General features: G+C 41.1%; 3 protein-coding genes across 5 annotated transcripts in view; 1 reads left to right on the forward strand and 2 right to left on the reverse strand.

Annotated features, from left to right (window-relative positions):
* The first annotated feature begins 19,427 nt into the window (after positions 1-19,427).
* LOC137595870 (caM kinase-like vesicle-associated protein) lies at positions 19,428-25,571 on the forward strand. Its single transcript, XM_068316228.1, has 10 exons — positions 19,428-19,522; positions 19,606-19,737; positions 20,741-20,815; positions 21,374-21,512; positions 22,402-22,522; positions 22,610-22,685; positions 22,857-22,993; positions 23,133-23,211; positions 24,945-25,032; positions 25,194-25,571. The coding sequence occupies exons 1-10, from the start codon at positions 19,428-19,430 to the stop codon at positions 25,569-25,571; spliced, it is 1,320 nt and encodes a 439-aa protein (XP_068172329.1).
* A 6,685-nt stretch (positions 25,572-32,256) lies between these two features.
* Positions 32,257-84,945, reverse strand: sema3fb (sema domain, immunoglobulin domain (Ig), short basic domain, secreted, (semaphorin) 3Fb). Of its 3 annotated transcripts, none has more exons than XM_068315319.1 (19): positions 84,793-84,945; positions 82,713-82,872; positions 52,897-53,057; positions 52,513-52,575; positions 52,317-52,436; positions 50,172-50,261; positions 48,400-48,493; positions 46,145-46,264; positions 45,765-45,904; positions 44,607-44,721; positions 39,684-39,753; positions 39,422-39,566; positions 38,977-39,199; positions 37,853-37,941; positions 37,706-37,747; positions 36,850-37,008; positions 36,450-36,540; positions 36,040-36,173; positions 32,257-34,958 (listed from the first exon to the last, which is right to left on the reverse strand). In XM_068315319.1, the coding sequence occupies exons 2-19, from the start codon at positions 82,828-82,830 to the stop codon at positions 34,506-34,508; spliced, it is 2,427 nt and encodes an 808-aa protein (XP_068171420.1). In that variant the 5' UTR covers positions 82,831-82,872; positions 84,793-84,945; the 3' UTR covers positions 32,257-34,505. The 3 variants fall into 3 exon arrangements, with proteins under 3 accessions (XP_068171420.1, XP_068171421.1, XP_068171423.1); XM_068315320.1 differs by having other exon boundaries at positions 36,450-36,530; positions 36,849-37,008; XM_068315322.1 differs by lacking the exon at positions 50,172-50,261.
* A 58,845-nt stretch (positions 84,946-143,790) lies between these two features.
* Positions 143,791-144,179, reverse strand: part of arl8bb (ADP-ribosylation factor-like 8Bb) — a 6,591-nt gene continuing 6,202 nt past the window's right edge. Inside the window, exon 7 of the mRNA XM_068314427.1 lies at positions 143,791-144,179. This exon is cut by the window's right edge and continues 1,312 nt beyond it. The gene's annotated coding sequence lies outside the window, so the exon portion shown is untranslated.

Below are 144,179 nucleotides of genomic sequence, written 5' to 3' on the forward strand. Positions count from 1 at the left end.
ATTATGTTTTGATATTTTGACAGAGAAACATGTTGGAAGTTGAACAAGCTTCAGTAACGTTTTTTTCTTCTGGCAAAATAGGAAGAGGAGGAGAACGAGGAGAGGGGGGGTTGGTTGTGGAGTAGGCAACTTCTGCACAAACAGCATGCAATTAAATCGGAAATGTTCAAGCAGGTCTGAGTCACCAAAGGGAGCAAAGAGGAGTTATTTTCTAAACAACCCAAATTAATCATTTGTGCCCAGTAGGATTGATGACTCACAGCTTGTTGCATATTACAAATGAGTGATCTGCAGATAAAACCAAATTATTTTATTCATTGTGAAATTAGTGCCTCACTAAAACATTATTATTAAACCTGTAATTTTCATTTTAGTGAATATTTTCTCACTGAGGTTAAGAGCAGGAATAAGAAAACGCATAGCATTGGCATATGATCTGCTTGCATGTTTTAGAATCATCTCTGCATGGGAGAGTACTGGACATTGCATGCCAGGCGTCCCGCCAAACCGCTTTCCCGTGAATCCGGTGAGATGCATCGGCGATTTGTTCAGTCTCAGTAATGTTGTCTCTGAATATAATCAAGGCAGCAATTATGGTTCCCTGATCAACACAGCAAGCCAAGAGTGAGACTTTTTCTCTGTCCCACAACAGAGAACTTGGGAAGCCTGGAAAGATTCCAAAAGTTAAAGTGCAGTGCAGTAAACCGTGCCACATTTGCATTACGTCTGTCACTGTATGCGCGTGAGGAGATTTTCACATAGTTAAGTTTGTTTTTTCACCTGAGGGTGCTTGGCTAATTAGCAGCAGAGACGCAGCAATTTCACACTGAATGACATCCGCTTTGCAAAATCTCTGTCTACAGATAAAGCGGAGGGACGCTGGGATGAGGGAACAGGTGGTAGACATTAATGAGCGGATCAAATGAAATTCATTCAAGAAAACCATTCCTACTCCTCTTGGGGGTAAAACACAATAGTGGCTCTGATCCGTGTGGTAACATTCATTTGTATTTTATATCAATACTTGCAGTGTGAAGATGTAAACAAGCTGCTTGGACCTCCGAAAAAAGAAAAAAGTTCTCTAAATGTGGCTATTTGTGGAATTCAACACAGACCTTCCCTTAGTAGCAAATTATGCATTTCTATGCATTGAGATGAAACGCTACTGTACTGTGATGCCACGCTGCAGGACTTTGTAACCAAGGCAACTAACAACAGGCTGAGAGAACGGTCAGATTAGCTGGTGAAGTGTGAAGAGGAAGCTTTTCAGATTTTACATAAAATATAATGGCCAAGCTGTCTTCCTATTTAAAAGTGAAATAAACTGCTTTAGCGGACATTAGCTCCAGCAGTCGTTGTTAAATTGGGCATGCATCATTCTTTGTGATGCATAAACCAACATGGCTTTTGTTGATCACCAGATATATTGGAATAAGAAAAAAATTCATGGAGGAATTTTCAAGCTGGCTCAAAAGCTGATGGCACCCAGCTGAAAGCCAGGCTAGAGATGAGCTAATCGCACGCTTCAGGAAGAGAGCTTGGTGAAGGTGGATGCCTCCATTAGCAAAAAGGATTCACACCTCAGTCATTCATCGCACCACCTCCCACCACACTGACTCCATCACATGTTCTGAGTCACCTGGCTCCAGGCCATTCCTCCCTGCTTGTTCTCTCAGCACAGCACGGCAACTTTCGCTCTCCGTCGCTCCTTCGTCTTGTTGCACACAACACACCAACAGCAGATTAACCGTATCGCTGCTGAGGCGAAGCATGAAAACAGAGAAAAGTATATATAGCCACAGACTACTACTACTGACTGAAGGCAGGCCTCAGAGATCGTCTTTTTTTCATTTACGTGGGCTGCAAAGAAGTCTTGTGGTGGATTGTGGGTTTTTGCAGAGCAGTGAGTCTGGTCTTCCAGCCATATTAGCTTAAAGGGAAAAGGCCAAGCATGCACCAGAGTACAGGACCCATGGGCTTTCAGTGCCATGGCTCCAGAATCCCTAGCGCACACACTTATTGCCTACATGATGTATGGATTTAAACCAGTCAATCAGTTCAGATACTTCAAACTGACTGTTTCATGATATTTCTGCCAGCATTAGGTTTGAAGAGAAGACTAAAACAAGAGACACATATTCATTTAAAACAGGGGTTTTCACACTTTTTCAGCATGTGAGGTACCTTTAAAATGAACTACCTACCATAAAAATGCAAAACATACTGTATGTATATAAATATTGAAAATTCTGTATATGTACAATATATGCAAATCTTCTTCTTCTTTTCCTTTCGGCTTTTCCCTTCATGCAAATGTACCTTGCATAAGTCTATGTACTATGTACATACAGTATTTGTCATATCCTGAGTTTACTCTGATGACTTGCGCTGAATGGACAGAAGCTGCTGACAGTTCCAAATGGTGATCAGTCACGGTGAAATTGTACTTAGACTTCATGATCTTCATGTGGAAAAAGGCTGGCTCTCGTAAATAAGTGGAACCGAATAATGCAGTGAAGGAGGTAGCACATTTCCTCATGTCGGGGTACATTTCCTCTGTAAGTTCCAGAATTGTCCTTGAGCTCTGGGCTTCAGCTGAATGTTGGCTTGTAGTGTCAAAATCTCATTTTCCACTCCGGAAGAGTTCAGGTGAAACAGTGCTACGATTTGATTCGACTGATCCAACCTCAGCATCGTCCCTAAAAGGATAGCACATGAATGTAGGGACTGGCTCAAGCAAAGAAATGTCTTGAAAGTGTTTGCTAAACTTAGACAGACAATTGACAATGTCACTTGCAACTCCAGCTCTAATGCCAGGTTATGGAAGTTTGCCACATCACGGTACTGCAGCTTTGAGGAGAGATGTCTCATCATTCATTTGAAAGCAGACTGCAGTTTTTACTAATGGAGTCATCTGCTTCAACAAATTCCCCTTTCACATCTTTCACAGATGTGTGATATCTTCATGACATATGAATGTAATCCACCACCTGGAGACTTAGTTTGTAACAGTTAACACCTATTGATGAGTCTCTGTAAGGAGAGATGAGATGCACTGAGCTACATGCTAATGATCACATTGAAGATGTTAGCATGTGAAGCGTATCACATTCAATATTGTTGATTTTTGACTAGAAGTCAAAGTAGATTTTCCATGTTTGTGGGCTAATCATCATTCACGAAATGATCCGTGATCATAAAATCCAAAAGACAGGATCCTTAGAAATAGAATATAGAAGTAGAAATAATTTACAATTCTACATTTGAAGCCACAGACATTTTTGACTATGGAGACAAAAAACATGAGATACTACTGAGTTTTGGTTGCTGTGTTTGACTGGGTGAACATCATCAGCGTTTTCTGGCGACTTCCTCTCTCTTTCTTATCTATGCTTTGGGGTTTTTTAAGCATAATTTATCCAAAAATAATCCTGAGAAGTGAGTTCTTTCATCTGTAACTCAATGATGTTTCATATCAATGAACTAAAATAGGAAATTTAATTTAGGGTTAATTTACTCTCTTTGTTGTTGTACAATAAGTAGAGCTGATTTGGGCTGCGGCAAAGGATCAGCAGGGATTTGGATCATGCTCTCTGTCTTGTCTCGGGATCACGCTATGGGGTTAAAACATGCATGAATGCCCAGAGCAATTTAAGCATTGGCTGAAATGCAAAACCTCGATGACGTTACTTAAGCGGCTCGGGGTTTTGCGTGTGAATAACAGGAAATGCAGCCAGCATGGGGATGGGACTATTTTGGCGCAGTTGAGGAGCAGGTGGGCCACACTGGTGAGCAGGCGGTGCTGTGATACCAGAACCATCAAGGCCATATGCCGGACAGCTCACCACTCTGCACTGGGTCTGTGGGCTGCGATACGTCCTCACCCTGGTCTGAGGGGTGAGAGCATGTCCTCCCGGCAGGAAAAGTTCTTTCAACACCACATGTCATCGTCCGCTGTGTTACCATGGAGACAAGCCTGCCTCTTTCCATTTACACTCATCTGAAACTTTGATGTTTCTGCAGTGTTTCTCATTCAGCTATCATTGGTTGGATCGCGTACAACTCATTCAGCGGCGTATTCAGCATCTGTTTACCTGCATACAGTGAGATGTGAGACAAACAGCTGCTCCACTCCACTGCGATCTGTAAAACAGCCAGAATTTCAATGTGTGATGGCTTTTCCTGTTAAGCATCCAAAAGCACACAGCAGGAACAGGATTCCAAATTTCAAACATTCTGTCAAGAGAGAGATTACACGTCCCTCATCGAGCTTATTTTCAGAGAACGTCATGTAAATGTGACAAGGCTGTGGAGAATATTACAAAACTGACTTAGATATAGTTGAGGAGGATATAGAATAATATTATTATACATCCTGTTTATATATTTAAGAAAAAAGGACTTCTTTAAATGTAATAATCATGGGGTATTTAGCACATGGACCTGTTCCACCTCGGTGAACCTCAGATTAGGGCTTCAAAATCATATTTTGTATCTGTGGATATAATCTTCAGAATCAAAACACTGATGTAATTTGTTAAGAAGTAAGCTTTCAGCATAAAGGCAATACGATTACATCAGGACGACCTATGTTCTATGTTTTCCAGCAGTGGTCCCCAACCCCCGGGCTGTGGGAAACGGTGGTTGGGGACCATTGCTTGAAAACTCTTCTTCCTCTTCCTCTTCTTCCTCTTTTTCCCCTTTTTCTTGTAATCTGAAGTGCCTCTGACTATTTCTTGAAAAGAAACGTGACTCCATGGTTGCCTGTCTACTGTCAACACACTCATTCTATTCACCCATGAAAAATAAATGACTTGACCGCATAGATTTTGTAACGTGAATGCTGCAGCCTTTGTGTTGCTATAGAATGACTTATATTGATCATAAATGCTGGCAGCTCTCCTGACACACTTGTATTGACGCTTGCATGAGGCATTAAAGCATGACTGATTACTCCTTTGGTCTGTCAAGGGAATTCTGCGATGTGGAGAAAAATACATTCCCATCCACAACAGCACCCTCCTACTTGTGACTGACTTACTCAGAGTTTTTTTTTTAAAAAACAAATTTGTATTTAACATGATGTCATATTTGGAGCAGATAGTTATAACACCTCCAATGAATGAAACCATATCAATATTTATTTCCATTGTTTGTTCTTTTTTGCCAGAAATCTGCTTTGAACTCCAGTTGAATCAACAGCAACATACCGCCAAAATTTCAGGCGTGTTTTGTTTTTTTCCAAAATAAAAAGCATTTCAAATCAAACACAGAGCGCTCTGAGGAACATGAGCCAAAATACTGATGATTCTGATGGGAATTTGGCCACCGGAGGCTTTACTGTCATTTCTTGTGACTTAAACCAAATCAACTCCCCAATCACTACTGATAAGTCTGCTTATTTTAACAATATTTGGGCTTGTTTTTCTATAAAGTTTTTTACAGGTATTGGTAAAAACGAGCTTCATTTTGTTTTGGGATTGTTTCTAAAGTTGATTTGCTTATTTTGGCCTGTTTCTCACACCCTGTGGTATCTAATATACTTGCACCAGTAGCACTGATGGCTATTGTGGCTCATGTAGTAGAAGTGTCTTCTAGCTGCTGTGAGACTCCATGTAGATCTACCACAGATGACGGTCAAGAACCTTAAAGAACTAAAGCACTAATGTTAGGTTTGGGTAAGGAACTGGAGGGTTCCCGGTTCAAGACCAGTGTGGACACAGTCTGTAGTGGAGAGGTGCCTCCTAAGCAATGTACCAATGCCCAAAACCTGCTCCCAGGGAATGTGTGTGTGTGTTGGCCTATATGCGTCTAAATATGATCCAGTAAAAAGAATTTACCCACTCTAGGAATAAATAAAATCTGAAATCTTATGGGACAACATACATACATATATAAATATCTTCGGACGCAGTCAAATACAAAACAATGAAAACAAGAAAAAATTCAGAATAAATTGACATTAATCAAGTGGCTCTCTCTCTCTCTCTCTCTCTCTCTCTCTCTCTCTCACACACACACACACACACACACACACACACACACACACACACACACACACACACACACACACACACACACACACACACACACACACACACACACACACACACACTGTTCAATTTTAACCCTTCTCTTGGGCTATTTCCCACAGACCTAATTACTTAATTCTTTCATGAGATCTGGCAACATTGCCTCCAGTATTGACTTGAAGGCCTTCTATATACAGTATGTAGCCAAATATACAACGCACATGCATGGCCTCTCACGATGGGCTCCTGTGGGCAAATGGAGTATGAATACCACTTCCCCACATCATTAAGATCTCATTCTGGCTAGCGTGTACATTTGTTCTGGGGGTGAATTCAATGATGGGGCAACAACAAATCCTGTGTTCCTCTCCATCTGTTTAATCATTGGCCAAAATTGTGGGTTTGTCTTTTTGTGGCTCTGCTTCTATGCCATTATTGCAACTTTCTCTCTGGACCCTTCTCATCACGCATCACCCTGGTGCAGCTGGGGTGGCTGGGTGTTCGGTAAATGCCATGGGCAGTTATTGCATCATGATGTGCTATACTCTATGCATAGCATATCTGTCCTTCCTCTTACATAGTGAAAAGGCCAAATTCAACCACGTGCTTCATTACCACGAATATTTAATGTCAATATGACAATTTTGCTGCAAAAAAAAGTCTCCTGATTCTGTTTCCTTTCGCTGGTGTAATTACTACAAGCTGATGTAATATCATTGTTCCATTTCCTGGACATTCCTCCAAGGCAGCGAGTGGTACACAGAAACTTTTCTTTGATTTTGCACCAAGTTGTCAGACAACAACATCCTATGCAGCATTCAGGTTTTATCACCTCCAATATCCATGTAACATACAGAATTGGCGCTCTGCCCGTGAGGTCTCTTTGTGCTGTTGGGTTTTATTTGTTTCTTGGAATAAAAGACAATTTAAATAAACATGTGAGAGCCTTGTAGATTGGACTTGGGTTGATAACTATCAAAAACTTAAATTAATTTAATTTCCCTTCGGGGATCACAACAATTTATATATAAAAAAAAAAAGTCAAAAAAAGAAAGAGAAATCCTGTCACAACTGTTTGCAGGAGGTGAATCATACCAAAAACACAAACATGTATCTATTGATGGTCTCAAATGGACAGTTGCTCTTTGTGGTGGAACATTGTGAAATTTACAGTGTTTTTATTGTCATTTGACCTAAAGTGTGTTCGTGATGTTGGCAAAAGTTTGGATTTTCTCTGTTATTTGATGTTGGTTTCCAGGTTTGGAGACAGTCTGGTTGATTTTATTCAGTCTACCATTCATTTGCACAATAATGTTGAAAACCATGATCGTATTACTGTTAGCTTGTTTGTCTTGCGTGTTTTATATTCATTCCAGCTTTATTTGATGTATTACATAACACATTTTGAAGTATTTTGGTAAAAAGTGGAGCCTTCGCGGTGCCCCTCTAGGCTATGTCATTAGCAAAAAGACATCACATAGAATACATGGAAACCATGCAGATGCCCACATCGTCTTCATGCGTGCGTTGCCTTTGAGCAACGGATACATCATACTGCCTTCGGTTTCAGTTGTGCTGGACTTCAGACAAAACCCTCCACATCTGCCCCCCCATCCACCCCATTCCCTCTACCCCCCCCCCCCCCGTCAAAGAAATTTTCATGCTCTGAACTTCCTATTTTCAGTTCAGTGAAACAATGATATTAGAAGCCTCCTCTCCCCGGCGGTAGAGACGGAGATATTCCAGCTGAATAAGAGGGAATAAAAGCTGGAGCTGGAATGCTGTGCTGCACAAAGATAGAGTGAGAGGGAAGTTAATGAGAGCATTACACACTATAAACTTTGCTTTGAACAGAAGTAGGAAACACAAGGAGACGGTGCTGGAAAGAGTTTCAGTCTTTCTTTATTTTTTTGGCGACACTCAGCTTCCAAAGGTGGAAACAGCAAATTCTACTTGATACGACAGGTCACAGAATGCTAGCAGGCAGGTAGACGAATGCGATTTCATTGAATATGTGAAGCAATAATAAACGTGTGAGAAATCTGTGAATAATTTATATTTAAACTTATGTGGCTTCTTTCGAAAAAAATCACATCTGGAGTATGCAGATACATCAGTTGTAAAGAGCAGTACATCTGTACCTTATTTTCCTTCTTTACTTTTACCTATTCTCTAGTTTATCAAGCTGATCTTAAAAGTTTTGGGGAATTTTTTTGTTCTCAAGGTCAAACTTCACGGATGCAACCAGTGGAGCAGATAAAACACAGGCATCTTTGGTTGGTGTGTCTCCTTCCTGGCCTGTCGCAGCTGAAACTGGTGAAAAAGCAGATTCAGGAAGTAGATGAGATTAGATTCAGAGGTGGCTGCGGATGGAGATAAGGAACTGATGGAACTCAAGAGTGGAAGACAAAGCCAGAGATGGAGCACACAGTTTGTCTGATGTACAGTAGGTACTGTGATTTAAAACTTCCCAGATCAAAAATGTGAGATGCTCAATGGATACATGTTAAAATTAAAGATCACAATCAAGTTTTTTTTTTAATTAAAATGTGGCTTTATTGTCATAGTATGGTTGTGTTACACCAATAAGATCGTGAAAACAAAACATCTAAACAAATATAGAAGCAAAATTGGTGATTAAAAACAAGATGCTAATCAATCGGAGACACACACACACACACACACACACACACACACACACACACACACACACACACACACACACACACACACCTACACACACGGCTCAAGGCATAAATATTGAGGTGTTGACACACACTCCGTTTTCATCCTTAGATATATTCTATAAGCTAATGAACGCAGAACTGTAATGTGATGTTAGATACTGAAAACAACTCAATAACAAAGAGGACTTTTGAGATAGTTTTATGTTTTCAGGTTCAATCTTGCATGAGAAAACATTTAGAACGTTTTAGTGGTTGAAGGTTTGTTCAGTACTTTAGATCCAGATCAGGTCTCTGTTCCTGATCCCAGATCTGGAACTCAGAGAACAGTCTCCTGTATCACTTTTTGGAGTATGGTCATCAGGCTGCCATCTGACATTAGTAATTTTTTTTTTAGCATTTTGAATCCAACCATGATTGATTTCATCCAGTGTGTTTTTTAATATAATAGTGAATAAATTCACTATGTATTTTTCCACTAAATTCATACACTAAGGAGCACTGAGGAAGCAGTTGCCCAGAAAAATAATGAAAAGACAAGTAAGAGCTTGTTGTCACCTGCATGTTTGGTAAGAATTTAATTTATGTATTCTTTTATTGTGAAGTAAAATGTTTTCCCATTATTCCCATTCCATTACTTCTTGTACATTCATGGTTTTCTATTTTGTCATTTGGAAAGTTGTGAATTGAATTTCAGCATCATGCGAGAACATTTTTGGCCATTAAAATGAACTTAAGTTGCAGGTTAAATATAAATATTTAACATCATTATGTGTCAACACAATAGCTAAAATTTGCAAATGAAATTTTAAAAAAAATTACAAAGCAGATTTAAAAACATTTCATTACAACTTTACTAAAAAGACATTCAGTTTCATTTCATGTACAAAAAAGTGAATCAAATGAAGTGGAAAAAAATAACACCAGATATAAAATCGGAGTAAAAAGAGAAGTGTGCAGAAATATTACTACAAAACAAGGACGCACACACGCACACACGCACACACACACACTGCATGCAAGAGCAGCATATGTAATGAACAACCGTGCCAGTCCCATTAAAATATGATGTTATTGTATAGTAGGTCAAATGCTGGAACATATAGTAGAGGCAGTTATGTAACACCAGATGTGACACAAAAATGTCACGAATGTGTACGAGGAGGTGCATGTTGGATGATATGGAATTAGACTTGTCTACAATAGCCTCAGGTTGCCTTCTGCTGCTGTTCAGCCACACCGAGCTCAAAGTCCTGCTAGTTTACCACAGAAAGTAGACCATCTATTATTATGAAGGCGTACATTCATTCAGTCATTCATTGTAGTTTATTCTTGTTTGGATTATCGTTTAGCGTCTCCTCCTGTCACTTTCTTTAATGGTCTTACTTAAATTTACTGCTCATAATTTGAGCCTCTTTTGCATCCCTTTTCGCAGTCAACACTCCAAAGGGAGTTTCAATTAGTGCAAGCTCCACAATAAAACCAAGCCCAGCTTTATTTATCCCTGCCTTTTGGATGATAATATTTCATGTAATGTAGATTTTATGTGTGGCAATTAAAGTTTCTGTCCGCTGAAGCGATACGGAGGAGCTGAAAGCTAATGAGATTTGGTGGTGTTTGAGGATTCTGTGTTGCAGAAAAGCTCAGCCTCTCTCGTGGAAATAAAAGCCTGTTTTCTGGACTTAACAATAACCTTTAATTTTGTTAATGCAACATACAGGTCAACCAAAGTTGAAATGTTCAAATTACAAAACCTCTGACATGTTACAGGGTTCAAACCAGGAGACTGTTAAAGCGTTGGTCCCATTTAAGATGGCAGATTATTGTGTAACACGGATGCTGTGTACCATTCATTCTAATTAAGGTTCTACCCTTTGACAAGTCCTGACCTCCTACACCCTATTCCGGAAACCAATCAAGAACAGTTTAGTGTTAGTTTTGTATTTTTACTATACAGTATAACAATGCAAAGCATCCTTGGTTTTCTTTTTAAAATGAAGGAGGGTTAAGAGGCAGCAGTGGCCCATGCAGTTATGTGTTCTGCAAACATTTCTTTAATGAATGCTGCAATAACACAGGTCCAGTCACACAGTCGGTACACTGGGAATGACTGTCATTAACAGTCAGCTGTTTGCATATACTGATTTTGTCAGTTTTGCAAAAGCCTGCTGAGCCTAAACAATCGAAAAGCATCCGTGGCATGTTGGCTTCCTGCTCCTCAGGCTGTACTGCACACAGTCCCTAAGCAGCTGTTTCTTTGGCTTTGTAATAACTTTTCAGCGTAGTGGTAGAACTCCTTCAGTCTCAAAGGAGGAATTGTAATTATTTACCTCTGTCTTCTGCTTCAAAGACAGAAAACATACAGATGAACAAGATGCTCTTGAAATGGTGATAAACTTTCCCAAACTTTCTCTGCAGGTTGAGCACACTGTCTGCAGCCCTGCTGGGTTGCCACACTTAAAGTTGGGTGTTTCATTGTGGGATTTCAGACTAGTTTTACTCTCATTTGCAGAAGCTAGATGTTCTGACAATTGTCTGAATCCTTCATTTGCATAAATGTCCACCCTTACTCAACATCTGCAAATCATTTCAAATGTAAATACAACAGCTTTCCAAAGAGAAAATGCAAGAGCTGCCAAAAACCATGAAAAAACTCATTTATATCTGGTAAGGATGTTAAATAAGATGGTCTACTGTCGGCAAAGGTCAGCTAAAATGATCTGTTTATCTCCAGAGAGCTGGCCCTCTTCCATGGAGTTCACCATTTGGATCAACTACGTTCTTTCAGTAGCTTTGAATGGACAAACCAACAACATCTCTGGAGAGTACCATAGTTCATTAGCATGAGGCAGTCAGTGTTCATTCAGCTTCAGCCTGGAAACCTGAATCTACATTCTAGGCCTTATAATCACAATCTGCCTCACAACAATGGAACAGCCGCTAGATCAATTTCAGTTCAGAATCTTGCCTAAGGAAACTTTGATATGCACACTGCAGGGCCTGGGCATCGAACCCCCAACCTTCTGATAAAGGATGATCACTGTTCTACCGAGCTACAGTTGCCGTTGATCGTGTATCGTCACCTCCCATTTGAATGAACCACATGAATTCCTGTAACGCCCCGGTAATTAAAATAGTACAGTGGGCGTAGAAGCAGCATACATGTTTTATGATCGTGCATTCTCACCTCCTCCTTGAGACGTGTCAAAAGAGGAGGTTGTAATTTCTCCTGCGATTCCATGGAAGTGTAAGGTTAAGCTGGCGGCGCCGTCGCTGCCAGTGATTCTCTGTTGAGGGGTTTCAAGTGTGACTGTGAAAGATGGATGGTGCAAGAGGAGCGAAGAGGAAACAAAGTGGGCAAGACTGAGGGTTTTGTCAATTTAACCGTCTGCTGCTGAAGAAGCCACTGCAGTATTTTCACATTTGGTTAAAGATGCAGCAACACGAGTCAGATCCAGAGCCTCGTTTTGAATGGAAAACAGTGCAAAGTGTGACTGTGATCATTTTCCGATGAGTTGATCAGGGTGCTTGACCTAGGATAATTCCTCAAAAAAAAAAAAAAAAAGTAGATTGCAAAGACATCTGAGCTCCTATCTCCTGAGAGATGTGTGAGGCTGACACCGACAATCAGTGCACTGAACGGGGGTTAGGGGAGCGCTGAGGAAGAATCCTGGTAATTATTGCAGCGCTGCCGTAGCCGCCGTGCTTCTGCTGTTAGCACACAGTTGAGCACCGCGGGACAAAGCAATTCCTCGATACAAGCAACGCACGAACCGCAGGCCCAGCGAGGCACACTGCGGAAAACCTGTGAATAATTAATTAAATTGTGCATGCACCGACTTTTAAAAAAAACATTGCCACCATCTTTATTCTGATTCCAGCCGGCGCTCGCTGCTGATTGATGCAATATTTCCAACTCCACGTTCATTTCCTAACTGCCGTTGCAAACCTAGTCTTCTCACGGACCTCTCACAGCTCCTCGCTTCTCCTGCTTGCCCTGCAAAGGTTGAAAACTGCAAGCCTAGTATGCAGCATTGCAACTTTAATTAGCGTGGTAAAACACCCCGGAGAGGGAACGCGCCAACTTTTATGTCAACGTCTCCAAGAATCCATTTCCTCTTAAATTCAAATGTAAAAAGATATCATTCTTGTGAGGTGCGGTAATGAGGCGGTGTGATTATGTTGCTGAACATTTTTTTTCTTCCCTTGTGAGTTTGTGAGAAGTGCTTTCATTCAGACGCTGCATCACCCTCAAATTAATGCAGTTTTTGCTGTATTATGAAATAAATTACTTTAATTTGGCCTTTTTTCATGCGTGTTCATTAGAATCAGATGGAATAGACGGAGAGCACAGACAAGACTATTTCCCAGCTTTGTCAGAGACGGTTTAGATTTATTGCGTAACACCAGTATTATGAAGACATCTTGTCACTACTGGGATCTCTTGACCTTTGGTTCAGCCCAGCATACAAAACAGTTCCATCAGAGTCAGATGGCTTTGCCTTTAATGGGCTTTAGCTCTTTGTATAAAGTAAATTGCATTTATATTTCCTTGTTTTTGTGCAGAGTGTAATAGAAAACACTTTATATTGATACCTAAATTATTTAGAAGGCCGTTTTAGTTGCGCGAGCAGCTCCCATGTAGCTTAAATTATTTACTTGCCCACTCTTGCTTACCCTTTACACCTTGTTCATACTTTGATAATGTGCAATATGCCAACACGTAAAAATGATTTGACACACACGTCAGTCTGTTGTGTCTTTCTCATTAATGGTTGCTCCTGTAAAATGTCACATCCAACACCTGCAAGTCTTTATAAAATAAAATAAAAACACATTTATGAAATGCCAGATCTCCCATCAAATCAGCTCACGTCAGCTTTGCTCATCAGAAATAAACATAAAGCAGAGAAGAGAAAGTACTCTGAAAACAGGGAATGATGAGGTGTCATTCCTCAATGCTAAGGTAAGCAGCTAGAAAATATTGATAAAATGAGAAATCACATTCACACTTCTTAAAAAAGGTGTTTGTGAATATGGTTGAACCTGTTCCATTAAGCATTGAACTACAGTGACCTTATTATTTAAAAGCTCTGTTGGTTGACCCTAGTTCCTTTTATACATAGGCTACATGGAAGGCTTTGAGAGAAAGCCCTGGCTGATAGAAGTTTTTGCAAATAATTGTAAGAAATCCTTTCTCTCCATAAAAAAAAAGAGAATCTTCAAAGGAGAAATAGATAATGTGTTCTTTTAGGGTTGAAGGTGGAAGGCGGATTTATTCTCATTTATCTCCTTTTAAAATTTAGTGAGATATATCCACCCTGCTTCTGATGCCACATTTGCATGCAGATCAATAAGTTCTCTCCGTACAGATCCGGTATCTGCCCACATACAGATCTGTTCAACCTCCTGTGAAAGTGTGATGACATTTTAGATCAGATAGAGTCTGAAGAAAAAGAAGAAACTCCCCTCCAATGAAAAGCTTTCACACTGATGCCACATTATTTGATTTTAATAACCACAATCAATCCCAAAAGAAAATTCATTAAAAGGAAATGAAAGCAATGAAAAATTAAATTGATTACACAAGGATAAATGGAAACACACAGACATGTTTAATTGTAAAGATGTTATATCAAAGTTGTGGTAAATGAGGTTTGGACCAGTAATGTTAAAGTTATATTAACAATGAACAGAATGATAGCAGAAGATTATTGATTGGAAAATGTTGAATAGAGAGACAGAGAGTGGCAGAAAGGACAGAGAGTCGCTGTGTGGAGTTGAGACCCAGTCGCTGAGGGGGGGACTTGATGGCTGGATTTTAAGGGATGTGTTTGTTCACTGACTCCTAGATTGTTGTGTTCTGTACCCCCACCTGTCAAGGAGGAGTGCATAGATGGCGGCAGTGTCTAGTAAGTACTTGTAGGTTCAATGTTCTATGAGTAAAACAGTAGTAGTAATAAGTGTGAAATCGAAATAACAGAAGCTTCAAAAGCAATTACTGTAACTGCCTCTAACAGGAGACGGAAAAATACCCTCAGCAGTCTAGGCCTATAGCAACTTATCTGAAGGAATCTGTGTTCATCCTAATTATAGACCTCTCAAAGAAGAAAGTTTTCAGTCTACTCTTAAATAAGCTAAGGGTGTCTGCCCCCCCCCCCCCCCTCCTTGGACCAAGGCCGGGAGATCGTTCCAGAGTAAAGAAATGATCTCCTGTTCTACTCTTACAGACCTGGCGAGTTATCAAAAGTCCTGCATCCTCAGAGCGAAGAGCCCTGGGAGGGTGATACAGTTGACCCAACCCGTCTGCAATGTAATAGTGAAGGGCTTTATACGTGATAATGAGAATCTTGACTTTTATTCAAAATTTAATAATTGGACGCCAATTCAAGGATGCTCTCTCCTCCCAGTTGGATTCGGTAAGCGGGCAGCTGCATTCTGAGCTAATGGACAACCAAATAGTAAAGAATTACAATAATCTAATCTAGAAGTAAAAAAGGCATGAATCAATTTTTTCTGCATCTTTAAAGGATAAACTAAATCTTTGATTTTCTAATTTTTACAATGTTCCTTAAATGAAAGAAAGCTGTCCTAGACAGAGACATGATATGGGAGTTAAAGTGCAGATGCTGATGAAAAATAACATCACTACTAGAGGATGCAGAGTGCAGTGTTATCTACGCAAATTACACCATTAGAAAATGTTTGGTTTTTTGATTCCATCTTTCCTGGGTGCTATTTGACTCTGTTTCCTCTCTTCTTGCTGTACTGTATGTAGCAGGATGTGGTAGCAGCCTGGCAGCAATAGGGCTCAGGTAACTATTTAGCTGGCCGTGTCATACCTGGTGTAACGTTGGACATGGGATGTCTATATGAACGGATCAGTGTTTGGCCCGTGGCCACTAATTGGAGACCCCTGCTTTGCTCCTTACATTTGCTTCACATTTAATAAGCCCATGTTTCCAGCACTGGGTAGGTGCAGTGGGAACTTTTATAACAAGTAATCATTTGAGCACCTTTCTAGCGCTGGTACGTGTTAGGACTTATTGTCAGCATGCCTCTTCGTGTTGACCTTATCCTCAGCTTTCAGCTGATGGCAAAGTGCTTTTCGCACTCTCTGGAGATCAGTGGTGATATGAGAAAATAAATGTCAAGGATGTTTATTTCCTAAAACCTGGAGCTTCTCTGCTTGGGAGGATGAGCTTCACAACCAATCCTCAGCTTGGATCGAAAAGCTGAGCCACAAAGATGATAAATATCTGCGCAGCCATTTGACTTCACAGCAAACAGCAGTGTGAGAAAACTTAATTCATTATTAATTATTTTCCATTTATTGAAAATATTACCCAAAAGAGTCAGAGTCAATTCCTCAGTTACCTTTTGTACATTTTAATGTCCTGATACCTTAATCTGAATTTTGTTTTGATGCTCTCTGGACTAACTTTGTATCTTGTTTTAGTGTTTATTACGTCCTCCTTCAAGTAATCTTTTCATTCTTTTGGACTTTGGCCATTGAATTTGTCGGATCCATCACAGTTTTTCACCTAAGCCTTTGTTTACACCAAGAATCAGTATGAATTTAATCAGGAGGACTTTCAAATTAGTGTCAATCAGAATTAAAATTCATGAATTAAGAATGACATTTTTTTGTTCCTCTAGTAATTTGCAACCCACCAACAATTATATTCCTACTCAACTAATATGATCGAGAAAATGTTTTGAAAGCAAAGTTATGCAACTTTTCAAACAGAATAAAATATTTTTCTTTATTTTTTAACACTTTTCAGGTTTTCAGGTTCTCTATGTTGCCAATCAGATTTTGTTTCGAACCCCGACCCCCTGACTTAATGCCCTCAACCTAACAGCATGTGGAGGTCTGAAAGTCAGAGTCTTTTGCTTTGTATGACTGTTTTCTTCTTATTCAGCACTGTATTGGCTCCCGTCAGTAGATGTGTAATGGCCTGGAGTCAGCACCAGTGTGATGCATGGGGTCTGGTCTTCAGTTTGCATCCTCATTAAGTGGCCGCTGAGCCGGAGGGAGAGTAAACAGGGGGGGGTGAAATGAGGGCAGTAGCAGATCTAGAAACTGAATAGTGCATGAATGATTACCAAAATTGAGGAAGCACTTGTTCCTCTGTGAGAAATGTCATGGTGGGATTAATGCTGCTCCATCCCATAAAGGCTGACCACACAAAGACGCAGCAGCCGTTTCCCTGAGGTTGTACTCTCACACCAAAGCAGCAGGTACTGTAATCTCTCTGTGTTAAAAATAAATCCCGGCACCGCACACACACTGCCTTTAGTGTAATCCTAAACTTTTACCCGAACACGACTTACACAACATTTTTTCCATTGATTTCGACAAAAGAGCAAGAAAAACCGTATTTGCTGGACCCGCTTAATAAGCCTGATATCTTTTTATCACTATCCATCTTCCATTTTTAAAAATCTTTATTGCATTTACAGAGAGTCTGTGGCAACGTGGAGGAGCGGCTTTAAGCGATCCTGCCGGCGGCCCCGGCTCTCACATTGGGCAGTTAAACATCCTGAGTCATTGATTAGGGCTCCTGGGACAGATAACAGTCAGAATATGGAGCAATAATGCTTGAATGTTGCTGATGGTGGACAGGCCAAATGGGTCCATTATGCACCCTCTGGTATATGATACAGCCGGCATCCTGCTTTTTCCACTTGAATGGATTTACAAATTTTTCATCCATTACAGCAAGTCACACTTGGGGCCGAGTGAGAGCGGCTGACCAGGGAACACCGAGGAAATACTTTCAGGATTTTTGCTGAAGTAATTTGTCTTTGGTTTGTGCTTAGAAAGCTTTTCCAAAAACCAAAATAAAACTTAGTTTATTGTTGGATGTTGTAATCAGGTCTATTAGATTCCAGTATCAGAACAACATTCACTGTTTTCTTCCATCTGTCTTCCTTCTCCCACAACATAATGACTCCTTTGTGAATTGTTCTCTACATACAGAATATAAATGTTTCCCAGCATAATAAGCAGTAGTCTCTTTTTCTGACGCTTTTTTTTCTAATACTGTGCTTCTGCCAGACTTACTCAGAATTACTTTCATTTACTCTGCTGGTCTTGCAGCATAACTTCAATGAATCAAACCGTTTTACGATGGAGAGATGACAAAGAGTGAAAAAGAGAGATAAGTAGCCAGGAATGGTCCGGAGAGCGTAATATTTCTCTTCTTGCTGATCCTCATTGGAACAGATTGGGATAGGAGTGGGTTCATGGAGCTACAGTGAACAGATTAGCCTTCTCACACATAACACTATATTTTTCACGCTTTCCTGCCTTCATTTACATGCGGACATCCATCACCCAGACTGTTGGTGCAGATGGATTTTGTGTGGCTATGAAATAAATATTTTCCTGCACTTGGTTCATGTAAAGATGTGTGCCATGATTTACATTCTCATGGTTCCTCATAAAGAACATTCAGAACCATGAGGAGCCTTACTGGAGGAATGAGTGGCGTAGCGTCTCCATCAAGGACGCGCCAGAGGTAGAGCCAACAACTGGTTCCTGCACAGGGATCTAAACCTGTCGAAAATTTCACATTTTTTCAACGTTTTCACTCGTGAATGAGCTCATCTGTATTTTTTTTTTTTTGCAGCTATTACAGGTACATTCAGGAATAGAATCATTAATAAGTTTTGAATGCTGCCAAAATGAACCTTTAGTATTTACCGATACAAATGGTGGCGCGCATATGTTAATTTTATGAATCTCTCTACCGTAGTGATGGTCATAAATCTTCTTTGTGTGCTTTATTCTATCAAAATAAACTTCTCAATTAGTTTTGTTCCAAATAATAAGATGATCTCTGATATATAGAATAAAATAAATCAAACAAAATGTATTTTGTCTTTGTTTTTCACCCTAAAAAAGGAATGATTTCATCACCATTAGGAAGGCTGGCCATTGAAAAGCAGTTCCCTTCCCTTGAAGCACAACAATAACCTCTCAAACTAAAATAGATCCACTTTGAATCCTCGGAAAAACCCTACATTAAGTAAAAAAGACTGAGCCTGAATTTCCCTAAATGCTGTTTAAGGGAGACACATAGAGCCTGCATTGCATTAGGCGCTGAAGCAATGCTGGTGAAACCCTTAAATTCCTTTCAGAGCGCTGGGGTGCTGTGCCTGTAATTGCTGCATCCCTTTCTTGATTGGAAATACTCCACTTGTTGCCTCGTCGGGCTCTTGAACCATATTAGACACCGCTCCCTCTCCTCCGTGACCCCTGCGGCTTGCAAATATAACCTCGCAACGAAGAACTGCCACATTCAGTCCAGACTGGCTTCATTGGAAAATCACCCCCCGACTGCTTTATTACCTATATGAGTTAGATATTAGCATAAAGCTGAAGCCTGTGCAGCAGATCCCTTCATGACTCTTGGTGCAGGATCATACAAGACATTGTGATGGTAAATGAAACAATCCAGTTAATCACTGCTGCCTCCGGATGCTCTCACACCTTTGAAAGGCTTTCATTGAGGTATTAAAGGAATTCTCTATGACTGAAAAAGTAATTGCCTCATACTGTAATGCAGCACACTGCAGCATCAATTAGAAAATAATTCATTAGCTACTTGGAACATCAGGGTATAATAGAGGAAAGTGTTACTGTTCTCTTCTTAATGAGTCATTTTTATTTTCTTCTGTCTCTCTTAGGTGAGGAGTGGCCATGCCATTTGGCTGTTTAGCAGTCGGAGAAAAGAAGGATTATAACAATCCTTCGGATGTGACGGATAAATATGACATGGGACAGCTCATTAAATCGTGAGTATCTAAACATGATCAATTCACTTGACGCTGGATCTTTTGTGCAGACACTCTTATGATCTTTAAATTCTTCTCCTCAGGGAGGAGTTCTGTGAGATATTCAGGGCCAAGGACAAAACCACGATGAGAATGTACACGTGTAAAAAGTTCCTGAAAAAGGATGGAAGGAAAGTTCGCAAGGCTGCGAAAAATGAGATCCTCATTTTGAAAATGTGAGTTATTCATCCTGGTGATCGTTCTGTGGAGCCTAGATGTCTGGTTTAGTTCTGTTAGTTCTGATGCATCTTACAAAACTACATCCAACACAAGAAACAACAAGCAAACTGAGTTTTTCTTCACATTCAAAAATCATTCATCTTTGTATCTGAGACTCGTTTCTGCTTCTCCCTGTTAATCTTTTTTTAAATGTATTTGATTTTTGCAGAAACTTAATCATCAAGCTATTTATTATCAATATTATAAGCTGGAAATAATTGATTTTAAACATCATGTTTAAATGAAGTGGATGGAATATTTAATGATGTACATAATAATAATAATAATAATAATAATAATAATAATAATAATAATAATTATTATTATTATTATTATTATTGTTATTATTATTATTATTAATAGACTTCCTTCTATGGATAGAACGAAACAAAATCTTGACTTTTATATCCCTTGTATATCCCTGTCGTCACCAGAGTTGATACTGAATAAAAACCAATTCCATTATAACCCATTGTGTCTTGAATGAATGAAAAAAACACAACTTTTCGTACTTTTCCTGTTCACCAATCAGGAGCAATCCAAAAATTGATATTCCCTCCATGCTATGTAGCTGCAAATACATTCGCTCCATTGTCCAGCTTTCCCACTGGAATTCCCCATCTGGCCCTATGGATGTTTCTAGTAATTTATGGTCATCTTTTCAGCACCATGACAGTTTTTCTCTAAGCCCACATCTATGCATGAAACGACACAAATCTGGCTGTCCATGCAAAGGCAGCCAAACATTCATATCTCTGTATGTTTCCTCACTCTTACGTCCTCCCTCATCCTACAGTGCGTTATTTACAATAAACACATTAAAGCAGGTCTTCACATCGTTCCTCCAGCTAAATGAAGGGTTCCGACGTTATCTGCAGTATGATTCCTGACATTATTCTCTCTCTAGGTAATTTTATCTCTCTCTACGCCTTTGTGATGTTTATGCTTTTTGTCACTCAGGGTGAAGCATCCCAATATTCTCCAACTGGTGGATGTCTTTGAGACCAAAAAGGAATACTTCCTCTTCCTTGAACTGTGAGTTCCGATGTCTGATAAGGGTGGGGGGCATCTCTGGTCATTTTTTTGCAGTCAATCAGGCCTGCTGAACTATATGTGTTCATTATACACTTGCGGGGAATGAGCTGCTGTAGCCTGAGGCTCGGTAGATATGAGAACATCTCTGAACTCCACTCATTTGGTATTCAGATATGATTGCTTGCTGGCTGCTTACAGTCTCTTCAGCATGTGTTGTCATTGAGAATGTAATACGTTTCTATAGAAATGCTAAACATGCGATGCTCGTCCCTTCCTTGGAGGATGTCTGATTACTGGGTTTAGAAATTCGGGTTAGTGAGAAAATAAACACAAAAGAAGCATATTTTGGGAAATAATTAAGCCCATTTCTCCTTAGCAGAAGTGAAACATCATCTTTTAAAAAATATTTACACCTGAAATTACAATTAGATTGTTCTGTTGCCAGATCTTGCAGACCTTCGCTTGATCTGTGGAGATCAGGTGGAAGCAAATGGAAAATCTAATTCGTAATTGACGACAATAATTCAACGTTCATCTTTTTTTTTTTTCCCCCCACAGTGCAACAGGCAGAGAGGTATTCGATTGGATCCTAGATCAAGGTTACTACTCAGAGCGAGACACCAGCAATGTGGTTCGCCAGGTGTTGGAGGCTGTTGCCTACCTCCATTCCTTGAATATTGTTCACAGAAACCTGAAGGTAACAAGGATGCACACATACAGGATTTAGATAAACTATTCCCAGTTGTTGCACCCAATAATACTGTATGATAGTCAGGAGGCTTCATTTTTGACGCTCTTTTACTCACAAGAGATCCTGTAGAATCAGTCGTATGTGAGGAATATAGTGATTGAAGTGAAATAAAGGCATAAATCTGATCATTTCATCTGCAGACCAGCAGGGCCACACCTGCTTCATTAAACAAATTTTGCCTGTCTGCTTTTGCTTGTAGTTCTAATGTACCAAAATTCCTCTTTATTATTTTAAGTGAATTTCCTCTGCACACGGTCTCAAAGCTACCTACCTGTGTGTGATGATGTGAACATCCCAGTGTTTATAGAGAAAGAAGCCTCCCTGTAATTTACGATAATACATTCTTTCTGATCCAACCTTTTATCAAAATGTGCCACAGTTGCAACATCCTCACACCCGTGACGCACTGGGACGCTCAGGTTTCAGGAACCCTTAGTTCTGTCGGTTTGCATATTCAAGAAGACGAAACCATTTTCCTGCTATTCAAAGCAAAAAGCTTTATTAGATTATCTATTACTTTTCTTGAGTAGGATGATCTTAAAAGAAAATAAATGCATATCCTAAGTGAAAATATGTAAAACTTGGTTGACAAGTTTAGCTTTTGTCCAGTTATAATGAAATGACAACATTAAATAGTCTAATGTTTGGTCTCATTTGTTTTAATCTGCACTGGATGATTAAACTTTTAGATATTTCCAGACATCTCATTATATTTCTGTCACAGAATCTCACAACTGAAATTCAAACCGTTTGCCAGATGATTAAATATGAAAATGAGAGACCTTAAACATTAATATTATATCAAAAGCTGTCATTGTAATATGCCACTTTTTAGTTGGAGAACTTGGTCTATTACAACCGCCTGAAGCATTCTAAAATAGTCATCAGTGACTTCCATCTCGCCAAGCTGGAGAACGGACTAATCAAAGACCCCTGCGGGACACCGGAGTATCTCGGTGAGAATGCTAATAATATTTTCTTCGGGTAAATGTTGTTGAGCAGGTAGATGGTGGCTGACAGGAGTCTCTGTGCTTTTTGTGCAGCTCCAGAAGTGGTCGGCAGACAGCGCTATGGCCGGCCTGTGGACTGCTGGGCAACAGGCGTCATCATGTACATCCTGTGAGTCCTGATGTTTGTCTTTCCGAAGCCAGTTTTTGGCAGACAGGATGATTTGAATCATCTTTAGACATGTCTGACGTTGCTAAAGATTATACATTATGTGATACTGAACAGGAGCCTAGTTAAGATGTTGGAATAGTCTGTTGGTCTTTATTCCCTTTGCTGCCTCAGGCTGTCAGGCAACCCTCCTTTCTACGATGAAACCGAAGATGACGATTATGAAAATCACGACAAGAACCTATTCCGAAAAATCCTGGCAGGCGATTACGAGTTTGACTCTCCGTACTGGGATGACATCTCTGACTCAGGTATTCTCAAGATGAAGACATCTGCAAAGCCAGATTTGTACATGTGTCAAATTTGAGAGGTTTGCACCCTGTTCCGTTTTTGCTCCCATCCATCAGAAGAACAAACCCAAATACTTTTTGAATATGTGTTTTCTGACAGCGAAGAGTCTGGTGGCTCGTTTGATGGAAGTCGATCAGGACCAGAGACTAACCGCTCAGGAGGCGATAAACCACGAATGGTAAGCAGCTTCTCTTTTTATATGGTGCAGAGTGTTTGAAGCAGGGAAGAGTAACGAGACTTTAAATCCAAACTGGCATCAAAGACGAGACCTTCATTCTTTTATTTGTCACTTAAGATCACATTGAAAGAAATAGTTTAGAATGAGAGCTCGACGTTTATTAAGCTGCTTTAGTCATCGATAAAGGAAAGCTCCCTGTTTCATTAGAAGAATGAAATAAAGCAAATAATCAGCTTCAAGGTTTTTCAGATCAAAGTTCGTGTATCCTAGAGAATGCGTTCTTCGGCCTTTGGAGATCCAGTATCCGGATCAGGTTGAAAAGTTCAGACAATCAGGAAAAACTAATCCAAGTGTGATCGATTGATTTTCATTTTGAAGCCAAGGAAACATTCGTGACTGAGTTTTAGGTGCTCATTTGCAAATATTAGCATGCTAGTGCACAAAATTTAACATCATGGGTGATGTAAAGGCGGCACGGTGGTGTAGTGAGTAGCGCTATTGCCTCACAGACAGGAGGTTGTGGGTTTGATTCCCTTCTCTGTGGAGTTTGTATGTTCTCCCCGTGTCGGGGTTCTCTCCAAAAACATGCAGCTTAGGTTAATCGAGCAACCTAAATCGACCATAGGTGTGAGTGTGCATGAGTGGTTGTTCGTCCTTCATGTGGCTTTGCGATGCGCTGGCGATGCGACTGGACTATACTCCGCCTCTCAGCAACTGGGCACCCAGTAATACTAGTTTTCTCTTCTGTCCAGAAGCTAAATGTTTATGCCATATGCAGTGGTATGAAAAAGTTTGGACACCCCTGAGAATTTTGCAAGATTTTTCAGTGATATTTGAGAAGTTAAATGAAGTTTATAGGATTTACGGAAAGTATACAATAATTATTTAAACAAAAGAAGGCAGGTGTATAAATTTGGGAACCAACACAAAAATTACATTAATATTTAGTAGAATCCTTCTTCTGCAGAAATAACAGCCTCTAAATGCTTTCCATTGCTTCCAACGATGGTTTAGAATCTGGTTGAAGGTATTTTTGATCATTCTTTACAAAACATCTCCAGTTCAGTCAGGGTTGATGGATTTGGAGCGTGGGCAGCCCACTTTAAATCACACCACAGATTTTCAATAACATTCAGGTCTGGGGACTGAGTTGGCCATTCCAGAACATTGTACTTGTTTCTTGAATGCCTTAGTAGAATCTGAGTGGCGCTTATGGTCGTTGTCGTGTTGAAATATCCAACTCTGATGTAATTCAACTTTGTCACTGATTCTGATTCTTGAAAATCAGAATCAGTGATTCTGAAGAATCTGCAGCGAGATCATGTTGTCCTTGTAAACAAAGTTTTGGCTGAGAGGAACTTTTTGACCCTTATTTTGTTTCATCTGTCAGATTATTTTGTTGGTTGTGTAGTTTTGACAGTTCCATAAAGCTTTATTTTTGTGTAACAAAGACATCCAGTAAGAATTATAAAGTCAGTCTAGACCAACTCTTGCCTGACTTACTTTGTCATTTAGGTGCTAAATTTAATTGACTTAATCATGTTCATAGCGCTTCAATGCCCAGCTTATGTGCACCTGATAAAGACACTGCATACACAAAACTCTACTTTCTTAATACAAATTGATTATCCCATAAATAAAAGCAGGAGAAAAAGGGCTTATATTCATACTGTGTGCAGTATGCTATTAAAAGTTTGATTCTGAAGTTGAGTTTTCCTTAATTTGTATGACAGGATCTCTGGTGGTGCAGCGTCAGACAAGAATATCAAGGAAAATGTGTGTGCACAAATAGAGAAGAACTTTGCTAGAGCAAAGTGGAAGGTAAGACTCACTGTTCCCTGAAACCGTTCTTCATGTTCAATGGTAGCTCTGGAAATACAGCAGTGCAACAGTACAGCAGTATGACTCAAAGCTGTCCGTTGAGAGTCGATGTTCTCGGTGTTGCATTGTCTGTTCCAGCTCACGTTGTTCTCCTCCTGCAGAAAGCCGTGCGGGTCACCACCATCATGAAGCGATTGAGAGGACCTGATCAGGGCGTGTTGAGGGCAGCCAGCCCTGCCGCCGGCGCCGACTCAGCGGCTCCCCCGGCCGCCACAGACCTCTCTGCCCCTTCATCTGTCATTACAGAGCTCCCCGCTGGAGGGGAGACGAACCAGCTGGCGCCCGAGGTCGGAGCCGGAGCCGGAGCCGGAGCCGGAGCCGGAGCCGGAGCCGGAGCCAGGCCTGGGCTGGCAGCTCCGGCCGTGGAGCCGGAACAGCCGAGCCCGGCGCAGCCGGAGGCTGAGCCCACATCGCGTTGCAATGGAGAAGCTCTGGTCGCTCTCCAAGCAGCCCCTGATGCTGGGAACGAGCAGGGGTAGACACCACCGGCCCCCCCCACCGCGTCACATCCTCTGTCGCCACCGACTTCTGCACACTGTACATTGGCTGCTAGCATGGTGACTCTGACTCTGCTTCTCTCTCACTTGCAGCATTAGCATCATCACATGGAGGCTGTGCGCTACCTTTCCTGAGTGCTACATCGTGTTGGCTTTCTTCTTATTTCACATGTATGATGTCTTTTTCCTCACTGACCCTCCAGAGTTTCATACAGTACGTCGACCAAATCTCTCAGCACACTCCAGTTTCAAACAGATTCGCTGTCAAGCCGCGGCTCACGGCCCAGTCCCTCTTTTCCGATTGTTCTCGTAGTGATGACAACATATAGGGAGACAGAATTGTGCTGGAAAACGGCTTTGATTCCTTTTTAATGAGCCGAGTTGGGAAACTTCTCACTGCCAGTCTTGCAAATTTTATAATATTTGTTTTTAAAATCAGTGGAAAAGTTTCGCTATCTGAAATCTTGACCTTGTACTCAGCAAGTGCTGGTCATCATGGAGAAGATCACATGTTCCCGTCACTTGGGAATTATGGGTATGTTTATGATGTTGTATGTTATCGTCTCCACTAACCAGTTGTTTGTTTGACGATGCTGAGATTGGTGACTGGGAGCTCTTATACCCAGTACTGGATTTCGAACTAGGCAGCTTCACACACACACACACACACACACACACACACACACACACACACACACACACACACACACACACACACACACACACACACACACACACACATACAGACACAACGTTCCTTTGCTAACTTCCTGCTCAGGAAAGAACCTCATAGCTGTAGGTGTATAAATTCTGTACATAGAGACCTTTGTAGAAGTAGCCGGCATGCAGTTCCACTTTTTGCTACCCATTAACAGCCACTTGGTGGATAAAGACGCGCTACTGCCAACCCCATCTAGTCGTAGGCCGCAGCACCCACACCTCCCGCCACAAGCCAGTGTCAAGGCTGATGTCCTTTTCTAAAGCACACTATACATTATACTGTCTATAAATATTGATTTAATGCTCCTAAAATCAATTTTTACATGGTTCTTCTATGCATCCAAATTTATTTCTTGTATTCTTAGAATGATTTTTAATTCATTTGTGTTCTTAGATTGTTTTTTAATTCATTAATTAATTAATTAATCCTCTTCATTAACCCAACTTTACTGCCGTGTGTTGTACTGAGAAAATGTAATACGCTCAACATTTCTACACTTCTAATTATTACTACAAATTTTCATATCAGTTTTTTCTATGTTTTTTTAACTGTTTCTTTTTTCCCTTTGTTTATTTTATACTTGACAAACAGTAATAATACTCCTTACTATCCTTTCCTACCACTGTTTCCCCCCCTGGAGCATTAATAATGGGCTACACAAGAAGTTCTCTGTAATCACTAGAGGAAATTGAGCAATATTCGCCTGGCGACAGAAACTGTGATTCCTGGTGTCCTTTCAATAAAGTCCACGTACCTGTAAGTACAAGTCTACAGTCCCTGCCTCCTGTCGGGCCCATCAGCACAAACACAAGGCTGCTGTCAGATAATTGCATGTGTGTGTCGGGTGGGTCGTGATTAATCCTCTGGCCTGGGAGAAGCCACGTGAACCCCGTGCTAACACACACCGAACAATGGCCTTCCCACTTTCACAGCGGCCACATTGTCAATGTGACTATTAGAATCTATAAATCAACTATGTTTGGGCTTGTTTGTTTACCCAGTCTGCTGTTAAGAATAATTCATGTGAAAACGTTCCTATGAAAATGTCCTTTTAGGATGAAAAAGTTCTCTCTGTAGTTTGACTTAATATCCCCTTTTTAATTTGCGCTAATCTAGATTGATGGACGCAGTGGTTGCTCAGATTATACCTAATTTATTTCTGACATTACGTGAGAGTTTTAGATTTTAATAAGTGTCTGAAACAGAAGAATTTCAGAGATCTTTTGTGTGAATAAATTGTTTTGTGTAGTCCGTTCTCTTTGTTTAGATGGGAAAAGAATACTGTTTAAATACTGTTACATGGTTTAAAGTGCATTTCTCACACTCATGTATTTCGTATCAGTTCATTTAGCCATGCATTTGTAGATGTTCTGTTACCAGGACCAGTGGTCACCTGTAGGTCCTGTCTTGCATTTGTGAGCTATGTATTGTACCCCTTGACTTGAGTTGATGACTTTGATGGTAATAAAATTCTAATTCATGCGTTCATTCATCTCTAACCCTCTTCATTTCTCTGTCAGGGGACAACACACACATTAAAAAAGAAGTTATCTGTTGCAGATCTGCAGGATTGCAGGAAAAAAAAAACTGTTGAAGGCTGGCTGCGTAATTCCACACTGCTTCCCTAAGCTGGAGGAGAGCATCTGTGTTACACGGTCGCAATTATCACAGGCTTAGCGCCCTTCCTGGTGGGGCGTGAAAATCCTAGCGGTGCCATTTGGTGACACTTTCTAAGATACTCAAACTGCATTAAGGCGGAATAATAATGCAGAGAGCTTACTTTTCCAGGCCCTCTGGGGTTTCAATAGGTTCCCCCCCTGGGAGCTTTTCTGTTTTTCATGCCACTTGCACAACAGCATGCAGCCATCCATACATTCATTGAGCTCATGGGAATCCAAACTGCACATCTCTGTCGTTGGATGACTTCAGAAAGCGAGGAAGGGTGAGGGAAGTGTCATTTTCCTAAGCCTCAACTGGTGCTGTAGAGATCAGAGTCGAGCCTCGCTGAGAGGAAACAAGCAGTTTTCAGACACCACCAAAATATGGCATTCACAAAAACAAACTTAAACTATGTAAAATACAAGAATAGGTAAACTCGCTACTGCACACAAGTACAACTGAGCTATGTAGGGCAATCAATAGAGAATATGCAGCGCGTAGCAATAAGTCCACTCATAAGACTCTGGATATGAGGTAGCTTTCTTTAGTATTAGGCTTTCTATTGATGTTTCCTCCCTTTAGGTAACTCTATCAGCTGTCAGATTAGAAGGGATGAAAGATTTCCTAATGACTGAATCTTGATAGTGATGAATGTATGCAGCCTGTACAACTGATGTATTGCCATTAAGAGTTTAAAAACAGTATTCCAATAAGGCCCTGAAAAAACAACAAACAAACAAACAAACAAAAACCACCACATGGTTGAAGTTTGGCTGGTCTTTCAGTTAAGATATTCAAATATAAGAAATTCCTTTATTAGTCCAATGACGGAAATTCCAATGAATTTTATTTATTTATCCATTCATGCAAATTTCCCAGTTTGGGATAATAAATGTACATTTAATCTAATTATTTTTATAATTTGTATTTATAATTTTATTTATTTTATTCTTCATTTAATTCCTATAAAATGCCAATATTTCTGTTTGGTGTGTAAAACACAATCCAATCCAAAGACATCAGTGGTCATGGTAGTCTACAGTAGTGGTTAAAATGGTTGACTCTGTAAAAATGACTAGAGAAAGAGGAAAATTGCAGCAGTCTGAAAACAAAATATGAGAGATACTCTAGACCGGATGGTCTCTTCTACGGAAGTGTTAAAGATCGAGTTAAAGAGCAACTTTGTAAGTTAAGGAGCGACTTTGATAAACTAAGGAGCGACCTTGATAAATAGTTGGAAGAAAAGCTAAAACCAGTGCTAGATCCCACGGAAGAAATGAAGTACAACATGAAGAAAAGTCAAAAGACATAGTTGAAAAAGACCGAACTGTTGTATTAGAACAGGGGCAACAAAGAATGGATGATTTGCAACAAAGCATTTGAATAAATGAAGTGGTCATCACTAACGTCAAAATCAAGCCGACTAATTACGCACATGCTGTGGCCAGGGCAGAGGGAACTGAGCACAGCGCTGACACCGAGACTGTGAAGCAACAGGTGATTTCTCAAGTGAGGGATCTGGAGATAACTATAGATCCGGACCTGATTGAGACATGTTACCCACTACCATCTGGAGGTGGGAGACCACCTGCAGCGTTGATAAAATTCCAGAATCGTAAACACAAAATTGAAAACCATGATGATCAGGAGTGCAGAGAAGTTGGTGACATTCGAGCAATAAATATGTTGTTATTATAAAGAGTTGTTATTATACCAAAGATCTGTACATCAGAATCACTTCAATAGTGGGAGCTCTACACCAATTTTGGACACATCAAGGATTCCATGGAACAGTTGAAAAACCCTTAAAGATCATCAATGTCAGAAACATTGGATCAATGAAAAAAAAAAAAAAAAGACATGGATTTCTGTTTGGAAGGATAAGATTAAGTTTAAGACTTTGAAGAGCATGTCTTCATGCTCTGTTGACAATATAATTGAATGTGAAAATGTTAAAGTGTCTGTAACAAACTGGTTCATCTCAGATAAACACTGTCTGTCTGCTGAGTGAGGTTATTATTGTGGAGAACAATGGCAAGGTCAACTTCTTGTTTCGACTATCTATGATGTTAACAAACCTTTTTGTTCCTAGGAAGAATGTAAACATGTTTATGCTCTAGGTTGGATCTAGGACAAAGGCTAATATCTGGAAGTGGATAAGGGTATGAAGGTCTGTCAAATTTCAATCTATGAACTGGTTGAAAACATTTAATGTCTGAATTGGCAGACAACACATTTGTAATGAGAGACATGTTTGTTGATTCTGGGGGACGGGAATTTCACCAGCCCATTGGCTTCTATCCGTCAGCACTTTTGTTTTCAGATGTTGTTGTTGATGTTGTAAATGTGATGAAGGTGTGAAGTCTGTTATATTAACATGTCGGAAAAAAAGAAGAACTAATTCTATTAGATTATGAGTATATTTCTGAGGCTCCCGTTCCTTCTCCATGTCAGGTTTACACTGTTGCGTACCGCCACCTGCTGGTCGGTAGTGTGTAATGCAGCTGTTAAAAGCGCTGTTGTAGATAGGAGCAGCAGAGAGCAGTGTTACTCTACTCCTGGAGGGCCCTGGATCTGAAAAGCGTGGGCTATAGTGGGTAGATCCTCCTCCCACATATGTTTTTATGAGAATGTAATTGTGATGCATTCAATAAATATTTGCTCTTCAGAACTGCATTCAGCAGTGGCCAAGCCCTTAGGAAGCCGATGACCTCTGAACCAGTTGGATGGCGTGCCAAATGTCTTCTTCTAGTTACCAAACTTGTGAGTCTCTCAGCTCCAACAATGCTGCGAGTGTCCAGCAGCTCTGGATGTACGAGCCAGAGCTGAGAATGCCACGACTGCTTCTCCACCACAGAGCACCAGATCAGACTCTACGATAAGACAGCGCCGCATTCCACATTAGAACAGTCGCTTGAATGATTTTAGTGATGCTGTGTCATGTGAGACGCTGCTGTGGACTCATTGTACCACAGACAGAAATGAAGAATGGCACAGAGATATGTCTGATCACAAAGAAAGGTCAACCTGTTGTGGGTTGTCTTGAATTTCCACAGCGTGGATCAGCGTCTCGGTTATGAGCCAGTTTCTGATTCAGAGGCATGAGTAGATGGATTCAAGGTGATATGGTGGTGATACAGGCATCACTATAACAGCCACTGTGGGGGAGGCTAACCCTGAATATTGTTGTTCTCTGTTCACGACTGCCATTCTCTCATAATGACACTCGTCATCTGATGTTCTGTTCGTCGGTAGGGAATCAGATAAGCGAGGGGAACAGAGCTCGTTCTATGGGGACTCTGAAAGAGGACAGCAGACGTCTATGGAGCTCAAATGTCATCTGATGCCTGGAATGTCCTGTGATGGCTTTCCAATCATAATCAGACCCTTTATCTGCCCTGTCCTGAAACAAGCCCACGCTCGGCTGAAAAGGTGTTTCCAGACGTGTCCTCATCTCCACGTTTTATATTTCAGCAGAAGAAGTTTTCTTTGTGGGTTGACCTTTGCAGTAATATCATATTCAGATCTGCAAAATAGGGCATATAACAAGCCACGGTAGCGCATGGTTTTGAAGCTGAAATACAAAAAAAGAGTAATTCTGTGACCTGACAGCCTATTTCCCTCTGTTACTGTGAGCCAGACTTGCTTGTAAGGTATTATGGAATGGTAAAATACTGCTGACTAACCAATTTTAATATTTGGAAATTTGGAACTTATTGGGAAATAGATCCAAAGGAACAAATTTAAATTGACAAAGAGATTGGCAAATCTGTTTTAATTTATTGTTAAAAAGGGTATGTTTTGTAGCAGGAGTGGATGTAGGATATTTCCCACTCAGGGGACACAAAGGGTCCAGAGTTTATGTAGAGGGGCCAGTTATATGTAAAAGATGTCATACGTCATGTAATTCCTTTTAGAAACCTTTAATTTTCCCAGTAACTAATTATATGTATGTTTTTAAATATATAACAACTGAATTAAAACAGACAAAATATTTTTTTTAAATCCACTTATAAAAATCTAGCAGCACACACCAAGGACATACTATGTCATACATCTTAACGAATAAACCATGAAATGCCTTGACTCCTCATTTGTCATAAGGAGGTATTGTGGAGGTGAGATAAAATATTACAAATAAAGTTCTTGTAGACATAATGATTTAAAACCTGAGTAAATGAACCTGTAATTATTACCTGAGCTTCATCTCCTCCTGTCCTTTCAATGAGGACTTTCACCTACCAGCATAAATGCAGTGTGCATATGTTACACAAATGTGCATCCATATATCTTTAACAAGTACAACTTTATTCCAAGTATCCAGAATTTTCTGGGCAGAACATGGAAAACATCCAGTTTCAAGCCAATCACAATGAAGGGGGGAGCATTCCATTCTTATAAAATATAGAGCTTTAATTTATTAGTCAGCAACAACAATGGAAAGGGAAGATATAGTAATTTACACAAGTCATTACAATAACATCACCTCTGTGCATTTAGTTTTTTCTTTTTACCATAAAGTCTGATGATGCAAAAATACAAAACAAACAAAAGCACTCAAAAAACTACACATATTCTTAAAAAAATACCAACAAATTGTACAACCTGTCTTTTCTTTGCGGTATAAACCCTGGTCTCACATGAAGGAGACGTTCAGGCGCTGTGATCCATTCTGGGAATGCAGGCGGACGTCCCGAATTGAGGGACGGATGCAGATACCCACCGAGTGAATCATGGATGCATCTGGGAAGAGGAATTTCAGAGGATTTTAGCACAGCCTCCATTTAATACAAGGTTTCCTGAACACCTTTCAATGTTAGAATAATCTGAAAATGTATTTCTCATTCCTGGTGCTTTTTCACTGTGCTTATGAAAACATGTTGTTTCCACAGCACGGTGCATCAGGGGTGTGCATTGAAATGCTAATCAAGGCAACAATTGTTCATCTTTTAACAGCACCACCCTCATTAAATTCAAACTGTCTTTACTTACAGATTTAATAAGCTGTTTTATGATTTAAAATTTCCCATTAACATTGGAGATTATTTCAGTTGAGGCTCAGACAGAATCAGCATCCATTAAAAAAGTACATCATGGTTCATACAGGGTATATCTGAATCGGGGGGTTTGTTGCAGCATTTGTTTTCCACATTTTCCTGTACTGAGAATATCACTCAGACACCGTACTATACAACCCTAAAGATGAAAAACAAACAAACAAACAAACAAAAAAACAGCCACAAACTATCTTATTAGAATTACAGTACAAATACAGGTTCATGCACACAATGAAAGCCAGCTTCCCAATATTTTGGTTAGTGTCACAACATCGTTACGATGATCTGTTGTGTATATGGGTGATTATTTCTTTTCTACACATGAATGTCAAAGAAGACGGAACAAAAGATTGTGTGCTTAAAACAAACAACCGTTGCCTAATCTTAAACTGCATTTTTACAAAGTCATTTATAGCTTGCTCAAGTGTGCTTGTTGCATTTTACTCCAGCTGATGAAATAATAGAAATAATGCCCCTTTTCTTTGCAGAACCTTGACCCTTTAATGCATCTTCAAAGAATGTTTTTACCTTGAAGGAACAAGCCATTATACTGCCTAAAAGATAATAAAAAAAGAATCTGATGTTTACTTTTTTCTTTCTTTTTTAAAAATTCACGGTGAGAAGGCGCTGCAGGTTACTCATGAGTACAATTGGGATTTAAGTAATGTAATTAGTATTTGAGCTGGAAGAATAGCAGGCAATCCTACAACCAGAAAGGCAATATAAGAAATAAACAATGGTTCCTATCAAAAGACCCAATTATATAAAAGAAAATATATGAACAGTCATCTGAACATCTGGGTTCTCACAGGGAAAAAGGATCATTTCCCCGAAATAACTGGGACCATGTGTCAATGGTCCCCTAGCAACATCAAGTCTCTGTCTGCATGCAACCACAAGGAGGTTGCATCACAGGCTTTCATGGAGTGTCCAGAAATAAATGAGTCCTGGCATCGAGTCAATGCAAGCCAAAAAAAAACAAACCCCAAAAACAGATCTCATCACCCCTCGTCTCCGTCCCATTTCCCCGTCACAGAGAGCTTCTCCAGGCTCAATCCGAACAGCTTACTTGCCTGATAACACATTCCAAAACAGTCACAAAGGTTCATAAAATGCTGACAGATGAGCTTTGCATTGACAGTAACAGCAACAATAAAATTAACAACGTCAATAATAACAATAATATTTGCCCAAAAGGTACCTATACACAAAGAGCATGTTTTTTTTTCTATAAGTACAAAGAAATCCACAGAATGATACTATATACAACCTACAATAAATACTGTGATCATATATCTTACTGTTTGAGAGGATGCATGTGGAGTTTTTGTTTGTCGGCCAATATTTTCGGTTTGATTTTTTTTTTTTCAGTTTGTGGATTTTTTTTCGCTTCGCTACTCTTTAATGAGTCTCTCCTGGTTCTCACAGGGTGGATGGCAAGGGTGGATCGAGAGCGCGTCTCACACAACATCGGTCTCCTCATGTCTCTACCTCCTCCTGATGCTCGTTCTCTTCCCCCTCCCCGTGATGCCGGCGGTTTCGGGGCTTCTTTTGCTCCTTGAGCTCCTTCAGGTCTTTGGCCTTGAGAGCCCCCAGCAGGGGGTCTCCGAACTGCCAATAGTCCTGACAGTACTGATTGATCAGGGTCATCTCCGGCTGGCTCAGGATGGTCAGCAGGTCCTTGTACTGGCCGGCGCTGGGGGTCCACTGGGTGCTGCTGGAGTGGAGCGAGGACGGCACCAGTCCTCCCGCCGCCTCCACCAGCACGTTGTTAACGGCACGGCTGGACAGAACCACCAGCTGCAGCTTGACCAGCGAGTGCTTGAAGTTCTTCTCCGTGGCCGTACATTGGTACATGCCGGAGTCAGATGGCTGCAGAGACCGCAGGAGGAGGCCTTGTTCCGTCTTCAAAATCCGGCCATCAGAGCGCATCTGCAGCGACACAATGAAGAGCAGCTCATTTAACATCTGCAGAATGACTCTGAAGGTAGAGTTCAAAACTGCAATCTGAATTGGTTTCCATTCACTAAATACATCAATTTAATTTCATTTTTTTCTATGCTGTCTCATTTATGCTCCCCCAAAAAACAGTAGGCTATCCACAAAGTAGTATAATATGACAACACATACCAGAATTTGTTTTTTAAAACAATATCTCAATTGAGTTGAATTCATATTGGTTGGTTTTATCCAAAGAAAACTAAACATCTTATATGACCTCAACATGATGGTGGTATGGCGTGTAGTCAATGGGAAAAAGTTTTTCCAAAAAATTTGGGTGTGAAGTAAAAGCCTCCCCAACAAAAATACCAACAAAAATCAGAAAACTTAATTTGTGCATGTGAAGACTGTCCCTAACTTCAGCTCATCTACGGTTTAGCCGGGTAACAAAATCAATTTAATCAGTCAGTAGTCAGCGTTTCTCCTGCAGTTTAGAGCAAATCTGATGGAAACAGAGGAAGGTTTTATGAATGAACATCTGTGACCAGAGTAAAGAGTGTTTCTGGTAAGGAGTGGGATGTTTTATGACAGAATTCATCAGGTTACAGGAAGCTGCGACAAATATTCTTGTAAAAATGTGATTGTTCTTCAAATCAATTCAAATTCAAGTAATATATTCATCATTGCTTGTTAATCAAACCAAATGGAACCAAACAGTAAGTCTAATAATTATTTTCTGTGGATCCATTCAGCGGAATCTGATTATGTGTTGACAGTTTTTTAGCTCGGAACCAGATGTGCTGGACGGCAGCAAAGTCGGCTCTTTCTGTAGAAACTGAGGCCGTCCAGCAGGCTGGCCAATAAAAGGGGGAGCAGTGACAAAAGAATAAAACATTAACCACAGCTTGATGGTTCTATATCACTGCAAAGGGCTGTTTCAGAACTGCCCTTTCTGTGTCCTTCCTCTTGTCTGAGGACACTTGAAGGTCTGGAAGTCAAATCAATTTGAGCTTGAATCACATAATTACGCTAACAGATTATTGGAAAAGGATTAGGCCCTGTATTTACTCACCTCTTTCCGGCGGTCGCTGTTATCTCTCTGCAAATGCCATTTGATGACAGCATGTGGAGAACGGGCCTGACATTCCAGGAAGGTGCTGCTTCCCTCCACCCCATACTGCACCATCTCCAGGGTGTTCTTATTGGCTGTGGAACAGAGAAGACAAGTGATTTACACGACAAAGCGCTAACAACTAAAGCTCTCAGTTGTTGCAAATCAAACTCTGTTTTAAAGCACTTAAATAAAGCTCCGCATAGCAGCCAGAATTTAGACATTAAATAACTTAATGAAAACCATGAAGTGTTTGGAGGAGAACTCATGACATGTATCACTGTTTTCTGCCTTTTGGGTTTATTAAAAGGTAAAGATATGCATAGAAGAAGAAAGGAAAACCCAGGAGGTTTAGAGAACAGGAATCTCACCGTTGGAGTTGAAGCCCCGGCATTGGCGGATGGGGTTCCCGTACTTGACGTCCTGCCTCCGGCTACGTCTAAAGGGGTCAGACCAGTGTTGCCAAATAAGGAGAGAAAAACATCATAAAGCAACTGCGTGCCATTCAAAAGCCATTCACCAATTTAGAAAACAATATTAGTGTAAAATTCAGCAACACAAACACAAAATTCAATCACAAACCAACTACCTCCTAATAAAATTTCACACAACAAGGATGTGAATTCATATCATTTACCACATCATATTATTAGAGCGTTACCCACAATGCCCATAAACAGCTGTTCAGCCAATCTGAGAGTCATTCAAATCACTGAGTTAGCAAAAAAAAAAGTTAGCAGAACTCATGCTAAACACCGCTTTTGGTGCTTACCTCTTCTGCGAGGCCGAGTAGCGGGAGCAGGATTTGCCGTCCCAGGCGCAGTACGGGTCTCTGGCCAGGCAGCAGTCAGCGCAGGCCTCGCCGTACACATCGCACCGGTGGAGCGCCAACTGGGTCAGTCCGACTACAGACGACACATACAGCTGTTGCTGTTGGGGAGTAGAGGGTGAAAAATGTCGTCACGCACAACGCTGGAGAGAAATATATTAAAATTGAAAAAAGGGGTGAAAGAAAACATCCTGATGTTTTGTTTGGAGGCAGATAACGGTGATTCATTTAGGGCAGTTGGCGTCAGACGCTAGAATTTAAGGTAATAAGGGATTCCAAGCATGATGAAACCTGGGTACGTCGATTTAGCAGAACACAACGTCGCATTTATATTTCTTGAGGTGATTTGCTTCCACTAACCAAGATGAATGTAGTGGGATACCTTTAAAATCTAGTCCAGCAGGCTCTACATCACCCGGCAGAACATCGAGCTAATCTTTCTCAGGTTGCCGTATTAATATGAAATTCATCAGTCTGGCAGACTGTGTTGTAACACAAACTGTCTGTGGAATGATGTCATGCCGTGTAGAGAACAAGAATTCCTATCATGCTGACATACAACACAAAAAGTTTTGGTTTCCTCTCCATGCATGTCTCTTTTGTTGTATCCTGCAGACTTACAGTTACTCTCTGTCTTGTGCAGGAAACACAGCTGGATGCACGGAGCTTGTGACCTTTACACACTGCATTAAATTCACTGAATCTTTTTATTTTTTTTTTGGAAGATGGTTTCATTTCTCCAGTACAAGCAAAGGTTAGGAAAATCAAACACGCTCGCAATGCAACTGTCGTGCTTACTCTTTTGGATGAGATCTTCATCGTTGTAATCGGAGTCGGGACCTTGATGAAGACAAGAATTCCTTGTGAGCGTTAGTGTGTCATTGGCGTAACAGAGGTATGTAAAGTCAAAAAGAGGGAATAATAAGACGATAAAATAAAAGTTACCTTAAAAACCTCCACCTCTTCCAGGACCAGCTCCTCAGTCTCCAGGTCATCTCTGGGCAGAACGATGACTTTCTGAACCGTTCCCTTATCTACGGACCACAACACACACCTGTCAGCTGACATACCTGCAGCCTCGCATTCTGTCAACACACCACTTTATCCTCTGGGCAAACTCCACCAAGGGATAATCCCAGTATCAACAGGCTCTACTATACTCTTCACCTCTGTTAGGTGCTTTGCATTCACTTAAAACTTCACTAAATGACACGAAGCTCGATCCACTGAGCGCGTTCACTGCTGCAGCCGTGATAAACACCTCTTGTCACCAGCTCCCCCTTTTGCTTCGACCTATTCTTCTAGACACCATGAGACATTCTCTGGCCTCCTCTGCCATGCTTGATTTCTGTGAAGCGTCAGGCATTCCTGTGAGCGGGACACCTGAGATTTATTATGACGTGCATTCAGCTTTGATACAGGGCTGAATTGTTGCCTCTGACAGCAGCTGAAAGGACAAACATTTTTTCCACGTCGGCCATTGCACACTAACCCATTAGCCTCCCCCCTCCCACGAAAGCAATGCATACATAAATGTGAGAGGCATCGTGTGCAACATGTGATAGCTGCATACTGTGTTGTGGCGTCTGCTGTCATAGTAGGGGCCTGATTTAAAGGTTCTAGGCATGCAGACAAATAGATAATCTCTCTTCCACCAGTGGGCAAGCTTAGGCTGATGGATATCCCAACTCTAACAACCCCTCTGCTGAGCCCATTTCTTTTCTTCCCCTGTTGAGCCACCCTTGCCCTCCAGGTACAAATCTCCTGTTGTTTACTCCATGTGAATAGAGCAAAGTACAAACCCTTTGATTTGTTAAATTTCCACTCAAGCGTAAAAGGCATTTCTCGTAATGATAAATGATTGCAGGGCAGACAAGCCCTCTACTTACGTGGGATTTATTTCAAGGTAGGGATCCCCCCTCCCATTATTCAGCTTCCCACTGAAACTGTCAATCCCTCTTCAGGCTCTGATCAAAGGGCTCTTGATTGTCAGACTGACTGCATTTACATTTCAAGTAACCTTAAAGCCTCATTTTATCAGATTAAATCAAATTCTAAGTGTCACTCACCAGTTCCCAAGAAGAGCACTTCATAGTTGCCGTCTGCAGCTGTCACTTGGTCTACGGTGATGGTGGTGAACTCGTACTCCACGTTTGTCCTCACCACCAGGGGGCGCTTATGTACCGGGTAGACGGCATTGTACATGGCGGGGTGATTCCTCATGAAGTTAATCACTTCATCTGGATAGTCCTTCGTGGACTTCATGTTGGGGGTGAATGTACCTCCAGGGCACTGAGAGAGAGAAGAAGCACCAAAACTATGAACATGGGTCCAAATCCAGGACAGAAATAGGTGCACTCACATAAAATGGTCATTTTAAAGAGTCTTTGGTTATGCTGATGGCTGTATCCTGTTCAGGTTGTTTCTATTTGAGGTCTAAGTCACACAGAAATCCCTGTTATGCCAGCTTGCTGTGGAATTCATGTGTGGGAAAAGTGCAGAATTAGAACTCACCGTGCCGGGTCGAGGGTAGGGGATCTTCCCAGTATAGGCCACCCACTGGTAATTAGGACCCTCTTTGTGGGCGAAGGGTCCGTTGAAGACCATGCGGATGTCAGCCATGGAGTACACGCAAACTGCTGAGCCTTTAAAGACAGACCTGTAATTATAAAATAAAGGAAGTGACAGGAAAAAAAAAAAAAAAAGGTCAGAAAAGTCCATCGTAATCAACTTTACATAAATTCATGCAAAGTATTTGTAATAATAGCACACAAACCCTGACACAGAGAAAACTCCATATATCACAGGATTTTTTGAATCCTGGGTCGGCTGTATGTAAACATCTCCTGCAAGAGAAAAAGATAAAATCACATCAGTGGAAACAGGATAGGTGAAGAAGCATCACGCTCCACAGCACAAGACAATATTGACACAGCTTTCAGTCAATCCAGCTCCTCTCAGCCCAGGAGATATTTAGACTGCACATCCCTGGAAGGATTGATGCACTAACTAGAAAGTCACTTGGAGAAGGAGCAACACCAGCAAGGCCGATAGTCACTCTGTTAAGATATGCAAATTTATTAGTCCTTTATTTAGCCATGAGGGTCCTGTGGGGATACAAGATCTGTTCTTCAAGGATTTCCTGGTCACAGCCACCTCTTAACTGGTTTTAATACACAAAACATCTGGCTCTATTTGCAGACATTATGCAAGGATGGTGCACACAACCTGACACTTTCTGCATGACATGTTTATTGGTGTCCAGAACATTACCGCAGTGAAATAATCTGACAATGACAATTCCCAGATTGGCTAAAATTGTTCCATCTCTTCATTCCCTATTTGTATCGTTTGACCATTGCTACGCCCTTTGAGTGGGAGAAATCCACATTAAGTTGGGGGGGTAGACATGGAAGTGTCGAGACTAGATTTGTCAGGTGTGGAATTGTGGGTGTTAGAGCTGCTTCTGAGTTTGTGCATAAAGAGAAGTGGCTATTATGAAAGGCTTCACCCCAGCATGAAGCACTCTACTAGACTTAGCTGCTCCACAGAAGCCTTCCCCTCGACAACATCCTGTTAAAGCTAGTTCTCCTATTCCAACCAATGACATTGACATTGGCATCTACCATATGTAGATAGTCAGAATATCTAATTTGATTTAAAACTTGAGTCTGTCCCAGGCAGACAACATTCCTGCCATTCCCAACTGAGTAAAAAATAGGTGTAAAATCATAGTAATTAGCTTTGTGGGACAAGATACCGGACGATCACCTCAGGGATGACTTGTGGCGAAGGTCTTCTTGATAAGATGATGCCACATAAAAACCTAACCTTGAGAAGCTTTATCACCCAACCGTCCCAAACGCTGCAGTTCAATCCGACTGCCAAAGCAATGATATTTAACAGTAGAGCAGTAAAATGTAGTCGTCTGGTTCAGTCTAGACTGCAACAGTGTGATTGCTAAACCACCTGAGACCGCTCCAGGGGAGACAAGAAAATCTAAACATGATGTGATGAGATTCTCCTCGCTCCTCTTGCATCTGCAGTTGACGTCTTTCACTTGAGGGAAAGAATATATCTCCCATCTCCCCAAGGAAGACTGCATCATACGGTTTCAGGCCAATTCTGGTGGTCTCTAAATCACAAACGCTCACATACTCTGTCTTACAAGGCTCAGACAACGAACCCCGGCTGATTTAGAGGATCTTTTTTTTTTTTTTTGATACCAAGGAAATGTCCAAAGCAACAAAGAAAGAAGAGCTGAATACGTGATGGGTGATAAGTCTCTTTCCTGTTCTGTATCCGACCTAAATACTACTCCCAGGAGGCATTTTCACTGCCAACAATAGAATGTGTTCATGACCTATTTGTGCAGGGAAATGACCACAGAGTGAAAAAAATACAGGTGAAAGATTCAACAAGTAGAAGAGGAAAGGATCGAGCCAAAAATGTGACTATTAGAGGACAGAAAGTGTAGAAACAGAAGGAGAACTTATCAGTGTAGGAAAAAAAACAGATTTACGCTCTTCTAGTTCCATATAGACCAGCGTGAAAAATTAGCTGTCAGGCTTCTATGTAGATAGAATGATAGATAGTAGGGGTGAGCATTGAGTTTGAATCTGAGTGGAAGGCTTCCATGCCTGTTCACATTACTGAGTCTGTACAGTCAAGCCTTCCTCTGGGGACTCTCCACAACCTTGAGGTCATTCCTGGAGAAAATGAAAAAGACTTTATCCTTATTCCTCAAATTCCCTTAAGTCTCACACACCTCTACCACCGTGCCATCTTCCACCAGCTGCCACAGCCAGAGCGGTGGAACGATCATAGGTTACCACGGACGCAGCACAACGGGCTGTCACGGGTATCAGACAACAGACGATCCATGTTATGACGTACAGCTGCTGAATTGCAGAAATGGGCAATTTGCACGCGAGAGGATGTAAGCGTCGGCAAATATACAGACAAGATACTGAGGCCAAGACAAGAGTTTTGGATGGCGGATACGAAATCCAGATCAAGGAATTAAAGCTATGTGATTTGTAATAAATCATATCCCCACAGGCCCAGTGATCACCTCCAGGGTGTTAATAAAGTCTAGGAAAGGATCCAGATTTTGTAAGCGTTTTGATCGTATGGCAATAAACTCTGAACCACCATACATCCCATTTCCTGAAAACTGATTCCATTTTCTACCTAATCAGCCTTTAGAGTGATTTCTTTTTTAAAAGGAATCTGTTCCTCCTTGTGTCCCTCCTCTCTTCTCCATTTGTCTTCTTTTCTCTTCATCATCTTTATCTCTCTAGCTATTGATTATTGATTTATTTTAAAGCATTCCACATCTAAAATGCAGGAAACACTTATCTCTTTTTGTGGAAAAAGCATTTCAACACTACTTCAAGTGATCGCTGCTATGAATTTTGGCATTACGAATGAGCCAATAAGTGCTGCATATCCCAACTGTCTCAGCAGGGTTTATCATAATGCATTTTTACATAAGACTACCACAGCAGGAATACAGCTGGTCTAGACATCTCAGCAAAGTTCCCAGCAAGGACTTGTGTTGTTGAGCTGTTTTATTAAACCTCTTGAAAAAAAAAAAAGCGGGGGGGGGGGGGTGTTTAAGAATCTTCACTCTGCACTTTTGTTGAGGGATCTTTCCAAACTTGTCCTGGCTTGAAAGCCTCTTCAGCTGTGCAGTATACTGTAACTACAATACCTCATTATTACACGCTGTCTGAACATAGTCATGAAACTCTTTTTGCTTTCCAGCTGCCAACAGTTTGATTAATACCAGTCTCTTTAGAGTAAATATCAAGAGTTATTTAGCATAGCTTAGCGTCAGTCATGGAGAAAACTCATGTCTTTCCAGGTATCCCAGGACGTCCTGGAGACTCTACTAGGTTCTAAAAACCGATTCTTACACTGTATGCAGATCAATATGCTAAATAATAATTTACGTGTGATTCTGACACACTGTTAGGCGACATAGTCGTGACAACAGAATTCATAAATTTCAAGAAAATAATCGAACAAGAAAAGCACTCGTAGAGCAACGCCTCAAAATTCAATCGCTTCTTCATTATAAAAATCACTTTTTTGAAAACTCCTGAAGCTTTTTTTAAAATGTTTTTTTTTAGGTATTTACAAGCAAAAACAAGGAGTCAGTGAAACATGAAAAACAGAACTCACAAAACAGATTTAATAAAAAATCTGTTTCATTTATAGTTTCACCACTTTGGATACTATTGATTAACGTAAGGATAAGAGTTGGGGTCATCTAAATTTACCAAATGTCCAACTTTTGTTTTAATAACCGCTGTTCACTGCCCTCCCTCTGCTCTCTTTACACAGACAGAGGATGAAACTTTTATGATTGTATTCTGCCTTTCTATGGGGAAAGTTTTGGTTATTCACAAGTCTGTCACTCTATAGCTTTACAGCAGACAATGAGAGCTATCTAACCCTCTCAGACCAGCTCTGCACAGGATATCCATGTCAGCAGTGGCCTGACCAGCACCAAAACAGTTACCAGTAAAGTTTTCAAGGCTTTTCCACCTTCCAGCAAAGCCATGTTCTTCAAACCGCAAACAGGATATAAGAGAGGAAAACGTCAGCCAGATAAAAAGACAAAAAGGATGTCATCTGAATTATTGGGCATGTCACTTTTCATTGTTGAGATTAGCTCATGAGTAACAGTAGCTGTATGGATCAGCCCTCTATCATTCTCTGGTTCTATTTTAAACCTGAGACACAGAAGCAGAAAGAAACTTCCCCTGGAGAGTCTATAGTCTCACAGTCACAGACATTCCTGCTCGGTGATGTGATCTGCCCACCATCAGGCCACCCCCTTACACTTTTATTTAAGAAAATGACAACAATAGTGTTGGGATTATGTGTGTCATTCCCATTACAGTATGCTCTGCGGGCCATATGATGGGAGTGGACTGCTATGTAGGCCAAGGACTGAGGTAGAGTGTGTGTGTGTGTGTGTGTGTGTGTGTGTGTGTGTGTGTGTGTGTGTTTGCACAAGTACACTCTTGTCAGGTTCTGCAGTAAAAACGACCGTAGAACAGCCTCTACTTTCAAATGTAAGCATAAATGAAAAGAACTCGAGAATGTACTGTGTGTTTTACAAAAACCGGAGTTCTTATTTTCTTTCCCTTTTTGTATTTTTGGAACCTATCGTCAAAATGATTGCCTGCATAAACCAATTTGGTTTATTTCAAAAGATGTGTTAATCAAATGTTCTTTCCTAAAAATAAAAGAAATGTGTATCAAAAATAATCAATTTTTTTTTTTTTGAGAATTCACAGCACCTGCAATGAATGGCCTATTTCAAAACTTTTTTTGGCAAATAAGATTGGATTATGAGGCGCACTGTCGGTTTTTGAGAAAATTGAAGGCTTTTAGGTGTGCCTTATAGTGCGGAAAATACTGTAACTGGATGCTCTCATCTTTGCTGCTTGAAAATAATACTTTTTGTATTTCAATATTTTCACATATTTGAAAGCTCAAGTGAAGATGAATTTTGAAATAAATCGTTGGTTGTAGGTCTAGATGTGTACGGTATAATCATCCAAACACCAGGGATGCATCACTTGCAGGAAAATTAGAGCGAAAGTCGACTAGAGTTGGTAAAACTACACCCCCCGCCCTCTAGAAGTGGCCTAGAATGGATGGCTTTAAAAAAAGTACTCACGGAGCTCATCGAAGTGCGTCTCCATGCCATCGGCCCCCGGCACTGAGCAGATGAGCCTGGCCTTCAGGAAAGTGCTCCACTTGTTGACCAGACAGCAGTGTCCTCCATCATCATTCTGCATTTGAGAGAGGGTGGAGACACAGCACAGTTCCTCCATCACTCACATTCACATCCTCCTCTGTCGTCCCACTGAAAACAAACCCAGGTGGAGCCACCCACACACACTGTACAGTACATGTTGGTTTGCAAAGCCAGGATGCTAAAAAGGAGGGGGATGGGAGGCGGAGGGGTAAACACTGCGTTTAGATTCTCCCATCTGTGGTGGAGCGAGGCCAGAATCTGCCCCAGTAAGAAAAAGATGAGGCCATTACAAGCTTCACATTCATCACACGCTTCTGATGAATCACATTTTGGGAATTGAAATGTTTTTATAATTTCCAGGGGTAATTATAGTAAACGACTGGGTGTATTTTTGGTGGTGTGCTGGGTGCGAAGAACAGCAATAAGAGCATCCAGATGTGTTTCGGACGAAGAACGACAGGAGCCGGACCTCAGGGAGCCCACTGAGAGGGGGATGAGTGTTTGTGTGCCGGGTCAGCTCCTGACCTCCTCAAATAAATACGCTAGTGAACAGCTGAGGCGACGAGCACACATATGCAGCATTTTCACAGTCGTAGCCGTGTTTGTGCGTCGGTGGGGATGCTCATTTACTTGCATTGAGATGCACGATGAGCATTTGTTGTTTTTGTTCTCGGCTCAATTTGCTTTTCTGGGCAACTCGGGCTTTTAAAAGAGGAAGTCTAGTTTAAGTGTTGCAACTTTACTTTGATAGGATCCAAACAAGAAGTCAAAGACAGTGTTACTTGCTGCTATGTACACTAGAGGCTTTAAGCATTTTGGAACAACCAGGAAGAGGAGGTTAGAAGGTCGGCGGGTGAAAGGTCAGAGGTCGACCTTATACACAGAGGGATGTATTGTAGACAGGAAGGTTAAAGACACATGTGGATTCCGGCATGTCAGCGTTGGCCAAATACTCGCTCTGCACCCACCATCACTCTATGGCAGCGGGCGACTCCAGCCTTTTTCTCATACCGGTTCTGGTTTCCTTTACATGATGTTTACACCACAAAAGAAACACAACTCTGACTGTGTACACACCAGGCAGATGCGTCCGATACGGGACTGGGTCACGGGACTCTGGCCCATCTCTGAGGACTTCTCCCGAAAGAAGAAATACAGCTTGTCATCGTTTCTCTCGGCGCTGTCAGGGATGAGGTGCACATGGACGAAAGTGGGGTCTGCGGGGAGACGAGGCGGTGAATGGTTGAGGCAGGGGATGTATATGGAGAAACAGCTGACTGAAATGTTTTATAAACAGTCACCACTTCCTTTTTTAGCGCTTGTTGAGGGATCCTAAACATATACAAAGACCACAATCTTCACATTTCTGCTACACATTTGGAATCCAGAGGGACTGTGAATTGAAAAAGCGGTTTCAAAGCCTCGCCTAATATTTATAGGCTAAACAGGATGCTTACCATTTAGCCATCTGGAGTTGTACTGATCTGTTCGCATAGCAGTCTTTGTCCCCAAAGTACGGAAAATGGCAGAGTCTGTTCCCATAAAGTCAACATAGACCCCAGCGTACAGTTCACCATCTGAGAAAGAGAGAAAACAGTTTCGTTAAATTCCTCTACTTTGATATTATTCCAGCACCACCCTTGGCATAAAACACAGGGGCTGTTACTTAATATATATTTAAAACTCTATATCTGACTCTTCCACAAATTAAACGGTCCTGATTTGTCTTCATTCAGACACAACATGAACGATAAGCGGATGACGCTGCGAGTGATCAATCCATTAAAGGTTGCATTTCACGGCCCTCGGGGTTAAAAGGAATAATTCTTAGAAATTAATTCCTTGTGGAACTGCATCGCAGAATCTGTTATCTGATCCAAGGAAACAAAGGCTGCTCTGAATCATGAAGGTTTGAAGCCATCATGTTGGCTTTAAGTTAGAGCAGAAATATGACCATGGAATTAAGTCAGTTAATTCCATTTAATGTTTGCATAACATTTTTTAAGGGCAAAAAAAGTTTGTAAATTGTACTCCAGAATAATAGTTGATAAATAGTTACAAATAATACATCAAAGCTTAAGTTGAACTGGATTAACTGAACTGAATAATTACTGAACCTTTAAATTAATATATTTATATGCTCCTTGCCCCCCCATTTCCTTCTAGTATTAGCATCAATTATAGCACATTTTACTGGAAAACACGGGAAACCAGTAAAATTACAGGACATAAAATTAATTGTTGTACCCAAAACCTCCTGAAACAGCCATCACACCAGCTCCATAAACACTTAATATATGAACACATCCATGTGTGCAGACTGACAAATGCACACAACAGCCTTGTTAAGCCACAGGAAGGCAAGGTGTTGGTTCTGCAGCTGCTGTGAGGGCCCCACTGGACCACAGGTGTGGCTGTCGGAGCTCCCAGAGAGGGAGTGAGGAGACAGCAGGAGGTGGAAATAAAAAAAACAGAACACCATCCTGCCGTCGTTACATTCAATATCACGGTCTGATACGGTTGCTGATATTATATTATTAAAGTGTAAAATTAGACTGCGTAGTAGTGAGGTGGAAGAGAGACAAGAAGTGGTCAATGGCGATCAACAGTTTTACTACACGGTTTATAATCATTATCAACACAAACTACATCACGCTAACAGGTGGGAGGGGAAGGGGAAACCATCTTGGATGACAGTACTGGCTCCACCCTTGCCAGCTGGCACTGTGCTAATGTGGGGAAAGCAGTGCCAGTGATTTACACCCGCAGAGAAGTTCGCCCTCCGTTGTTGGCATCGGTGTGGTCTGGATTTTACTGGGTGACCCTGGACAAAGGGTCATCATGACTGCTTCGATGAATGATGAGCAACAGTATCCATAATGGACCGTGTTTTATGTAAATTTAACAGTTTATTTTATATGTGTTTATAGGTCATGATATGCCTGCAAAACAACTCATTCTTCTGCTGAACTTAAAGGATATCCTATAATTTTTTGAATATGTTTTTTTTTATTTAAAAAAAAAAAATTCTGATTTTAGAGGAGGATGTGTTCTGAAAAGACAATCCAAGACCTCCACAAAGTGTTCAGATCTGGTATCTTGAATGCCAATAGCAACATTCAAATTACTTTAACTCTTCCAAAATCTTTCAGATAAGCATTCCCTTCTATAAATAAGTGCAAAACAACGATTGTGGTTAAACAATGATTGTGGTTAAGTGGTTAAGACATTAGATGTTGCATGCAAAGATTGGAAAAAAGAGCATTTTGCTTCTGGACGCATTCAAATGTGTTCAAACGTTTCCACAGCAGGACCTATATGTGTTTTGATCGGAAGCCGCTGATTCCCAAGTCATGGACGCCGTTATTATTAGGCACATATCATTACATCTAGAGCCACTTAATGGGAAGTAAAACTCTCCAGGATATAATGATGATTGAAGAAGCAGCTCACTGTGGGAAACAGGGACAGGGTAGAATGGACACTTGGCTTGACCTTCTTGACTTATTCTTTGATGTGAGGCGATAAATATCTTCTGTTCACAAAGTTTGCCAAATATATAAATCATACAGAGACTGAAGGCCATTAAAAGAAACAGGAGATAAATGATGGCGAACCCATATGGGAGGACACTCCCATTGCTATGACGACTGGCGTTTCAGCCTGTACTCATGCCTACACCCTAATGCAACCAAACTGAGATGATACTCACTGATCAAAGCTGACACACTGTTGAGCTTCGGGTCATAAGAGCACTTTCCCTTCCCAGATTCCACTTTGCCCGCCTCCAAATGGAAGATTTCTTCCTGAAATGGAAAAAATAATATGGAGACGGCAATAAATTCAGCACTCTTCATCTTGTCACTGTAATTCCCTTGTGGAGGGAAAATGAGGCAGCGAATGTGCTCCCTCTGATTCCTGCGGGACCTGCCTGAAGTATTAGAATAATGAGCATGTGTTCATACAGAAAAATACATGCAGGGAAGTCAAGGAATTTCCAATCCATCTCTATGCCATTCTATTGCAGAAAACAATGTGCTGTGGGCTTCCTCCTGCAGCATAATAAGCTGCGTGCCAAATACATCTCAGCCACATGGTGCCTATGGCTGTGCAGGTCTCCTGCTGACACCTGTAATCCAACATAATGAACACAAAAGTGGCATGGTGGCTGAATGACTGATACTGATCATGACATCCTGAACACAGGAACTGAAATGCAATTGGCAGGATCGTACGCATGACAGTGGGGGAATGAATTAGTGGCATGCAATGACATGTCCTGTATTTTGCCTCACAGACCAGAGCATGTCCAATCTCCACTTTTTCCACTCCCAACGGTTAAAGAGACGGAGACATCTCTGTCATCGTACATCAGCGCTCAAGCAGGGGAGGGAATATGGCACCTTGCCAAACTCACTTCATTAGATCATATTTGATTAAAATCACAACGAAATCAAATAAGAAGGTGCTGGCAGCTCACTTCCAGCCAATGCCAGACTTGTAAAATGGTCACAAACATTTACGTTTGCCACGGTGAACCTGTGCCCTGTACATGTTTTTACAACCGTGTTGTAAAATATGACCCTTCAGAAAAGTTGCAAGACATCAGAGTAGAAAAAAACGGTTTCAAAGAGTCCTACTTCACCCAAAGCATTGTTCAAAAGTCCCTTATATTGTTGTAAAGTGCTCAGGGAACCCAAACACTGGAGACATGTTCAAGTATGTGCCGCTTTTATTTCCTGTGCTGCACAGCTAGTTGGCTACAGATGGCTGGTGTTTGCTCTAGGCCAACAGAGCCTGCTGTGGGAGTGGGTCAGATGCTGACTAGTCCTTACGCCTCTGTGGGAGTGACTGCACCGCATTCCTACAGAAGGTGGGGGGGTGGGGGGGGCTCAGTGAGGTGGAGGACTGATGGGTGAGACGTTTTATATGGTTTCAAATAAGCAGGAGAAATGATTTTCGTATCTGCTTTCGATTAACGGCAAATGACATATGCTAAATAAAATGAATGCGCCATGCATCAAACAGCAGTGAAAGCCTATTGAATCCAATCTGTGTGCAGCAAAAGTCAACACATTTTTTTTTTTTTTGTAGATGCTTGAAAAGCCATACCCACTTGGGAACATAATTCAAATGTAAAATATGACATTTAGCAAAAAACGCATAGCACAAACAGGTCAATGAAGGTTGGGAAAAGGTGTTCAGACAGGGACGGTTACACAAAGAAAAAAAAGGGATGGACAAAATGCCATGAGATTAAAAGCAATTCCACGTTACACAAGACGTCATGATTGTGCACTGACTAGAAGAGATGCGTGGCGAATGTTAGAGAGATTAAATTTTAAAAAAAGAAGAAGAGATGATCAAGTTAAAAGATGGTGGTGCTGACAAAATGTGTTCAAACACAAAGAGGGAGCATGCTGCTGGTGACCACAAGCCCAGGCAGTATGCAGGGCTGCAGTGCAGGTAGGACCCACATCACACCTTTAATCCGAGTGTCTCGTGCACCGCGCTGGGTTCAGCTGCGCGGCTAGCCCTTCCTCTGGCCTGGGCCATCTGCAGATACATGGATGTCTAAAACAGGAGACAGCAACACAGTCTGGATGTTACGCCACTGATGACGAAGGATCAAGGACCTTCTTGACTAGGGTTGCAAGGGTATGAGATGCTCACTGTATGACAGCCGTCTCAGAAAAATAACTATTTTATTTGACCCTTATTAGCAGCGATCCATAAAGGAATGAAAACAGAAGCTTTTTTGGGTGAACAGATGTTCTATTTTCATTAAACTATTTTTAATAAATAAGAAAGCTGTACATCACAGACTTTTGTATGAGTCTGATGGGAATTGTATCCTTGGCAAAAAAAAAAAAGCACTAAACCAAGATTAACTACTTTGGAATGTTTGGATGTGAATATAACTTAAATTCCCTTTGCACGGGATTATGTGCTGATTGATATTTAAATGGAAATTTAAGATAGTTTGGGTGCAAAGTTTTACAGGAAGAAGTCAACTGAACTCGGTCTAGGATAATAACAACATTAAAATCACTGTGTTGCTTTAGTTTAAGTGGATAATTAATTGCCTGTCTTTGGTCCCTTGAGTCCTATGGATGTTCTTGGTTGAACAATTTTCTTTTTTTGGAATTGAAATCATGAACAGGACTCACACTTTGACCTGCAGGTAGGGACAATGTTCAAAAAGATGGGGAAACAAGTTTTACGTGTTCCTTCCTCCAGCAACTAATACACAGCAATATCTTTTGCATATGGGGCATCCGTCCTCTGGGACAAATCTATGTAGGTTTGCCAAACTATCTATCCTCCCACAGTACTTATTTTGCTTTCTTTTTTTGGGCATCTTGTTTTTCTTTCCAATATTCTCTGTAGCACCAGCTGCATAGTCTGACCGGCACCCGATGAGTTAAAGAGATTCTACCTTCGCCTTTACGATCAATCCACCAGTTATTTATACTGTGAAACTGGCCACTACTGCAACCCCATTCCTAACCACCGTTTGAGACGCTTGAATCCTTCCAGACTCACAGATATGGAAGGAAAGAGGAAAATATACCCAAGTGTTGATGATGGCAAAAGGAATGTGTGTTTCTTTATTTTACCAAACGCTGGAAAACGCATCAGCCATTCTCAAATCTGTGGCAGATCCAATAAAGGATATCACAGTTTGTTATGTAGATTCAATTTAGAGATTCTGCTGCAACTACATTTGGCTATTATAGTTTAAAAAAAAGCTACGTGGCTCCAGAGAACTTAATATTGTGCTTTGCAGAAGTGCAATCAAATTACAATTCATCTGAACGTTAAATCAATGATGAGTTAATAGATTTGTCATGTAAGTCAGAGTGTGTGTGTGTTTCTTGTTTTTGCAACCATAATTAGTTGAGAAAGGTGCTCCAAGGTAGGACAGCTCAGACCTGCGCATTAGAGAAAAAAAAAAAAAGCCCGTCTCATTAATGGACTAGAACTGGAACATTCCAATGGCACCCCATAATAGGAGCTTCAACTTCCAGTTACCCATGTCTCACATGGAAGAGGCTGGCAGGTGGCCTGGATGAATGCATGAAGGGGTGATGGATGGTGATGGATAGACGCCCAGTTTTAGTAAAGGCTCATGTAGGAACCGGAGGCACCAAGGGACCAGTCCAAGCTGGTGGAGACTGGTGGGAAATTGTACTTTTTATTTGTTCCTTTTAAAAAGTCCCCTGGCCGTCATTAGGGAACAAGTGTGATATTTAAAGAACAGTGAGGTGTTAATGGGAAGTATGGTGAGGTAGTGATGCCTGGCTTGGCTTTAAGAAATTCAAGAGGTCCCATGGTTGAGAATGAACAGGGTAGATTTAACAGCTCATTGGGGATGACAGCTGTGCTTGCTGCTATGCCAGATGCAAAGACAAGGTACCGCAAACCTGCTTAATGATGGAGAAAAATTATCGTAATGGGTATGCATTCATTAAAAGGTGAAAGGAGAGCAGGAGCTTGGGTAAGACAAAGAAAAAGGAGAGGCGAGCTTTGCCTCTCACGATGTAGACACCCTGAAAGCTACTAGTTATGTCGATGTACAGACATCGCCTTCTTGACGTGTACATTTCACGAGTCTTCAATCCTAACCTGAGGTTTGCGTCCACGGTTGACAAAAGTGCAGACTGGATTGTAAGCGCCTGTCCCACAGACGTACAGCTGAGTTCGGTTCCATGGCTCTATCAGACGAATGAAGTTTGCACACTCCTCCTGGAAACAGACAGATTTAATTGATCATCTAAATGAAAAGTCATAGCCATTCACACTCGTTCCAAGATGTACTTACTTCTGCATCCTTCCCACTCACAAGGCACTCTGATCGTCTTCGTTCGGACACTGGCCAGTGGATCTGCCAAAAGCAAACACGTTATCTATACAACACATGATTTGCATTTGAGAGATTTCAGGGCTGAAGTTGCAAAAGCAGAATCCAACCAGGCAAACATTACTCCTGTTGGGATTGTAAAGATTTAATTAGTGTTTTAATGACCAACACTAGAAAAGTGCACTCCAACAACAATAAATATGAAGTAATGGAGATGGCTGTTACAGCACATTTTGCACTGGAACCACTGGTGGACTGCAGCGGAGATGTTTTCTCAATCTCAGTATAGCAGATAATTTTAAGAGCTAGACTTTAGGGTAAGGAGAGGCAAATTCTGGGTCTTACAATATGTGGGTCTTTGTTGATGTCGTGGAGATCCAGGGACAGGATGTGGTCCTTGCTGCCAACATACATGCGGTCATGGTCCTCATCCATACGCAGGATCCTGTAATCAGATGTGTTGAGGAAGTAGGCGAAGTGATGAGCAGTACCAGTGGATTTCAGCTCTGTTTGGAGACAGAAATATACCCATTAAAGACAGCTGTGGAGGACAAACACATGCACGCACAACTGACACATTCCTTTTGTTGCTCCGGCATACCCGCGTGGAGTTTTCTGATGGTTTTCCACCAACACAGCCGTAACTTAACACCACACATTAGACACAAGTGATACTGAGAATCTGTCACATTGTGTTGATAGCTTAATACCGCCTGAGTGGATCAGAAGATTTAGAAATTCTCCTTGCTTTTGCTGTCAGCAAGTTCTAGTTGGAACTCAGAAAAAGCAAACATTGGATTTTGACAGACATGGTTGCTCCAGTAAGTTTGAGCCTTACGTGGTAGAGCAAGGTGGAATACAGTATTTAAGTGGGTTTAAACTGCACCATGCCTGACAAAAGGTCAGAGGAGTGTGTGCACAAAGCAATGGACACGTTCTCTCATGTTGAGAGTAACCCAATCTCCCTACAGCTCTGTGTTGGAGTGTTTGTTTGATATGTTGGTCTTGGTTCAGCAACCATGTACACGCAGGCCAGAGAGGCCACTGCCAAGAGAGCAGAAGGCCCCATGCCACACCATAGACAAACACACTCCTTCACAATCTATAGGGGAGAGGCATTAGAGGGTGGCATTCACATATTGTTGGACAAACAGAGATTTCACTCAAACAGCAGGAAAGTCTCACTTTACTGTTTAGCTTTACTCTTGAACCAACAGACCACAGAAGGCTGAAACAGGGAACAACACACTGAGGTTACCCCGAGTTCTTCTGTGTTGATTTAACACCCAAAAATCTGCTGAAGGAAAACCAGAGAATAAACTGTCAAATCCAGTTAGCTTTGTTTATAAGAGGTTTATTAAATCAGAGACATGCCAGTGTATAATAAAAGGGAGGAAGTGCGAAAGGCTGTTAAAGTGGGGTGTCGGACTATGAAGGCACAACGTGGACTTAAAATTAGAATCATTTCAAGAATAAGCCTCTGTCTTTGAAGTCATGTTCATTATGCTTGGAGTTACTCAAGAACATTCCTGTGTGATGTGATGTGGTAGCGAGAAAGAAGTCTGGATGCCAAAGCGTGCAACGCCGTCAACATGTCCACCGCTGCACCTTAAAATAAACACTATCTAAAGACCATTTTAAACGGACTTCCAATGGAATCTGATATTACCAGTCTTTCCAGCCAGATCTAAATTTAACAAGGGGTTATGTCAATAAGCAACGATTAATAGCATTACATTTGCTCTATTTGTATAATTTGATTTAATAACTGTGCCCGCCTAAGGAATGTTTATAGGTCAGTAGAGTGATTGACAGCTGTCAGAACCTAAAGCAGAGGACCTGCAACATGTGGTTGGACCTGTGATTATTTGTGTTGGAGTCTTAAGTTGAATGATGAGTCCCTATACACTCTTGCTGTGTTTATGTGTGTGCACTGAGAAACTGAAACACACCAGCCAGGAGTGTGTTGTATATCACACACATTCTGTGGGACCGCCGAAGCCTTTTCCTGAGGCCGACTGTCAGCAAGTCCTCAGTGTATTTGCTGTCAGAGAGCTGGATGGGACCATCTGTCAGCTGAGGAGGGAATGTGAACATAGTAACAGCATGCTCTACAGAGAGCCACGCATTAATACACCAACACATATGTGATCTATTATCATAATTCTAGGATAATTCACAGATAGTCTGGTCTGTATAACTCTCAGTACTGAAATCTGACAGTAGTCTCCACCAAAGCAGCTCAGTTTCCCCAATTTGTCTTTGTGCCCAAATCCCATAGTAGTTTGACCATCATGATGATCATCATTATTGTCATTTGATAGTAATTAAAGGAAATAAATGTTTCATGAATGACGGCTTTTTTCAGGATGTAGCTCAGTGACTTTATGATCTGTCAAAACTGATCTGGATCAAAGTGTGTGACACCATATGAGGATGTCATCATGTAATGCTGGACCAAATATGTTCAGACATTATCAAATGCTTTCCCCCCTATGTCATAATAGTAAATGGAATAATTTAAAAACCATTAATAATCAAGAAAATGATCTGGATATAATATAGAACAATGGATCGCGTCTTGGGCTTTTAAAAAAATGCAGCAAAATTTATTCAAAGATTCTTGTGTGACTCTGATAACAAACAGAAAGAAAACTTATTGCAATGCGAAAACTGGTTCACATTTCTCATGTAGCCCTTCATGAGAAATGTCACACCAAGTCAGTCAGAGGTCAGTAGTAAGGATCAGAGTAGAATTCATTTTTTAAAAAAAAAAGGCTCCGCACCTTTATTTGACACTCCTCAAAATCCAGTCACCTGATCAGCATCTCATCGCCCATCTAATGAAATCCATTCAAAACTTATTAAGTTATCCTAAAAATATACATACTCTACATAAATGATACAGAGCCAAATACCTTCTCCAACTTTTCTGTTGAAGATAAAGAGAGCTGAGAAGGGAAGTAGAAAAGGTTAAAAAATAAATTCTCGTCCAAACAGAGTGAAGTCATTCCAGCTATTAAACACAATTCCTTATTCTGTCAACCTGTCTCAACTGAGTTCCCAGCACAACTTTCAAGTCAGACATACACGACTTAGTTTTCCTACGAAATACTGATCGAGGATGTGCTGCTGTGCTGCTCCAGTGATCAGCCAATGCCTGGACTGAGTGGTGCTGGGTAAAAACCTGGACATGTATTGTATCACTCTGTCTCAAATAAAGACTGATGCTGAGGAAAAAGACTTTTGGTGCCTTGATTTAAGAGACTCATGTATTTTTTAAATGGCAGTTTCAAATCAGTATTTAATCAATTCAGTCAGATGTGACTGAGCCCAGGCATGCCTGACTGCATCCTCTGTCCGCTGCTTCCCCTGTAGTGTATATCTAAATACTCAGGGATTACAATTCGAACAGGGAAGGACCAAAAAGGCTGAACTACTTTGGTCTTTGTCGGCCACATTAGGGCATGACAGCATTTTCTGCACACACAGACGTATCCTGGTGATTTTGAGTCCGGGAGCAGTGTACAAGTGTGTCTATTAAAGCCAGATAAACTCTTAAAGTAGGCCATTACTGCTGTAAGGGTTAGGTTCACTCTGGGGGGTCGGCACACACAGCGAGAGCTTTGTTTTGGGTAACGCACCACTTCCCCCTGTGGAATGGCAATGGCTCTATTAGAGGAGAAAGTAAGCCAACGAGGAACTTGATCCTCGCTCTCAGTATCTTTTCTTTCATTCACTTACTTTTTTGCATTAGTGCGCCTGCATTTGAATGGAATTGAAAGGAGACTTTTCCTTGTTTTTTCAATCTCAGTTCTTTGCGGAACAACAGAAAATTAAATGATTACCCTGTAGGGAACTTGAACCTCTCAGTCCACTAGAGGCAATCAGGTACAGGCTCACCGGTCTGGTGAACATGGGCCACGTTTCCATCATGTGGTAACAGCTCTGTTCGACTCAACGCGGCTTTGGTATCAGGTTCTTTTCTCAAGATCAATATGCATTACAGGATAACATTGCCTCGGTGGAGCTGGTTGGGTTTCCAGTGTCTCAGCATTGCCTTTTAGTACACACATTTTTTGGAACCTTGACAAAGGTGCGTAAAGTCAAGCGAACTTAAGTTTCTACCACAGACAAAAAGAGGATGGACAACTCTCATTTCTCTCCCTGCCAATTGCCAGTTCCAACAACTCAACACAATATTCAATATTGTGGCAATATTCAACAACAGGGACCTTAAGAAGGTGAATCTGAACACATTCTAGGTCAGCGCCAACATAAGAGGCACTGGTGTGACAGATAGAGACCCAACTTTCCTTAGGTATTTCAACTGATCTTTATAATTCTCATACTCTGTAAAGTAACAAAATGTCATCAGGAAATAATGTACTTTTTACTCCAATACATGTGTTCCACAGCTGTAGTTACTTAACTTATATTCTGTATTTTCTTTTCAGTCTTTAAATAATCTTATGATCCCAAAGATTTATAAACAGTGTCTGTCTTGGATTTTCTGGGGTGTGGGTAGAGATTGTGAGATGCAGAAAGGAAACAAGACAGACAGTGGGATATGACATGCAATGAGTTGGACAACCAGGGCGCCAAGCAGGGGCTCCTCAGAGGGGGTTTGATTCGAGGAAATCATTGGACTAACTGCCATAACTATAAATGAAGCAATTTAAGGGGTTGTCATCCCAAAAAAGTCTGTCCAGTAACACTTCATCTGGGATCTAAAGCCAGGAACCCAACAGTGAAAACTGTGCAGGTATTTTTTTAATCACATACATTATACTTCTGGTCTTGTTATGAATACAGGTTAACATGACAGTCTGAGTACCTGTAAATTCTGTTTAGTAAATGCAACACCTTCATATGCAATTTAATATCATGCATGTTTGCTTGCAGACTTTTGTGACCACGCTTCTAGTTGAGCCCTCGGCAGCTGGGTCAATGGCCTGCGGTACGCTTTCGCGGTTGTTGCAGGAAGCACTGCTTTTGACCCACCGTATAATTGCAGCTCCTTCCTCAGACCATTATAAATAACAATGTACTTTGGTTGGCTTGCCTGTTTAAATGAGGTATAGCAATACAGAGACATGCCTCACTGTCAGATTGAAACAACCCTCCTCCTCCTGAGAGAATACTTGGCTGCTGACGGTGATCTCAGGGGCTTCAGGTCTTCATGTTATGGCATATCTCCCCATCTTAAATTAATAGCCGACAGGCCAAATTTACTTTGGAAATATGTTTGGACAGGAAAAGTTCACTGGCATGCAGCACAGTCTAAAGATCATATCTCCAGTCACGAGAAAGCACACTGGTTAATGCTGCCCTTAATGAAATGATTTTCCTCCATGCTGTCATACAAGAGAAAGATTAGATGGGATTCTGTGTTTCATTTTCAGCTATTAATGCATCCTTTTCTGCCGGTATGATCAGATCCTCCTTTTACTATGCAATTATTATTGTATGCAGCCTGACTTGACAGTCCATAGCCATCACACTCATAACTATCTTGTAAAACCCACAAGACAAATCAGGGAAATGACTGGATCATGAAAAACCCTGGATTCTCTTAAGACAAAAGTGGAGAGAGCAAATTAAGACGGACTAAATAGAGTGCACACTCGTAACATTACGCGATATGGGTGTCCCACCCAACTGCATAACTCTCCGGTTTCAAATTGGGCAGATTAAAAGTGCAGGCCGCTGTCAATGACGGTTCAGAGCGTGTTCCTGCTTGCAACCTGCACTACTGCTTGCAGAGAACAACTGAATGTAAAGAGGGTACAGGATGGTGATGGGAAAACAGAAACATTTGCGGTCTCTTGCTTTGATTCTTGACAGGAAGGGAGCGATGAGCAATGCGCCAAATTGCGCAACAATCACCTACTCAATTCTTTGGGTCTATGATTTTCACTTGTGGAATGTGTGGCTGATAATTAGAAACTACGCGACAAGATCATCTGTCCGAAGATTCCAGTGAGGCGCTAAAGCCAGAGCACGTAAACTATGATCCACTCTGCTGAAAGAACAGTGATTCTACAGATCTTTTGTTAAAGTCAGTCTTTAAATGTTGTGTGATGAAGCAATAAAAAAAATACTCCCATAGCCCCCGGCACATTATAAACAAGCTGCACTACCTGAGCAGTGGCCTGTGGCGGTTTTCCAACCAGTCAGAAAGGTGTGTTAGTTCCTTCACACTGGAGTGGCAGGAGTGATTATTGTGGTGTTTAAGTGGGGTTGGAGTCGGCATGCTCTCACACATCAAAGAGAGCACTCAAAAATCCTGGGCAAATATTTTAAATGGTGTCAACGCAGAGGAAGACAACTCCAATACGACTTATTTCTTTCTTATTGTTGAGAATTGCAAGTTTACGGTTGGGTCAACTTGGTCTATGCCATTCGCCCTTATTTTTACTGTTTTTTTCGGTATCGATTTTTTATTTATTTTTGTAATCTCAATTGAATATATTGAGAATACGGTGACTCACTTTCAAGTAGCTGTAATTTTGTCAAGGAATTAGCATCTTCATAAAACATTTTCTGACAAAGCTTTTGAAGTAAAAAAAAAAATTATTTTGTGTTTAAATCTCAAGAAACAATTTTTTTTTTCAGGAGAGGTCTTAGAGTATAGTGTGCTTAGGCTAAGGCCCAAGAATTTACTTACGTTCCACGGTCGGGGTTGAGTTGGCTTGAATCCAGATGCCTGTATTGGAGAGCTGCTGTGGTTCTCACTCTTATCTTACTCTATCAAAACTTTCTCACACTGATTTCCTGTATCTGCTAGATAAGGTGCTCAATATAGACAAAAACCACTGAGGCCACAATCATGAAGAGGGAGATTATAGAACACTTTTCTGCACATGTACATGGATGTGTGTCTCTAACGAGACTAAACTATCACCCCTAGTATGATTGGTTGTTAGATGGCAGAGTGAACTCCTTGAACAGTTCCTTTCAACACAACTTTTCTCCATGTCAAACAAATACAGGAATTATTTGGGTTTGGGTAAATTGCACGCTTAAAACCCACTAAGAGAAGTGACACAGTTGTTAAAGAAGGCTTGTGCGATTATCGGAGAGAGGGTAGCAGGTTAGCTGTGCTGTTAAATGAAAAGGAATGATAACAGTATGCAAACACAGCAGCTGCTGACATCGGCTTAGTCACTTTTGTCCGACGGAGGATAATAAAAGCGGTCAGAGGCTCTGCCACTGTGTCACATCAGATAGGAGTTGTCATTCAGCAGATAGAAAATATACAAGAGCACAGGATCTGGAGATAATATCTGACCCATTGGTAATGCCAAAGAGCATGGCCCACAATGGAATGGTAATCTTTTGTGATGTGCTCTCAGTGATGTGGTCAAGCTTCGCTGAATCCTCTGTGTGTGTTTGTGTGTGTGGGTCAACATGTTTTAGAGGCTCTACAGATTGCTGCTAGGAGAGAAAACAAAGACACAACAGCATGTCTGTACACACACACACACACACACACACACACACACACACACACACACACACACACACACACACACACACACACACACACACACATACACACGGACCGTGATTGATCTTGAATGGATGGTAAGGTGCCACAGTTAGCACTGCAAACCAGACAGATTTACAGATTTACTGGTGGGGTGGAACTCTTCCCCGGGTGATGTATCATAAAGAATAAAACATGACTTACAGATGATGTAATGAGGGTGGTTACTAAAAAAATAGCACTTACATTTAAAGAACTATGGCTACGGTCAAGAAGACTTTTCAAAGTTAAGGAAAGAGATGACAATTTTGGGCAGTCCAAATTCTTAAAATTTGAACATGGAGCTACTGGACGTCTGATTAGGGTTTGAACAACTAGGCATCTTTAAGTCACTGGTGGGTACAAGATGTTTAAATTCTTCACAAACAGTCCTGAAAGTCACATGTTAACAGACTGAAAGGCACTATTAGAGAATCTACACCAACAAACCCAGTGCACGTTTCCACCTGTGCGTATCTTTGCATTCAAATGTCCAGAAACCACCTGATAACTCCACAAATTTATATCCCAAAAAACAAAATAATAAAAGAAACAAATTATGATTCAACTGATGATTTCATTGAAAGGATAAGAAATGTGACACGCTGCCTGGCTTAACCAGGAGTTTAAGCACTACCACATAAGGCTATTAGCCAATCATGGAATGCTGTTTGTATTCTGTTGCTGTGATCACCTTCACTGGGGATGAGGTGTGACCCCCTTCCTGTCTCCATACACACTGAGTGTGATTCTTCGTAATGGATGTGCATTTATAACGGTCCAATAGAACACATCATTAAGCACCACATAGTGTCCACAAGTTGCCTTATGACACTATATGAGACCTGACACTTTACTGTTGACCACTGTTGTTGCACCTGCCAATCCCTTTTGACATGTTCAGACCTGTTCTATTATTAGGAACCACTGTAGTGCCCCACTAGTCCTTTTAAAGTATCCCACACCTGCCACACCAACCCACTAATGGAACCAATTTGTATTCACTGTCATCTCCGATGAGCTCTCATGCAGGGATTGCTTTATCACGGGAGCTCCTATCATCTAAGCCCCTCTCCTTCTGCCTGCCAAGACCAGCATGTTGATGGACAGGTAGAGTGGGTGCAGGGCCAAAGATGGCTTTTGGTCCCGGGATATACATTTGTCTCAGTTTTCATATAAAGCCTTGTAATGTCAGAGTGCTGGCACACAATCAGTTGAACAACAACAGGAAATCTTGAATCCTTGACCATTTACTACACAGCAATAGCATTTATTTTATTTCTAAACTATTTCATAGGCCTCAAACTGAAACCCTAATACATTTTCTCACCAGAAATGGGCACAAACAGATTTCTTACTCAATTTCAGAGAAACATGTGAAGGTGTAGATCCAGCAGAGGAGGACACATGGATTCAGCAGAGTGAGGAAGGAGATCCTCTAACTATGCACTTCAGCACAAACATGTGTCCCTGTTCACCAGGGACACATGGGTCAATTCCTCCAAGCCTTCCACAGCCACTATAAATCCACTGTTGTTGTTAATTGTGATTTTCAGTCACAGGGGAGCATTACCAGTTCACTTCATCTGAATCAAGTTGAGTTCTTTAGGGTTTTTTTTTTTTGACCAATACAGATGATGTCTTAGCAAGTCGTGACAGCAGCCTGGGCCAGGAGACGTGATGAGGTCAGAGGTGGCTAGGCAGCAGTGGCGGCGCTTTGTGTTCTGGTTTAATCTGGGATTAGCTCAGGGTCAGTGTTATCTGTCCACAGCCTGAGTGGAATCAGGAAACAGGGATTGCTTGAGGTAAAGTGGCATTACTGCACGGCCTGTCCAGAATTGCAATGAGCCTGTGTTTGACAGGGGGGAAGGAAAGAAGACAGGTATGTCCAGCCTGATTCACTGGGCGTATGATTGTAACCCCTCTGCCATCACTCTAATAACACCCCCAAACCCTTGATTTCCAGCTTGGTAGAGATCAACCTGCACTAAGGCAAAGGATTACTACACCTCATGAGCCAATGAATCATGCATATTGAATCTGTCTGGCAAATGTTATCCATATCCTCTGGTTCCCTGAGAACATTTAGCATGGTGAATTCATTTTAAGGCTGATATGATACAGGGGCTTCAGGGGGTAGCAGACAAACGTGCACCGCACATGTCTTTGTTCATAGGAGCAATGAAACGACATCGCAACAACTGGGATACTCACCAAAAAGACTAAATATAAACCCTAAGTAAAAGCGCTTGGTTACCTTTAGCCTTACTTATCTTAACCTGGCATGTCTCTGCTTCACGTCAGACCCTAATCCCCACATATTGGACACACTTAGAGGAAGAGACACACTCCACCATCTCTGCTTTTGGTGTTTAGTTGCAGAGGATGGTGCACCAGGGAGCTTTGTCAGCTATTAGACCAGCGTAGCCTTGTTGTAATGAAGATGGATCTCTCTCAGTCTCCCCCTCGCTGCAAAATTTTAAAGCTAGCAAAAGTGGAGAGGTCTTACAGTCAGTCCCATGGCAATAATGAAAGAAAGAAAAACTGTCTGACTTAAAACAGAGCAAGAGTGGACTCTTAAAGGACGGTAATCCATTAAAACTGAATTAATCCACTCTATCAGGACTCTTAAGGGCACAACTTCAGCATTTTGAGTTTTACAGAAAATACCCTAATATTATGTATAATTATCTGCATCTAAAGTAGTTATAAGGCAGGACTATTATGATTCAGCACTCACAGAACTCAAAGAACAAAACATTGTAATTCTGGATGAACAATGTAATCAATGTAAAAATTTCTGATAATATGATATATGTTAATATGTTTACAATATGTGAATATGTAAATTTCTTATGTTGCAAATGTTAATATGTATGTGTATTATTTAAGTATTTATGTATGACTCCACCCCCGCTGCCACGATTGCACAAATTTCCCCACTGTGGGACAATAAAGGTTTATTATTATTATTATTATTCCACAGGCTTGAGGTTTTTGCTTCTTTTTGAGTGTTTTGCCACACCGTGCTCTTTTACAATCAATCTGCATCCTCAGCAACCGAAATAGTTTCAATTCAAGAAAGATAGTAAGTGTTTTATTTGTATACTGAAAGACCTATTCCCCATCTATCTTTCTGGAAACAGTGAATCCAAAGAAACACAATCTTTCTTGACACCTCTGAGAAAACTATGTCAAGCGGTGCTGAAAATGTCTCGATGTGAAAAAACACATTGTTGTGTCTCTCAGGTGCATCCCAACAGGCCAGCAGAAGATTTACATCTGAACAGACAACAGGATATGGCGACCCAAAGTCTGTAACACCAGCGACCTACGATAAAGACCAGTACAATGAATTTGTTGGAGGAGTGTGGGAAGACAGTTGTTCCCGTTCTTCCTGAGAATGACAGGGAGGCAGGACAGATTGTGACAGCAGCCATTGTGTTCCGGGTCTCTTTCTCCCATCGGGCGCTTGCCGCTCCTTCATCCTAAGTGCACACAGTGTATGTTATGTTCCTCTTCCTCTGTGAGTAAGGTGAAGTAGGAATTGTGAGATGTGAGATCAAATTTTTTTTGTTCCGTTGGTGGTTTGCATATGACAGCAGCTGATGTTGACAGAAGCACGAGGCTGATGGGACATCCCTCTGGTTCAGCTGACTTCTGATGCATCCTGGATTCCCAGGCCTTGGGCACAGGAAGCGGGATTAGGGGACAAATCCCGCTGTTCAACACATAGGTCAGCAGCGTGGCAACATTTTGCCTCATCACTTAGTTTTGTTGGACAAATAGCAGTCACGTGAAATTAAGGCGATTAGCCTTTTATACACAGCTTTGTGTTCCCTGTTGTTGTTTCTCCGCTAGGCCTGACAGCACCCACACCTCCCCATGAAGCTCGCGGTTGTCCAGTAATTTCTTTACTTTATTCAAACCAACAACTGTGCCCACTCCATTCCCAAGACTCTACCCTTCAGTCTGCAAAATTTAACACAGCTTGTGTTGAGTCTAACCCCTTCTGAACCTGCACAACTGTGGAGCTACTATATGTTCAAAGGTCACAAGACAGCGAAGTGCAGTCTCTGATTCTGGTGTGTTCTCAGATGTTATTAGCCTAGTTTTAAAGGGCCTTCAAGGGCTCTGCAATCTTATCCTCTTTCTTAGTCAGAGCAAGATAATAGATGCCCTTAAGAGACAAGGAATACAAAACTAACTAATTTATGTTTCTTGGTCTTTTTGATGTTGTATTTTGGTCATGGAAAACATTTCTTAAGAATATGACTTCTTTCCTGCATGTCATCCCTAGCCGTAATCCTAGATATTAATCAGAAAAGTCTCCAAAACTCAACGAACTCATTTAATCCTGCTTTTAACCAGACAGATGCTACAAGCTTTACCTGTCTGAAGACTTATTTTGGCACACCACACTCCATGTCCATGTAAGGTGGTTTTAAAGAGATAGCGGCACACGCTGTGGAGAAGGACGGCCAAGGGTCAACAAGTTTACCAAGCCGATTTAGCCATCCCAGTTTGTCACTGGTAATCTCCCTGCCGATAACTGCAGGAGATGGATGAAGAGAGAAGCAGACAGAGTGGGTGAGAGAAAGCTGTGTGGGTGTGCAGGACTTCTTGGACCTCATCCTTCTGCTTCTCATACACATGTACAGATAATGTGTATAGCATACACACATACATAAGTGTGAGTCGGACACGCAACAGCTGGATGATTTTACCCAGTTTTATCATAGGTAGGGAAGCGTCACAGCCGTTCTTCCACTCCAGCAAAACCAGTAAGCAATAAGGTAGGTCCAGATGGAAGGCACAGAGACGAGCATGTGAGGTTCGCATTGATTTCTCCAAGGTGGAATATAGAGGTGCTTGCTTTGGCAGTGTTGACCAAAACCTCAGCCCTCAGAGACAAAAAAAAGAAAAGACGCACAGCCAAAGCATCCTCAATTTCTTCCTTTCAAACCCAAACAGCAAGGCCTCTTTTTTCCCCCCCGATAATAAACACTTCATCTCTTCCCCAACTCAGGCAATATGCTTTCTAAATCAAGGAAGCTTCTCTTTTTTTCTCACATTTCCAGCCAAATGGAATTAATCTGAAGTGCTGGGGCCCAAAACTCTGCTTCCTGTTTGCTCTGGGAGCCGTACAGACATGTAATCTTAAATTAGAAGCTCATAAAGAACTTGATGGGTCTAACCTTACGCTGACAACCCCATTTATTCACTAGCTTTTATTTCAACACATTAAGAGGAAATGTGCTTGTCAAGATGTATTTAGTGACTTCAGCTGTAACCGGGTTAAACAGTAATATGTAGTAACTTTTGGTAAAATGCCACTCCACAGGTTGTCCTGGCCGACCTCAAACTGCAGGGCTATACATCTTCTTTTCAACAATGTGTTTATGTTACAGGAATCAAATGGCAAAGAAAAACACCTCCAAAAATATGATTTACTCTTTCTGACTAAATTTAAATAAATAAATAAAAAAGCACCAATGTGATTCAAAGTCTCAGCTCACCTCCCTCTAGTATGACAAAAAAAAAAAAAAACCTTCTTCATCAGTTTATTTCCCTGCAGCTTTGCTATACTGAAATTGGCAAAAGTAACCTTGAGGAACGAAACACCGACTGTTAATCATTGATTACCAGTGCTTTTTACATGTTAGTTAAGGGTTACCCTTTGGTTTGATCAATATCAGTCAAATGGTAGTCATGGAGTGGCTATTAAGGCACCTCTAGGCCTCAGACGGGAAAACATTTTAATGGGCAGGTAATGCAGGAGAATGGGATGAGGGGGGAGTACACACATCAAAATTTCTATTTATTTTGAGTGTCAGATAGTTATTTTTGCCCATTATATATAGCGAAAGGCATTATTCTGAAATTTTTCCCCCCAATTTTCTGAGATGCACCCCATAATTGTGCTTTTGACTTAGCTGTTAACATGTGACCTTATTGACTGCCAATGTGTTGTTAACTAAATATCTGCACCCCCCATCAGTCGGGTCGAACTGAAGAAATGTCTTGGGTGAGAGGTGAAATATCTTCAGAATAAGCAGCAGTTCACTGGCTTCGGATTCATCTTTTAAGGGTTACCATGACCTGGGTGAAGGAGGATTTACACCAGCGCCTTAAATTCATTGAGATCTGAGAGGTAAAGTAGCATAAAGAGGTCACAAAGAGCAGCAGACACATCCAGACAAACAAGTTGTTAAACCCCTTAGGAGAGAAAATCAAAGCAAAGGGTAACATCATTATCCCAACTGTCGGTTGTAAACATCCATCATAATGTTGTTTACTAAGCACCTTCGTGGCTCAACTAAGATTCACTAAAAGTTTCCTTTGTAATAGGGAATTATGATCGGCCTTTTTAGTGTACATTGAACTGGAATGTTTCTTTTAATGCTGATATCAACCAAGAAAAAACATTCTTTAAGTCTTTACAGCTTATTTTTCCCCAATAGATGCCAAATCCTCTTTTCATGTGGAAGAACACCAAGCCTTATGTGTAAGCATTACATTCCACAAAGAAAAACCCATGATTGTGTAACTTAAGTAAGTAAAGAAGTAAGTAAAGTAAATCCTGACAAAGTGGGAAATCCATTGGTTACTCTGTCAATCTGAAAGGTGTCAGGTCAAAAGGGTTATGCCCTGCCTCATTATTCCTGGATAGCATATTTGACATGGAATCAACTGTTAATCCGGAGGAAATCCTGCCGTGTTTTCCACCAGGATGGCCTCCCTGCAGGTTGGTGTGAAGCAGCTGAGAGATTGCTGAGCTGCGTCGCCGCTAAGCCATGACTGTACGCATCTACCTCTGGCTGAGTTTGTGGCAAGAGGTCTGCACTCTCCATAATGACTCATTGATCTGAGCTTCACAATCCCTGCCTGTCTTATCTCAGCTAATGGAGCCACATCACGGTCCGTCACAGGCAGCAATCGCTCCGGGAGACTGAGTGCACGTAGAGGTCAGAGCTGCCCCTCTCCAACAGCGCTGTTGGAGAGGGGCAGGTAGTGGAGAAAAAAGCTTTTTGAAACTTTCTGAACACTCGGTCTTGTTATTCGACAGGTTGCACTCCTTCTTACACTCTGTTGTGTTGTTTTTTGGTGTGGTGGTGATATACTATCCCTCCAGGACTTTCTTTTATCACCTCAAAAACAAACTCTCACTTTACACATCCATGATTCTTCTGGGTGTATGATAGCCTCACTTTGACCCCAAAGATTTGAAGCCCACAAAGGGACTCCCCTTCACAAACACATGAAAGCCTTCCAAATCCATTTATAATGCTTGAGGCTGGCATGACAGCAGAATGCAGCAAGTAAAAGGGGAGGAAGTGGGTTGACATGTCCCTCTGCAGGTTCTACTTTATGGTCGATCCTACTGAGGGTAAGAAAGCGCTTTTAATGTCAGACATCAGAAACTACATGTGCTTCTTTGGGTTCTCTGGATTTAAAGGAAGTGAAGGGTAACTCCAGCAGGTTTGTGCATATCCTCTGTGCTTAAAAACTCTGCATCCATCAACTGATCACAATATTAATACCTTCTAACTCGGGGTCAACATTCGTCACACAGTTTAGGAGAAGAGTCTGTCTCATCTCTCACCAAACTTCTCATCTCTGCCTCGCATCCCCATCTCTCTTCCTCATTAACTGAGAGGAAAGCTGCCTCTCTCGACTCAGTCATGCCTGAGGTGACATTCACACATGGTAGCAGACATACAGACAGCTTGACAGCAGTGGAAACACATTGAGCTCTGGCAAAAATCGCCCACCCTGCGAGATTTTAATGACTAGTCTGCCTTTCTCCTCTCGGTTTAAAACTGCAACAGTGAAGAGCAGCTGACAGCTTTGACATCTGATTGACAGGCAGCATATCTTTTGTTGTGACCCTGCATACTTCCTCCGGAGCAGGTAATGAGCTGCAGGAGAGGGCAGAAGTATGGAAGTGGTCAAAAATACAGGCTTTGCTAAGAGTGAATTCATAGACAGTGAAGACATGAATCTGGTGAAGAGCAGGTATCCCAGGCCCAGACGTTATTCAGTGGGAGGTCGGTGCAGTTGGAATATCTGTGGTCATCTCTGTTTTATTTTAGACAATATTCAGTCTTGATAGACTTAAGGGGCCCTTCTTTGGAGCAATGAGCTGGGATTTCAAACCAAACATAGCATGGTGTTAAAGAAATGCAATGACCAGGCGCATCGCTGCAGGTCTGGGGAAGATTAAATACACTTGGAAAGTTAGATCCATGAGTTTGAAGGCCAGTCATTGATCATAGTACAGAGGTTCAGGAAACTATTAAGAAGTATTTTAAAAAGTCTGCTTGGTTCCATCTTCTGTCTCAGCTACAGTGAAGCTACTGGTAGAATTTGCCAGGAGTGCATGAGGCAGAAGACCGGCCTGAAAAATCCATTGATAAAGCCTCCATTCATTTCCTAATAATTTATATTGATAATTGTCATTTCATCGGTTGAAATTGCTGATACCATTGTCATGTCTAATGATCTATATATTTCAGCCAGGTCACCTATTTTGCTGTTTTGATGTGACTGGACCGTTACACATAAAATTCTCTTTCTGATGAATAGCAAATGGGATGTGGGTGGGTGAAATAATGCATCATGAATGAGGAATATATTAATTACTGTACCTGCAGTGACCTCCCTAGGAGAAGAAATATGTGTGTCTGTGCCATCTGTTCCATTTCCACAGGAGGGGCAGCAGATTAACTTCATTTATTATTCAAATCTCCTGACATGCGGGGGGACTCTAATGCTAACCAATCTTGTGTGTTCCTTGACACATCCGCACATAAAGTGCAGACTGGAAACATACCAGAAGAAATGCAGTGAAATGTTAGAGAAATTAAATAAATTTATTCTGGCGGGAGATGAAAATAGGATGAAAATTTTCGTGTAAATTCAGATGTTCAGACGTGAGCATCCGGTGTCATTCACCAACACTGAAACTGTACTGCTCTTTAGCCATCCGGCATGTCATTCTCACTTTCTCTCACTCTTTGAATTAACGCTGCAGGCAACACACAGCTGTGAGCGAGACCTGTGTCCCTCCTGCATGATTTTTCTAAAAAATATTTTAATTGACAGAACAATTAAGCCAGACAAGTCTCAACAGCGCTCCCCTGGAACCTCTGAGAGGAGAGAGTGATCTGCTTCCCCAGGCAAATTTATCTTGACAGTGTCGAGCACTCAACAGAAAATGGCACAAATCTCAGTCAAAGAGTTCAGTGCAAAGAAAATATCTGACACTAGTATGAAAGATTACTGGAGTGCATTTCCATTAAGGGGTCATGATACTGCTCTTACATAATTTATCACGTTCACCTCAAGTCAAGCATTCGGTACTAGCCAAGTTAAATGTTGAAATTCATAGGATTGAGCCTCCTAAAATAATTACAGTATATTACAATAAGTAAAAGTTTTAATTTTAACTTCACACAAGCTGATGTGATTTGATTATGAACTCTTACAGTAAAACACTTGATATTCAAAAGTTTACTCTCAACTGCACTTACTTGAAACTGTTCTTCTGAGTGAAATCAAACCCGACAGGACCTCAAAACAGCCTCAAATTGATGTCGTGCAGTTACATCATGGAAAACACAGTCAAAACTACAAACTGCCGTCAGTAGAGCGTAAACATCTTCCAAGGTCGAACAAGTTTTTGTTCATTAGGATTCTTGTAATTAAGGAATATGATGAAGAATGCTCCATAGTGTAATGTTAAGGAAAGTCAAACATATCAACCAAACAAGACACACGGAGTTAAAAACAGACACAAGCCTCCTCTGCAGAAATAATCAAAAACACAAACGACATCATGGTTTGGACTCCGGTCAGCAGGACGGTCAATGTAAAGTGCAGTTAGTGTGTAAAGCACATTTTATTGGAATGATCCTTTAAAGACTTGCAGTATATTATCCATTTCACCATTTGTTTAAACCACACTTGGTTTGGCAGCTACATAATGTGGGTGAGTTGCTATGTGGCACAGAAAGAAAAGAACTGGAAACATTGCAGACAATAAGAAAAGACATCTCTACATGCAGACATTGTTGTTTCACTTTATGCTGCTCTCCAAAGGTAATTTAATACATATCTTTTATAGCGGCAGTTTTTCCAAGAAGTTTTTCAGACGCGAAAACATAAATCACAAAAAAGATCTTTTCACTCCATAGCTTAGCAAGGTTAACAATGACAAACTGCCAGCGATGGCTGTTTTTTCAGATGATATTCATCACAATCAACCTCAGGGCCTTTCTATTTCTTAACAATAAGAGGGATGAAGTCTGCACCAAGGCTGCAGCTTCAAGTTAAAGTGAAATGGAACATTTAACAGCAAGGCTCTCCTTTATAACATTCATCTCTTGCAAATCCCATTTTCCACTTAAATCAATTGTCTGCCCCATTAGAGAGATCGAACTAGAGAGATAAAGATCGACTGGCACACTGGCTTAGATCTGTATCTCACACCCCATCATGAAATAGCATTAAATCAAACTGAAACAAGATCGGTGATCATATATATTTTGTCTACAAACCATTGACATAAGAATGTTAATAACCACAGGCATATCAACACACAATTAATATCACATGAAAGGCTCCCTCCCAATAAATTGAGATTGTTTGACAGATAAACTACCACTTGTAGTTGTCAGTGATTGTCGAGGAATCCACTGCTAAGCAGCTAATGTGCGCTGCTATGAGATGAGAGCATGAAGAGGCTCCAGACGTAAAAGGGGGCATCGATCCATCTATCAGCAACTTGGTTGTCTGTGAGGTAGAGCTACTGTATTTTAGAACTTCATTTCCTCCTTGTTGAAAATTGCAAGCTGGTATAATTAAATTGAAGGTTGAATCTGAAGAATGGACTCATCCAAGAGGATTCCTCAGAACTGAGTCCTGTTACTTCAGATTTAACATTCAAGGATTACCATGACCTGGATAAATGAGAATTTACACCAACATATAATTACCTCAAACAGAATATTATCTAAACATCCAATGGTTTATGCTTGCTTGTTGATTTAATTTCAAATGATTTTTTTTGTACTGTTGATTTAGCTCCAGTCAGATTGGCGCTCCTATTTTTTCCTTCATCCAAGCAAATCACAGTAAATCCCTTAATTACTGGTGAATTATAGAAGTTTTTTGATGCGGTGTTCATCTCCATGTTCGCAGCAAACAAAATGTGTCTTCTTGCTGGTGAGGGGCCGTGAACTCAGATGACTTTTAGGATAGCAAAAGCATTGTTTCTATGCTAGAGCTCATGACTACAACCAGTAGAATTAAGCCCATTCAACAAGTATGAGTTTAAAGTGAAAGCGTCTGCCGTGCCAATGAAAATGCACAAGCAACAGCAGCGCTTTTATTTTCAATTAAATGCGTCACCAATGAAAATAAACTTTTGAATCATAGCTCAAAGGTCACGTTGAAAAATTCTGTTGATTTACTAATGATTTGGACACGCTGCAGTGCAGCCAGTGGGTCCCAAGGTGCCTTGGAGATTAACACAAACACATGACTGAGCTCTACCGCGGGCTGCAGGCTCAACCAACCCACAGAAGACTTAATTCCACCGTTCATTTCATCCCCATAGTGTGTCGTTAAAGTCTCCGTATCTCACCTAACCATCATTTATCTCGCTGCCGCTAATTAGTTCCGATCAATTACCTTTACTCAATGCTAATTCCGCATTTAAGAAAACAGGAAGAGCTGCTTATTCACTGCTGCTCTTTTTTTTCTTGGCAGTCTTTTTAAAAAGTCCCTCGGGTTGGTTTCACTAGCTTTTTTTTTTTTTTTGGAGCGAGAGGCCTCCATTAAAAAGCCATCGCTCAATTCCGGATCTTACACGAGACAGAGGTGGGTACCAGGACCCCCCGGTACCCCTGCTCATTCATTACGACAGAAAAAAAGGGAGCCTAACTGATTTAATTAGAGGATTTAAAATAGCAAACACTCATCACCGTTGAGCTGCGTTTCTGGGCTCCATCTTACAGGGTTATGGGCTGAAGAAGTGAAAAACAACAAAGGTGGGTGATGATTCTAAGTTATTACCCACCTGTGCTGGAGTTGATAAGTTTGTTCCAGCAGTGAAGATGGAAAGATTACAACCACAACGCTGATGAACGTGTGGGTGGCTTCCTGACTGCAAACCAGAAGAGCTCAGCCCAAGTTCACTGATTACACAACAATGAACGGTCACTGACACAACTGATCGGAGTTAGGAGTTCATCTGAGAAACTTCTATGCTCTTTGAAACTCGGTTCCTCAGTGAGCACCCTTAAGGTCTTTCTTCATTTCCATCCTGGAAGAGGAAACATAAGCATGTCAACTGTAGGAAGGTGGGCGAGGAATAGTTGGAGTAAAACTCGGTCCACGCCGTAGCCCACGAGAGAGACTTTTGATTCAGTGCTTGGAAAGAAAGAGGTAGAAGTGAAACCCAAGCCTGCCTCTCTTCCCCTGTCTCCTTCTCCCTATGTCAAAGTGGTTCATCTTGGACTCCAGGCCCGTTTGTCTTCTCACAGAAAGAAAATGCAAAGTAGGCTGCTTCAAAATGCTGGGAAACACCGCATGACGTCCCTAGAGGGAAATTAAATACAGCCACTGAGATCCACACAGTAAAGCGGCAATAAAGTATTCATTAACCCTCCATTAAAAGACCTAAGCAGAAAAACAAGCAACTGAGTTAAGAAGTCAAACAGGGATTTAGCGCACACAGAAACACCAAGCCCTCTCATCTTAAGAGTTACTAAACAATGAGGAATTGCAGAGCTCAAGAGCATGTACACTCCGCTCAGACAAGCAGCAAGATCAGAGAATCCAAGTAGGGGGTTGAGTGATTGAGCAAAGTAAGTAACGCTGGGGTATTACCAAACAGTTTCACAAGCATTACCGTTGATACTCGGAATCCTCTGTGATTCTGTATTGCAACACGTTGCCCACAACTGGTTTGGAAACATGCCAGGCTGGAGTGGCGGATATAAACAATGAGTTTCTTGACTTTCATTTTCCCTCCATCCAAGGAGCTCATTTTTCACCTCCATTATAAACCGCTGTCGTCCTTTCGCTGCTCCTCAGCGGTGCTCTTTAGACCCGCACCGAGAAATCTGCAGGCAGCATTGAGAAAGGCCTGCGGGATGCTTAGCGCCACATTCACTGAGAAAAAAAAAAGGCCTGATGCCCATTTGACGCCAACCCCCAGGTCTCCCAGAATGTGAATGAACTTCTGTGAATAGGTGGCAAACCTACACAAACACCCCTGCAGCCATAGGACCTTCACAGGGGGAGGAGTGTGTGGGCGACACCAAACAACATCAACAACAAGGGAATTGCATGCCAGGATTTCTCTTTCTTACTCCTTCTCCAATCAAGAAGACGCACTGCCACAGGAGGGGGCTTGAAAGGATGGGTCATTGACAAAAACGGCCTGTCAGGGGGTCACCGCTGGCCCCGGCCCGGCCTCAATGGATGTGAATAAGAGTCCATCCCCATACATTGCAATTAACACCTACTCCACCGACAGCAATAAGGAAATCTCCAAATCAGCATTTCAAAACCACGGCACTACAAAAGCATCAAAGTGCATGCATTGTAATATACTAAGAGCTACTGTGTGGTAAACTCTTCAGTGCATCAACCAAACAACCTCTTTTCCCCTCACTAAAGTGGAATAGTATCTGATCTCATCACTGACCAGATGAGGAGGTGGGAAGTATGACCATATGCTGGACCGGTGCGGTGAAAATGACGACTGCACTTTACTCTTCACAGTCTTGGATGAGCTCCAACAATGATCAGTATAGTTTCCATGTTCTAAATTTACGCTGAAAATAACTATGTTTCCCTGGACGTTCAAACAAAACCCTATGCATGTTGGTACGGCTTCACATTGAAACCAGACTGGCCTGAACCAAAGGATGTGAATTGTCATCACTGCCTACATTTTACAAGTGTACTGAATCTGTCAGTGATTTAGCTTTACTTGTAAATATGGATTATTTTCTGCCTCGTTCTGGGGTTCTAGTTGTATACCAGTGCACTGTCTGGGATATTTACTGTAGACTTCAGATGTATCATGCCCAAGGCTGTAGGAGGAATCTGAAATTCAATCTTCCTCTGACAGAGAGATAGAGATTATTGCAGCTAAAACAGAAGGGGGCAGTGGCCTTGACCTCCTCGGTCAGGGTCACAACCTTCCACTTGACCTTTGTGAGAGGCTTTCTTTTACACCAGGTCTTCAGGGATTAATACATGCATGTAGAAATGTTTGAAGTATTTCCTCACTTGCACATGTAGATAACAGACAGCGTATGTATTGTTATATGACCTTGGCTAGTTTTGTCCTGTCATAGAACCATATCACTTGAACTTTTTACACAAAGATCATACAACAGTACCACAACAATGCCATCTTTTCCTACTTATACTTAATAACACAAAAGCAATTTCCTATTACATGGCGATTGACCTTGTTCCACAAGAATTTGCCGTCTCTGCAGTTTAAAGATATTTTGCTTGTTTTACTTTTTATTTAAGGCAATGTTAGTGACTGATGAATGAAGGCACAATAAATCCACCACAGACAGGATGTGCATCCCATAATATTCCTCTCACCAGTTGGTACAGTGCCGGGTTCATTCTTTCTCTACCTTAGTGCATCTTGTCTTACTCTTCAGTTCTTTCTAGTTTTTTCTTCTGTTTTGGCAAACTTGCATGTTTCTGTGTTTTGTTCTTTATTATGTCCTTACAGTAACAATAAAGGAGTAATAAATGTCAGGACATGTGGAGAATTCATTCATTCGGAACATACGTGACCTTTGTCCAATGTGGTATAAATAAGGTACCATCCAAGCCACAGTTCAAAAAGATCCATCTTCGATCTTGAGCTCTTTCAAAAAATATGAGGAGAAAGACTCTGAAAGGGTTTGGAGCTAATGTGACTCTAAGGTTCAAGGCTAATGTGATGCATTTCTTCAGGAAATTTCAAAGCTTATAAGTGCAGAAAGGCGGTTATTGTGGTGGTCAAACCCAAATGAAATCACAACTTCTGAGAAGTAAGGAAAGGATAAGGGTGAAGCAGTGATGATTTGGCTTTTTGGAGAAAAGAATATGCTTCTTGTACCTTAATGGAGAGCGGAGATTGTGGTGCGTAAGACTTGAGCCACATGGCTGGAGGAGCCGATCCTTTCAAAGGCTGGTCTGCCAGCACTGGTCTTAGAATATGATACAGACAGACAGTGGAGGGATGGAGTTTGACAGAATTTGCAGAGGTTGGAGGCGAGGCATTGTGCACTACTCTTGATGAGTTGGACATGAACTGACTGGATACAGGGAAGAGCAGAAGCCAAGACAAAATGTCTAAAATATCTTCCACATTTCATGCACTATATATTAAGCATAATACCACATGTGTTGATCAAAGAATTAGTCTGGGAGCAGCTGAATGACAATGACAACCAATTCTTTCCTGGCACATTCTTGCCACACCCCTACTCACTTCTACCCCTTCTCTGTATTTCACAACCTTTTGCTTGAGCAAGATTGTTCAGAAAGTCATCACAGTTAATTACATTCTTCATCGTCAACAATTCTTTATGAAACTTGTGCAAAGGTAGGTTTCAGTTGGAGACACATCTAATCCTCCTGGACCATTATTCAACCTGACACCCTAATCTACCACAAGAGAAACACTACCACTAAGTATATACAGAGTTCATCCCCAATGTCATTAAATCCAGTCTGAGAGTTCTCAACCTGTTTATCCAGTCTCCACAAATGCTCACAATCCCAAATAGACACCAAATCCCACAGGAAGTCCTAATTATTCCGCCTAGAAAAACAACCAACCTTGAGACTTGGCAGGTGTGCTACATAGCAAGTCATAGACCCAGATGAACCTGGACACTGGCTCGGTCCATCCATTAAACCAAGCCTGAGAATGCATCATTTGTTTCTAGGGGACAGAGGTAGCATTATAACAAATGATGACGAGCGACAGTTTTCTCCACATCAGTGAAAAGATTTGTGAAGTTTAATCACACCTGACAGGACTGCCGTGATGTGACTGACATGCTCTACAGCAACCGAAACCTTTCCCTGGCAGGGAAATAACCAAACACTCCTCGGTCAGACCATGTGGGATCATTTACATCTCCGTCATGTTTGCCCGTTACTGTGTTCGGACCTAATAAACCTAATTGCATCAGCTTTGCTCTGCTTGTGAGGGATGCTTTAATTCCATAGCTTTGGTCTTTTCATTTAAAGCTGGAAAAAATAAAAATAAATTGTTTTTCCATAAATAAAAACACATGGGAAATGATGCTGCACCAGTCGGAAGAAAGTGATTCACAGTATCTGGACAATTTAGTTGGTATTTTCCAGAATGGCAGGGTGGGTTTCAAGGGTAAGGGGGGGGGGGGTTAACAGATGCAACAACACGCCTAAGAAAGACAACACGGACAGACAACACTGGGTTCTCAGACCTTCCAAGAGACAATGTTGAATTTGAAGGCGAGGCATTGACGGAGCCTGTAATCTGACACAGGGATCTGTTACACAGGTGAAACCCTTTCCAAAGAGGGAACAACACAACACAGACCTCCCCATGCAGATGTTAGAGGGGAGCACCCCATGCCAGCAATCCAAACTGGCCAGATTCCTGTACATTTAGGGCCCATCCCATGCCGGGGAAGAAAAATTAACAGGAAAGGAACGACGGACAGAACTGCTGCAGCAAACCAACATCGAAAATATGACTGACTATATTTAGACGGTACTCAGTCACCTTCAGTTTCCAACGCCCTCAATAATTCCCTGGTGATGTGTAGGAACCTTGTCACCTACAAACACTTCTCCACCTGCACACACACAACGTCTCCAGCAACCATTGGCCAGATGTTAGAGAAACCAGACACAAGCTCTGAGACTGTTTCCTCTTTTATCGAACATTAGGACCACCCAAGCTTCCTGCGATACACTTTGCAAACTTGCAACCATATGGCATGAGAAACGAGGACGGCAAGGTGGCAAGTGGATACATTTTGTAGGACTGAAACACAATGGTTCTATTCACTGGCCATCATAAAGAAAGGCTGGTGTGTGATTAACAACCAGAAGGAGAGAATAAAACAATATTCCAGGAGCTGCAGAATCGGTGCTAGGTGGGAGGCAGCGTTAATGGTTGGCTGATACAGCTATAGGATGACACTGACCGCATTTTTATTTGCAGAGGGAAACTGGCATCATCAGAGACGGATATGAGATTGGTGCTGGATTCAGGGTCACAGTGTTGAAAGGCGCTAACATGCTCCTTTTTTTTGAGGAATATCACGTGTCTGTCTCACACATACACTTGTTAAAGACAGGAGTGACAAAAAGAGTAATACTGCATTTTATAACACCAATACAAATGGCTTATTGATTTCATAGTTTGGGATAATTGCTACGCTTTATTGAAATTAATTTTGTGCTACATTAAATTACATTTATTTCTAGATGAAATGCAAAGTCCCCATGCTTTTACGTTGATTAATCTCTGCATTAACAGGCAAATCTGAGTATGTATCAGCATCAATTCCTTGTGCTTTAGTTGGAATCAAATCCCACAGATGCAGTGTTGTGTTTTGCTTTGTTTCCCTCAGCTTCATGGCCATCTTCATCATCACAATCCAATGACAACATGCCAAATGGTCTGAAAATAAGTGCAAACACAGTCCCATCAGTCATACACCTAATAGGAGGGGGTAGTTTAGGTAACGGGTCCCGAGGCAGGCAGCAAATCGATGCCTAATTCCTCACCTGTCAACCTCAGACTCTGACATGCACACATTTGAACGGTTACGTCTGACTGAATCACTAAATTCACTTTTGTCTGAGATAAATGCGTTTCACGTTGGGCCACGCTAAACTCTGGCATTGATTTTTAGGGGGGAAAACATTGCTTTTTTGGTAAGTCCAATATAAAGCAAGTGTGAGTTAAGCAAGAATTTTGACAAATGGCTCTAAATGTGTCACAAATTCCTCATTAACTTAATAAAATTTAGAGTGGATGAACTATTTTCTACATTTACATTTCATGAAAGGAGCATCTGAGGAACAAAGGAGTTTTGCTGTAACACTGGGCTCAGACTAGACCTCACACCAAAGGCTCTTTTTCCTTCAACATTCAGCCACTCCATTCACTTTCAAATGTTTTAGGGAAGGCTTCATCGCCAAACAATATAGAACAGTCGAGTCACAGCGGTGTTCAAGTTGTGCGGGTCCGAGCTGCATTTGCACTCAAACCACTGTCACCGCCCCGCCGACTGTGTTCAATGGTTAACCACGGTGCTACAAATGACCGCTGTGTGCCTGCTGAGGGAGAAGAGTTTTACACTAAATATAACCTAGCTTAGGCAGAGCAGAGAGAGAGGCTGAGGTCTGGGACGTGGCCAAAGTAATGGTGGTTGTCAATGCTTTGTCAGTCATGACTTTGCTGCTATGGGATATGCCCTCACAAACAGTAATTAGAGATCACAGCCAAACTGCAGCAGCAGTGCCAGACTACTAGGACAGCGGTTTTGTGGCCTCTTCATGTGGTTTGGTAAAAGTGCAAAATTACAGTTACAGGACTGAGGTGTGACAGTTTGTTCTGAGGTATCCTTCAAAATGGAAACAAAATGCCAAGGTTTATTAAAAAGTAACAAGAAAAAAACCTGGGGCATTTATAATGAAGTTGCATAAACCTGCAGCCAAAGAAAGCAACTGTTCAAACAATCACATAAGTAAACACTCATCTCGGGCCTTAAAAATGCATTATGGAACAACTGATCAGCTCAACGGTGATGAGAATGTAAGAATTCTGACCGCTGATGTGTGTCGGAGCACAGAGAAGAAAGTGACCACTGTAATACACTGCATGGACAACAGCAATAACTGTTTAAACATTGACTACTATAAGTGTTAGGCTAGCAGCAAAGGGGCAAGCCCACAGACGAACTGATAAAAAGCTGCTGACTTATCAAAGCAACAACGGATACACCCCTAAAGCGCTTTTAGCTCATATTTAATCCTGATCTGTTGTTATTCCTAGGAATTAAAACCCAGTTAAATGCATAACAAGGGTTGACCCCTACCAGAATGTCTGGCATTTAACCCCCAATGTGGAGTTTGTCACCTCCTGTGCCACCTTAAAGCCACACAAATTAACACAGCCACACACAAGAATAAATGATGAGTCTAAGCTGCTTCCTTTCACACACACCTGCCCCGGTAGTGGTGAGGTCTTGTGCAGCAAATGTGACCCACATTCTGGTGTCATCTCCGTGGATTTAACTCTGTATGCATCGAGTTGAAGGATGGGGTTTGAGATAATCCCATGTGCTGCTATGGACCTCTCTTCTGTGCTGACGGAGCACAATTTCATCACTATAGTTGTCAGATCAGCTGTTTCAGAATTCATTAATACCATGTGACTGTTAATTTTCACATGGCTTCATCCTAAAAGTGAAAATTCACCATGAGGGAGATCGTCAAGCATCTGCTCATGTTTACCTGCTGTCTGTTGATTTAAGTCAGAATGGAAAGACACATTTGCAGGAGGGAGTTTTGCCATTCATAAAGTGTTTCCTGCACCTCACAGCGTGACACAACAGCAGAGAAGTCTTTCTACATCAAATGATCTCTCAATGGATTTATGATACGAAAGCACTTGCATGACTTTGCAGAGAGGCGATGCTGTCGTACCATCAGTTCATTTCACTTCAGTGACAGAAAGCCTGAAAAAAACAGCCGATTCAATGGCACTAAATTTAACCAGAATAAAACACCAACTCTTCTCTATTATGGATAAAATCACAAAATCACTAACTGTGACACCCACCAGATGTTAGATGCTGGATTTTCATATTAAAGGGTATCATTACATAATGTTGCCAGGATGGAAATAAGACTTACCGTTAAAGTTGTGACAATTAATCAATCATTAGAAAAGTAATCTGCAACTATGATACACATTTGACGTCAAGGTGATAACATTATATTTCAGGAACAAAAAACCATATTAATCAAAAATGGAAATGAATATTATCTGCAGCCTTACTCCCAAAAAATACAAGAAATTTGTGTTTTATGTTCCTTACATGTCTACATTTCATTCTTTCTTTCCGGTGGTGGGAGTTGCTTTGGGTGTGTGTTAACTCAAACTATCAGATTCTCAGGAGTGCCAGGTTGACTCCTTCACATGATTCCTCTCTTGGGGGTTGCTGGCGACAGCAGTCTTGTCTGGACTAACCTTAAAATGTCAACTGATTATCTACGGTGCATTCGCTGTCCTCCCTCTCTCAGTCTATGAAACACTGTTTACTCGTCTGACATTAATTATACCCATTCGCTGTCTAAACTTCTTTTGCTCTTGCCAACTCTGCCCTTTCTCCTCAGCTTACTACCGCATGATAACAAAGCGCAAAGTCTGCTTCCAAGGTTTATCCCTCCTTTGCAAAGTAACTTGTTACTGAAATATCTTTATTTTTCACCTTCTATGCCCAGATTATTTTGAGACCATTTCCAAAACCACATAATAAAAGCTCTACACGCTGCTGGGAGCCAAAGCAATTAAGTCCCATGATTTACTCTACCTGTTTAAGGGAAGTGTGGGCCTCCCAGACGGAGGACGTGGTTGTGAACCTCGCTCCTCAGCTACTGAGTTAATCAGTTTGGAACACGCTGAGAGAGAAACCCTCAGCTTTATAGCCGCGCTGCCATAATGATCAATAATTATAAGCATGGGATAATTGACGCATTCTTTCCATCTGTCTCACTTTAAAACCTGCGTATTGTTCGCACTTGTCTTCATGCTGTGTTCCTTTAAAGTTGCTGCTCAGAGGCAGACCGCCTTCTCAAACAGCTCAAGCAAAAAAAATCGTAACACCATCATGATGCACCGGGGGAAGTACAGCCAGCTTGCCAAGGTAAGGACTACACGGGCCTCTCAAAAAGCAATTAAAGGGAGAGAGAAAATCATATATTGAATGGAGAGAGGGGTGCATTCCTCTGAGAGAGGCAGCGGCAGCAGACTGTGAAATTCATATTGACTGGAGAGGCAAACACACACAGGTAAGCAGGAGTGCTGACCTTTTTCCACTCTTGCTTGTCCGCCTGCAGTCCACTGCTTTCAAACACGTTTCAGGGCGAGCTCATACCAAGATGCGCCCATGCAAGAGCATCCAATGAGTTCGCTCGCAGAAAGGATTATTGAGCAAAAATAAAATCGATCGGAAGAGTTCTTTAAAAGCGACACAAAGTTTGTGTAGGGAGAAAAAAAAAAGAACACTATTTGTAAAAGGAGAATAAAAATTGCTGAGCTCTAGCTGTGAGTCCATTGATGTTTCTTTAATCCTCCTTGATTAAAATAGGAAAACGCCTTCAACAATGAACACTGCTGCTTCACTTAATTAAGTCAACTTGTACTAGGGAACGCTGGGAAATGGAAAGGAAAGCAAACAGGGGCGCTGCTGCTCGCTCCCTTGGCTTTTCAGTGGATGCTAATCAAAGGCTTGATCTGCGAGCAGGACAGGCCTCTGGGACGTCGCTTTGCTTGGCTGATCCTGGCAATTTGCTCTTGATAATACCCCCCACCTCCTTCTCTCTCTCACAGCACCCCTCAAACCCAGCAACCCATCTCACCTAATCTATACAGCCGCAATGCACAAACAGAGCCCCCTAAAGTACATGTCTGCCTCACTGGGGAATAATCACATAATGGCCCTCGCGTTATTACATGCTCCTTATTATCCCATCTCTCTTTGTGCCTCCAATTTAGGGATTCCGTAATAAAGATGAATGAGGATAAAAACACTGCTTTTCATTAACTAAAACAATAATCACGTATATTGTTTCAGAACGAGCACCGACATCAAACGCACAAAAATATCTTCAGTGCGTGCATCTGCTCAGTCATGGTTTGCATTTTTAATTTTTTCTGCATAATAAGCCAGTGGAAGTATCTGGTGAGTATTACAATGCTTAGGGTTTTGCAGGGGGAGCGGGAGGGGGCGGCAAATGAAAATTGTACGGTTTGTTTGCGGCCTGCTCTGTGGCGTAACGTTGATGGTCACATTCGTCCTCTGGAAAACCTTCACCAAAGCTACAACAGCTCCTGTTGCACAACCGTCACGTCATCAGTCACACAATGAGCGAACGCAACATAAGAATAGTAGAAGAGTCAGGAACACGAGGACTACGGTTGTGAAAGAGGAAGGAAAGACCCTTTTACAAAGCTGGGTCCAGAATTGTTCTGCTTTTGTTTGTGTTCTGGATAAAATTCACAAAGATCAGAATGGGGGGCAGCTTTTTGTCCCGCCTCTGAGCCAAAACTGTATTGTCGCCGATAAATGGCTCGAGCCAGTGGGGCAGTAGGACAGGAAGAGGGTGTGACATTTTGAAATGTGTGTGATGCAAGAGGTAGCTAATAGAAGTTGGTGGCTAACTGAAAACGCCTTTAATTTGGAGGGAGAGAGGAAAGTTCAGCAGCACCACAGCCTCCAAGCAAACGATGAAGTCAACCGGCAGGTTTAAAAAGTTAAAGTGTTTGTTTACGGAATCTTAAAGAAAAAGTTCAGGTTCCTACCTTTGAAGGAGATGAAGACGCGGGGAGCGGCCAGCGGCTCATTGATCACCGGGTTCCCGAAAACAAAAGTGGACAGTGCCAGGAGGGCGTGGACCGTCCACAGACCATCCAGCTGCATGGTTGACCGACCTCCGGTAGCACAGAAAAGAAACCAAAATCTCTGCAGGGACAATAAATAAATAAAAAGGCATGAGAAGAGAAGCCGCTTTCCTGATTCCACAGTACAAAGAAACCTCTACAAGCGGTTTCATTTATGTCACATCACTGTCTCCCACGGGACCCATCGCTGCAAGTCTTGGCAACCCAACATCGAGGTGTGGAGTTGACACCCAGATCTCTGGGACGATCGCTCGTCTGATGAGTCGATGGGAAAGAGCCAGGCTTTCAGAGACATGTGCGAAGCTCTATTTGGTAAAAAAGTATGTATGTTTTTCACTCTGTGTGTGTGTTTGTGTGACAAACTGATGGAGAAGCAACGCCGAACGCTCTTCTCCACGCACCACAAAACACATTCCTGCCTCATGACACTGTATGTAGGTAGTGTTCTGTAATTACAGGCTCACCTAATGCTGGGTTTTACCACGTCCTCACGCTCAAGAAAGACAGAGACAAAATAAAAGTGGCTGCAACCTGCAATAAAACATTAACCACTCGATGAAAGGCTGGCGAGAAGGATTACAAATGATGACAGGCTCGAACGCTAACTATAACACTTTGACGCGTCTTCCGAACAATGCAGCGTCGGTCATCAATGAAGTGTAAAGTTAATGAATGATAGACACCAGTGAGCGACCACAATGATATACACACACACACACACACACACACACACACACCACAACTCGTCTCAACGCCTGCCCTCAAGGATTCTCCATCAAATCCACTCACGTGAGGTCAAATGAAACTTTTTTTCACCCCAATCTTCTCCCACAGCAGCATCACTCCCTCAGTGGAGTCCAGGGGTCAGCTCATCTCCTCACCCCCCTCCCCCCATTAATCACCACAAACACTGTATGTTTAGTCCAGGTCGCATCTTATACACAACTTTGAAGACATCATTACAGTGAGTCCTCAGACCGGTTAGCTGAAGAGGTTTTATGAGCATTAGCAGCTGTTTAAACCTCTGTTATTTACTGACAATTTGTTAAGCATCCAGCTGTTTATTCTGAGACTGAGGCCAAGCGCTTCACACAAGCAAATGAAATTAAACAAGACGCCGCTCACAAATGACACCAGAGAGGCTGAGAGACACAGAGTCCATTCACGTCACTGCTCTGATTAATTTTGTGTTGTACAATGAAAACTATTCAGGTTTCTTTGGGGTTTAAATACAAGGTTTTAAATCCATCACATTAGTCCACAGAGTTGAATAAAAAGCACACACATTCACTGTAGCGTTCAGCTTCTAGATTATGTCGCATCTGCAAGTTATTAACTTTCACATATTGGAAAAATGAAACACAACCATTGAAACTTAGAGTCTAAGACAAAAGCACAGGCTGGGTGTGTTTGCCTCCTGGTGAATCCTGCTGGTGTGAACAGCACACAATGAAGGAGCATCAAAATTATTACTGAGACTGGATCATTTTGGCAGATCCACAAAAAAAAATAAAAAATAAAAAATTGGTGTGTGTGTGTGTGTGTGTGTGTGATTTATAAAATCACAGATATTCAACACTGTATTCCAAGGCAAAGAATTCTGTAATTTCCACTGAAACATGGTAGACGTCGACTGGAATCTGAGTCCAACAGACTGGGAGCTTTGGCCGCACATGGACGACAGAATTGTAAACAGTCTGGTGTGGTATTAGAGCGCACGGTAAACGGAATAGTAATTATATAAGTAGACTATTATTAATAAAAATGCAATACTGACTCGTGGAAGAAATTCGATTGTGACAGACGGGTCTATCGGAAAGTTAAAATATGATCTGATAAGACTTTTATTCATATATTTCTAATCATTGAGGAGCGTCTTAAATCAGACCCGAAATAAATAATGAGGGGTTGAAAATGTTTAAGGCATTAATATTAAAGCAGGTGAATAACAGTCAAATAAAAGCAAAACAATAACGCTCACCTTATTGTTACAGCTTCCCGACAATAACTTCAGATCCAATCGTGCAAGTCATTGAAATTCCAACAGATCGGCCACTTCCGACTCCAAGTTGTAATTAATAATAAAAATAATTAGAATGATTATAATAATTGGAAAATCCCGGTGCAGCTTCTAGGCGGTCCTTGTTCAGGGGTTGGGGGGGGCGGGGGGGTTGCAGTACACCTCTGGCCCCGGAGTTGTCAGTGTACAGTAAGAAAATGACAGTTAAATGAATTTCTCTAGTTCAGTCTCCTGCATGAGCGCGACGTGAGGGGATACAGTCGACGAGCGACCACAATCAACATCTCGAGGTGGGGGGGGAGGCAAAAAAAAAAAAAAAAGCAGTTCAAAACAAAGTCCCCGTGTAGAGAGGTCCGGGCGCGTTGCGTGTGCTCCTCAGGAAAACTTGTGCGCTCCTGACTGGGGAGGCAGCGCGCTGGCAGGTGGATGCAGAGGCCCCCAGAAAACACACCCACAGGGCGGGCGGCGCCGAGCCGGGCCGCCCATCAGCCAACCGGGGGTGGGGGGGTGGGGTGGTGGTTTCACCACCGCATTACACCAGACAGAGGAGCAAGATGGGACGCGACTCATCCAAATTAAACAAAACACTTTTATTTCTAAATTAGTATTGGTGTACAAGATGATCTATCTCCACCAAAATAGATAGATAGATAAAAAAAGAGATGGATAAAAAGATAGATAAAAAAAAAGCACTCTACTCGGGCAGCAAAGGAGATAAAAATGAGATGACCTTGATTGAGAAAAATAGGTCAAGGTCAAATTTCAGCTTTTGTACACTCAGCAACCGGATAAGATAGAAAGACGAGGGAGAAGACCAGTGAGAGTAAGACCGTAGATCAAAGCTAGTGCTGTATCGTGACATATTTTTGCACATATCTCAGGAAAATTGGATCACAACCTTCACTTTGAAAAACTACGTCAAGCTCACATTTTCACTTTTTTTTTTTTTTTTTTACCTTTTTAGGTATAAAAGGTGAACACATCTCTGAAACCTCATGACAAATGTAATGCACCAGTTACACGTTGGATCATAGGTCTTTTAGTAAATGACTCTGTTCTATGGAAGTAGATCAGGGTGAAATTTTGAATTGAGGGGTGTCACAGGATATTGCAGGCTCTGACTGCCTTGTTTTTGATATTCCAACAGTTTTTCTCGAATCGAACGGCAATAAAAAATTGTAAGAGAAAAAACATTTGTTTGGAACATTCAGCAGGTAAAAAGGTAAACTGGATTATGTAATATTTGAGATGATGAATAATGGTTCAGACTTGTCTCAGACGAGTGCCAAATTTGACATGTCTTCAGATGTACGTAGAGCTTTTCTTAAAAGGACTGTCAAACTAATACCAGCGTGATTTCAAATACCGGGGGTGGGATTTCACGGTCAAGGAGTCACACTGTGTTGTTGCTGTTAATGCATTCTATGTAGCAGGATTTAAACAACTTCTCATTTAAAGTAAACTGATAGGACAAAGAGGAAAAAAAAAAATCAACCCGTCTGCCGTATTATAGCAGCTGTGGAAGGGATGGGAGACATAAATCGAATGTGCAAAAGTGTCTCTCACAAAAGAGGTGTTTGGAACAGTCCCTTCGATCATTGTGACACGCAGTGAGCCATCATCTGCCACCCACATATGAGGTGTGGAGGGAAAATATTCCACAGGATGTGGCTCAAACGGGGCCTAATGTGTGATCTAGATTTTAAAACAATCCTTTAAATGCCCTTTTAGATGTGCTGAAAAGTTCACTCTTAGCAGGACTTTTAAAGGAGCACATGTTTATCGCTGAGCCACTCGGACTTTATTCCATTGAATATTTGACCTGCAAAGTCAATTTTAGTGACTTAGAGTGCCGACAATGTAATGATTGCTTGGTCAGACTTATCAGAAATTAAAAAGTCTTATCTCTGTCATGTACCTACTGATTTTAAAAGAAGGGTAAGAAATATAATTCATGCGATGAAACTAGGAAAATGGTGATTAAAAGGTTTAATTTGCTGCTCTATTCAAACACCGATTGGACGCTTCAAAGTCACAGGGTTACGCCTCGTGAAGATTTTCTCAAGCTCTCGTTGAGAAAATTAAACATTTTCCAATTTTTAATCATATTCCATTCAGTCCTTTTACACACCTGCATTATCTCTACCTCATTCAGTCTGGAGCTTTAAATTGCTTGTATTCAGTTCACCATCTAGTCCGTCAGAGAGTTGGAGGGAAAGTCTGTCAGGTTTTCATGTGTCGGCTCAATGGGTTCTAAAGAAGCTGTCCGGCTCTTTCTTCCATACGAAGCCATGACGTCGGCTCTGTAGCCTTCACTCTGCAGTCTCACCGCCATAAAGACTCTTTTATAGTGACTTGGCAGAAGTCAAATAGAAAAAGATCAGTTTGATGAGTCTAAGTAGACTTCTTCCTCTTGTTGAAGTTATCTATTCAGTGAGGACACGTCAGATTTTAAGAGGTATGACCTTCAGCTTCTCCAAAGCCACCTAAAAAAAAAACCCCATTCTTTTCTCGGTCCAGTTCTCTGAAAGAAAGAAACAAACAAAATAAAAAATCAGCTGTCAGACCCAGTTTAAGTCAAAATCTTTTCCAAGATGAACTGTGTACTTAATCTAGAAGAACTTCTTGCTCCTAAATAGGCCTACGCTGTGATATTCAAGATAAATCTTGCCAGTACATGATTCAGAGCTGCTGTTGACATCTATTTAAGTGGTGTACGAAGATATTTTAATGTTAGGCAGAAGAAAATACATTCCAGCAAAGGTGTGAACATTTACTTTCTGTGGCTGTCTGCCCACGAGGTATGAACAAATGGCAGGTGTTATATCAGCATTTGTGATTCTTACATTTCAAGGGATTATGTGAGACACGATGCCAGTTTCAGGGTGTGTGGATGAGGATGAGATGCGACACTCACACACTGCTGCACGCTGTGCAGAAGCTGCTTTGTGCTTGTGCATTGTGTTGAACCATCTAAAATTTCAACCTCTGAAAAACGAGGCGAGGCAAAGTGTTGCTGTTGCGTTCTTTCATCTATTTCACAATTATTGTGAAACTACAGTTGGAAGCTACATCTGACAGAAGTCAGACCGCTGAATGCTAAGAATATAAGCTCAACTATTTACCAAAGTGGGGTAAAGAAGATAGTTAAACATCAGATGGCGCTCTGTCAAAAAGCTAATTAAAATCACAATGTGCTCTTTGTTTCATGTCACGTATGACCTCACTGCTCAGCATTTGAATATTGTATTCCTACACACACACACACACACACACACATATTTGTGTACATGCACGCCCAAAAAAAGCATTTAAAAAAAAACATATTCTTACACCAACATGTTTTTTTTATAATAGTTTGAATCCTGCGGGCAAGCTCTCATATTTTTTAGCTGGACTTAGATAAGAGAAAAGCTTTTTGCTCCCAGCATTTTCTGAAGATGACGTCCTCAGAGCTATTAGCATTTAAATTAGAAAAGAAAATCATCATATCTATATCAGAAAAAAAAAAAAAACTCTCAACGGCATAAAACTTGTTCAGAAGTTCAAGTCGTGTGTAAGAACACATGTCTCTCATCTCCTGAGGTAAGTGACTTGCGGTGACTCTTGCAGTGACTCAGTTAAACAAGCAAATGAAGAAAGTTGGTAGGAAAGGAGTGGATTTCAAGCTCTCTGATCGCACCGAATGAAAGCCTGAAACTCTTTGGAAAGGCGATTACAATTCAGTACTCGGACCACCTTCCTTTTCCCCTACCTGTGGTCGGTGCATTTGACCAACAGTTTCCTCTGTTGTTCTTGGCAACATGCGGCGTTCCGTACACTTCCCAGACTCAACCATACTTTACTGCCAGTCTCTCCCCTCCTGCCCCAGGGAACCATAACCCACATTGGCCAGAGCGAAGGAAATGGCTTTGATTTCCTTCCACTTTTCACACATCAAATGGAGACGGGGAACAAGGAGAGCACGCTGGTCTGCAGCGAGCTGGATAAACAACCTCATGCTGCAGCGTGTGCACACGCATATGTATTTCTGTGTTGTTTCATGTGTGTGTGTGTACATTGGACACGATATAATGTGTGTGCTGAGGAACAGGTGAGTTCATTTCTGCCCGCCGCTGCTCTACATCAATGTTGACATTATGTGAAAGGTAAATATTCTGTAATTGAATAAAATCACAGGCCGAGACATCGGCCCGGGGAGAAATAGGCAACCCTCTTTGTGATTCTCAATACGCCTCTGTTCTCAGAGGCTTGGCCGTCTGGGGTCTCTTTTTGGCTGTCACTGTAAAGTCGAGTGGCAAAATTTGAACAAATAATCCATCTACCCAAGTTTGAATGGTGATTTCATCCGCTTGATGACAGAGCCTGATTATTAAAGAAAGAAACACAACCGAGTCCTCCAGGAGGGTCACATATGATTCATGGTTTGCGTCATGCCTCTTACTGCTGACTTTGTGGGAGGTGCACAACTGGGACAAGGCTTTTTGCTCTGCTGCTGCAGGACCTTAGGGAGAGGTTAAATCCGGATTACATCACTAAACCACTGAAGTGTTTAGATCTGCATGTAGCAGAAATCTGCTCCGTTCATACGGTGACAACGATGATGATGCGTAACAATGTGTAAAACTAGTTATCTGTCAGGTGCTGCTACCATCCCCTGACAAATAACAGTGAAACTCACACAAATTAAATTATGACTCAACAAGATAAATGAATCTTTGCTGGGGAGGGTCAGTTTATTTCATGTTTCTAACACGAAGTGCTCCCTCAGATGAGAAAGTAAGCCATCACTGCAGCAAGTTTCTCAAACAACCGCAACACTAATGACTCATACCACACATTTTGCCTCTGTCAGCAGCCTATCAGCTGTGGTTTAAGAAAAGCGTGGCGTTCATGCAGTGAATAGGGAGCACATTCTCTCCAACTCTGTTTCAATACTGATGCCCATGATTGTTCCCGAGGATATCAAAATGGGTAGGGATGCGACGCTTCCTCCAAGCTTTTGTTCACATCCTGCCTTTTGGTAGGACAACACCCATCGCTAAAACCAATATTCAAGGTCCACTAATCTGACTAAGCCCCTGTACTTTTTGTCTTTGCCTTAAGCACTTTGAAAATTATTTGTTTGCGCATCACAATTCAATTGTAGGCGTAATTTAATTGTAGAAAACATCTCCAGTTCTGCTTTAGTTAATCAAAACTTCCCCTGATTTGTTCCTAAATGAAACTATGAAACTGAAACAATGGAACTATCAGTGGAGAAGACTTAGGGCAGCTACAAACATGTTTCTACTTTTGTTTTGCTGTGTTTCTGTTTCCATGCCAACCACACAAACCATCCTGGTTTAAATGTGGGGAGTTGCCACCACCAGAGCGGGAAGGTTATCTTAAACATCCAGTTGTGGCTTGTGCAGCTCCTGTATTGTTTCTGCAGGGATGGGACACTCCCTTCCTCTCCCACAGCATCACCCATCCCACCATGAAGTCACCCCGACGACCTTCACCTAATTTAATTTACTTGGGTTCAGCCAAGTAGTAAGCAAGCATTGCTGAATGCAACAAGAACTTTTAATTTTTTATTTTCATTAACATTGACAAAGACAAAATTGCCCACTTTTTACACATAACAGCAACCTTAATTTGCTTAATTTGAACACTGAATATCATTTTAACACCTATATTAAGGGCCAACATCCAGTTGGAGGAAAGGTAATCTGGGAATGTTTCATCAAGTCTCTTAAAGTAGAGGCAACAGTTTATAAGATGAAATAGCGATGGGTAAACCACCCCCTACCTATACCAAATTAACTTTTTTGTATAGTAACAAAGTATAATAATCATTTATTTTTCCCATAATAAATGAAGTCATCTGTCCATTAATAACATTAAACACAAGCCAGCTGTTCTGTTTGGATCCCAACCAGAAACTGGAACTGGAAAGCTAGGCTAATCCAGTTCCACTCGGAAATTTAAATCAAGTCAGCTTAGTTTTCTAATTCAGCACCAGTTTCCACAAGTCCTGACATTTATTGTTATTTCTCCTTTGTCGTCAGTTGTTTTTTGTGAGAACACTCAGGTTGGCCATTTAATGTGGATAGACAGAATTTTCCACCAATGGCTTAAAATGTTTTATTTCACCAGTAATATGTGGGGGGGGAGGAGTCTTTTTACAGGGAATTCATGAGGATGTTTTATCATATCAGCAGTGACAGCATAAAGGAAGGATGTTGAAGTCCACTTCACTTCTTTCCTGCTTTCGTTGGCCTCTTTCCTTTGTATCACCTCCTGGGATATCAGATCATTTGGTTAAAGTGTCTAAATTTATGGGTGTGCCTTCTAAACTGAAATGGCTGACTAGCATATAAGACCACCTAATATATTCTAATAAAGGAGACTTTACATCTCGGAACCCCAAAACCAACTGATCCCCTTTGAGTCATTACAAAGTATGCCGACTCATGTAATATCTGTCCCTGTGCTACTGTGACTAAGACACAGTAGGTTTGAGCCGGAGGAAATAACAACACGTACTAGCACTTCAGCGTCGCCAATAAAACTCTCAGCAAGGATCCAATGAAGATTGATAGCGTTAAGGATTTGAAAGGCCATCCGCAAAAATAATCAACTTCAATGCGTGTGTATTTGGCAGGGCTTCAAGTGGAGAACAATTACCCAGCATTGTCTAAAGTGTACGGGACTGCATAGACATGGGTCTGTATGGGAGTTCCGAGGATGACGTCAGCCTTAATAACATTTTAAGTGCCGTGAAATCTCCTGGCCTATGGAAAGTACTTCTGCCATAGCGCTGGAGGGGCTGTGGGCCTTTGCGTGTCTGGGCTGCTCTGTTCTGAGTTTTTAGACAGAATAGCAGCAGCAAAGGCCACAGCCTGGAATGAAATCATTTGGGAACACTCTCATCGTCATGAAAGAGTACAAATCAGTTTGGATTTTGTTCTTATCGCCACAACAGACATTATATTAATACATTAATTCCAAATTATGTTGGGGTTGCTGACTCAGGCAACATATTGAATGATGTCATGGGAGCAATAGCCAGGCTTAACGTTGTGTTTTTGGGTATAATAGATAATAGTTCTTTACATTTTTTAAAACGCGCAATGACAAGTCGAAAAAAAACTGATCACACCATGAAGACCAAACACTGAAATACAATCTGGTATCAGTGTATAACTGTACAAAGCATAATTTATAATGTAGTCCCTAAAACATTGGTGCTTTTCCAAAGTGATACCATACTGTGTGTTACCATCTTGTCATTTATTAAATTAACATGTCATTACACTTCTGAAAGGCGGCTGTCTGGTGCGACCATACAACACCACAGCTTCCATTGTGGTTCCCTCAGGAATGATCAACCACTTTATAACCACCACAAACAATCAAAAAATCTGAATGATATGATTTGACTATGATGAGAAAGATCCAAACTGAAGTTAAAATATGTCTCATGTTTGTAAGAACAAGGAGTTTGTGTGTTAGAAGATTTTATGTGCAGGGATTTCTTCTGCCGTGATAGAAGTTGACAGTTAACAAATTTAACAGCATGTTGTGCAAGACGAGATTTCCCACATTGTTTTTAGTTTGACTTGTATCAAATCCATGTGCATAAAAAAACAGGTGCGTGTACAGAATAGTATCCGTACTCCACATGTGCTCATGCATCAAGTTGACTTTTAAGACTTTGTAGGTGGAGATGGAATAGACAGTGGCTGAGTTCTCCCTCTTGTGATTGTTCGCTTTGAATCCTGACCGTGAACTTGGGATGTTGGGTAAATAGTTTGATTGGCTGGCTTCAGGACTCCGTTTGTCCTTGCAGAGGAGACGTTCTCCCTCGGGAGTTTTGTTTTTCCTGACCCTCATATCACAAGCAGGCACCTGGTTTGTATGGATGCAGGTGTGGAGATGCTCCAGGTGATTAATGTAACCCACAGAACTCAATGTGAGACGTTCCACTGTAATTGCTTTCTGCCAACACGCCTTCGTCTGACTATCCTCTTTGACTGCCGCTTCTGGAAAGACAAAACCAAGGATTTAATGACAAGCCATCATTTACATGCATGTATGGTACATGCATGTGTGGATATGTGCATGTGAATGTTCTCGTTGTATGCAGTATATTTGTATGCATTTATTACATCTGCATGCAAAGCTCTTTTCTTCAACTCAATGGAACTTACCTAATCCTGTCAGGATCTCTTGCTGTCACGATCGGCTCTAAGGTGTCGACATGGTGCTTGTCTGATTGAGGCATATTATTAAGTGCAATTTTTTTCTTCTTGTTTGCACACTGTTGACCTCAGAAATGTGGGCAAAAGGTGGCAATCATAGGAAATGTGACACGAATTAAAGGATCGATTGGAAATAAAATGCAAAAAAGCAATTCAGCATGAACTGCAAATTGTTTTGATTTCGAGTCTACGTCGGATTTCTTGCCTTCACTGAAACTCTCAAATCGCCTTATATTGACAGTCCCTCCCAATGGGTTATCCGGCATTCTTCATTCTGCGTCAAGCATGTGCTGAATAAAAAGAAAATTATGAAGACAAAGTTATTTAGAGCGACTGACTGAAAATAACATGTTTTGATATCTGATTTAGGAATTAATATATAATACCTATTGTTAAAGTTAAGTACTTTGGCTGTCTCAAAGGTTTATACAATTGGCTTGGCTTTATTGGAAGTGCTACCATAGGAAATGACCCGCTGCAGGAATGCGTTAGCAAATATCTCCAGGGCACACAGGCGTCTTCCCTCTTGAATAAGAAAGGATGAAAGGATGTTTTGTTGAGCTCTGAGGTAACAGTTCCATCCATGGAGGAACTCCTCACCAATGCATCAAATGTTTTCTCGCAAGAAATACCTGCAGGGCTGGATGCAAATTAAATTTATGGCAAGCAGTTGGAAAACTCTCAATGCTTTCAATAGCAGGTGAGAAAAGGGTAATGAGGGAACATAATAGAAGACTGAAAAGGGAAATGCCACCTGTATTTATATTGCAGCTCTCCTGGAAAGCAAGGATGTTTTTGTGGGTGATCAGTTCTCGTACTTTTGCAGAGAGGACATAAGAGATGGAAGAGACTTAAAATTGGGAAATTTAAGGAGTTTGAATAATAATGGTTGTTGCGTTGGGAAATTTATAATCCATACCCTTTTTACACAATTCAAAACTAACATAAAGTCCACCCAACATAAAGTCTTTCTCTTTAGGCTGCTCTTTCATCAGGGATCATCCATCCGTGTTGTAGGTCTGGCACAGGCTTTATGCAAGACTCCCCTCCTGATCCCAACCTCCCAGTTATCCAGGCATGGGACCAGTGCCAAAAGTACACTATGCATCCATAGTGGTGTTGAGTGAGTTCAAAAATTAGCTAACATCAATTACAAGTACGTATAGCAAAGTGATATGTGAGTATATCAGTTAATGAAATAATTATCTAATGGCATTTCCTCTGTTTATACTGCCTATAGGTTGGGTGGCCCGGAACTCTTTAAACTGGGGGGGGGGGGGGGGATTCCATTGGCAGAAATTTGTGGATACTTCCTTCTATTGCTTTTGGCTTCCGCTCAATGGAAGTTCCAAACAAGTTCAGTGGAAAAGGTGTTCAGTTAATTCACTGATTGTCAAAGACGTTCATCTCTCCGAGCACGAAGAGGCATGTCGTAATCCGCGCTGGTGTAGGATCGTTCAGCGGTCTTTTGTTGAGCTGTCTTCAGCCTTATCTGAAACAAAGTTTGCCTCCTTGTTGTGGCAAACAGCCTCATACCGAGAATCAAGACCAACATTCATTTGCTTCCTCCTCCATTGTTCTTGTGTGTGTGTGTGTGTGTTTGTGCTGTGTCAGCTGTTGGCGGCATCGCTTCAATGGGCACCTGAGGTAACAGTGGAGGAAAGTTAAATTACTAAAAGTAATTAAAATCAATTCTGGTCAAACAGAACAAACTGACCTTAACCTTAATGCAATGCACTCAGTCCAATACTTGTTAGCTCTTTCCACACAATCAAAACTAGTCAGCTGGTTATCACTTTGTTTTAGACATGATCACTTCCTTTAGGGTGCTACACCCTTTTCCACAATTTAAATACACAAATCCCTAATTGTTGTGAAGCAGGAACAAACATTTTAAAATCATGAGATAAGACTACTTCACACACTTCCTCCGCTCCATTGACCCATTTCTTCTTTGTTTCTCTTTCTCTTTCTAATGCACATTCATGCAAGCACACTCATCACCACACACACACCCTCATTGCATAAACATACAAGCATGCCACATTTTGCTTGACCACTACCTTTCGCTCAACTCTGTGCTATTCTTGCCGTAGGCATTTACATCACAAGTAGCTGTGGGGCTGGTGGTCCACTGAGATGGAAATGCTCCTGTCATCAGAAAACATTACCAGCACCATTCAGATCAGTTAAAGTCTTTTTCTATGGTGTTTGCATGTACGGTACTGTAAGATCACACTCACTGAGACTCTTGTTGTTCATGTATTTCCTTTCCGTTTAGAAAACATGCATTGCTTTAAAGTAACTGGCACAGAAAACACTGTTGTCACTAATCCATACAGTTGTCACATAATGTAGGTATGATTTTAGTTGATGAAATGTCACTGTGTGATCCAGACTGACAGGGAGATGGAAGGTGTTGGGAATTAAGCTTCTAGCCGGCAGCCACACTGACCACACAAGAAGCAAAGGTTGCAAGTCCACATCTCACTGGAGATTACAGTGACTGAGAGAAGTCATGGATGAAAAGTCTTGGGAATATTACAATGAACAACAGACACAATCCATCACCGCTACTATGGCAACACCTGGAGAAAAGATGGACTTCCAACGGATGACCAAAGAGTTCTACCAATACATCGAAGTCACCCATCATCTATGATACACTGAGAACCAAGCAACACCAACCACACCCACACGTCTGAAAAGACTGGAGAACCACATCATCGCAACGGTGAAACCCACACCTAACTCTAACCCTAATGACCACATCAACACATTGACAACAATAAATGTCAAGATATGGACCCACACAACCAAACCCAACAAGAATATTATACCACCACACTACAGTCCAACAACATCAACAACCGGCAACCTGCTATGACCATAGCGATCAAATGGGTACACAGGTATATACGAACCTTATCCTTAGCAACATTCACCCTAACTATGTTAGAAATAACACCTATCCTAACCAACACATGGGACCCAAATGAAGAAGACATCTTGAAATGAAAAAGACCAAAATCTTATCCTTCATGACATGTGTAGTATGTTATATGTGAGGGTCCTGCTTTGGCCATGAGAGGAGTGCTGCTTTGGCCTCGGTGAGGTCCAGTTGTGGCCTGGCTTAGGGTCCTGTTCTGAAAGAAAAGATACATACACACCTTTCAGATATCGGTTCGTTTCTGGTCATTAGCTAACTACCCTGCATGGCGCATACAGCAGGGCAGCACCGTCAATGCCATGATTGGCTGTACAGCGTCGATGCAACTTATTGTATCATTGGTTGGACACCTGTCACTCACTGAGTTACAATGCGAAATGATAAAGACAACAATAGTGACTGGTCTAATGAACTAGATTAGGTCTAATATTAGATATTAATTAATGTGTGTGTATCAAATTTTATTTTATACGTTACATGGACGTTTTTGTGCACTGAGAAAGTGCGAGCAGTGCGCAATTTATAGGGAACACTGCTCACAATTGCGGAGTATTTTCACCCCTCCCCACCCGCCTCCACTAAAAAATTCACCAACCCTTCAGATTGGGAACCAGAACAAGGCCAGATATCCAAGCATCTCCTCTCCCTGATAGAACTAAACCAAAAATCCATCATAAAACTAACACCACAACCAGAGATCCCCAACCTAACCCCAGCGGAACAGCATTACAACACCTTCACCATGAACCATCTATAATCATTAAACCGGCCTGTTTTTATAGTGGAGGCAATGATAGACAGGAAGAGCTTCCACCACCTTGTGGAGTGGAGGGGGAATGTAGTCTTTGGTTTTTAGAAATTTCTAACAGAAGGGGTAAAATGAAAAAAAAAAAAGAGAAAAAAAAGAAAGAGAAATTCTCCCTCCAGCCTTGTTCTTCTGCTCCCTAGAGAACGACCAAGCAAAAGGAATATCTGATAAAAACAGGAGAAATAGGCAGAGAAACGTTGGCTTTAAATTATTGAAGTATTTTTGAGGTTGTGTGTGCAAAAGATTGTGTTTCATGTGGGAGACGTCATGAATGTGTTGCAGAATGTTTGCTGTGGAGTTGATATTGTGTCAGATTGGGTCAAATTTGAAGGCAGTGCCATGTGGCGAGTGATAAAAATCGATACTGAGGAGGTGGTGTCCATGGTGACCGCCTCATGGTAAAAGGGAGGGATTCTTGACCATTAAAGCACCTCCAGTTGGTTGAATCAAGCATGGCACATCTCACTTTCATGTGCTACATCAGAGCAATGCTAATGTTACTCTCACCAGTATTAGCAGCTCTCAAGCTCGGCCTCTCTTTCATTGTCTGGTACCCATAGCAACCTGCGATTGTAAATGAATCTGGTGGCTTTCATTTCTAATTAGAGCAATACCAAAATCAGCAGGTCACTAAACCGGCTGTATTCTTCAAACACCAACCAACTAAAAGGAAAAAAGACTTAACCCTGTGTTAAATGGGGAAAAAAAAAACATTTTGGAAAATGATTTTTAAGAGAAATCAAACTTTCACTTCTCACATCGGCTCCCATAAGTAACTGCTGCTTCTCTCTAAACACAAGAGATTAGCAGCGAGCATTTATGGGCATAACTGACCGCATGCACATACCTGATTTGATGCACACCAACAGACTCACAGTATAAATCACACTGTAGACCAGGGGTTTTCGCATTAAAAAAAAATCTACTAGGAGTTGTTGAATTGAATAAACACACTTATAACCAACGTAATCAACATATCTGTGTTAGCTTTTAAAACCTACCTCGCTTCAGCAAATGTAACTTAAAATGAAGACTTGTTGGACCCACAAAAGCAGCTTGCTTTCACATAACAGCATTAAATTGGAACGGGAAAAAAAGTCAGAATGTCTCGTATGAGCTACTGGTGGTACGTTCTCTGAAACTCACAGACAATAGTGAAATGATGAGCATGGAGATCTGACTTTTTAAAATTGTTTTCTTTTAACAACACCGTGTGGAAATTGTCGACATAATAAAGTTCAGTAACCATTTAAGTAAAATGAAACCATCTAATATTGGAACTCCACACTTGATTGTGTTGAATATATCTTGGTTTAGTTTAGCAGAGTAATATATGAAAATTGAAAGCTGACCAGATAAAAACTGTTCACAAAGATGGATCAAACACAAAAAATTAATACCCTAAAGGACAAAGTCTTTACTGTCATTCCAATCGTGTCCAAACATATTATATTCCTCTGAATAATATTAATTTACAGCGCCTTGAAAGGCACAAGCCATAAAAGTGACTCACCTGAAAAACACCCTTTTAAGATTTGACTCTCTTCTCATAATAATCATCACACTGGCAAACATTCAGTCCGACCGTGAGAGGACATGTCTGAGAATAACAGAGGTGAATGTTCTGCACCTCTAAATGAGTGTGTTCTTAAGAAAGACACTAAAATATATCAGAGAACATTAATACTGTATGTGGAATACTGCATGATATCCAGGGTACAGCGATGTGAGAGTAAAATGTTTTTCTTCATATTTTCTGTTAGATGAAAAATACAGCATGTGAAAAATATAAAATCTAATTATTTTTTCCATTTTGTGTCATAAGTGCATTAAACTTATTCTCGTGCACACCACTGTTGATGTAATTTAAATTCCTACCTGGAACCTGATATATTCAAAAATAATTATTCTTTTTTTTTTCCTTAAATCTCCTTAAATCTGATATTTTCTTCACAAAACATTGCCTGTTGGGAAAAATCAGTGACATCTAGCCCTCAGAAAACATTTCTGTGACCTGATTGTTGTCTCATTTGTGTTTTGATAACTGAATCAAAGGACACACCTCCAAGCGGATATAGCCCGGCTCTAATGGATTTACAAATCCATGCACTCCTCATGTGCCGAGTCAAAGCGAGTCAAGCTAAGCCAGCACGTGTATGGAAAAGCCTCATCTGATAAGCTTTTACCACCTGTTCTCCAAGAGCTGGAGATCCTGGCGTTTGATTCGCAGCTCAATCAACGTAGCATTGCTGGAATTTTAGCAGCTTTATTGAGCACCAGAAAAGCACCTCATTGTACTACATCCATACCTTCCCACCACCACTCACTACCAGCACTGGAATGAACTCAGCCAACCAGCAGTGACCCTTAATAAAACACTGTATTCCAGCAGCATCAGCCTGCTAATCCAGCCAGGTATCTCATTAGCTATCTGACTGTGTGGTATTTGGAGCAGGTGGGGAGCCTTTGTTGCAGATGCTGACTGACATCCTCTTTCATCTCGGGCCCAGACCCGCTCTCCCTTCTCTATATATGGGTCTCAGCCTCACTAGGAGAGCTGCAGATGAAGAGATTGAGGCTGCGTATGTATGGTATGAACAAGATATTTTGTAATGCGATTATGGTTCAACAGAGAATTTCTATAATTCTGCATGCTTTAAAAAACCTCTTAATCATCCACAATGTCGTTAAAAATGTGTATTCTGAGTCTTTCTGATGGTTGATGCACACCCCCCCCCCACAGCCTGGAAGTGTTTGTTCTAGGTGGGGGGGGGGGGTAAAGCTGACTTACATAGGAAACTTGCCTCAGAGGAAGCACCTAACTACCTTGTTCCTGTAATCTTATTAAGCTAGACAAAAGGACAATATTTCGCTCCCACTATTTGTTCTTGATGTAATTTCTCTGTAGTCTTTTTTCAAAAATGTTGGATCTCAGTTAGCTTAAAAAAAAAAAAAAGGTTATGTTATCTTACGATGATGTTTTGACATGGGAAAGGGGCCTGGGGGACTAATTTTGATGATGTATGAGTCGAATAATGATCTGAAATTTCATGTTGCATAACTATCTCTATTGGAATCAGAATTAACTCTATGATGTTACTAAGACTGGAATATGTTCTGGTACAGCTAAAGAACACGGGTGAGGAAGGACACATCAATATCCCCAAAAAACCTGCGCTAATGTGGTAACTGAAGATTAAAATGTTGCTTCCATGTTGCCCTTTGATGATTCTTGGTATCTGGGGTAGTCCAGGGTTGTGACCTATCACACACATTCACATGCAGACTGGCAGGCTTTCCCACACACTCACCACATGGTTGGCACACATGCTGCAGTGTTTTATCATGAAGCCTTAAAAGCAGGAGACAGCTGTGGAACAGCAGCACACCGACAACTGACAACCATAAAGAAGACATAAATTACCAGTTTCATCTTTTAGTTATACTTCTGTGGAACCAATCTCTCCATTGTTTCACCATCGGGTGCTTACTATAACTGATCTAACATTAAAGTACAGCCCTTTGTTACCCATAATGCCTTGTGTTGAACAAAGAGAGTGTGTTATGTTTGTGGGTTCCTGTAAGGGTTTAGTTTTAGCTGCTCAAAAACAGATGGAAAGAATTTATAATATTGACATGAGGGATTTGTTTAATTGCAACTTACAGTATTTACTATGATCACAGATGTCATAAAATTTGCTTTAATAGTTGCCAATGATGCAGGACATATAAGACTATGAATATAATGTGTGTTTCCACTGAAGAACAACAAAAGTACATGTATAGAAACAGAAATGATAACTATAGGGGAGTCATTCTAATGCCTACAGAGAGGTGGGTCTGTGGCCCCCATCCTGTAACAGTACAACCAGGTCTGTTGTGGATATTTAGAGCGCTACATGCGTATGTTTGCTTGAAATGTGTTTTGTCTGAATTTAGACAAAATCCAACAGTTGCAGTACCTCTACTCTTAGGATAACCACAACCATTACTGTATTATTAGAAATACCAAACCAAAAATTATACATTTCTTTATCTGAATTAAACACCTGATCCAGTATTGAAGGTAAACTCTGGAGCGTGATCGTGCTGCAGCAAGCAGTAATCTGAGGCTTCTCTCTGACCTCTCTCCACGTCGCTCTGTAATTACTTTGACCTGCAGAGACTAACTAGCATCAGACTTCAAAAGAAAGCAGCTATCACACATTCTCTCTGAAGATGAATACAGCTGTTACAATATCATCTGAGTTGAAGAGCTCCAAGAGGTCAAATTCCTACATATCACTGGGGTTTTTGTGTCTTGTCTGATTCCTCACTCAGTGCCTGTCATTTTTCATCCCAGATTTAAAGAGACGAGGAAGAGGAGGTCACCTAAAAACGGATCACATTATTGAAATCCATATTGTACATGTTGCATCACTCTGTAAACAGCAGTATCTAATGTACCGTACAGATTATGCTTTGTCAGATTAAATGTATTAATCCTCTGCAACAACAGTCGCAGATTTACTAGAGTTGCTCTGGCATTGCTTTGTTACAGAACAGTTATCAGTATCACCGTCCAAACACACAAGTGTTTCATGTTTTTGGCAACACAAGATTGTGCTCATTTTCATTGGACGGTAGAGCAAAGAAGACTCTGTGTAAAAGGATCACAACCTTTGAAAACAATAGATTGTATAAAACGAATATCAATTCCCTGTAGCTTTGCTACAAGCTGTCTCACAGTGCTCTCTCGCTATATCTCTCGCTCTCACTAACACACACACACACACACACACACACACACACACACACACACGCACACACACACACACACACACACACACACACACACACACACACACACACACAAAGGCACGCATGCAGGTACACACACACACACAAGACCAAAATCCACCATCTGGGTTTCATTCAAACCTGACCTTACAAATTACATATGAATAAATTACTCTCGTTTACAATCTTTTAATTACAATATGGCATTACATTTTTATTAAAATGAAATCAGATCTATTAACATTCATTACTTCCTCCTCTTATTATTCATCATATGTCAGTGGTACACGATCAGCGCTCCTGTAGTGAACCCAGATGGTATGAGCGAGCACCGGGGATTCTAGCATGACAGAACTGGATGAAGTCCTAAACATGGAGCAAAAACAAAACAGCTGGCACTCTGCATGCATTTTATTTTCTTTGGTTTTGTTGATTGATTGCTTCTGTCTGAATTAGGCAAGCATCATTACAGCAATGAAATGCCATGAATCCTCTGAAGTTTGATGAAGTGAAATGAAAAAAACAGTCTGAATCGTACTCTCATTTTCTGCCCTGGGTAATCAATAAATATGTCATCTACATGGATTGCAGGCATGTTTATGATAAATACACTTAGCTTCATTTGAATTTAAAAATAACACCAAATCAAAGTGTATCCATTAGCTCATGAAGGTCTGCACTGAAATGTCCTCTTAAAGATTGTTAAAAGACCCAAACTGACAGATATTGTATAAAACGCTGCTCTCTCTCTCACTGAAGAAACAAGCTCAAAAATATTGACTCTACAGACATCATTGGGTGTTGAAGGAGCCGCCCTCTTCCTCCTCTTCCATTTTCCATTCTTCATCCTCAGCTGAATGATTATCAGCGAATGAACAAACCTTTCTTTGCTAATAACAGCCCCATTACTGCCAGGCTTACCCTGAGCCCCATTCAAAGCAGATGGGATTAGAAGATGATTAAAATGAACAAGATGATGTCATCTGAATACTCTATACTTGTTTGGCGGAGTGTGCCATGTAGCACTGCTTTATTGGGATCTCCCAATTTACACAAAATCCCGGGTGCAATTAGAATCCACACTCGGTCCACAAGGGATGTTACACAGGATGTTGTGGTGACTGGCTGGAGTTGTGATGGACTGTAATTTGTCTGCTGACATAATGTGGGCAAAGCTGTGGTTGGTTGAAATCATCGTTTGGTCTCAGAGTGAAATATCTAATGGACAAGCAAAGATAATATCTGAGTACAGGAATGCCTGTCTCTCTCCGCTCAGGGAGGCATAGTTATAACTCACCGTCTTCACTAAAAATACCAGTTGCCATTCTATAATAAAACGTACCGACCTCTCTTGTAATTTTTAGTGACCCTACCTTGAACTCAGCTTGAAAGGTTCATCAATTGCAGATGTGCATGCGGTGGCGGGGCAGTAATCATTGGTCAAAATTATGAGCAAAAATATTACATCGCTAGACCCGACGCTGTGTAGTGGAGAGAGAAACATGTGGAGGTTACTGGGTGGGTTGGTTCGTACCACCCAGTCTACACTCTGACCAGAGCTCAATCAACAACACACACAAATAAAGAGAGAAAACATTAATGAGGTCATAGTAGTTCACAGGTAGGTGACAAGTTAAAGGTCACTGACAAGCAGCAGCGGTGCCTTTATTCAGCGTGTGACAACATTTCACCATCGCTTTGGTTGATGCACAACAGAGTCTACAACAAAAACACTTCATTTAATTCCCAGTTTCCTCCATGCTGAAGGACCCTTGACCTCCATCATTTATGCTCGTTCAACTTAGTGAGTCCATTAGTCATTTTTAAAAAAAGAATTTGAGGGTGGAATGAGAGGCATTTGTCATTTTTGGGTGAACTCGATATGTTGGATTGTGAAGTACACACGCAACTGCCCAAAGGATGACACCCTAAAGCAGGAGACACCCACCAATATACCAAAAAAAAAAAAAACCAGGGATGAAGGAAAGCGCCTCTGCAGTTACAGTGGGCTGTAAGTGATGTATTAGAGGGATTATTTATGGATGGGTTGATAACTTCCTTTTAAAATCTTACTCGATCTGCCTTTAAGTGACAAGTACAGATAGCATCGATCGAGTTGAAGCTAAGGAGAGCATAGCTTATGTTTTCTTGCTCGAATTGGAGGAACAGGTTAGTTACAATGACCTGTTGTTTCATCAGCTGCATATCTTAAAAGCATAAATACATGAATACATGATTCCTAACAGTAATTTAAAGAAAATTTTAAGAAAATTTTCAGCAAGGCTGAACTGTGCTTCAGCTTCTTGTCAACCTCTTCCTCCTAGTTGCCTGATACCAAAATAAGTGTCCAAAATATGCCCAAATGTGGATAAAAATGAATAAAAACACCATGTGTAGCCCTATAGATCAAAATAAAGAAAAAAGCATTTCACCCCTGGTTCTTATAATAAATGCTTTAACAGGAGTAACTCAATATCTTAATCTCCATATCTCTATTACCCACCCCCTGTAAATCTTTACTGATAGAGGTGCATTTATTCTCCTAACTTGCCCCTGAGCAATCAGAAACAGATGTAAGGAAACCTTACTGCTGGCAACGCAACACAACATGATTAGGAAAAAGAGGTTGAGTGACAACATAAACCCCCAAAACCTTTAAAGGGATGCTCTACAGGGCAGGAATCATTGTGCGACAGAGAGAAGAGGTCCGGCCATCTTGTGCCAGCAGAAGTTCAATGGAGCTTTAAAGAAGTGAACTCTGAGAAAAGCATGAGCTAGCATTTAGATGAGTTAGCCTTCTCATCCAAATTCAGAAAATTTGCATTAATCCCACACCGTGTAACAGGAAAGATGTCCCGGAGCAACTTTCTGTGTTTTACATTTATGGAAAAAGGGGGCCAGTCTTCACAGCCCTTACAGTAGAGAGCAGAGTACATCTGACCTACAGACATTGATCATTGCTGCATTCAGCAGCGTTGAACTGAGTTTATGTGGAACGTTGCCTGTTGGATTTGATTATAAGCTGGTGGCAACTGGCTGCAATGTGACTGTGTGTTTTCCCACTCCTCCATTTCTGCAGCTTCCAATAGGAGATTTGTCAAATATATAAACGCACACATATGAACTTTCAACTCTCGCTGTCTTCCCGTTCAAGGAAGACAGATCTCCATACCACACTGGAAAGATTTGCAAAGACCTGTGTATAAAGTAGTAAATAACACACCGGTCAATCATGGAAAACCAAATGGAATTCCAATAAAAAACAGAAATGGTCTGGCCTGGTCTCCTTAAGTTCCACAAACTTAGATCAACTTGGATCTTGTGTTGTTGTTTCAGAAAATTTTGTCTATTATTATTGGCAATGGTATACTGAAAAAAGCTATTGGGATGTGAATGAATCAGGGGTGGAGCAAACAAAAAAGATGCTGGCGGAGATAAAGACAACTGCAACAGATGCTCATCTGTCATCAGATAGCATAATGGCCTGGACCGTATGAAAAAGATCAAGCTCTACTGCATCATTAAGTATGTACAAAAGTACATAATGAATATCTTTTATATACAAGAGAGATGGAGTGAAAGTATGGAGGGCTAATGGTTCCAAAAGGTGACTTCCCATCTTTCATGAAACAATGTCAGCATGTAAAATTTACAGCTCATGTTAAGAAAGGCATATTCACTGTTAATGCTGATGAAGTGGTGTAGGTCTGTGCTGTCCTGCAGAGGACGAGGCCTTCGGAGGACATATGGGATGGTGATTCCCCCAGTCTGGAGTTCCAGCAGATTTAACAGGAACAGTCTCAAGAGAACTGCCAGAAGAGGATCAGCATGACGAAGTCAACTTGGCACCTGACTCCACATCATCACAAACATGTTTCAGTAAATAAAGTGCTGATGCAGCTTGTGAACAACATGCAGATGGCGACATGATGTCATGGTGCAAAGATGAAATTCTTGCGTGCATGATCAGACATTGCTACAGCACAAACTCATTCTGATTAGCCCTGGATGAGTTGGACAGTCAAATCACCAAGGTGCCTCGTGGTAAAACCGTGGAGCAATCCAAGCTGCTCTCAGGACATTTTGACATGGGCAAACTGACATTTTATTGACTAAATACATTCACTAGAACAACAGCTTTTGGTATCGAGAGGATGTCTATCATCTCTGGCGACTGTCACTGCCATCTCGTGGAGTCGGTGCTTTATCCATAGGAGACGTGTTCCAACTGCAACCATTTAGCCAAAACCAAACATGTAGCTTCCATCTGACAATCCTCTTTTTTGGAATCTCTGCATCGTCTCTGGTCTCCAAGAAGTTTTGGCTGGTCTGTATCATTTCCTTCAGTTGCATGCCAGATTACAGACTCTCAGTGGGAGGAAAACTTCCATATGATGGAGCTTACAGAGAGCATGCGACATGGGGCAGACCAAAAGACTGCACAGCTGCTGAACTGAACTGAATGCACAGAGAATGACGTCTACGACGGACTGTGTTACATGCTCTGCCCTTGCTTGTTAGAGGATGGTATTGTGATGGCATTGTGTTTTCCCCCCCAGGTGTGTTTAATGTGGACAAAGAAACGCAGCAATCCACAATCTCTTCCATCGTGACGCAGGAGTCAGTCTGAGGACAAATGGAGAATAATGTCCGACATCGCTTTATTTCAATTATGTGCTGTCCGATATTAGAATGGTGTAAGTAGAAAATTCAACATTTCTAAGATCCTTGGGTCTTAAACTGTAACCTGTTTTCAGACTGGAGGTTCATGAGTATGATTTGGTGATCATTTAAATTTGTTGGGTGTCAATATTATGGTATTTACGACCAGTAAAAAGGTTCTTTCTCTGTTTGTGGTAAAAAAACCCAAGCATTTTCTTTAGTAGTCGGTGCTCCAGGGAGAAAATACAAAAATAAAGAAGCATTGCACACTTCAGGGCACAGATGTTATACTAACAGTTCTTCTTTGGATGTTTAGCATCACTTAGGTAGTCATCCTCCCCAATATTTTAAAAGAATAGGACCAAATCATGAGTCATGAATAAGAGATGGATGTAAATGATGCTGGACTTGTATGTAGCACAGATGTCTTTCTTTCCTGACCAACAAACTGAGCATGAAAACCCCAAATCTGGCATCTAACGTCTATGTCACACACATCTACTACATCAAGACCAAACAGCCTCTCCTGAGAGTTTAGTAACTGTCAACAACTTAAGTCTTTGTGTGACGCATTGTGAAAGCAATACATGTATTCCACCTCATGAATTTCATCTGCACTATGCCAAAAACACTGATCTCAGCTCGTGGGAGTAAATGACAACAACACATCTCCGTGTTATTCCCGTGTGACCTCTGGGTGTTTACACGGATCTTGCCCTGTTAATTACCTGCATGTCTCCAGAGCCTTCAGTTATATCCCCAGTGATAACTGGCATTCAGCCACCATATTTCATAAATTGACCTTATCTTTTAATCACCTTAATTGCCTGAATAGCTTTGAGGATTACATTCCTTACTCCATAATCTCTGGACTTCAAAACAAGGCAGACATATGTAAAACAATGCCTGATAAAAAAAAAAAAAAGGGGGAGGCTTTGCCTTGCTGTGGGTCGAGGCACCTTCATTCAAGCTCTCTGCACGGAATACCAAGTGGTTGCTGGGAAAACCTTTGTTGTGCCATGATGGGGAATAGGGGTATTTGACTTAGATCTCCATGATTGCTTGTGGGCTGTGGCTACACAACATGTGCTGCAGCTTTCAAATTGCTTTCTGCAAAGGGAGCGCACGGGCTGGCATTCTTTCAGCACCAGCATTAAAAATTCATCTTCATTGTATCTCCAAACTCTTACAATATAACTGGAGAGGATCTGTAAAATCATCTTCCAGAGTAGGCACAGTAGTTCTTTCTGATTACAAAGCAGAGTGCAGAAATGAGTCAACCTGAACAATGGGAATACAGTTTCCAGAATAGGTCCAAAAAAAGAAATTCTAAAATAACATAAAAGGATTTTTAAAACAAAGAATTAGATCCTTGATACTGTAAACCTGCTCCTAGTATTTGTAACAATCTGTTTGTCATCAATGATTTAAGGAACAATGACGCAATTTTCCTTAATGGTAGTGGAAGTAAATCAATCTGATCCAGATTTATTTTTTTCTTTCAGATTATAATTTAACCTTTCACAATACATTATCATTGGTTGAGCAGTTAAATTTTGGCTGAATGGTTTGATTTTTTTTTATTGTTCTATTATCATTTTTCAACAACTTGGGGAAAACATAGAAGGTTTCTCTCAGTATGTTGGAGGGAAGTCAAGAAGAAAAACCACAGAGACGTTTGCAGGACAAACTAACAAAAGGAGGGTGATCACACACACACACACACACACACACACACACACACACACACACACACACACACACACACACACACACACACACAAAAACCCTCCAACTTTTGTTTGGTCGCGGTAATCGTGCAGATTTTCTGCACAGATTTCACCACCGCCATCACCATTACCACCACCGCCACTGTATCCACCAGCGCTACAACAACAACCCTAATGCAGAGCAGTCGACTCCAGCCTGTCAGACACCAGTGATGCAGGCAGACGTGGGACCAGGCCTTATCATTACTGAGAATGTTGAGGTCGTCACAGATAGACACGACATCTCATTTGCCTCTTGTTTGGATGGTTTTTCACTTTTATCACTCGCACGGAGCCTGTCTGACCAAAACCACCCTCACAAAGGCTGCATGCCTCTCACACACTCAGCCTTCCAGTTATCTGCCTCAGAAGCCATGACTGTCAGTCACATGGGTCACACAACCGCAACGGTTCAGCCACACAGTACATCATCTTTACAGCTTTACTTTTGGTTTTTGTCTCTGTACATCTGCTCTTGATTAAATAACTGCTTGTGCTTGATTTTTCGCAGACATTTGCAGGATCGGGTCTCTGTACTAATTCTGTAAATGGCTCGCAGCTTCATAGATTATCAGGTGAAAATAGGTTTCAGATGGGACAGTGACTGGAAGTGCGTGGTTCTTAACAAACTGCTGATGAGGTGTGGCGTCGCAACCCAAAAAAAAAAAAATCACAATAAAATTTTAAAATAAAAAAACCCAAATTGAAATAACAGCCTTGTTATTTGGTATGTTAAGCTGGGATGATGTGAGATACATGAGCCTTATTTTCTAAATGAATTGGATGTCGTAGTGTGTGAGTTTGTTAGCAAAAAGCACTCAAATAAACTGCTTCATATAGAAAACACACATATTTTATATACTCAACTATTGATTCCACTTGACTAAGGTTAGTGAAAATATTTTTTTTTTGTCAAAAAATGGAGTCAGTTTAGTTTTGAAAACCATTTGCCGAAAGCAATGTGACAAAACCTCTAGAAAGAAGCCTTTCCTTTTTTGTTGTTGTCGTTTGTGATTGTAGTGAATATCAATATCATAAAGAACCCATATTAACTAAAAAAAACATGTAGAAGAGTTATACGGCTGTTTTTTGACGTATGTCTCTACTACAATCTCTTTAAAATGGTTAACCCTAGCTTCAGATGCGTATTCCCAGGAGTCTTCCTGGTTCGTCTTGGATGCTGTCTACTCCAGAGAACAGGAAGAGGTTCTTCAAAGGGAGCTATGATGTGCACATTGTGTAACGACAGGCTGGCTGCTAATCTTCCACATCAGAAATGATATGGCTCTTTGAACACGGTCTAAGTGCAACTGATTGTTTTCCTGAATATTAGTCTTTAATCTGTTAACAAGCTGTACAAAAATACCATAAGGCAAATCATGTTTCCAATTAGTGTTCAATTAGCTGTTCTACTAAAGCAATAAAACTTGACTTGGCCACAAATCAACATGAGAAAGACAGGCGTCAATTTTTATAGCTTTATTTATAAGCAGTTTTTACCGCAGCCAAATCCTGAACACACTCATCATTAGTTGGTTTGAGGCCCGTCTTTAATCTGTTATTCTCAATTTATATATAATAGAGTTGTAATTCTGTATTAACAACTTTGTTGATACAAACAACTTCGTTGATACAACTTATTAACACTGGTGCACGTTGTATTATCCTGTATATAACTTTTACAGGGAGTTGTTCTGCTCTTCTCTGATTGGTCCACCATGGGGTTAGCCTCTCAGGTAGAACACTGTCACCTGTGTGATGAATGTGTCCATATATTGCTGGCTCCGCTCTGTGAAGGCGACTTGACGGATGCCTGATAAAGATCTCTGTGAGATCAAACTTTGAACATGCTAAATTCCTGGGAGCGTTTAGAGCAGTGTGCAGATGTTCGGTTCCATGTTTGCCTTCTGTTTGGTCTTTGGACAAACATCTGCAAAAACTTTTTGTACATAGATGACATCATCATCCTTGGAGCTGTCCTTAAAAAGACCCAAAAAACATTATGATCGAATTTTTTCCCTTGTTTTCTTGTTCTCGCTTGACCTTGTCTTAAAATATCAGACCACTGAAGTTTTGCTCTAGCCATTGGATCACATGTTTGGTGCCATATACAGATACACCATTGGTATTGAGACTTGAAACATGCAGCATCGATAAGAGTTCTGATAATTCTGCGCCTGATTGAAAACAGTGAACCCTACACCTCTGGTTGTTGTCTGGAAATGGAGAGCTGGGGAGCTTGTTTGGCTGACCTTTCCCATCATTAATCATCCAGACCAGACACAAATCCGTGTGTGCCTGACGTGCCGCCCCAAACAACACCGTGCTACAGTTAAACCTTTAAATTCTACACCGATAATTTCTAATCAATGTTAGCAGGCAAATGATACGAGTGAACCAAAAGGTCATCCCTGTCCAACCGGATAAATCAGCTTGTTTTTCTCTTTCTAACTGTCGTGTGTGATGGAAGCCAACATTTAGAAGTACAACTTTCTCACTTTCCCTTTTAATGAATTATGTCATCCTGCATCAATGGGGGCTGCGCGAACAGTTTTGATATTGAATATGCAGTTGGAGAGATCAACTACCTCCCTTTAAAATAGAACGTGCACCATTTGGAAACCAAAGCGCATTTCTGTGATGAATATATTTCTGACGTGTTACTCTGAGGTGCATTGATCCGGTGGTCACATCTGAACGATCCGATTGCACGTATCGAAACTGATCCAGACAGAACGTAGAACAGGAAAGTTCACTGGAGGCTCCCATTTCTTTGGAGTGTTTTTAAACTTCCATACTTGGGGTAGTTATCAATGACACGCCCCCCTTTCCCTACGACTGTGCCCAGGGCTTTGCATCTGCCCTTGGGCCATCATTGACAGAGTGTGCGCCATGTAATACGAGACATGGCAACTTGACTGCTGTACAAAAGCTGGAGTGGTGGGGCTATAAGAGGCTTCACACGTCACCTAACGGGGGCTTCATGCAGAGCAAGACAGACAAGAGAGCTGGGAGACGCCATGAAGATCAGGACGGCCCTTTTCTGAAGGAGAAGCAGCCGGCTGCTGGCAGGGAGATTGGGTTTCTCTACAACTTGTTGCCTGGTGCTAAATAAAATGCTGGCATGTTATACGGAGACACACTACACCCTGGCTGAAAGGGTCGATCACGCCACGTTACTCAAAGCACCTAATTTCTGACCCCCCTTGTGCCCTCATGACCCTTTCATTCCCGTCTATCATTCCTCTTTTTACCCGCTGCTGTTCCCGTCATGTCCGACCTCCCAGTTGCTGCTCCCTAACTGTGAGGGCACGTCGCTAACAAGGATCATAGGTCTGGTATAACTTAAGTACATCAGTCTGGTCATGTTTTAGCTCTCAGAAGACGTGAACATGCTATTGATCCATTCATTACAGCTCTGATTTGCTTCAAGTATTCCAAATTCCTTATCTCAGAACTTCATGGATGTGCGACAATATTTTTATTTTGCCAAATCCATCCTACTGGATCCTACTGAACTAAGGCTCTCCCCAGTTTTACAGACCTTACTGACTGGCTTCTGTAGCACAAAGGGAATTTATCATTAAAGAAGCTCAATCGATATCTCTCACCCCCTGCATGGCGAGGCGAAGCAAGGCCTTGATAGCCAAGCCAGTCGGTGAGCTTGGAGAGGGGGGAATGCAGGGTACCAGAGGAGCCAATTAGAGACTGCATGTTGGCTATCTGGCTAGCCCGCATCCAGCTGTGGGAATGGTGCTAATGAGGCGTGCTGTACCGAAGCAGACAGGCTGCTATTACAACATGGAAGATGAGTGCACTTCCTAATATCGTATGCTTGTATTATAGCCCAAATATTGTATAATTAATGCTTTCATTCCCTCGTGGTGCTTCGTGTTGGTGAGCAAAGAAATCCAACAGGCTACACGAACGTAACGTACAATTTCATGTCTGACACCGCAAAGGCACTTCACACACAGTCTGACCATTCCTGAGGCGAGCAGAATTTTCTTCTTCAAGTATGAATAATAATTATCCATTATTGGTAAAATAACATGTTTGGTTTGTTTTTACATTTTCAAGTTACTCACAAAAGAGAACAATGTCCTAATGTAGTAGCAACCAGACAAACCGCTAACGTTTAACGCTGAACGCCAATAAAACAACATTTGCCTTTGTAAAAGGCGTCTCCTCTGTTGATTAATTCAGTAATTTGCAATTAGCAGTGGTAATGGTTTGCATCCAGGCGGACCAGAATGCAGCGTGCCTGTTTAATCTTCATTAGAATGACGGGGGGAGCTGTGAGCAAGGAGGCACATTTTGACCCCCCCCCTCTCCTGGGATTCATCACTTGGCAGCAGGTTAGGCTCCATATCAGACCAAAAGTAATGCTGTTGTTTTTTTGTTTGTTTTTGACTCCCTCCTTTCCTTGTTTCTGAAGGTTCTTACATGCTGCCTTGGGGAGAGTTTAGAAAAGGTTTTTACGAAGCAACTTTTGTGATTGTGGTAAGCTTCCTTTAGCTACCATTACCAAATTTAGCCTCATCAGCTGTAAGGTTAATATGATGAATCGCATATCCGTTCAACTCAACCACGCAGTTTATTCGGCAGAGACCTCTGTAAGGTGAAATCGCTGCAGGGGGCACTTTTTAAGTACTCGAAGCTTATTGCTCTCTCAACATAAGCCCCTCCAGACACGGGCTTGTGGTTCGGAGCCCATTACTGCCAGTTCTACAAACATAATGGTCGTTTCTTTATAGTTTGGGTTTAAACTTCCAAGTTTTTTCTGTGAAATATGAATGTATGCACCTTCCAAACATGACCCTTGAGGTTGACACGGAGGCCAGAGTCTGGTGTTCTGTCAGTGCCACCATCGATTGCTCCCCCATCCCTTGTCTTTTTGCTCCTAACCAGGGTAAATATTTACAAATCTGCAGTCAATAACGTCTGCTGCGGTTTGGGCTGGCAGAACGGAGAGGGCAGATGAAGTAAATCACAAACTCATGGGAACGCACACGTCTCAGGTTCCATCCGCTCATCAGGAGGATACGAACGCCACAAACAACCAATCCCAGATGTATCCCATGATGCAACACAGATGAATTTAAAGCTCAAAGGATGCCTTTGATTGTTTAAGTGTAAGGAATAGATAAGTGGTAGTTGGGAGTCCTATCATAGATCAGTCAATGGGACTTGTGGGAAACATCTGTGGAAACGATGACATTAACAAAACCAATTCCAGGTGAACTTCTTTTTGGTTTGACTAGATCACAGATAGTATGTCAGGTGATAAATTATTCACACTTGTCTTTAACCACCTTGTTAAAATGCAGTTTGTCAAAACAAACCTATTGATGACAATAAATAAATGCGCATGTATATTTTTTCAGTTTGTAACCAGATAACATAACCTAAGCTTTTGAAAGTTAAATGAAATACTTTAAAGATGGTTTACTGTAATAGAAAAATTGATGAATTACCGTATACAATTTTAATATATTTTACAATAAAATTATGCAATAAAATAGAAACCACAATTTAGTTATTTTGTCATTTTAAATTTTACTACGCAAGCGTAATACGCAAGATAATAAAAATTATAGACATATATTGCTATTTTACTTTTATGGTATTACTTCTTGAATGTTTTTTTTTTACAATGCACAAAAAAATTCAGAATGTGTTTCTCATTAACTGATTGCTGATGGTGGTTAAAGCAGATTTTAAACCCGTGCATTCAGCAGACTGACAAAGAACACACACTGCCAGTACACATGCGAATACCCCAGTATGCCCCAGACAGGTGCAGGAATACCACGATAAAGGATTTTTCATCCGCTACCCTGGGAACTTAAATCTCTGTGCACATCGGTGTGTCTGAAGAGCCCAGTCAGGTTTTGATGGACTGAACATATGGGAGGACCATTGTTTTCTTCTCTACCAGCACCAATAAAATATCTTTTTCTCTTTTGAACCTTTACATAAAGAATGTATCACGTCTAAGGTTCACTTGAATATACAAGTTTTTTCTTCTTGTGCAGCTCAAACAAAACAACATATCCTCACAGATTAATGATGCAGAATGGTTATGCGTGCCTTTTTTTTTTCAGTTTCAAATATGTTTCTGTGTCTGCAGTTCTATTTCACTCGTCCTTGTTCCTTGTGTCTCCTGTTACCCTTTAAGCATCGTTCAGTTGTCTCCGTCTCCTGTTCTCTGTGCTGCCTGTCTTCGATTTCCTCTTGTGTTCTCTGTATTTAAGCCTGTGTGTTTCTGTTCTCTGTTACCAGTTATGTTAACGTGAATGTTTTATCAACTGTTCTAGCCTCTTCCTTCATTATATTTATTTATTTATTTATTTATTTTTATTCTTTTATTTATTTAAGAGAAATGTTATTTTGCTCTACCTGGATTTATTTTTGTGCACTTGTCTATGGATTAATTTTTGTTGCCACCCCTTAGATTAATTTACCAGTAAATTTAGATTTTACTCATTACAATCCCTGCCTCATGCGTCATTCAGCATATAATTGATTGTGAATATTGTTCGTTGGTAATAAATGATAAGTGGCTGTGATTTCCAGTGTCCTGAAAACAATGAAACTTTGACAGTCCCCCACTACCACTAAACATGACTCAGGATTCCAGAAAGTAATAATTTTAAACATCTCTATTCACCTTTCAGTACTTTTGTAGTTCACAAGTCAATCTCTCCACTTTTATTGCTTCCCATCAGCTCTGTTTGAACAAACAGATATTTGTTTTGTTTCTGTGTCAGCTGTCGGGATTCTGTTATTTAACTGCTGATGGAAATGAACGTTTCCTGATTCTGTTGCTTCAGTTCTTCAGGAAAGAAGACAGCAAGCACACACACAACTGTCAAGATGAGGAACTGCAGACGACTTACACTTATTGCATCTCTGCAGACAGGTCAACCACCAACAGGTAGGCTATAATGGCTTATTTTACCCGGCATGCTGTGTGATTTAAGAACAGTGAAAAAACACTGAGGATGAGGAGGTCAAGCCTCACCGCTGAATCATGGGTAAAGAAAGCAATGATTCAGATGTAGACTCAAGGAAATGAATCCAGGCTTTATGATGTGGAGATATATCACTCCCATTGCTCAGACCACAAACATACTTACATCCTGGCTGAATACATCCATTACGGTAAAAAGATGAGCAAAACAGGCTGAGACTTTTAATCAAGAGCTCCGACAATAAACAACTGTCTTTGCTTATGCCGCAATTTAGAGACCTGGAAGATTGGTGGCTGTGAGCAATATGTGGAAGTCGCCATTTTTATGTGTGAAGAGGTCACAAAGGTCACAGCCTCTGTGACTCCAACCTCCACTCTTACCTCGGACAATGCACCATAAAAACCTTCACATAACCTGATGCTTGGCCTCCGTTTCCCACGCTGGTGTCAGCTGGGGCCCCTGGCACCGAAGGCATATAAAATGGAGCTGGGGTTGGACCCCTCCAGCTGCGTGACAGACAGTGCACCAAACAGCCCTTACCAACCCTTTGCGCTCCCCCAGCATAAATAATGTGTAAGTGAACTGTTTCGCCCCAGCAGCTGCTGCAGCCATGTTTTTTTTTACGAGTGGTGGTATGACAGTGTGCCCCGCGTGCACCATAATGAGCTGTCGCACCCCTGCTTATTTACTGGAACAGGTAAGGGTGGGAACACTTTGTCTTTATTGGGTATGCTGGTTAGTGTTAAGTTACCCCTCTATTAAAATGATAGATGACAATTAAGGCGTGCATGGTGCTAGCTGTCTGACATCACACCGGCACGCTGCTAACCAAGATAAAATTACATTTTCAACAAATGTACAATCATGTGTGACTTGAGGTGCGACAAGATATTTAGGAATGAAATTATGGAATTATGAGAATGGGAAACGTACCTTCAGCCTCAATGCTTTTGGTTAATCTAATAGACAATAGAATCATTACATTTGATATTTGTTGGTATTTTTGTAACAACATTTCTCAGTACAATTCGTCTCAATCAAATGTATCATTGATCCAGTATAGTGGTAGAAACAAGCTACTTTTCTGCCTGGAATTTGCTAATAATTTTCTTTTTTACATCCCGCTTCAAAGCGGTGACGTATTGTAAGTGTCTGTGTTCGTGTGTTTGTCCATCTGTTAGTCTACCACACATCTTCACAACCGTTGCAGATAGAAAGACGAAACAAAAAGCACATGACTCAGGCGGCAAAGGGGATGAAAATGTGATGATGACCTTGACCCTGAGAAAACTAGGTCAAGGTCAAATTTTAACTTTTGTACACTCAGGAACTGGATAAGATAGAAATAGAAACGAGAGAGAAGGCCAATGTGAGTAAGACTGTAGATCAAAGCTAGTGGCTTGATCCATGAAAATAGGTCAAAGCACTAGCTGTGATCTTTGACCTATGCAAGTAAAATTTTGGATTCAGGGGTGTGGCGGGATGATGCAGTCTGTGACTGCTTTGGTTGTTGTTGTTTCATCTTTCTATCTGCAACGGCTGCGAAGATATTTGGTGGACATACTAACGGACGGACGGACAAACGAGTGAACACTGACAATCCTGCTTTGTAGCGGGATGTAATCAGAAATTTCTGTCACACTTTTGTATCCTGGTAACAGAATACAAGTCTGATAGCTGAAGTATATGTCAAACATGCAGCTACTGTATGTGAATCACCCTTTCTCCACACTCCTCTCCTAAAACTCCTGCTTTCTATAACAGAACAGTGACTGAGATTCATAAAAAGAGGCACGTTTAAGACCATTTATTGAGTAGTAAAACTTTACAGGCTCATAGTCCAACAATCTTTGAGGTACCCGGGGTGCATCTTAGACCAGTGCACTCTTTTTAGCATAAAAAATTCATTTGCTAATTAAAACTGAGAAGCATGCTATCTGATCATCTGTATTATTGTACAGCTATGATAAGCTTGTCCTCCATTTCTGATTCATGTCCTACTAATGTGCGATGCGTAGAGAATCTCCACTCAACTAGTAACACAACTGCTTGGCTGAGTTGAAAAGACAAGTATGAGAAATAATACACCTTCGACTTTGTATTACACTACACAGAAAAATTGACATACCAAAACAAAAACATCATGTATGGTATAATGTATAGATTTCCATATAACAGACTTTAAAACAAGAAAACTGAGGCACACGCATTTAACCCAGTGAAGGCCTGACAACTTTAGGCTTAATCTATAAATGTCATTGTTAGCAGACACCAAGAGGAAATGTGTGTCTTCTGTGAGAAAGGAAGGACAATGTTTGAACAGACATGTTAGCCAACACGCTGGAGGACTGAAGCCTCCACTCCCTCATTTCCATTAAAGTCACACAAGCAAAGTTAATGCTCTAAAACTAGTGGTGTTGCGTTACATTGAACCCCATGAAACTTTGCTGGCTGCGCGTTAATCAATGTCATGTGTTTGCAACGCGATGGGACGTTCTGCCATGAGATGTCTTAAAACTCCCTCATGACGTGGAAGGAATGGAAGGAGAACTCTTAAATTTGAAGCGGCGCTATGAGAGAGGTCATTTCTTGTCGGAGAAAAAACGTCGTATGTTTTTATCAGAGTGACATGAGCCAACAATAAAAGGTGGTCTGTAAGGTGAAAGTCTAACCTTTGTAGGTTTTCGACTGTTAACACAAGTAAGCATCTCAAGACACGCTGTTTATCACTTTTATGGGGGTCAAGTGGCCGTGGCTGTGTGGAGGAGACATAAGAGGAAGTGGCTAATGATTCCATGTTTACTCAGGGACACACACAGAAAGCCCATTGGCTGGACTCAACTCGCTTTGCCCCGCCCTAACCCGATGGCACTGAACAGGAAGCATTTATATTACATTTATTTAACCTGACTCACTATGTTACTCCGTGCAGAATGTTAGTAACTACTGTTTTATCACAGTCAATAACTGTCACCTAAAGGTTACTAAAGGTTTCTCCATATGGGCTGTGGTAGTGCTATATTTTAGTCAGGGTAGGGTAGTAGGGCGAATTATTCTGCGGTACCTCATCCCCAAAGCCTTTCCTTAATACGTTTGAAAATGCAGGCAAAAATAAGTGTAATTGAATCGGACTTATGATTCAACAAGCATCAAGACATGGCTTCTTCATTCCTCTTTGTTTGACCACAAAGTCCTTTTTCCGCCAGATCATTCAGACCATTGGTGTTTGCATCCTTCCTTCCTGTCCGCTCAACAAAAACATGAGTGGGGTAACATAATTAAATGGTTCAAAATTCAAAAATGTATTCCGCTTGAATGGAAAATCATTTCTAGTTTCATGCATGCTCCTTTCCCCAATAATATGAGAAACTGATTTTCATGCCAGCAGACATGGTGAAGGTGGAAGCGATTGTGTCGACGGTGGTGCAAAAAAAATAAAAAAAATAAATCATTTTGCGTCCCGGTTTCGTACCTGCGGGCTTGGTGCACGTGTACAAATGAAGATGTGTTTGTATGGGCCGGTTAAAATCGAAACAGCTTCAATAGTTAGTGGTTCTGAAAGGGCTGTGAGGTCTGCTTTACATCACACAGGTGTTACTTTGTCATGTGTCAAACTGTGAGAGGAAATGTTCATTTTGATAGATGGCAGACTCGCCCCCCTCAACCCCAACCTCCCCATCCAGTACATCTGAAAGCAGCGCAGTGTGTTCTATGCATTTTTAAATTGAGCAACTGTTAAGTATTTTAAACATGCAGAGGGGGGCCCCTTTGACAGACGTACAAGTTGTAGGCAGGCTTTCTGAGGTCATTATGAGTGACAATGTAAAGGGTTTGGGGTCAGTTGGGACTTGGTACCTTTCGCCTCTTTCATTCTAGCCCCCTCATGCCTCCTCGTCTTAGGTCAAGAGATGCCTGATGAGACCCAGAGAGGGGGGGGTCCAGCCACAGCCCAGACATAGAAAACCTCTGTGTAAATTCTGCACATACCACACTCTGTTCATCCACAACAGAGCAGATTCAGCTTGCTTCCTCTTCTCAACGGTGTTGCAGTGCGTAATCATGTGCATTTCTATGCTTTTTACAAGATGACAATGTGCATACTGAAGCTTAGAGATGAAACAGGAAGTGTCCTGAAGCAGGAAGACCTTGGGGAATTCTTGCAATGTCGATGTGCAATGACACAAGACCTTCACACGCCATTTGATTCGCTTCTACAAGGCTCAAGGCTTCCCTTTTCTCAACAGAATCTAGAGCAGCCAACCAGAATGTTCTGTCTTTGGGACACAAACTAATCCACTGGACTGTTGCTTCCTCTAATGACAGGATTTATTGTGACTTTGATCGTCGTCAGAAACGGCTCATTTAGCCGGCCGCCAGATAATGGCCGCCTTTTGGTGTCCCTGTCGTGTGAAGAGGGTGAACAAGCACAAGGAAAACACAAAAGGTAGAGATGAATAAAGTTGTGTGTGTGATGTGTCACACAGACGATGTCTTTGTGTGTAATGGGGGGGCAGGCAGAGAGGTTGGACCACTGACAGACACACAGGTGTGGCTGCTGATGATGAGAAGTGCTGTCAGGTCTGGACGGAGCGATAACGCTTGACCCCTGGAGGGCAGACATATTGGAGAAAGATGTGTGGATGTAAAATGCATCTGTGAAATAAATGATAAAATAACCCATGTTTTATCCGAATAATTACACAGCGGTTGCGTAAAATGATGGTATCCTCAACTATCCTCAATTTGCTTCAGCAGAAATTGATAATTTCCTGATGATACACAAAGACATACTTAAATAAGCTTAAAAGCTGTAGTTTATTTTTTTTGGTATGGGGGCGACATGTTGCTCAACTTCCACTGCTACTCAGCATCCTTTCCAGATGAAGATTCCAGCTGTTAAATAACAGTGGATACGTTCAGCTGCTGGTGGAGAAACATATGTGAAAATCTGCAAAAAGGTTCCCTGTCTCAATTTTGTAAAGTGTTATCATGATGGTGCTGAGTTCCGTTGCATGAAGTTGCATGAAGACCCACGTGCAGAACAGAGGATAAGTCCACATTCATATTTTAATTAACAAAAAAAAATCCTACAGCAGGTTTTAGGAGAACAGGCAAGGAACAAACAAACAAGCAAAAACCCAAGAAACAAGAAAATTCTTAAGAAAGTCCAAGAAAACTGAAGAGCGGAAGTGTTGTGGTGGAGACAATCTGGCAGCAGACTGGGGTCTGTCTGAGTTGAGCTTAAGTAGATGGAACCTGATCAGAGATGGGAAGCAGGTGGATGTAACAACACACATGAGAGGAATTAGTGGATCGAGTGGGAGCGAACACAGGATACAGAGAATAAGCGGGAAAACAAACTGGGAGCGCACAGATTGTTTCTGCTGTCGCAAAGTGGTCAAAAGAAAGCTTAAGATATAAAATAAATATCACGGGTGTGAACATCAGAAATAATAATCACCGAGTTCACGTCATCCCTCCCTATGTAATGCTAATATATTCAATGATCAAATGAAACTGTTAAACTGCCCAAACATTCATTCATTTTGATATTTCTACAAAATCTTACTCATGCATGTTCCAGATTTTGTCACCATTGTTAATACAGGAAAACGGCACCAATTTAGTGCATCAAAGTCTCTTTACCGGGCTTGGGGGAACACTCCTGCACATATAGTAAAAATCTTGCATCGAGTCTCCAGAGGGAGCTATGCAAACTTTGTTAAATTGCCTCGAGTGTTGTCACCTCAGCCAGCCAGCATCCGTCGACACATTTGAGTTAAATACGTGAGTTTAACAGACTCCTGAAGCCCCCTCCTCGTCTCTATTCGATGCTAGATTGCTCAAGGCTACGTTAGACACGTTGGAGACTTCTAGCGTGCCATCAGCAGTCGGAGGCATCGTCACTGACAACAGAAAACAGTCTGAATTTAAAACTGAATTTAAATCTATCTCAGATTCAGGTTTGTCAGGTAAGTTAGGCAACATCTTCAAAAAGCCTGAGAGATAAAACCAAGGGTGGACTACCTTACACCGATGTGTAAATGTGTTTCTGTCAGCGTTTTTAAGTCGTTTTTAATTGTATTGTTAAAAATAACTTTGATAGTTTTGAAGCAGCTCAGCTTTAGACAACTAAAACGGCATCTATGGCCAAACCGCTGCAACCCCTTCATTTTGGAAAAACATTCATCCTTCAAGACTTCCTTTGTTTTCAGCGTTCACTCCATGCATTCTTCTGACACGTTCCCACAGCTCCACACAAAAACCCAGCCTGCTGTGGTCAAAGCTGCAGTCGAAAAATAAAACCCTGTTGCCGCTGCCGGCTTCACACGAAAATACTTGGAGAGCATCATGTGATATTGATGAGAAGCTCCGCCCTGACGGGTTATGGATTTTTTTCTCTGAGTCCTTTGAAGAATATCAGAATCTCTTGTTTTTGTTCAGAGATTTATCGGGAATAGAGATGAAAACCTGCTCTCCTGGGATTTCTGTCGAGATCAGAGATACGTGCACTCTTTTTCTCTCAAACGCGAATCCATCCATGTTGTGAGGATGTGTCTGAGTGTTTCCAGGTTCGGCAACAAACTACGAAATGATCAAAGAGACCTGCAAAATCTGACTTGAGAATATCGTCCAGTTCTTCAAATTCTTAAATCTTAATGAGAGGAATAGGCCTCGGCTTTTTATACTCACCTTCTTGGGATGAATGAAAGAAAAGTTGTTCACCCTGGCCTGAAAATGACAAATGCAATAAAGGTTTGTCGACAAGACATAACACTAAAGTAGCCTGTAAAAACACTCGATTGTTATTTCCCTGTGCTTTGCAGCGCCTTCCCTTTCCTCTCTGCAATCCTGTTTTTCTTTTAACCACACTAGCCTGGTAAGATTTAACCATAAGTGCATCCTGTCGTCCTCAATCCACAGACTCTCATGGTGGCAGAACATTTCTTGCGGCACACCACAGGTAAATATCATGAGGGCAGCCCATACTTTTCCAATTCAGAGGTTTTGGCTCCTGATTCATCAGCTTATGAACATTTCCTTTTAAAACTGTGAAGAGTTTGGTTATTGAGTCCTTCTGTGACCATGATCCTCACAAATAACTAAACCCCACCACAGGATCCCACACATGTACCAACATGTATTATATACACATAAACCACGGTCTGCCTTTTATTTTAGTGTAGACTTAGTATTGTATAGGCCAGAGAGACCTCTACATAATTAAACCAAACAGAGTCACATTTAGCTTTTATTTTAATTGTGTCAGCAGACATAAGAGACAAATAGGAGAAATGGTATGAGATAAAGATTCTTTGTTAGAACTAAAAGTGAAGTGGCCTGTACTATAATTCAGCTAACAGGACTTTCTGAAGCCACTTTTTAATAAATGTAAGACCTGTTTCTTTGTCAAATTTTGACATTCTGGTACATGATGGCACTGCAAACCTTTAGTATCTGTAAAAAGAAAACACACCACAAAGACCACGGATCTAAATCTGTCCATCCACGGGATCCTACATGACCTGAATTTCTCTGAGGAGCAATAAAGTCTGTGAACGGAGACAGCAAGGTCGAATGGATGATCATACATACACAGATTACATCATTTAAATACACAAACTTGCATGGACTTCAGTTTGAATGGCAGCTATAATCTCCATGAGGACCTTCTAACACAATCTAACTTTTAATAAAGACATTGCTGATCTCACGACATATCATCTTAGACTGTTCTGATCGTTTTGCCCTCCGTTTCTGCAGTGATTTTATAATGGAGAAGGCGGCGGTTTTCAATGATCTTGGTGTTTTACAGGATATGCACAAGGAAATTCCTAATCACAAGCATCTCACGCAAGTTGTTAATGTGCAGGCTGAAAACAAGTATGTCTGTCATTCATCCAATAAATAACTAGAATTGCAGATGCTCCTTCAGGAGGTTGGCAGCCTGCTTGATCAAACTCTTTGTTGTTGCGTGCTGATATAGAATGTCTTATGCTTTAAAAAAACAGCTGGTTGCGTGTTTGTAGACAAAGCCGTCCTGCAGGTCCAAGCTACAGGGTTCAAAGTTTGCAGATTGACATCTGTAGCATATAAGACAATAAAAATGAAATTAGAAGTCATGGATTTGTGGAGGCGTTCAGCCGCTTCTTAAAACCTCCCTTCTGTTTTTGACTACTTATCAAAAAAACTAAAATCCTAGTAGTTTTAATGAAATCTTGGAAAGACTGGTGATTATATTTTGACGCTCATACAGAACAATTTCAGGACATTTTTATATCTTTTTTGTATGTACATATTGCATGTATGTAAACCGTTGTTCACAGACTGATTATCCTTTTGCTCTGCACAGTTATTTGTTCCACTAAAACTGAATATGAATCAGTAAAGAGCTATGACTGCAGATCTGTTTAAAACTTATACACTAATTAGTTTATTGTCAGAGGAGTTACATAACATTTGGGCAGTAATAATGTAATTCTAAAGACCATGGTTACAATCACAGATCACTCACAATTATATTGAGATATCCCGTCCAGGGTTGAGCGTGCCATCAGCATGAGGACTTGACATTTTATTTGCAGATTCATACGAGGGACATTTCTCCGCTACACAGCTTTCTGGGATTGATGGAGACTTTTATTCCTGATGTCCATCTGATGTCCCTTGGAGGACATATATAAGATTTGACTGTCATTGTTTTAACCGCTGTCTGTGCTGAGTGCTTCTCTTCAGAGTCATCCCTGAGCCTGGCCACATGCATCCTATGAGCCACATCTGGACGCCACATGTGTCTGGATGGACCGGAGCCAGGACCCAAAACAGCTCAGGGGGACATTTTTATGCAAGACTGGAATTGCTGGATTAACCTGCTTGTCAATCATTTTTAATTACCCACACTGACGTGAGCTCTTTTGTTGTATTTTGCCTCAACAGAGAGGTTCGGTTATTAGGACGGATATACTGCGTACGCCATGACCTCTGTTCCAACTTGATTAAGCTGTATTTGGAGAAATTGGGCTTCTGTTTTGATTGCAACCCACAGACAAGTGTCTGCACACCCAACACATCCCAAAGTAAACTTTTGATGGTATAATTTATGTAAATCCAGTAATTCTCTTGAGTTCAAACACAGGATTCTGTTCAGCACAAATAAAAGCTACAAAATGCAAGTTGTGAGGGCGTCAAACCAGCAAATATTTTGTCAAATGACGTGAAAGCAAAGCCACGAATAGATGGAAAGTCATGCTGGCCGGCATGAATGCACAGAAAGCATTAAGTTTCTCCAGGCGTTCTACATCCGGACATCAGAGGGTCATTCACGTGGACAAAAAGGTGACGGACACAAAGATGAATGATATAAATGTGAAAACCTGCAGGTGAAAAACGCATCGGGATGGAAAAAGACGTAGGACAATGTGGAAACCTGTCTTTCGCTTGATCTCAACGATTTCCAGAAGCAAACTCTGATGACCTCATAGTGACATTCAAGTGAGTTTTACAGTAATCTTATAACTATCTGACTTACATTCAAAAATTTAGCCCTGTGAGAATTACAAGCAGACTTTTACTGTTTTTTTTTTGCATTAAATGCTGCCATCTTTCAACTTTTTAATATGTGGTTGTGCAGGAATGAGTTTATTGAACTCATCTAGAGTGATTAAGAGTGTCACTTCATGTCTGGTTTACTTTGTGGTCATTATTTAGAGCAACAGGCAGACAAATACATTCCAGGATGTAGCTTGTGGTGAAGGGCATCGACCATTGGGAAGCTGTAGGCGACTTGGTCTCACCCAAGAATGCATGGATAACATGCCGATGTCTTAAGTCAAATCAGTTGTTGTTTTTTGCTTTGTGTTTCGCATTCCTTTGAGTGTTCTCTACATTAAGCTTCAAACTGATTTCTAAAAACAAGTCTTTAACTCGACCTTTGTCCATGACAGGATCACTTTTTGTTCTGTTAAATTGCTCCAGAAATAAGTCAGATTTGTTCCAAAATGTCACGGAAATCTGAATCTGTTCAAGTAATCGGCCTGGCCGAAACGGCTTGTGGATTTTGAAAAGGTCAAGGCGTTTTTTTGGTGTGTGTGCCGCATATGAATTTTTTTTCTTTTCTTTTTAATATATAACTATAATTAGGTTTTCAAAGAGAACTGAAATGCTCGAGGTGAATTTGCCTAGTGCTGCGTGTGTGTGTGTGTGTGTGTGTGTGTGCGTGCGTGCGTGCGTGCGTGCGTGCGTGTGTGCGTGCGTGCATGCAACCATGTGTCACTGCACATATGGAACATGTGCAAGGCTGTGCATGCATTTAGGTGCACACATTAGGCAAACTCTTCTTAAATGACTCAAAGTTACTCATGCTTGGCGCTGCTCCCTGTATATGAAGGAAATACAATCCCTCCTCTCTAACTTTGAGGCTTAATAAAAGAAAATTGTGGTGCCCCTCTAGGAAAGGTCTTTATGAAAACAGGTCCTTTTCAGCGCCCGCACTCTGGAACAAGTAATCGCAGGTTACAGCGGACAAACAAAATGACATTTCATACACCAATAACCCCAACCGTGTCAATGTGATTGCTTGGCCGCTGAACTGTTGGGTGTTTTTTTTTTTTTTTTTTAATCTTGGCTGCTTGTCACTGCTGACTCACGCGATTCATGTTGTGTGGAGTGAAATATGTTTTCTTTTGACACGAGTTTACAGATGTCGTTGGGGAATAGGAGTAATCGGAGTGTTAGCAGTAGGAGTCAGAGGTCATGGATGTCTGTGGATATGTACATCTATTCCAAAATCATGCTTAAACCGCTGTCCATTTCCTAGAACTTTTTATTCAACTTTTATAACTTTTATCTGCATCTGGTTTAAAGTGGTGACACATCGCATCAGTAGATGCGAGTGTGGCTAGACGTTGTCGCGTGATGCCCTCGGCTGATTCGACGGCGAGACAAGAAGTGATGCAGGTTTAAAAGAGGAGAGAGACAAACACTCAAACACACGGTCCTAAACTGTCATACCATTACAAAGACAGCCTCTGATTTCACAGACAACGGCGCCTCCTTCGTACCCGTCAGAGTGATAAAACACTGGATTCTCCCTCTCTGCAATCAACATACGCTAACATTTGAAATATGCAACTTTGATGTCTCCAAGGGGGAAGGGATTGAACAAAGCCCAGACTTTTTAATCAGTGTGGATTGTGGTGAGATTTAGAGACAATGATATGTATTTTTTTGTTTTGTCTTATCGTGATGAAGGAACAAAATATTTGGAGTGAATACATCAGACGGAGCTCGGCTTGGATGGACGTACTTGTCGGATGTGGGATCCAACTTACGTCAAGTCTGATTCTCACGATGGCAGAATGTCATTGTCGTGACCCTCATATATATGAGATACAATCACTTATTAAAGAGAACGTTTTTTTTGTATGAAAGTATCATACTGGAGTTCGCCGTCATGGTTAAACTCTATGTGTCGGTGACATGATGTTCTTTGTGACATCCTGGATGGACGTGGAATCTGTAGCCACAATTTGATTAAAATCTATAAACTCCCTTTACAAAATCAGTTTGCTGATTTATGGTGGTCATCTTTATGGATCATCCTTTGACAAGGTTTCAGGAGGTTTAAAGAGTACAAATGAAGCAAAAGCAAAACGGCCCCACATGAAGCCGATCGCAAAGGTTGAGGCAACTGCAATATTTAACACAATCCTGGAGTAAGAGAAAAAGGATCCCCTGGGAATAATGGAAGCACAGGAAGAGGTCTTGTGCCAGTCAGCGCCCTGAGGACAGATCGCTAACATCTACAATTGAAACAGCAGGAACTTCTTATATTGTCTCATATTTCATAGCTGCATGTAAATGTGTCATGATTTAAACCACAGCGGCCGACTCGTCACAGTCGGGTTAAATGACTCTGATGTTTCTCACACAGTCAGTCACACTTTCAGCGAGGGGTTCGTGAGAAACTTCATCCTCAATGCTAGGCTAACCGGAGCCAGAGAAGGCAAGTCACGGCATCGCCGTAGTCAGGTTTGTAAATTCACCAGATATGCTGCCTCGAAATGTTTAGTCATGACTTGTATTTTACGAGGTTATTGGCTGAGATCTGGGAACATGAGAATGAATCACCAGGTTAGTCAAGTGTATTTATAGTAATGTATACTTTACACTGGAAAATTCTGAAAGCACTAAGATTTAGTCTGACTGTTAAACGCCCACACATGTCACGCTTTACATAATTGTAGTCAGAAATTGCAAAACTACACGTAGATTTCTTTTGAGATTATTTCCCGTCACACTGCTGGTGGAAAACAGACAGAAAAAAAGTTTAGAAAAAGGATAAAAAAGAATACAGCTTTTGCCCACAGCTGCCCTTGTTGGTCGTGTCGTGATTTGTACTTAAATAAGAACCATAAAGAATCAAACAAGTTGCCTCAGAGCGTTGACACGACCACGATTGAGAGAATGAGGAAAGAAAAGTTTGTCTACTTCTTTTCTTTCTCCTCTCCATTGTGGTACAAAAAACTGGACAAACTGACCTCTGTGTTTACTCCAAATGGGGATTATTGCTGATTACAATAACAGAGGTGCACAAATAAAATAAAACATATGATTAAATGAATGTCTGCCTAAGTGTCAAATTGTCCCGAGGTATCAGTTCTAATAATTAATTGTGTTTTTCATTGATAAAAGTGATAATTGTTCTATACAGCGTTTACGTTTGTAGTCAAGATTGTGTACAACAAAAATCCTGCAAATGACACAAATACACACACACACGCACACGCACACACACACACACACACACACACACACACACACACACACACACACACACACACACACACACACACACACACTCACACACACCTTAATCCAAGTAGCCACACATCTTCTGACCTCTCTTTGTCTCTTTCTCTCCAACTCTAGATAATCTATTACTCACTTCTCCACAGCACACATTCACTCTTGGGGCCCCCAGGGACCTGGGGGCTCCAGATCACAACCTCTGTCTAATTTATGCTCGACTGTGTGCGGCTAGCCCACGTGCCTGTTCACGTTGTTTATGTTGTAGCCGCTGAAAGCGGTGGAGGCGTGCAGCCGACGTGGTGTTTGTGAACATTGAGGTTCCGCTTAGAACTGAAAACACGTTTGGGGAGGTGAAGGTTGAATCTATGGTTCTGGGGTTCAGGCTGACGCTCGGGGTGGTGAAGTGCAGCGATGAGAGACAAAATGAGGCATCGCTTCTGACATTAATTAGCAAGGGAGGCGAGGCTCTGGAACATTTTCAAAGATTTCAAAGGCTCAGCTCAGGTTTGGAGGAAAGTACTGAGGAGCTGTAACTAATGGATGCTAGTTTTTCACGGGGTACATAACCTGACTGTCACATTCCTCTGTGTTTTATTTCTCTATATGACTCCTGGGTCCTTCACTTTCTCTCCTTTTTCTTTCTATTCTGTCTTTCAAAGACTCATAATTACCTTTGACAGCTGCTGGAAAGCTTGGAAAACAATTCAAGGGGAAAAAAATCCTCCGTTTGGACATAAATATCTCTGTACAGATATATCAGACCTCTTTTGAGACTCACATTGTACACCACCTGTTTCAAAGGTGTCTGGACGATTTTACCATTGTGTTGCAACTCTGAAGAATATAGCAGACTTCCAAAATAAACTCTAAACATTGTGAGAATAAAGTATAAAGGTAATAAAGCTGATTTGAAATGACAATAAAATCAAATTATGATGAGAATAAAGTTGGGAATTTTTTGGAAAAAGTAGTTGACAGTTAAACGTAAATAACGTGAGACTGCAATGAGAATAAAGTTCAAATTTTATTGGAAATAAAGCTATATTCTCAGAATCAAGTCAGTTATTTATGAAAATAATGTTACAAAAGTACGCTGATAAAACTGTCAAAAACTGTTAGTCATCTCCTGCACAAAAGAGGAGTTATGTTGGCAGAGACTCAGTTTCTTATAAAAATCTTATCAAAATATTGATTCTTAAACAACAGTGTGACATTGATGAGGTGAAAACTCAAATGTTAATCCAAAACACAGATGTCTACCTTTCTCCACGTCACTAAAGTACAATATTATATAAATATTTTTTATTTCTACAGTTTTTTTTTTTTTGTTTTTTTTTGCCCTGCGATAAGCTGGTGACTTGTTCAGAGTGTACCCTGCCTCTGGCATGTAGCCAGATAGGATAGGCTCCAACAAATACCTGTATTTCTGATAAGCAGACAGTTATGATCATCTTATCTTTAAGAAGATGAATGTTATAAATTTTTATTTATTATATCATATATTATTATATTTTTAGAACGAGCTAAATGTTTTTATTAGAATGTTTTTAGATAAATTTTTAAAAAACGTTTTCCTCTATATAGAGAATTAAAAAAAGGTTTTATTACTTTATTCTCAGAATCTCTTTTCACCAAATGATCCCATGAGAGCGAGAAACTAAAATGGAACTGACATCAACTTTTCAAAGAGATGTCAGAGTTGAACATAGAAGCTTAAGGGAAATGCAATAGGTGTCAAGTCACTGCAGTTATATTTATATAACCCAATATCACAAATGTGTCTCAGGAGGCTTTCCGGGCTGAACAGCATACAACACCAAATATCCTCCTTTTAAAGATATAATACCCTTTAATACCTTTAACAGGGAACTATATCCAGTGTTTTTAGCTTTTTTTAATTTAAGTAGAGCAATTTTTTAAAATCCAGGGACAGCATAAGTAAGTTAAACATTTAGGTGGTTCTAAAGGTCCATCACTAATCTCAAATTAGCAGTGAGTCAAGCGCCACCCTCTGTCCTACAGCACATGCATAAAGACTGATGATATTTTCATAACCCGGTTATGGTGAGGTAAGAGGCTATAAAGGAAGGCCTCCACCAACAGCTGCAGGCAGGATGACACTGGCTCCAGATCTGGGATCTAAAATGACAAGATAAAATATCTTATCATTTGTCATCAGTCTTTAAAGTGTAGCTTAGCTGTAGCGTAGCAGAGATTCATTCCACCGTAAAGTCACTATTGATAGTATTATGAATTAGAGTCATATTATAACACCCTCAAGCTATGAAAACAACAGTGATTACAGAAAGATAAAACAGTTTACTTTTCACGAAAGGCACATATTACGCTAATCATGAGTGAATGGCGATAAAAAAAGGACATTTCACCAATGATAAACCAATTTCAGAAACTGCTTAACGACAGTGAAGAGTCTGAGATGATAACAGCCGTAAATGTCACCATGGATAAAATAAACACACTTCCTGTTATTTTCAGATAAAAATGGGAACGATTAAATTGGCGCTTCAGTGGCCAGAGGCTCTGCCAGCATCTGTGAAACATGATGACTTTGTGTGTTCATGGGGAGAATTTTCAGTCAGAGGTAAGCATCTCAGCTACTTACTACCACAAGAGTAAATCATTTCCTTTGCCACTAAATTTTTATACGATGGATCATTAGTCTCCCTAAAAGTTCATCTTTTGGTTTTCTATTTCTCTCAGTGAGAGTTTTCATCTGAAATGTGTTTGCGTGTTTTTGCATGAATGAGTTTTTCTTGGTTACGTCTTGCAGTTGGCTCTTGTGCTGCTGTTATTTATGCCGGCTGTAGTGGTTTTCTCTGCTGCTCGTGTGTGGGTTCCCTCAGCGACCACGGCCCTGACAACAGTTTCTACAACAAACTTTATTTTTGCCGAAACAATTATTATAATTTAACCATAACAGCGAAGTTTCCCAGCTTCCCCTTCAGTTTCAAACAGCGTTCCATGGTAGTCGTCATACAATGTGATCGTGTCACAGCGACGCTCTTCAGGTCCGGCACTACAGATAAAAGACAAACTTATCGAACAGACAGGATTATAATTTCAGCTTCATAAAGGTTTCATGGGCTCAATAAACACTTGTGATTTTAGCTTTTGCAAGGCTTTAATCCTTTCATGATGAAAAAAAAAGTCTCATCCTAGTCATTGATGAGCTATGATTCAAAACTCACTGACCATGGAATGGATGCATAATCCAGACATCTGTCTCTATGTGGGGCCAATCAAATCCACTGAGAGTTACTCACTTGAGGCATGCTCCAAAAACATTCCAACTTCTCTTTGGGCATGCGCCATACTCAATATAGGCATACTCTGAATGATTTCTCCCATTGGCCACATTGCCTCCAAGGCACCACCCTTTGGAGGTTTTCCAGGTATGTCAAAGTGGGAAGACCCCACGGCACATTGAAAACTTTCTGGCGGAATAAAATTTTCATATGAAATAGGAACACTTTGGGAGACCCATATTAATAATACGGTACATTTATTTAATATTGATTATGACTAAACAACTCATTCTGTGCATGTCATGCAAATGGCTTTCATGGAGAGCTAGAAACATACTGGCTACTTGACAATCCACAAATTGAGCTGGACCATGGACCACAGTGGTATGTCTGTTATGCTTTGCCATTCTTCTCAGCATGTAACTGTGGTGGGGGTGGTGAGAATAGGGGTCCTTGGGGAAAGTCGAAGCAGTCATCCCAGACTAGGGGGGAACAGGTGGCTTTTCCTGTAACCAGGCCTTCCCCTTATATCAGTATGGCAAGTGAGCATGGTGTTAACACTTTTACAGCTCCCCTGGGCAACTTAAGACCCATAGTAGGCCTGTGTAAAAGCCTGTGGTGACAGGTCACCTTGGCAGAAAGTGGTACTGTCTTGCCTGGGCGTCCTTCCAGGTCACATGGGTTAAATCTGCGGACAGACAACCTCAACATCTAAATGCTTTTGAAAAGAAATACACAGATGTGTGATATGTGTGTTGACGTACAATCTGGTTATGAGTTAGAACTGTATTATCATTAAAATACATTATTTCTTAGTCTGGAGGTATAAATAACATTGATAAAAGTGCAGGAGTTGGAGTTGCATGTTGCTGCCATTTAAGAGTTGGAAGAAGAACGTGGCTTGTAGCTGTGTTGGGTGCGTATGTAACAACCTCTGCAGATGACTGTAATGGGTCGAGACACATACACGAAAAACCCAAAACATTCCAACATTGCATTCAAAAGACAGACATCAAAAGTCAGCAGCGAGAATCAAGCCAAACACATTACTGCATAATGTCAAGCACCTGGATAGGATTCCTTAAAATAACAGCATCTAAAGCCAAGTATTTAAATATTTTATTTCATCTTCAAGTACCTGTGCACCCCCCCCCCCACCTCCTCTTGTCATATGGGCTCCAGCCATGCTAAACTGCAAATAAGAAAAGATGTATTGATGCAAAGGGTCAAAGTCAGACTTCCATTAGATCCCCAGGCAACTAGATGGACCCATGGTTTCTGTCCAATAGTTATTTACTGATCAGCTATGCAGCTGAAAACTTCTAAAAAATACTCTTGACGGAATAACAACACAAAAAGCGTTACTGCAAGAGTGAAACCAGAAGACATTACCTCACCTGTCAACTGATTATACCTGTGTGAATTCAGGAAACGTAGTAGATTAAATGCCAAACAGATATTTACGAGTATAGTACATCTATAGGTAAATCTGTTACAATAGTCATACATGTTCAAACCTGTAACTTATAACATTTAGAGCAACTCAAAAACCTGACATCCCAGCAGGGATGAGCGCAAGTAAATTAATCCCATTCATCATGTGGCTTCTGTATTTCAGCCAAAATAAGCTCATTGTGCCAAAATGATAGATGTACATCTTTCATTGTGGATCTTTCAATAAGGGAGACATCAAAGTCATTACGGGCTTATAAAAACCTGTGTTGGATCATCAGGACTGTGTTTATTTTCACAGAATTAAGCAATCCTTGATTTATGCATGGTCTATGATAGAGGCTGGAGCTTCACAGGTAAACACCGTTAAGCACCGGTTGATGCTCAGAACATCCTTGTCCATTTTTTATTTTTAATTTTTTAAGTTTTTAAAGTTTACCTGCAGTGATTTAGGTGGGGTATAAACTGACATTACAAATTATGTACACGTATTGCACAACTGGTTTGGGTTATTATGTGAAAAAATCCATCTGAGCCAAGCTGTATTAAAGAAAAATGCTGCAAGACAGCTGATGATAATTAGCATGTTGCAGCAACAAAGAGTGGACATGTCAACAAGAGCGTGTTTACAATATAATAATATCTAAAAGTGATTGTTGATGATGCCTTGACTTTCTTACTCCAAGCCCTTTTGGCCTGAGTACAGCCTGACAGTACAGCCCTGTAACCCTACTCTTGTTCTAACTTGAGTAACATTATTCAAAAAAAATCACTGAACTATAACTGAAATACAAGAGGTGACAAGTGCAATTTTTGAAGGTAAATTAACTCTGCATTTCCAATATCAATAAATAAGATATTAAAGTATTTCATTCTTGGCTTTGGTTTACATTTGTTCTTTATTTCCCAGAACTAATATGTCCAATTCTCCCTGGAGTAATAGTGACATAGGAGGTTATTGAAAATCTAGTGAGTCTGTCAAAGTTACGAGCAATATCGACCTGCAAAAATGCCATACATCAGCAGGGTGTAGGTGTATTGCTATTTTATAAGTTCAACAAATGAGTACTATCTACCACAAAGTCCATCATCTGACACAATACCAGGTTTCACAGAACCATCACAATAGCAATTACAGGGAGCAAACTGGTACAATACTCTCATTGAGAATGGTGACATAAGGCTGTGGGCTAACGGCCAAGCCATCCACATCTGTAACCTTTTATTACCTGCAAGGTAGTATTAATAAGCTGCTAGTCGTGCTGCACAAAATACAGCAAAGAAGCAATAAAAATGTAGTTAACTTAGAAACCTTTCCTCATGCAAGACTGATATACAGTTATTGCTTCTGCCAAGAAGGTTGATTGGTTGGTCAGCAGGATTACACCAAAGCTACCGGACAACTTTCCATGAAAACTGGAGGAAGGACTGGACATGGGCCAGGAAAAGAAAAGCCTGACATTTTGGTGGGGGTGTGGATAAAAAGGTGGATACAAGAAACTCATGTCATCTCTCAAGATTGCAAAGATTTCACCATTTTTCCCCCTTATTACAATAAATAAACAGTGAGATGGGTATGGGCCAGGATTGCTAAATAGACATCTGTAAGACTGTCCAGCCTCGGCGAAGATGCTCTAGTGAGTACCACTCTAGTTCTGGTGTATTTCACTCAAATCTAAGGATGGTCAATTCGTCCCGCAATATTCCCACCCTTCTCAAATGTCTCTGGCCCCATTTCCTGAGAAGGAGCAATGTGTCCGACCCCCTTTAAAGATTACACAGTAGGCAAATGATTCAGGTTGGGCAGAAAGCATGACTGGGAGTGTGGAACAGGACAGACTCCATCTTGCCTGGAGTGTTTCTGGAAAACATTCTAGTTTGATTCTCAACCCTACAAGAAGGTTTGTGATTGGAGCCCTGCCAGTGTTCTTGATTTCTGATCACAAAATCCAGTTTAATGTTCCATGACAAATAAAAGGGAGTGTTCATAGTGTATCCATAGATGTACGTATGTACATCTATAGAGTCTTTTTGCATATATGGCTGTTGTCGCTGTTTGTAGCTGACCTCTTCAGAGGTCACCAGAGTAGTTCTGTGATTAGTGTGTTTTGAAGAACATATCGGGTGGAAAGTTTTTTTTAATTCTCCTTCTTGTTCAGTTTTAAGGCCTTTGATGATCAGATTTCATACAACCCAGCCTCATCAGTCTCTTGGGGAAATTATCCTGAATGCACCGTGATGAGGTGACATCTGGATGAATACTGCTGAGCGGTCTTGACGAGTCACTGTTGTCTCGTGCTTCACGGCTGCAATCAGCATCACAAAGTGTTGATTATCACTGGGCTGCTGTCCTCCAGGAGGACATGATGAAGGATGCAGCTGGATCTTTAACTGCTTATTGCATCCCTGCAAACCAACAACATTGAAGTCATAATAAAAGACGCCAATGGAATTTTGGAGTCTAGATGATTATTCTTGTTTTGGGTCATAATAATGGGTATTTTTAGACTTTTTAAACACATTTTAAAGTTCAAAGTAGTTCACTTAATGTAAACCCCCCTATTGGTGTTTTCAAATTATGAGTTGTGTGCTTTTATTCTACCCTTATGTTATGTATGAGCACAATGAAGAGTCAATGGTGAATTAATTCTGCCTGTAGCCCAAACCAGATGACAAAGAAAGCAAGAAGTTGCATTTAGCAGCTAACTAGCAGGAACTTTTTTTTCTCTTTAACACAATTATGGAACCCTTATTGTCAGATCATTCTTACAATTAACCCATTCTTCAAACATCACGCTTTCAGCGATGACACAGTGAACTACCACAGTTTTTCTTAAACAAGAAAATAAAAGAAAAAAACACTCAACAAGTATAGACTATACATATTCTTTTTCTAGGATACTGGCATTCATTGTGAAATGAATTAAAACAGACAGTATGTTCACAACATTGGCTGCATATCTTGGCAGGTAGAAGAGCCCAAACACATGATTTGCATTGAATTAAGCCAAAAAGAAATCAGACAGAATGTTTCGTGTGGAAAATAATCTATTTAGTCTGTATTGCCTGTTGAAGCTTATTATTGTTGTTGTGCAGAAGATGTCAATCGAGTGGGCTTACATGTACACGCTGCCAAAAGAATGCTGCCATATGACACCTGGACCACCTCTGAAGGTAGTCTGAGCGATCCAATCTCTGTGTCCTCAGTGCATCTTGGGTGGATTCATACCTGCGCTAACAGCTTTCCAATTTTAATTGGCTCAACTGAGATTTTGATGAAAACACAGAACGATGGGAATGACTAACTGCAGTCGAGACATTTCATGCGAGACCGCAAATAATTTGAAAACTTTAGGATTAATGTCACTGCAATTAAATTAATTACAAGGCTGGTCTAACTGAAGGAGATACATGATACTGAAAATTATTTATGTCATAGCTATTCACAGAACATCTTTAACTGATGCCCTGAGGGATTTTCCTTTTGTCTCTGATCTTTGAACCTCTGCCATGTTCATCTTAATGATCCCCGTCACCTAAATAATACTTGCACTCTTAAAATCCCATAATTTCTCTTTTGAAGCTACCAATAGAAACTGTAAACACAGATCTTTAACATTTAATACAGATCACCACACGCTGTGTTTTTGCGGTCATCGAACACATTGTGACATTTGGTGAATTGGTCTCTTTTTGACAGTTGAACGAAAGCTGCTGTTTTAAACAAAACAGAATGTGTGAGGGCCCCGTGCTTCACTTGGCTCCCGCCCAATCTCAACCATGCCTCATCAGAATGAGACTCGAGGACGATCTCGACTGCAAGTACTAACATGAGCTCAGCCTTTTACAAAATGTTTGATGTTTAAAAAAAGAAAGCAACAGCAAAATTTATTTCATGGATTACCTAAACTCCAGCAATGTTTGAAATTGTGTTTTTTGAGTATGAACAAGATGAGCAAGATGTGATACAAGCAGACGTCTTGTGAGAACATCATTTATCCACTCCCTGGATCTAAATTAAGAATGTCCGTGACACATTTGGCTTTTATATGACTGTTGTAAGAGCCTGCAACACCCAAGGGTGGAGCTGATCTGAATCTGGACCAGTTTGTTAATCTATCTGTCCCTGGGTGGGAAGGAGGCAGACGTCGGGCCGACCGACCGGCCAGCCAAGGTCCCTGATTGGCAGTATGACAGACAGGAGGGGGGGGGGGGGGGGGGGGCGGCCGAACGAGGTGCCTGGGAACCTCGCTCCAAGAGGATGACAGCTCTATAAGTCAGGCACTGATAAAGCCGTCAAGACAGACAATCTATGGGCCCCAGCCAACGTAGTGTCCGTCCTGCTCAGATAAAGTCAGACAGGCCATCCATCAGTCCGCAGACGGGGAGCTGGACCCATGCTCTCCAACCTCAATGGAAACAACTCAATGACCAGCGGCCGCTGGAATGCACACAGCCTCTCACGCTTGAGAGGTGGAGGTGGGTGGAACAAAGATGGCTGTGAAACCTCTCTGGTGAAATGTTGCATATATTAGTGGGAGTGCATGACATGTAGCCTGTTCAGTGGAATAGGTGCCACTGAAAGGGTGGAGTTGATGTTTCGAAAATGCTGGGGACATGACATGTCTCTGGCTGAGAGGACCACCATGGCAGCAGACGGCACGCCAACGCTAGAGAATCCTCATACCGTAATGACAAAGTAATAAGCTATGGAGGGCTGCAAATGTCACACAATACATTCCACATGTCAAGCCTGTGCAAAGGAAGACAAAGCCGGTGTTGTGAGGAAATGAAGGAAAATAACATCTCCAGGTCGGTGTTACAAAGGATGTAAAAGCAGATGCCACTTCACATGAAATGCACATTTAAAATACATTTAAATGCGTTCATTGTAGACCTGTTCACTTCCAGACTGCCTCCTCCACACGAACCTCTTTCTCTCTCTTTGTCTAATCTGATGGAGCTTTGTCTCAAGATCTCAAGCCAGGAATGTGTTTGCATTATAACCAATTTCACAAGAACAACAATAATTTCCATAAAATTTCTGTTTACTCAGAAATGACCTCTTGAGTGATTCTTGACGGGAGTGGAGTGCCACGTTTGCATTGGTTGCAGCCCAAGCTAAATAAGCATTGATTCGTTTGAAAGAGTGATCGCTTCTACATACTAATTTAATTTGCCTGCACCCAGTGTAGAGAATACCAAAATTTGTAGTGTGTTTTCTATACATAGAAAAATTTATACATGATGAGCTCATTGTGGGGCTGTTAAATTGGCCTCTTGCTGGCATTATGCTGATGTATTTTGACCAACATTTTGGGAAACATTTTCACAAATTGATGATAACTAGGATGGAGATACTTGTCTAATGTCTGCTCATTATGACAAGCTATATGCCGAGCTAGGTTAAAATACATTTAGATGCCTTCATGAAAGCTAGAAAGGGGAAGAAAATATGAGGCTTTGCTCTGTTTGAATAAAAATGCCACTAATTTTACGTGCTTCCTTGATCTCCGCAAACTTCCTGTGTTTTTCTTTGTAAATCTGTTGGGTGCAGCTTCACATTTATTATTAACGGGTATTTAACAAAACTATTCACAGATACCAAACACTATAAAACAGTTGGAGAACTCTTCAGGGAGAAGCTTCTGTTAATCTTCTCATCTTTGTTTGGACAGTTATCCTGGAACACCAGTTTATTGTTTACCACCAAGCTCCACGAAGTGGCACCCTCAGAAGGGATTGTGGTCATTGTGGTCCAGCACAATAAGACTGAGTCACACTCAACCAGAAGTAGTGGTTTTTCCTCATTAGGGGGTCAAATGCCAAAAGCAGGGAAGCAGCATTCCTGTAAAACAATGGCATTCCATTCCTGCTCCGTCACGCTTCATTATAGATGGACTCTCTGGCTAAAGACGTACATTAGTGGATTTTTAAAAAAATATATATACAGAATCTTTTATCACGCTCTCAGGGATGCTTTTAACTTGGCAGCGGAATGAGTGTGAAGGACATGCTAACTATGTCCAAGAACATTTTCTTCTGCTGACATTACAACGGCTCATCTCCTTTCGTGCGTCTCGACACACTTTTCTTCTTCGGACATTGTTGAAACACGTCTTTAATGACATCAACCTGTTCATCGAACATTGCAGCAGAATTCATGACTGGAACGTTTGCTTTGGACGTGTGTCAAAGGCAACATGCGAAACACGAGGCATTTGACCTGCTCACAGAACACATAGCAGAAAAAAACACGAACATGCTCAAGTAAAGAAATGGATGGCATTGTTCAAATCCGTATGAAATAGTAAGACTTTACTGTCATGCAGCACGCGTTCCTGTGTTTCTCTCTGCGGGGTGCTTGCAGCTGAAAAGAGTTTCTGTTCAGGCAGGTGGTTGGAGGATGCCAAAGTGATTTTTTTTCCCAATTCCTAAGTCTGGGGTAACTTAGGAAACAGCTGTTTCTCATCAACAAAGCGTCACCCTTCTCTCAGTTAATAATGGAGAGCAAACCCAGAGGGGGAATAGTTTCTTCTACTGTACGAGGAAGATAAATCATGTTACTCAAGAGACGGCGCTTTAGATATTTCCCTTGTGTAATAACATAATGAATGGAGGGGGAAAAAATTATGTAGTAAAGGGGGTTATGTCAGAAGAACAGCAACAGATCACAGTCTGAAGGACTCGTCCCCAATGCCATTTCCACATGTTGTTAGGCAAACTCCACCGTGAGGATTCATGTGCGTTCAGCTTGTGTTGGTTTTGATGCACAGGACCCAGCAAGAGGTAGCCTTGGTAGTCCAAAAGTGAAAGCTACACTTCCATATTATTGTCCTTGAAAAAGCAGAAACCAGCAGGTTACCTGTTCTGAATCCAGTTGTCAACAGGTTTCTAATCCATCGGTCCCGAGAGGTTATCTGAGTATTTCCCTGAACTGCATCCAAAATCTGATTGAGGCCTTATTTGGGGTTGAAGGGATGGTGGAAGTGAAGCATTAGTAAGACTCCTCACTCAGAAGAGGAAAAAATGGAGAGTAAATTATCCTCCCAGTGCCTGCATAAGACAAAACTGTAGTTTTAGGGATTAAAACAACCAAAATACACTAAAACAGCATTTGAAACTGATCTTGTGCTCTTCCCATTACATTATTTCACCCCTTGTTAATCATTTTTCTTCAACATTCCAGCTTGTAGGCCACCATTTGTCCTATCAGGCTCTCTATTCACAATCTCCAGGGGATTTTTTTTTAGCTATTGTCAACCTGAATCCGTGGTGACTTGAAGATAAAGGACTCACGCGGACCCCGTAAAGTCCTCACAACACACTCGTATACCTGATGCTGCATGCAAACAAAAAGAAGCAGATTCCTGCAGGCGCCTGGTGACGATGACATCAGAGACGACTAACTTTAGGTTTTGTATTGTTTAAAGGTAAAATATGACATTTTCCACAATGATCATTGAAACAACAAAATCCTCTCAGATTAAGGGACTATAAGCATCTGAACACACACTACCCACTAAACTTGGACTAAACTGGCGAGAGGTAACAAATGGAGAGAGGAATGACCTCCAAAACTCACTAATACATATCTTATCTGTTCAATCCATGCAAAATGTCAGTTTTCATGGACAGTTGATGGTCGAACCGTTTTCTGACCGAATGAAGCTCCTTCCTGGATTCTTGTCATTGTCAAAAGGTTGTTAGGTTAGTTTTCTTCAGATCAAGACATATTGTCTTCTAACTTTGGGCAAAAGGTATTTCCCAGGATTACAAACTGTGTCTTTTAGCTGTGTGCTAGGCATCCCAGTGTTGATCTGTTGTTCCAGCAGAATGAAAATACACGTATTTGTAATCATATGACGCTGTTGGGCCAATGGTCCCATGCAACTTCCGAGAGCAGCAGCACAAAATATGCTATAAACTTATAAAATAAGCAACACAGACATCAGAAGACTGAAGTCCAGTTGTTCATTGGTCTGGCATTACTATTCACCCCACACACCAAGTGTACTCTCTTGTTGAAAGAATTACACTCCCTACATCAACTTTTCATTAAATATACATTAATCCAACATGGTTTAATAAAGTGGGCTACAGTGAATCTGCCTTAAAATGCAGACTGATAAATACTCAATCTATATGTAAATATGAGGTACATTGGGGGGGAAAAAAATCAAACTGCTGGAAAAATGCATTAGCCACCTTATTTGATCAGAGCCTCAGGAGCTGAAGTTATGCTTTTTAATGGAATCCAAGAAGGAGTGAGTGTTGGAGCCGAGGCTTGGAGGTGAGAGTATGAAAGCATTCACAGGAGAGCTGGCTATCTGAGAGGACGCCGGATAACAGGACGGGGCTGAAAGATTGCCTGCACTGAGTGAAAATGGAATTATTGCATTTGAAGGTCTCAGCAGCTTTTCCTGAACGCCCACAATCACAAAAAAATAAGGAACAAGAAAGTTATTTTTTACCTGACATCAACCAAGGTTTGACGCCCTGTGAGTGTTCTTCTGTTACAACCTGCAGCCACTTAAACTACACCGGAAACCTCTCAGTTCAGGTGCAACACATGAAACGCAGTTATGTTTGAGTCCGTTTCAACCGCTTTTGGATTTTTCACTTTTCATTGATTGAAAACATTTTGGGATGGTAACAGATCAAAGGACATAAGTTAAAGGTGTAAAAATAATATAAGTACTTACCATTCCGCACCATTCATTTTGAAGATGTCAAGTCTCTTGCATGTATTTGCATGGTAATAACAAAATAGGATGGGATTGGACGAGAAGGGACGAGATGGAATGTAAATTATTAATCCCCCCCAAAAATCATTTGTACTGATGCCATACATCAAAAAGACATTGACAAGTACAAAACTTAATCTGATGCTCAATCTGACGCTCAATCTGCAGCAGACGATATAAAGTACAGTTTAACTTTGTCATGCAAGATTTGCGTCATCAAGCCTGTATACAAACTAATATGAAAACTGGTCACAATCTGCCCTCTTTGTCCTGATATATAAAATGTCATCATTTCACCATTTTATCAAAGGAAATGTGTAAAATTTGGTCAAAGCAGTGAATCAATTCTTAGATTTACAGTCAAAAATGCATCCTGTGTCCATGCGGTGAACTTTCCATCACAAAAAAGATGAGCTTGTTTTGACATCAGTACAAATATAAAACAAAACTCCCGAGGCGTTCCTGAGATATGTCATTCTCTAGGACCATAATGCATACACAGTCCACCCCAAATTCGTGGTGGCTTTGGACAAACTTGATGATACATAAAACATAAAAACAGTAGAGTGTGCACATATTATTATGCTGTATCAAACACTGTGCGTCTGGAAATGCCCGAACTGAAACTTTAAAAAGTTGCTTTAAACAGGAGCTGTTTAAAAGCCAACCAAATCCACTCAAATTGCTTCAGAGGCCCCTGTTAGTATATCTGTGCTAATAAAGGTCAATAAATAACCAAGTAAACCGGCTTCACCGAGGAACGTATTCATCTGTGGAGCCTTATTAAGATAGTCTAAGTGCAGGGTGTGTGTGCATGTCACCATCTGTCTTTTACAGGGTGCAGAACAGTAAAAGGTCCTGATATTTACCATGCGGCTCTTTATGAATAATGTGACATTCCACACATAGTGATTAGTGCCAAATTACGGTCCATACGTGGGCCTAAATGAAGTGTTCACAGATGTCTGCCAATGCAGGGGCTTCAGACCTCTAATCCCAAAACTGTAGTTTAACATCTTACGAACGCCTTTGAATTTTATGAAACAAATTTTTACATTAAGGGACCAATTACCCACCGTTTGCTGCGATAAGGATGTGGTGCTGTGACTAAAGTAATGTCTTAAATACAAATGTTTATAGTATATAAATGTTGTAGAAAGACAAACTCCCTCCTTGCTGCTTAAAATCTCACACTAATAACAGGAGCTGCATCAGACCAGGACCTTCAGTTTACAACCACGTCTGCAACTCTGGGATTTAGAACATTTCTGTGAGGATGCAGTGTAAATGTTGTATATCATTAATGAACTCATTGTTTCACTGCAGGAAGTGGATGAAATAATTAACAAAATGTTCATAATAATGACAAAATGAATTACAGAGGTGATGAAAAAGATGTCGATGAAGATGCGTATAAGAAGACAAATGTCCTCAACATTTTTAAAATATTTTGCAAATGTGTAACAGAAATTCTTATCAATGTAGATAACATTAAGTCAGTCATTATAAAGAGGATGCCACATAGATTTGTTTTACATATTAACTGTGTTGTGATGATGGTTAAAAATTCATTCAGAGGAAGCTGAAACTTTGAACTTATTCCAACCACAATGGATTGTCACACTGCAGACCATCCACAGCGCTTTATATTCTTCTTATTTTATTACATCAGCATCAGCAGTTCTATCCAAAACCTCATCGGTAGAGACATCAGTGAACTCGGTGTTGTTTAGGTTAAACAGAAAGTTATGAGCGGCTGTTTCATGCCTTGTAATTTTCTTGACGAATGGCCGTCCATGGCTTGAACTGACAAGTTTATACACTTAAAAAAATACAGCGCCGTTGTGACAGGTGGTTGCTGCAAACCATGTATTACATAATGAGTCCATTGGCGATGGAGAGAAATTACATTAATAGCGTCACGCCTTCAGGTCTTCGTTGTGACCTCACAGAAATTCATATGGCAGCTTTTAATCCCTTGCGGTCAGTGCAATCGTAAACCACACACACACACACGTATGTCAAATTCCCATCTGGACACCCGTGGCATAGTCTACAGTGACCCGTGGACTTCATCGGATAACACCTTCATCCGTCCACACATTCAGACTACTGCACTGGCATACAATAAATGGCAGCAGCTGTTTGTGAAATGTTGAGTTTAAGAAATTAGATTAATTAGGTTGTTCCTGCTTTAACACCTCAGGCCTGCGCAGCTCCAGCTGTGAGACCACTTGATTTATCGCTCCCCAGTTTGTGACACCCCCTACACGCAGTGTTACATTTATTTGTCAAAGTCATTTTTATGCCAAGAAACCCAGAGAGACAGAAAAAATAGAGGTTTGAGTCAAACTAGTGCATTTGTTTTATGACGCCTTTCAAGGTTGGGTCACTTATTCGTGTCTTTTCCCAGTCCTCTGGCGCCACCTGGTGGTGACAAACTAAAGCGCTTCTCGATGAATTACGACGCCACGCTTAATCTTAAAAAAAAATTGTTTATTAGCAATCACAGGGAAAGAATGCATAACATCGATAGGAGCATTTGAGGGAATAAAAATGCCAACTTCTTATTTACAGAGTTTGCAATTGAATGTGAGTATGGTAGCACATGCACATACAAATTGCAAATAGGCTATATATTATTACACAGGTTTCCCAAATCACCCACAGTCACCCAAAATTTTACAGCCCCTCCCTGCTGCTGTGGTCCCAACAGTCGATATTTATTACAACGATCACCGACAGACACAGAACAACGTGATATAACACAGACGATGGATTTGGAAGCGATGCTAGTGAAATGCAGAGGCGATGTATGCCTACATACAAAGTTGTAGCCGAAAAGGATGACTCATCCCGATCACACACGTAGAAAACAT

Source organism: Antennarius striatus, chromosome 5, assembly GCF_040054535.1.
Source record: "Antennarius striatus isolate MH-2024 chromosome 5, ASM4005453v1, whole genome shotgun sequence".
Classification (NCBI taxonomy): domain Eukaryota; kingdom Metazoa; phylum Chordata; class Actinopteri; order Lophiiformes; family Antennariidae; genus Antennarius; species Antennarius striatus.

Coding starts and splice junctions, on each gene's coding strand:
- LOC137595870 (XM_068316228.1), top strand. CDS start 19,428: ATGCCATTTGGCTGTTTAGCAGTCGGAGAAAAGAAGGATTATAACAAT. Junction 20,816..21,373: donor TACTTCCTCTTCCTTGAACT/GTGAGTTCCGAT, acceptor TTCCCCCCACAG/TGCAACAGGCAGAGAGGTAT. Junction 21,513..22,401: donor TTGTTCACAGAAACCTGAAG/GTAACAAGGATG, acceptor GCCACTTTTTAG/TTGGAGAACTTGGTCTATTA.
- sema3fb (XM_068315319.1), bottom strand. CDS start 82,830: ATGCAGCTGGATGGTCTGTGGACGGTCCACGCCCTCCTGGCACTGTCC. Junction 48,494..50,171: donor ACGAGACACTCGGATTAAAG/GTGTGATGTGGG, acceptor TTTCCATTTCAG/GAAGAAATCTTCCATTTGGA. Junction 36,541..36,849: donor ACTCGGCCTCGCAGAAGAGG/TAAGCACCAAAA, acceptor CTCCTTATTTGG/CAACACTGGTCTGACCCCTT.